Below are 120,497 nucleotides of genomic sequence, written 5' to 3'. Positions count from 1 at the left end.
CTGCCCAGGGCTCCGAGTGGGCTCGTCCCCCGCCGTGCGCTTGGCAGAGCACGGCAGCTCCTCTAGCACCCTGGCGTGGAGGGCGCGTTGCCTGCTCAGAGCCAGCTGCTTTGGCTGTCGCAGCCTCTCGGTGAGCTTGTGACAACAACCTCTTTTCGGGTGAACGTTGTTTCCCTGTGAAATGTATGTTTTCAGTGCGTACTGCTGGAAAACATTTTTTTTTTTATGACAAATAACTGAAGACGTCACTGAAAGTAAACAAGTAACACTGGCTTTCCCCAAGGAAACCCTGTAGTACACCTTGTTTTTGTGGACCCCCCGGTTGTGTATTTCCAACTTCATTGTGATAATGCTTCTCTCAATTTTTTTACCGAGGTGGTGGTTAACGTCACGCTTTTCTTCATTGCCTTTCCTTGTGCTGATGTAGGTGGGTTCACAGCTTGCACCACCATTTATTGCTGCATGCGTGTTCCTTGGTTTGGCAGGAAGGGAGAGGACATGTTTCACAAGCACTGGGGACCCAGCCAACGGCAGCCTCATCCTGCCCTGCCTCTGTTTGGCGCAGCGTGGTTCTCCTTGCTGAAACTGCCACCACGTTCCTGCTGAACAGCTGATGTGCCTCAACAGACAGCCTTTGCGTGATGGAAGATGGCTGGAATAATTTTCACCCTTTTTTGGTGTAAGGTGTTGAAAATGGCATCCACTGAAAGAACTTACTGCAGTTTGAGGAGCAAAGATGGCAAACGAATTCCTGCCGTTCCTAAAAGCAGTAGCTGAAAATCAGCCATGTGAACCTGGCATCAGGAAACACCCCAGCTAATCGTGCCCCTTTTTTTGGGAGGGTCAGAGTACCTGGTTGATTTTGTGCATTTATCTTCTGACTTTCTGATGCATTGAGCAAAACACAGGCAAAACTGACCACTGGGCATGTGTCTTCTGTGGCAGCTGCTGCTGATCTGTGCTCAGCAGGCTGGTCCTCACACAGGGGGCTATGCTCAGTGGTCTCTGCCTAGCCTGGAGAGGAATTCAATGGTACAGAGAATTTCTTTGCACAGTTTCAGGTCTTAGTTTAGTGCAACTACTCCTTAAAACTAATTTAAAAAATATCCTTTAATAAGGATCCAGAAGTGTATTTCTGAACATACTTCACATTGGGGCAGCCAAGCAGTGCTTGCTTGGTGGGCTGGATGACTTTTCAGTGAAATATAATCATTAGTTCTAGATGGCTCCTTCCCCACTGCCTGCCAGACTTTTGAGATGCAGCCCTTGTGGTTGTGAGAACAATTTTTGGATGGGTACCTGTTTCTTATTTGCTATGTTCTGGCTTACACGTCTTTTTTTCTTCCTTCTTATCCTTGTGTCTTTCCATCTAGGGGCATCAGAGTCCCCAGATTATTACTACAGCAGGCTCCCATTACAGATAGTTACCCTTTTCATAGGCTAAACTGTACCCTAAAAGTATTTTTAATTCCCATTATGTTTTTTGGGTTCTTCATTAAGCCCTGCTTTATTTATCTATCTATTTATTTATTTATTTTGGAAGCTGTTTGCTGCTAAGTGTATGCAGTGCTGTTACCTTTCATTTATTTCTTTATTTTTTTCTTTCTTGGGTAACGTGTTCCCTAAAATGCCTGTTTTCCAGCTACGGTTCCCATTCCACCCTCTTGCTTTCATGCCTGCAGTATCTGGTCTGACAACATGCACCAGTCATTCAGGTTCCTGTGTTCTGTTGCTCAGGCTCCTGGAGTGTGTGTCCTGCCATTCCAGTTGCTTTTCCTGGGCCTTGGTTATCCCTGGGCCCGGTTTAGCATAGTCTTTGCATGAAGTGTCACCTTGCAGATGACATCAGTGTTGTTATCTACAGGAATGTACTAGGGCACTCTTAGGCACAACGACCTCTCAAGGCTCCTCCCAGCACTTTGTTGTATTTTCTTCTGATATGCCTTCCATTCCCACCTGCTGTCCATCTGCCTAACCTCCTGCCCCTTTGCCTATCTCACTGTAACTGTTCCTCCGTCCTTTTTGTACCAGTTTGTGTCCTTTCTTTTTTTCAGGACATTTCTGAAACTACTCACACCTTCCTACGAGCCAAGGAGCTGGTCTTAACACCACCTCCTGACCACAGTAAGAGACTCATGTCCCCTCTTACTTATTCCCCGCCTGTTCCTGAAACTTCCTCCTCTCCCCCATCGACTCCCTTTGCACATCTGTCTGCAGGTTTTTCCTGTGAGTTCTGCATCTCCCACCCTGCTTTAGCCCTCTGCAGGAGGGTCTCAAATTCACACCAATACCATCTGTAACTCTGTTACTCTTCCCTGCACAGACCCTGGGTTTGTGTGAGGGCTCCCACTCGCATCACTCTTCCCCAGCAGCGCTTACATTTGAATATCAACTTTTTACTGCTAGAATGGGAGAATCAGCAGAGCTGCATCATTGTACTGGAATGCATAAATTATTGCCACAATTTTTTTAATCTCTCTGAGGTAATTGCTAACCAAATTCTGTTTCCCCCACTTTCATCAATCACAATCTGTCTCTCTACCCATACGCAACTTGTTTCCTTGAAATCTTGCAACTGGGTGTGACATTCAAACACTGCTGCTTTTCCTGACAGCAAAGAAGTGCCACTGACTTGTAAGCCCAGCCATGTGCTGAAACCGATGATACTGCATTCAGAGCCATCTCAATTTAATCCTGCAAAGCTGATTCTTCTCACATCCAGAGGGGTAGCTGTTAGTGGCAGCGAGAGAGTCACTGCAGATAAAAAGGCAGAACTGGAATTCAGGGCTGAACCTACTCTCAGTAGCTGACCTGGTTGCAATACTGTTCCAGGCTGTCCCAGGAGAGAAGCCATCTGACTGGGGCTGCACTTCTCTGGCATAATGGTGTGTGTGATGGTGCCCATGTTGGGAACAACCTGCAGAGCTACTCTTGCATAGAAGTCTCCAAAGAGCCCATAAACATGACCAAAAAAAGCCATGGCAAGTGTCACCATCAGCTGTAATGCATTGCACTCCTTTGGCAAAATACAGATACATTCAAGTTTTGTTTTTCTACATGCAAAATTTATATGTCATTCTAGGATTATAGATCTGTTTATCTACCATGGTGAGACAGGGTCCCAGTTTGGGGTGAGAAAGAGAGTGGGCAAACCTGCCAGCATGGCCAAGGAGGCCACTTGATTCTCAAAATCCAAAATGTTTCTGTGAAGGGTTTATTTTAACTACATCTGTTAAAACAGTAGGAAGAGGCAATACTATGTTTTCAGTGGATTTGGAAGCAATTCCAGTTGAGTCTCCCTGCACTGCCACAAAATACCTCTTCAGGTGTACCAACAAAGCTGGACGTGGAACTGCACATCGTGGCCCAGCTCCACAACATGCAGTGGGGAACAGGAACTTCCTGAACTAGTTTCACTACTGAAAATGGGTATTTATTGAACCACACCCTTGTTTAAACTGATGAAACCTTTACATGTCAAGTCCAACCTAGAGGACTCCCATTCCTGATGAAACTCTGGAAGTGCTGAGAGACCAGCAAGCTTCCTTATTGCTACAAAAAAAAAAGGACTTGAAAATTCCTGGTGTGCACACACAACAGCTTAGTTCATTAGGAAGCTGTTCCAGAAACAAGACACAGATAATGAGGTGTTAAGTACCACCATTAAGCAAAGCGCAGGGAGCCGGCAGTTTGGAGGTGCTGCACATCCTCCTCTAGACTTTCTCCAGAGGCACTCGGCAGTTTTGCTACCACAGACGCAGAGCTCGTACCCAGAACTCGTGTAACCACGCAGTGCTTGCCTGAGATCAGTTCCACATCGTTCCCCGGCCACGGGCTCTGGCTTCGTGGCGCCCGAGGGAACTTTGTTGTTGTTGCAGAAAGCACCGGACGCGAGGAAAGAACATCGCGAGCTGCGGGAAGGTCACAAGGGATCGCTCTACACCTCCTTGTGAGAAGCGGCCGGTTTTTATGCCTGAGAAAGGGCAGTTTTAGCTACGGAAAGGCTGGAATTTCTCCAGCAGGAGCGAGTTCAGCCGGGGTTGAGCTGGAGCCGCAGCAGGAACCGGGCAGGAGCAGGGCTGGGCGCAGGCCCGGAGCTGAGCCCCGCGGAGCAGGGGCGCTGCCGGAGGGACCCGCAGCTGCCCCGCAGGCTCGGCCGGCCCGCCCCGCGCCCGCCGCCCGGGGACAAGCCCGCCCGGCCTCCCGCCCTCCTTCCTGCCTCCCTTCCTTCCCCGGCTGCGCTTCGCCGCGAGTGGCCCCGCAGCCCCGCCAGGCCGGGAAACGGCGGGGGCGGCAGCGCTGGGGCCTCAGCCTCCCTGCCCGCCTCCGCCGCCCCGCGCACCTCCCGCCCCGCGCTGCCCCGCCCGCACCTCCCGCCCCGCCCCGCGCTGCCCCGCCCGCACCTCCCGCCCCGCCCCGCCCCGCGCTGCCCCGCCCCGCCCGCACCTCCCGCCCCGCGCGGCCCCGCCCCGCAGCCCCGCCCCGCCCCGCCCTTCCCCGCGCGGCCCCGCCCAGCGCAGCCCCGCAGCCCCGCCCGCACCTCCCGCCCCGCGCAGCCCCGCCCCGCCCCGCCCCGGAAGCGCTCTCCTTGCCGCCCGGAAGCCCTTCCCCCGCGGCCAGGCCAAGATGGCGGTGGACACCGCAACCGAGCTGCTGTTCTTAGACACGTTCAAGCACCAAAGCGCGGAGGTAACGCGGAGCGAGGCAGGGGGGCAGGGCTGCCGCCTCCTTGGCGCTCCCCGCTCCTGCGTGCCGCCGCGCAGCCTTGCCCGTGCCGGGCGCGGCGCGGCGGAGCGGAGCGGGGCTGGGGTAGGCCCCGGCGGTGTCCGGAGCGGAGGGGGCAGGGCCCGGCCCGGTGCCCGCCGAGGGGCCGTCTCCGCTGCCGCCCCGCCTGCCCTGCAGCCTCGCTCGGTGCCGGGGCGCTGCGGGCAGGGCTGAGGGAGGCTGCGGCGGTGGGGCGGGAGCCGGGATTGTAGGTAGCCGGGGGGAAGCCCCTAAGGGAGGAAGTCAAGCGGAGGGTCGTACTTGTCTGCTGGAGAGATAGCGGGTGCTTTTCTGTAGGTAACGAGAAGGGTGGGTAATTGCGTGCGCGTCATGTGTTCCCTTAGATTTACGCAGCCGTGAACAAAAGGAGTATTTCAGGATCCTTTTAGCAGTAGGAGATCATACAAACATTCCACTTCCAGGCTCTTGGCATCTTGAGCATCCTCGAAGCCGCTACTGTTGCTGCAGGTTTGCCCAGGGCTCCGTGTTGTTCGGGGTGGAAAAAGGGGACCACGAGGGGGAAGGCATCAAATGTACTGTAACCTGAGGAAGGCGCTGTGTTCTTGGAGGGGCTTTACGGGAAGAAAATGAAGTATTTTGAGCTGATCCTGCAATTAAAACCAAGCCGGATACTATTCCAAAATGCTTTCTAGCTGCCAGGATCAGGGTGACTGACATGTATTTTTCATTCTATCATTTAAGACAGTATGGGGCAAAAAACACTCACCGTTGCTGTTTGTGTGGGTAGGAGACAGTAGCCACTTCTCTTTCCCCCCAGGACAGTATATTCTTTTATTTGCACGTTATCAATTGTGTATAATGTTTTCTGCCACTTTCATTCTTGCCGCTGATGTTTTCCAAACCTGAAACATACTGAATTTTCATTAAAGAAAAGAAATCTATTTTAAAATTTGCAGGAAAGCCTTCTTTATACCATATATAGTTGTATCTATGCTAGTATATCTATATACTAATTCTTCAGCTAAATAGTGAGCCTTACCTTTGAACTTGCACTTCTTGGAAAGCCTTGCTGGGATTCCTAAAAAAAAAAATAATACATATTTCTTTGGTTTAGCAGTGCAGTTTAACATGTGTTGAACAGTTCTGATGTAGGTTTGTTGTTTGTTTTTGGTTTTTTTTTGGGGGAAAGTGAATTCCCTTGCAATCCTGATGATCCATGAGGCCGTCGGGGCATAATCCTGTATCATCTAAGCAGGAATTTTTTTTTTTTGGGGCAGTGCTGCTGGGAACACAGCGTCCTGAGCAGTGGCCTTTCCTCCAGGACTCAAGTCTCCCTTGTGACACACATACCTTTTCTAAAGGCAGAGCAGCTGTCACTCCTCCCAGGCTACAGTCACCCCATTCCTGTTAATAAAGCTGTGCTCCCTGGCATCACAGGGTTGCTTTTGTTTGTAGTGTGACCACCCTTAGGATGAAATGCTGTATTTGTGTGCTAAAGGATGTGTGCATAGATTTCTTATTAAATGGCGGTAATATATGCCCAAAAGTACATGCTTAAACATTGTTTTTAAAATTTTACTGGTGACTTTATTAGTTTTCTAAAAATCTTAGTACGGTGTTGCATTATGCTGGTAATTTTGAGGTTTCTTTTGCTTCCTGAATTGGATGAAAATTACATGACTTTTGATTGCAGATCAATTTGGTTTTTAATTTTCATTTTTCAGTTACATTGTTAGATACTTATGTAAGTTTGGGTCTTGCTGTTGTTGGGTTGTGTTTTTTTTGGTAGTCTGCTAATCCAGTTTGCTGATTGGAAACATATTCAGTGAGAGACATAATTCTGAGTGTCTGTTCAAGAAAGTCTTTTAATGCTTACGGTTGGACATATAGTTGATCTATGTCTACTTTTTAAAAGTGTGTATATGATAGAGATGATATATAGATGTAGTAAGACCTAATGTAGTGAATCTAGTGAGAGGAGACTCAGTATTAATTTGGTGGCTACAACATGGGAAGTCACTGTGACTTTATGATTACATCCTAGTTTGTTCAGACATCTTTTAGGAGTGCTGAAGCATAACCTTCCCTTATACTTGGTATTTCTATGGTAAACAGAAATGTTATTTGCAAGTGGTTTGCAGATGTTTTTGCAAAACTGGAGAAATGAGCCTCAGACAAAATTTTTTTTACAGGTCTAGTAAATCAGATTTATAGTATCATTATAATTTCTAACATTACATTTGAAATGGAACATTTGTTAAGGCTTAAAATGAAAACGCACATTTTATTTTTTTGTTTAACTATGAAATTGAGATGTTTTATTAGAAGGGAGACATATTAAAGAAAGACTGAGTATAATTTAAGTTCCAGTTTTTACCTTTACCAACACATCATCTGTTAGAAAAAAAACCAACCTGTTACTCTTTAAAAGATTCTCACAAATAAAGGGATCCAATTATGTTAATCAACCAGTAACATTTTAATACTGTTTTTATAGAAGTGTATGAAAAGTGCCAAAAAATTATTAAAAACCCCAAAACAACAGACTTTTCTATCTAACAGTGTTTAACATTTAACATATTTGGATTTTGTAATTATTAGGATTGCAACCTTGGTTTGATTATTAAAAGAACGAGTACATGATGTTGTTTCCATTTTACATTTCTTACACTTCCTTTATTCTTTGTTTTTTAGCAAAGCACCAATATAGATGTCGTTCGTTTTCCATGCGTTGTTTACATAAATGAAGTCCGTGTCATTCCTCCAGGAGTGAGAGCTCACACAAGTTTGCCTGACAATAGGGCCTATGGGTAGGTGAGATACCTGGTGCCTGATTCAGGAACACCTTCCTGTGTTGTTGTTTTTCTCAAACTTGTATATCTCAATAGACCCTCCTATATAAAAAGGTAAAATGCACTTTTGTGTCTGCTGAACTTGTAATTGTTTTTGGGAATTATTTAAGCAGTCTAACTTGTTAGTTTTGCTTACTCTGATAAGGAGCTCAACAGATTTAACTTTGCCTGTGTTCTGTTTTCAGAGAGACATCCCCACATACATTTCAACTGGACTTGTTTTTCAACAATGTCAGCAAGCCAAGTGCCCCTGTTTTTGATAGGCTGGGCAGGTAAATACTTTCATCAGTAGTGCATGAGTTCGTTATCTAACTTTTCTTCCTGAGATTTCAATAGTACAGAAAATGCACAATAGAGAATCTGTATCTGACATGATTTAAATGTTTTTGCTAGTTTGGATTATTGTCCTTTTCTTCCAGTCTGTGTGGGATACCAGAGATTCATGCTTAAGAGAAGAAAAGTTTCTATTATTTTTAAACTTATGGAGTCCATAAATATTAATGAAAAGTATTCTGTAGAAATAAGTAATTTTGCACTCTTGTTTTTAAGATAATGTATTTATTTGGTGTTTTATTATTGGCTTATGTGTTTAGTACTTCTGTGTTTCATTTCTGTAAACGTGCAGTATATTAACAGACAATAACTTTGGTTTTTATTTAACAGCCTTGAATATGATGAAAACACTTCCATTATTTTCAGACCCAATGCAAAGGTAATGCAATGTGATTTAAACCTCCTTTTCTACATCTCTGCCATTTAGGTATCAATAGGGTTACGTGTGGTGCCTTAGCATTATGTAAACCATTCATTGCTTAAGATCTTCAAAAACCTTCAAATACTGATTCCTTTACAGTCTGCATCTATAATGCTATGACTTGTAGATGATTTGATTGCTTGACAGTTCCTATAGAGGTTACCAGCAGGATTATCCACTACTTATGAGCAAAGATGAATCAGAACACTGGCTACAGGCCACAGCTAAGGAGATAATTTTCAGTTCTGTTTGGGTGTATTTCATTCAGATCAGTATTTGTGTGGCCCAGGGGACAGTTTTTTTTCATCAGCAGTCTATACTAGATTAGACAAGATAAGGCAAGGAACTGAGTGCTTTGAGAGAAAGATTATTTATTAGTTGTAATGATGGATCTATTTAAAGTAGGGTGAAGAGATACTTTAATTTTTGATCCTCCTTTCTTACTTTTATGTAGATACGGGTAGAGTGATAGTAAAAGAACTTTTCTGAAGTAGTATTATGTTGGTTTCAAGTGCTTTTTCTATTTTTTTTTTAATAGGTCAACACAGATGGATTGGTTCTACGAGGGTGGTACAACTGTCTGACTTTGGCAATATATGGCTCAGTTGACAGGGTAATAAGTCATGAAAGAGAGTCACCTCCTCCCCCCCCCACCTCCACCACCACCTCCCCAGCAACAGCCTGGTTTGAAGAGAAACCCAAAACATGGTAAGCCTCATGAGAAGACAGATTTAAAAAAATATATAAATCAACATTATAGTATCCCATCTGCAAAAAACCCAGCTTTCATGATTTACACTTCAGTGACTTTATTTTTCTAGCTTTATGTCTTTGTTCTTTAATTTTTTCTTTTAGACTCATATCAAATCGTTTTAAGTAGATTATTTTCTAATGCTTTATTGAGAGTGGGTTACCTGTTCTATTGCTAATTAATTAGGATGTTCAACATGCAGTTTAATTGTGTGAACCCATGGAAATTTAGATGATTGAAATCTCAACAGAAGTGATTAAAATAGGACTAAAATCATAGCAAGAAAATGTCAGGGTCATAATAACTTTTCTTTTGTGACTTGTATGTAAAGTAAATTAGAGAGGAGTGTTTGCCTTGTCTTCATGTTAGAATGACCATGAATAGAATCCATTATCAAGTTTCTGCTTCATTTTTGGTTTTAGATTTGAAATTGGAACTGTCTTGTTGAAAGTGCAGTTATTTGGCTGCAGAATTTGAATACTCTGTGTAGTGAAAAACAGTTGTAAACTGTTGTAAACCAGTTGATTGAAATATAAACTTTTTTTTTATTTTGTTAAAGTAACTCAGATATTGGTAGTTACAGTATTGCTAGTGTCAAAGCCAAAAATGGAAATGTTATGCTAATTTTAACCCAGTGTTATATTAAAAACCCAATAATGTTCATAAACTTCCTTTTTGTTCTAGTTCTTGTTTACATCAAAAGTGACTTCAGAAAGTACCTCATATACTGCAGATGCAGAATTAATTTTAAATGAAAGTTGAGAAATGAAGGTGTTCTCTAGTGAAAAATAGCACTGAGGAACTAAAATTTCCTGCTTCTATTCCTACAATTCCATTAAATGCAAGTTTTTATTTTCACAATGAATATAGTTGATGGAGAGAAAGAAGACCAGTTCAATGGCAGTCCTCCAAGACCACAACCTAGAGGACCAAGGACACCTCCAGGCCCTCCTCCTCCTGATGATGATGAGGATGAACCTATGCCAGTGTCAGGTAGAATGAAAAAAGGTTGTTTTATCTGCTGCTTGTGCTGCTTAGTGAAGGCAGAACTCTGTGTTCCTGCCTAGAGTGAGGCTTCCTGTCTGCTGTTACTCCTGCTGGACAGATTAATTTTTAGGAAAGGGATTTGAAAGAAAATATGTTTGCTATGTTAAATTGTACCAATTTAAAAGTTCGTAGAATTGAGAATATCAACTGCTGATCAATACACTGCTTGAACATGCTGCTCATATTTTACATAAATGTTCTCTTAACACTGTCATTTATTGTCCTTCATCCCTCTGCAGCATCTCTTGAGTTTTCTGGTTTCCATATAGCTTAAAAGTGCCCAGAACTCTGTAGTTCTTTATAGTCTTACTGAACTGAATGATTGCGCTTGTGTTCAATCAGATAGCCTGAAGAACTTCTTCAAGATGCTTCTTTTATTTCTCCAATATGTGCAATGCAAAATTCTAAAACGTGTTATTGAGCATTGGATTTCAGATAAGTACCCTTATTTCATAAACTTTATATATATTTTTAGTGGTTGGGGAAAAAGAAGATGATGTGGACCATAGGGAGGATTACTTTGAGCCCATTTCTCCTGATCGAACGTCTATTCATCAAGAAAGCCAGTATTCTGATGATGGAGAAGTGGAGGAAGATCAACCAGAAGAAGGAGAAGATGAAGATGATGTGGACGTTGAGGAGGAGGATGATGATGAAGATGACGATGATGATGGGCAAACAGTAGAAGAGAGTATTGCTGATGAGGAAGAGGAAGATGAGGAAGAAGATGAAGATGAAGAAGAGGGTGAAGAGGAGGAAGAAGGTGAAGGTGAGTGTACTGGTAAAAAGTAAAGGAAAAAATAACAGATTTACAATATTTTGTTGGCAGTACCATTATGATGGCTAGGTGTGAAAAGAACTGGATCTTCTTCCTGTTGTCATTGCACCATTTCCTGCCTTATGGTTCTGACATCTGTTGAGAATTTTGCTGTGGAATATTCATTCCTTTATAGTCCTATAATCATCCAGAGTTCTATATAGCCATCCAGAGGGACCTGGAGAAATTGGAGAAGTGGGCCTGGGTGAACCTCATGAGGTTCAACAAGGCCAAGTGCAGCGTCCTGCACCTAGGCCAGGGCAACCAGAGATATGAGTACAGGCTGGGGCAAGACATGCTGGAGAGCAGCCCTGTGGAAAAAGACCTGGGGGTACCAGTTGATGAAAAGCTGGACATGAATCACCAATGTGTAATTGCAGCCCAGAAGGCCAACTGCATCCTGGGCTGCATCAACAGAAGTGTGGCCAGCAGGTGGAGAGAGGTGATTCTGCCCCTCTACTCTGCCCTGGTGAGACCTCATCTGGAGTACTGTGTCCAGCTCTGGTGCCCCCAGCACAAGAAGGATGTGGACCTATCAGAGCATGTCCAGAGGAGGCCAATGAAAGTGATCAGAGGGCTGGAGCACCTCTTTTATAAAAAGAGAGGGCCTAGAGAGGTGGTGGAGGCACCATCCTTGGAGATGGAGCTCTGAGCAATTTGGCCTAGCTGGAGATGTCCCTGCTGTGGAGGATTTGACTAGATGACCTTTAGGGGTCCCTTCCAACCCAAGACATTCTATGATAGTAAATCTTCTTGTTACTTTCTAGAAGTAGAGAAAAATTGATACAGCTTTTCTAGGAGAGAATGAACATTCAATCTTGTTATCTGTTTTGTTTAAAAATGTAATAAAGTGGTGAAAGAAATTATTTCTTAATTAAAAATCAAATAAAGTTGTTTATAACATTGTCAATATTCATATTTTTGTATTACCTAAAGTTTCCACTCATACCCATTGAAAATTTCAGGCTAGAAGTTTTATGACAGATGCAATCATAGGAAGAAAATTGGACAATGTTCTTGTGGTAATGTGTATCCTGGTTACATTTTTTGCTTTATACATTCTTCTAAATGTTTCCATTGTTGCATAAAAAAAAAATCTGTCATCTGGGGCTTTCACTTATATCTGGAGAGAGAAAGCTTTCTGTGTGTTAGTGTATGATTGCTCTCTAAACAGTAGTATTTGTGTTAAATAAATAATTACTTCTTAATTTTTAATAGATTCTCAGCAGTTATGAACTGGTTTATCCATAATTGATTTTATTTCATAACTGAATCTTTTTAGGAGATGATGGATATGAGCAGATTTCAAGTGACGAAGATGGAATTGCTGACCTGGAACGTGAAACTTTTAAGTATCCGAGCTTCGATATTGAATATACTCCTGAGGATCTAGCATCTGTGCCTCCTGTGACTTATGAACCTTTTGAAAGGGAGCTTGGACCTCTTTTATACTTCAGCTGCCCTTACAAGACTGTATTTGAAAATGAAGTTGGTAAAATAAAGGACCAAGACCCAGAAAAAGAAAATACAGGGGCAGTGGAAGCCTCAGTTAAATTAACTGAATTGCTGGAATTATATCAAGAGGAAAGAGGTGCAAAGTGGGTAACTGCATTAGAAGAAATTCCAAGTTTAATTGTAAAAGGTTTGAGCTACTTGCTGGTGAAAGACACAAAGCAAGACTATATTACCCAGCTAGTAGACTGGACCCTGCAAGCTTTAAACCTTCAGGTAGCTCTCAAACAGCCCATTGCTTTGAATGTCCGACAGCTCAAAGCTGGGACAAAACTGGTATCCTCGTTAGCAGAATGTGGGACTCAAGGAATAACAGCACTCTTGCAGGCAGGAGTTATTAATGTGTTATTTGAACTGTTGTTTGCAGATCACGTTTCATCCTCCCTCAAACTTAATGCTTTTAAAGCTTTGGATAGTGTTATTAGTATGACCGAGGGAATGGAAATGTTTCTAAGGGGTGGTGTAGAGGTACATGAAAAAAGCGGTTACCAGAAACTCCTGGAACTCATATTATTAGACCAGACTGTGAGAGTAGTTACTGCTGGTTCTGCAATTCTCCAGAAATGTCACTTCTATGAGATTCTGTCAGATATTAAAAAGGTGGTTGATCAGTTAGCAGAGAGCACTCCTCCTCTTCCTAATCACACGGAGCCAGAACAAGACCAGGATTTGGAAAGGACCAACCAAGAATATGAGAATGATGTGGAGACTCCTATGGACATGGATAATCTTTTGGAATCTTCTAATATAAGTGAAGGAGAGATGGAAAAACTTGTTAGTCTTCTTGAAGAAATCTTCCATTTGATGGAAACTGCTCCTCATACAACGATTCAGCCACCTGTGAAGTCTTTCCCAACCATGGCGCGCATTACAGGCCCTCCAGAAAGGGATGATCCTTACCCTGTCCTTTTTAGGTATGGTAGTTTCAAGTTCATTTTCTAGAGTGTATTTCCTCCAGCTTGATATAGATGTTTTTAGGGGAGAGCTTGACAGCACTTTTCTATATGTTTGAATTGGTACTTTATTGGAGAATTCTGGATCATGCTTATAAAGTTTGGGAGAGTTTGATAGTTAGTGTGCCGGTTATTTTGTTGGCTTCCAATCAACCTAGCTTGCCTATAACAAGAAGTCAACCTCTTGTTCTTACTGGTACTGTGCTAGCACTTCAGTTGCATTCATAGATCCTGACCAGTTGTGTGAGGTGCTGTACAGGTGCATATTTGAGTACTGTTATTGATCTAGAGAGTTTTCCCTTTCTTTTGGAACAGGTCTATGTGTATGGATCAAACAAGTATGGAATACATCTGTCTCTGTGCTGAGGTGGCAAGATGGTAGCCAGCCTTGTTTAGAAGTTGTGCAGTAGTGTCAGTGTAGCTTAGTGTTTCACAGCACAGACAGAGGCCTGTCTGCCTTCAGGCACATAGAGGATCCCATGAGTTATTTCTCTGTTAGCAAGTTTCTTGCTTCGAGAAAGTATTCTTCTAAATGCTGACAGATTTCCTTGGTAGAAGTGGTGTAGGTCACAGCTGAATACAATTATCTATATGCAAACAGTCTTCAAATCATCTCTTACATATGCTATAATGATTGATTTCTTAGAATATTTAATGCAGCATTAATGATGATTCAAATACAACAAATTTAATAAAAGATAAGGTGTTATTTTGCTTGTATGTAAGGTGAGGTTTTCTTTTTGTTTTGGATTTTTTTTTGAGATCAGTACTTTATAGTTAGGGATTTATTTTCTGTAAATAATATAGCAGTTATATTTACTAACTCATAATTAGTTATTATTTCTCATAGTCCACAGAACAGTAAGTTCTGAAGCTAGGAGGCATGCAATTGTGCAGTGTTGAGAGGTGATTGTACTGCTAGTGATTCCTTTCCGGTATGTTTTTTTCAGGTACCTTCATAGTCACCATTTCCTGGAATGCATTACTTTGCTGCTGTCTATTCCCGTGACAGGTGCACATCCAGGTGTGCTTCAAGCTATACGAGATATCCTGCGTTTCCTGGCACAGTCACAGAAGGGTCTTCTTTTCTTTATTTCTGAATACGAAGCAACAAACTTGTTGATTAGAGCACTTTGCCAGTTTTCTGATCCAGATCAAGAGGACGGTCTCCAGTCAGATGGTGCCAATGAGGATACATTTGCCCTGTGGCTCCTGCATTCCACACAGACCTTGCAGTGCATTTCAGAGTTATTTTGCCACTTTCAGCGATGTACAGCCACTGAGGAGACTGACCACTCAGATCTGCTGGGAACACTTCACAACCTTTACTTGATTACCTTTAATCCTGTGGGAAGATCTGCTGTGGCTCATGTATTCAATCTGGAGAAGAATCTCCAAAGTCTTATTACTTTAATGGAGTACTATTCCAAAGAAGCTTTAGGGTAATTTAAGCATTTATTTACATTCTTTATATGGTTACATTTTAAAAGTATCTTTTATAAATAGTTCAGTTAAGATAAAATATTTTTTCTTTTAGATAATTTGTTTTGGTTTTAAACAAATAGGTAACTTTTAATTAAAATAATGTAATAGAAAATCCATCCTGTCATGTGTGATCAAGTACTTAATGCCCAGAATCTGTGTAGATCATTCACAAAGGTGCTGTGATATAGGTCAGACTTTTGGGTGTGTATGTGAAAAAAAAAAAGTGACTAAGCAGCTTTCATTCAAGTGTAATATGGGACTGAAATAAGCCGAAGTCTTGACTTGGAGGATGACACTGTGCACTTTTCTGGTATGGGACTCTCTCAATTCTGGAAGTTCTTACACTGTTAAAAACAGTCATTATTTTATCTGGACAGGCAGTTTTACTACTTTAGGTAGCAGTGCTTTTAAAGCAAAATTTGTAAAACCAGACTAAGTTATGGATAAAATTGTTTGCTACTTAACTCCATCCAGTGCTTTCAGCTCTCATCTTTTGTGAATGCTGAAATAAATGTGAAGTAAATGTACGAGAAAGCTTTCAAGCTTTCAGAAAGCATAGGATAATGTTTTTTTTGTTTTTGTGGTTGCTTTTTTAGTGTTGATAATTATATGGGCAAGCCTTAGTGAAGGTGAAAGATCTGTAGGTAGATTTTCAGGGGTCAGAGAATGAAAATCTTAAAAAATATCCCGTTGCATTAGCTGAAACATAAAGAAAATCCTTCTTGGTGTTTCAGAGACTCCAAGTCTAAGAAGTCAGTTGCTTATAATTACGCCTGCATCCTTGTTCTGCTGGTGGTTCAGTCTTCCAGTGATGTCCAAATGCTGGAACAGCACTCAGCGCCTTTGCTGAAGCTTTGTAAAGCAGATGAAAATAACACCAAATTGCAAGGTACAGTATGTGCCCTTATGAACTGAATTGTTTGAATGTATAGAAGAAACCTTTTATATATGGGTAATTGGTGCTTCACGATTGTCTGGTTTGGATGATCTATATAATGAAATCCTTTTTCCAGCTGCATCTGATTAGTTAAGTCACTGAGATAATGTGCAATTTAATTTTTTTTTTGTTAATGAGAAAATTCTTTATAGTTAAATTATGTTTAATAATATTAACTATCATGATTTTTGGATAATTGCAGGAAGTTTGAAATTATTTCTGTGTTGAAAATAGAGCACATTTTAGTAAAAACGGACTAAACTAGTGTTGGGGAGCTGACTTCTGTTGTTTTCTTTAGTGATGTAGCCTTATAGGGTCTGTATATACTAATAAATAATCTGGGGCTGTTTTCTGGCACCTAGGCCAACTGGTATGGAATAGTACATGTGTTACCTTGCTACTATATGATTTGAACTCCAAACTGTGTCTCAGGGTGTTCCCCAGCTTGCGTTGACTCAGAGATGGTTATTTGGAATGGGGCTGATGGGGAAAAAGCCTGCCAAGGACTATTGTGACAACTGCATGTTAAAGCTCTGATGTGCAGAGTTGTGCTCTGCACTGCTTGACTGACTTGTGTAGGCATACCAATAATTTGTTCCAAAACTTAAATGCACTGAAATAAATAAAAATTCCTCAGTATGTTAGTTTAGTTCCCTCTTCTTTTCTCCTCACCCCATTATCAGACAGTTTTGTATGAAGTGGGGCTGGTTTATTACACCAAATAATGAACTCAATCAATAGTTGTCAGTTCATATCCAGTTGGCCTTTGAACCTTCATATTCTTTTAAATATTTTCAGGAACAGTGGGTTTTAAAACTTTATTCTCCTGCCTCCCAACATTGGGACTTCCAGGTTATTCTGGACTAAGAGAGAAACTGTTCATCTGTAAGGACTTGCAGAGAGAATATATGATACTATCACAGAGAGTGGCTCCATTTGGGCATTTAATAGGAGTTCTGTATTCAGTTTGTAGTAACCTGTTATGTACATTTAGGGGAATGTGCTTTGGTCATTCCTCTTGATGGCTTTTTTTAAGAGACCCTTGGAGTCTTTTATAAAATGTACTTAAATACAAACAGTAAGATGAAAATTATTTGAGTGTTCAGGTTGATGTGAGCAAAATCTTGTCCATATATGTGAAGTGGTGTGGCTGTTCCAAAGTCTTATTCTTGTTGATGCTTTTCAGTTGGCTACAGCTGCAATGTATGCCTCACAATATCACCCTTGGGTTTAATACCTGTTGTGTAAATTAAGTACAATTTTATGTTCATAAACACGCTTAAAAGTTACTTGATTAACTCTTAAGTATTTTTTTTTCCCTAGAGCTCAGCAAGTGGCTTGAACCTTTGAAAAATCTTAGATTTGAAATAAATTGCATTCCAAATCTCATTGAATATATCAAACAGGTGAGTAAAATACAGATAAATGCTATCTTTTTATTGTACTCTGTGAGCTTAGACCTTTTTCATACAGTTATAAAGTCATAGAATGTCTTGGGTTGGAAGAGACCTCTAAAGGTCCTCTAGGCCAACCCCCCTACAATAAGCAGGGACATCTCACACTAGACTAGATTGCCCAGAGCCCCATCAAGCCTGACCTTGAATGTCTCCAGGGATGGAACCACCACCACCTCTCTAGGGAACCCGTTCCAGTGATCCACCACCCTCATATTAAATAACTTTTTCCTAATGTCCAACCTAAATCTACCCTTCTCTAGCTTGAAACCATTACCTACCCCTTGTCCTGTTGTTACATGCCCTAGGGAACAGTAGTTTTGTAGTTTGATAAATTATCTTGGATATGTCCTAACATGGTATTTAGAAATATGTACTATTATCCAAAATTGATATTTTTCCTAAAAATTATGGTCTAGGCCAGTTCTTGCTCTCCGGTACATATTCTGAAGCAGAATCTGAGGTAACTGTGATGCAGGCATCCAACTAGTTAAATCTTTTAGCTTACAGTAAAACCACAGTGCAAATGTTGACTCTTCTTTTTTTGCTTCTGCTTTATTTGTGACTGCTTTCTAAAAGGTAGAATAATCAAACTTAATTTTTGCAGAATACTTACACTAACTGAATACAGAATTTGAATACTAAGCTAGTGATAGAGTTGCTGTAAAGTCCTTCCTTGTAATAATTTTTTTTTTGTTTTCTTTTAAAGAATATTGACAGTTTGATGACCCCGGATGGAGTTGGTCTTCCTACTGCACTTCGTGTTCTGTGTCATATTGCATGTCCACCACCTCTGGTACATGGTATGGCTGCTGCATTTGTACTGCTTAACATAGAAATCTTTGTTCTCTGAGTCTTTGCACTTGAGACATGTTTAACTATGATTGCCCAGGAGAAATTAGAGATACAGAAATGTTATTTCTTTCCCACACAGGTCAACAGAAAGACCTGAAATGGAATCTCGCAGTTATTCAGCTCTTTTCTTCAGAGGGCATGGACACCTTCATCCGGGTGTTGCAGAAGCTGAACAGTGTGCTTATTCAGCCCTGGCGGCTCCACGTCAACATGGGCACCACCCTTCACAGAGTTACTACGATTTCCATGGCCCGCTGTACACTCACTCTGCTGAAAACCATGTTAACAGAACTGCTGAGGGGTGGATCTTTTGAATTCAAAGACATGCGTGTTCCGTCAGCACTTGTTTCTTTACACATGCTCCTGTGTTCCATTCCTCTCTCAGGCCGCTTAGATAGCGATGAACAAAGAATTCAGAACGACATTGTTGATATCTTGTTGACTTTTACACAAGGTGTTAATGAAAAACTTACCATTTCGGAAGAAACTTTGGCTAACAATACTTGGTCTTTAATGCTGAAGGAAGTTCTCTCTTCAATTTTGAGAATTCCTGAGGGCTTTTTCTCTGGACTTATACTGCTTTCAGAATTGTTGCCTCTTCCACTGCCCATGCAGACAACTCAGGTACAGTTTAGATTTGTTTAGTTTTTAAGGAATTGTAATTATGTATAACCCTTAGACCATTTTTGTAGTTGTGGAAAAAACAGGTGTGTGCAAGGATGAATTCAAGTTTCTGTAAAGCATTTCTGTTCACATAAATTGAAGATACACCTTCTTGAACAGAAACAAAATTGTTCTTATTTGGAGCATCTTTTTAAATTAGCAGTCACATGTTGTTCTTTTTGTCCCATGTGAAATTATCTAGACTCTGTTTCTGTTACTGAAGTGATTGGCTGTGAAGCCTTTGAATTTAACCCTGAATGCCCAACTGTCAGTACATTAAGGGTCTCCTTTTTTTTTTGGCATGGATCTTGAATTAGTGATCTTTAATAAGGAAGCATAAAAGGTGTGTGACAACCCATGCTCCTGAAGACATGCCTAATTGGCTGGAATGGTGTCCTGTCATTCAGTGATAATAATGAAAATAGCATGTTTTTGCACGTTTTGCATTTTTTTTGTGAGGACAGTATTAGGACTTAGTCTTTGTTTATACCTTGTGATAGAATTCAGGTTTTATGATAGAAGTGGAAAGGAAAAACCAGCTGGTTTTCTGTTCTGCAGGTAATTGAACCCCATGATATTTCAGTGGCACTAAACACCAGGAAGCTGTGGAGTATGCATCTTCATGTTCAAGCCAAACTGATACAAGAGATAGTTCGATCTTTTTCTGGTTCATCCTGCCAGCCTATTCAGCATATGTTGAGACGTATTTGTGTTCAGTTGTGTGACTTGGCTTCACCTACTGCTCTTCTGATCATGAGGACTGTACTGGATCTCATTGTAGAAGACCTACAAAGGTATCTCTGTTTTCTGTTGTGAAGTTTTCTTTAATGGACTATTAAACTCACCTTGGTTCTGTATAGTAGGTGTAGCAGGAGGAAAATACTTTCAGAAATACTATTTATACATTATAATAATACTTAATTCTCAGAAAAGTGCTATGTATTGTGTCCTGATAATGCTTAATGTTGCCAAGTAACCATATTATACTTTTGAGTTTTGATGTAGACAGCTTCACATTGTGTGTTTTTGGTAAGTATTTTAGGAAGGTTTTCTTCAGGCTGTCCCTACAAAGCCTTATCTACCCTATGAAGTGCTTCTAAGAGACATATCTGATATAAATAACAAGAATAGGCCAGGAAAGTTTGCAATACTGTAATAACAGGAAAGTGTGTAGATGTTTGTAAGCTGGAGGAAGTTCAATACTACCCTTTCCAAGGGTTTTAAACAAACGAGTGTTGTTTCTTTAAAAGCATAACTGTCCATGTGGAATTAGATTCTGTTTGTAAAAAAGCAGATTTATCAGTATACCACTAGATTCCCTATAGTATGTTAAATGTAGAGTAGATTAATTAATTTATTATGCAACCAGAAGTCATTTAGTGAAGTTGAGCAGTTTTCAAAAAGTTAATTAAACTCTAAGTTTAAGTACATAAACTAGGTGCTTTTTTAAAAAATGCAGATTTATATGACTCCTGTAAGTGTTGTTTTTATAGTTGTTTAGATCACTTCAAAGAAGCTTTTTCAAAGTGCATTGATATTCTTTCAGCAACCCAGAAGAGAAAGAGAAACAGTACACTGGACAGACCACTCGATTGCTTGCTCTATTGGATGCCCTGGCTTCACACAAAGCTTGTAAATTGGCTATTTTGCATCTTATCAGTGGAACTAGTAAAGGTGACGAAAAGTATGCAGAGGTTTTCCAGGAGCTCTTGGCTTTAATGCGGTCGGCTGGAGACAACGTCACTCATCAACAGAGCGCTGAATATGTAACTTCCCTTTTGCAGTCCCTCTGTGATCAGGTATTTTCTGTATTTAACACATAATGTGTGTGGATAATTGTAGGAGACAAATTAAATGAAGTTATGTCTTAAGTGCCTGTTCGTTTTTTTCCTTTTGGAAAAAAACCCAACATCGTTAAAACACAAAAAGAAACAGTGTATGTGGCTGGCTGCTTTGACAGACTTGCTCTTGAATGTAAATCCTTTCATTTTATAATCTGTTTTTCATTATGTGCACTGTTCTGGTAGTTCAGCAGAGACCAAAAACTGAATGACACAATATGAGTACAAAGGTGTGCGTGATAAGCTGCTACTGTACAACTGCACCATTTTAAAAAAAGCATGAGTTACTAGAGCAACATAAGAAATGTTATCTGAAAACTGATTCATAGACTAGCCCCAGTAGTTTCTTATTAGTTGCACACATAGATTTGCATGTCGTTATTTATCTTACTGGTTGCATGTATTTAATTGCTTTAGTGCTTACCTATGTCTGCAAAAGGCATTTGGGTGTTATCAGTAGAGATTATTCAGCCATTTGCATATAAACAAGCTCCTTGCCCATGCAAATACATTGTGAAAGTCAACTGTGTTATATTTTATGTAAAACGTGGAGGGGGCAGTAGGTCTTAAACTTGCTACAATGTGTCTGCAGCCTCTTGATTCTGATGAATGTTTTGGGATTAAGGAACAGTTTGACTACCTAGGCAAGAAACTGTGTGCAAGTATGAAATATTATCCAGTGTCTGTGTGGCTTTTAGTTGTGGCTCTGCTTTCACTTTTCACCCTTTAAAGCTTTTATGTTTTTAAAAATCAGTAAAGGGTTTGTAACCCTTAACAGAATAAATTTTAAAAAGATACACAGGATTAGTGTTTTACTGGCCAGTAGTAACTGAAATACTGGAATAAGATGATAAAAGGATAGTAAAAGAAGCTAGTGTTTCTGACTCTAATGTATGATTTGTACTTACTGCTGCTATACAGAATGTTTTTTTTACTATGTGTGTAATAATCACTTCTTATAGGATATCGCACTCATTTTACCAAGTTCATCAGAAGGCTCTGTTTCCGAGTCAGAGCAGCTTTCCAACTCCCTACCAAGTAAAGAGCTGATGCCCTTAATTTGTGACACTCTGATGGAAACATTGACTAATTCTGAGAGCAGTTACAGTTGTCTGCTGACATGTATCCGAACAATGATGTTCCTTACAGAGCATGACTATGGCTTCTATCACTTAAAGAGGTATGGTATTTTAAGACATCTCCAACAGCTTCAAGTTATTTTAAAACTTCTGCAATGTGAAATAATTTCCTATTCATCTAGTAGGAAATTTTGAGGATAGGGCATCCAAACTTTCTCTTTGGAGCTTCAGTGTTTTACTCAGTATTTTGGTCTTTCTTCACCTGAGGTTTTACTTCTAAATAATTTCTGCAGTATGCACACAGGAGCACTTCCTTTCAAGAAATAAAGCATTGAAAAAAGGTTTGTCCCCTCCATTTCCCCACTCCAAGGCTGGAGGATTAGTATGACATATAGTGCTAATGTCCTTCCCTTCTGAGTCACTCAGTAGTTAGAGCTCTCATCTGGGACGTTGAAGAGCTGTCTGTCATTCCTTCTATTTTGAGGGGATTCAATTTTGCACTTTCTCAGGGTGTTCTGACCTCCAGGCAGTTAGGGCTTTTGAAAGGAGGAGATATATATGTCTATATATATATATAGACATATATATCTATATGTATGTACGTACGTATGTATTTAACTACTTTTGTTGACTCCACTCCATTTTGAACAGAGTAGCTACGTAAATTGGACAGTATTGTGTTGTTTTGACACTTAGTTCCTTGTCCCATATCTGGACATGTTTCTGTCTGCTGAAGGTGAGGTGCAGAGAGGCAAGGAAGTTGTGAAGTTCCCAAAGAGAAAAAGGTTCTACCTGGAACTTTGTCAATAAAAGGTCATTCAAAATGCTCTTCTAAGCAGTGCTGCAGAGCTGTGCTGCTCAGAGTGCAGGAAGCTCTACAAACCACCAATGAAAAATAAGCAGGTTAAAGGTGCTGATGATTCTGTGATCCCATATGTCTAGCTGTTGGCTTCAGTGCATGGCCTTGCTCTTTTTGTGTCAGTAATTACCTTTCTGGTTTGTTTCTGCAGTTAGGCATCACGGGGTGTAGTGAAATTGTAACAGCAGGCATGATCTGTTTGCCTTTGTGCAAGCAACATTTCTGTTGTCTATTTCTTTTCTCCCAAAAGATGAAAAAGTAATTTCTTGCAGGTTATAGAGGTGTTGCTACAGTATCTATAGCTGTGCAGTCTGAAAGGTATCTACGGACAGCACTGATAAGAACGACAGTCTAGTCTTCATAATCTAAACTCAACTTGATAATTATAAAATCTACCAAATTTATTTTGTATATATGTAGTTTTCTTATAACAGGTTACAGTGAAATGGTTGCAATTTATGCACTAATATAGTATTTTCTCTCTTTTAATTATAAAAACAGCTCTCTAAGAAAACACAGCAACGCTCTGTACACTGTTTTAAAACGAGTAATAACTAGTTTTAGCAAAGACACAGGTGAACTGGCCTCTTCTTTTTTGGATTTTATGCGACAGATTCTAAACTCTGATACCCTGGTAAGTGAGTCTGTATTGGATACTTAGACAAACTCAGCTGCATTTCTGTGAATACTGCAGTGTGAGACACATTCAGGAACAGTTACTTCAGAAAGCAGTTGACTATGCAGATTGCTGTGTAAGGCTTTTCCGTCGTAATGTTAGTGCCATCTTTAGTTTTTAATGACATCTGCAATAGCTGGGCAGAATGTATATTTAGTAAATCAGAGGGTTTTTTAGTAGGAAGAATGACATTGATTCATAATTATTTCCTGAGTGAATAGCATAGTGTCCAGGTTTTAAATTCATGGCATCCTGTTAAGAGAGTTGCTGTATTGATATGTAGTATAGAAAGGAATCTAAAATATTTGTTAGTTCTGTAATACAAATTTCAGCTTATATAGGGAAGGACTGCATTCATCTTGATGCAGCTTTTACTTAATATATTTTTAAATCAAGATTACTCTTGTTTTGCTAGATTTGCTCTAATGTACATTTGAAATTTGAGGATTTTGCAATCCAGAAGTATAATGACTATTTATGTATACTTATTTCCCACTTTCCAAATATTTCAGGGATGTTGTGGAGATGATGGAAGCCTTATGGAAGCAGATGGATCTCATCCTGGCAGAACGCTGGGTTTATCTACTGCAGAGTTAAAACATCTACTGCAGAACAAAGAAGAAACCCCAGAAAACTTGCTGCTTGATCTGGAGAAACATGTTATGGTAAAATAATTTCAGTAATCAAGTCGATGTTGTAGTTTTAAAACAATATAGGCTGTCCCCCACTTGGTGAGAGGGGTGTGCAGTTCTGTGGCATACCTGGTGGAATTGGTAATAGCTGTTGCCGTTTTGATACTGATCTCCAAAATCACCTGTTCTGATGCAGGATGGATTCTGACTTCATTGTCTGTGCTCTGGTAATGTTCAGAAGTTGTGCACAAATGGGGGCTGTGCTGAAAAGGGCTCAGTGGTTATGGTGGATGTTGTTGAAGGTGGGCTGACATGCATAGTCATTGCAAACAAGGCAGCCTGTGTTTTGAGCAATCCTGGAAGCAGTGTGGTCAGTGAACCAACTGACCTTACTGTCTCCCACCACAGGATGCTGGTGAGCTCTCATGTGGAGTGCTGCATTTACCTTTGGCCAGCTTTGCCCATGCACCAGTTCTAGAGAGATCTAGGGAAACTGAAGAGGGTTCTTCCATGTGGTCAGGGATGTCCAGCACATGTGCTGTAGAGAGAGGAGGAGGAAGCCAGGCTTGTTTAGTCTGGTGAAGAGGGCTAAGGAGCTATCTCAGAGCTACTTGGCAGCTGTTTGGGGAATAGTGACAAAGGTGGTGGAATCAAACTCCTTTTGGTAATTCCAGATGATAAAATAAGGGGCAATGGCCCCATGTGAGGACGTCAGAGGTTCAGGTTGACGTTTGGAAAAAAACCCGCAACACTTGAGAGAGAAGTGCAGCTACTGGAACAGGTTTCTCAAAGTGATTGTGGGCTCTCTGTCACTGGAGCAGTTTTTAGATGTGGCTAGATAAAGTTATGCCTGATCTGGTCTGGCTTTGATAGTTCTGCTTCAAGCAGGGGGGGATTGAACTAGAGTACATGCAGAATTCCATGCATCTAACATTCCTGTGATTCTAATGGCAGACTTACCTCTAAATCTACTTATTGAGTTAAAATGTAAACCTACACAATTGTTGGCAGCTGTGCAGTAGTTGGCTAATTCAGAAGGGTCCATAAGACAGCTTCTCCACAACCTGTTGGTCACAAATGCCTTTCCAGTGCTGAACTCTCTCCTATCCCTTTTCTGGCTGCCTACATCTATGGTAAAAGATAAAAAGCCACAACTGTGCTGAAGGAGAAATAGCCAACACTTAGGATGTTAGAATGCTCTAGCAGGGAGCTTGTTAATTAAAACCTGGGGTCATGACTTCTTTGGGACTATGTTAGGGAGGTTATTGCATCAACTGGAAATGAAGACTAGACTCTGCATGTGGTGACATGGTTTGTTTTATAGCATACTGAGGAGCTCTGCAGTTGTTTGTGTACTCGAATGTCTTAGTTTCACTATTTGTGGATGGATAGACTCTTTGTGTAATATTCTCCTCTTTTTTTAATTGACAAAAGTGTATTTCATTCTGAGGAGGGGAAAAAGTTCTGAGTTGTGCTGTGTTGACTTAGGATCGTTCTAAGGAGGATGATGGCCTTGAATCCTTACTGGATAACATTGTTGGAGTGAGGCAGATGTTGGAATCAGCAGGTGATCCTTGTCCACTGAGTGACCAAGATGTAGAGCCTATTCTTTCTGCACCAGACTCTCTTCAGAATTTGTTTAACAACAGGTAAAATGGTTAAGTATGTGAGCATGCTGCCTGTGATTGACTTAAGAAAATGCAGTAACTTATGCATGAAAATATTACAAACAGGATCTAAACAGCACTGTTTTCACTGCTACCTACTAGTCCCAGTGTATGTAATTTCATGCAACTATCAAGGGTGAGGCAACAACATTCACCCCAGGTTCTGTAATGCTGCCTATGCTTGCAGTTGGTTATAGTTCATAACCAAAAAAACATAACCCCATCTGGGGTTTGTTTTCTTGCAGGACCACATACGTGTTGGCAGATGTGATGGATGATCAGCTGAAGTCCATGTGGTTCTCACCCTTTCAAGCTGAAGAAATAGACACTGATCTGGATATGGTAAAAGGCTTCATTAATATAACTGAAGTGGATTTAAAAATGAGGGTTAACCTGAGCTAGTAGCATCAGAAATTCATGTGGCTGAACTGTTTGTTTTCCTGAGCTCACCCTTGTAAATTGACCCATAGATAGGGGTTGGCATTTGTTAAAGGTCGTTATCAAATGCCTTCAAGTTCACTTGGAAGCAGCCTCAAAATTGGCACCTTCTGCAGTGCTCTAATGCAGAAGTCATCATCTCTAGAGGAGCAGTTGTTGTGTCAGCCCTAACTTTCTTTTGCCTTGCTGCTGGGGCTTTTCAGCAGTTTGTGTTAAATGTAGACAAAGAACATGATTTATTTTCTTTTCCATCCCAAGAGCCTGATTGCTACACTTTTTTTTTTTTTTTAAATCTTTGCTCTGGTGTGCCAAAAGTGGAAAAAATGGCAGTAGTAAATGAGACTACTTGAACAAAAACTTTTCACAGTATCTGAATCTTGTTTTTTACAATCCAAACTTTAAATGTAATTTTGAAAAATATACATTAGTATTCTTTTTTTTTTTTGTAACTAAGCTAATGGCAGTGTTTTAATTTCTTATGTGACAAATAATCAGTTTCTGTTGATTTGGTTGCTTTCATCCTTTTTTAGTTTTACTCTTTTTTAAAATTACATGCAAAATACTTTGTTTTGATTTCTTAAGCAAATCCAAAACCATTGATGCCTGTGTAGAAGCACCATTAATAAAAGGATAGGACAGTAGCTTAAGCCAAAGAGAGCCTCACTGCAAGACATTCAGTGACAAGACAGGTGTTCATGCTTGAAAGCTGTACCCTGGACTTGGCTGAGATACAAAACCATCAAGACATCTTCTGCTTTTCTGTTCTGTAACTGTTGCTTTTTATTTTGGGCCATACTACTGCATTAAAAGGTGGAGGATGAAGCTTTTTTGCTTTGATAGAAGGACCCTAGTTGAATCTCATCCATCCTTGTGCACCATCTTTTCTTCTTCAGAGGTGCTAGTGATGATTGTTGAGATAAAACTAAACTCTATCGTTGCAGGTAAAAGTTGACCTAATTGAACTGTCAGAGAAGGGCTGCAGTGACTTTGATTTGCAAGCTGAATTGGAGAGGTCATTTTTGTCAGAACCATCATCTCCTGGCCGCACAAAAACCACAAAAGGGTTCAAACTTGGCAAGCACAAGCATGAGACCTTCATTACTTCAAGGTAAGATGACTTTAATGAGTGAACAGTTAGTGTGCTCAGCACTGGTGTGTGTCTTCTCAAACTGTCAGATACCTTTCAAATTGCATCTCCGATATGGAGAATGCCTGACCTTAATTATGAATACAGTTTTACTTTAACTAAATAAATTATGGTTTGTCATGACAGTGGAAAATCTGAGTACATAGAGCCTGCAAAGAGAGCTCATGTTGTGCCACCACCAAGAGGAAGAGGCAGGGGAGGATTTGGACAAGGAATTCGACCGCATGATATCTTCCGTCAGAGGAAACAGAATACGAGCAGGCCACCCTCCATGCACGTGGATGATTTTGTTGCTGCAGAGAGCAAAGAAGTGGTTGCTCCAGATGGGATACCAGCAGCCAAAAGGCCACCAAAAGTGTCACAGAAGATTTCTTCACGCGGTGGATTCTCAGGGAATCGTGGAGGACGGGGAGCTTTTCACAGTCAGAACAGGTTCTTTACACCACCTGCTTCAAAAGGTATGTTATCTCCTGTGTTAGAATTGGGGTAAATGAATGTCAAAAATCCTTCAGTAATACTAACCTGATTTACTAGCAATTAATTATCCCTGGTGTAAGATGTACTGAAGCAGTGTTTTTGAGATTGGTTTGACACAGAAAAGGTTCTCTCGAGTGCTGTGGAATTGAACCAAGGCTGTGAGTTCCTGTGTTGCCTCTCCCTCCCACTCCGTTACAAAAGGAGCTCGCTGTTCTCTTTAGCAACTGGAGTGTTTCAGACATGCAGTCAGAAAAATAAACAGCCCTCTCTACCTTAGTGACGTGGTAGTTACTGAAATCAAGCATCACAATACATCTGTGGTTTTAAATGAGTTTTTTTGAATAAAAGGATGGAAGATCTTGACAGGAATAAGATTCAATTTTCAGTGAATCTGGAGGTTCTGGCTAGAGAGTGCTAAGTTTCTTAGATACGCAAGTTTGCATTCCTTTCCGTTTGATCCTGTGATTAGGGCAAGTCCTTGCACAGGAGAAACAAAAAATACTTCCATTGATTAAAGTTATAAATACTAGGATTTATTTTACAACAAAAACTTAAGGTATAGGGATATTTTCTAAATCCACTAGATAACATAATTTTATAAAAAACCTTTGAGTTCATGTCTGAAAAACAGGTATTTTCCCTGATTCTGTGTATAATACAGTAACTTATAGACTTTGAGTTAGAATACTGCAGAGTTGATGCAGACTAGCTTTATTTATTTGAGTAATGTATAACGTTTACCACCTTGAGTATTGTAAAGATTGAAATGAAAAAAAAAAAGGAAGAGTGATGTTTGCTCAACAGTCTGGGTTTTTCTCTCCTATCTAGGAAATTACAGTCGTCGTGAAGGCACTCGAGGCTCAAGCTGGAGTGCACAGAGCACACCCAGGGGAACCTACAATGACAGTAGAGGTGGTCAAAGCAATTTTAACAGGGGTCCACTGCCACCATTGAGACCATTAAGTTCAGCAGGTACATGGTATTCATATGGGCATCGAACTATAGAGAATTCCTTGAATTTCATTTTCGCTTTACAAATGAAACCATGCAAGGATGCTGCAAACACCTTGAAATTCAGCAAATGTTTTAAGCATATATGAACAGTTGTCACAGACTGAGACTGTGTCAAATACGTGCTTTCGTACGAACTGCCCTGTAACCCATAAAACTTGCTGAATTGAACACTTGCTCGCAGAACCTTAACTTTGCATTCCGATTTTTGCAATTCAGTTGTCTTCGTACCTACACGGTAATGATAGAGCCAATCAAAGCAAAAAATGCTTGCCTAAGAGAAAAGTGAAAACTAAAAGGAGAAAACCAGACCCGGTTTGTGTCTCATCTTGTTTTTGTTTCTTACACTTTCACAGCAGCTACTACGCCTAGGGCTTTTTTTTTTTTTTTTTTTTCCAACTGAGTATACTTTTCTTTGCTTTAAGGCTACCGACCGAGTCCTCGCGATCGTGCTTCCAGAGGCCGGGGAGGAATTGGACCATCTTGGACAAGTGCTAATAGTAGTAGCAGTGGTGGCTCAAGAGGAAAGTTTGTTAGTGGAGGCAGTGGAAGAGGTCGTCATGTACGTTCCTTCACACGATAAAAATGAGACCTAATGGAACAGCCCAACCATGTGGACTTCTCAGAAGATGACAAAGAAAGTGGCAGCACTAAAGGACCAATTCAGAGTTACTGGTATCTGGAGGACACCAAGAGAATATTTTTGTCTGAAGAAAAGTTTTTTGTTTGATACAAGACTTGAAATTTCAATAAAATTCAAGACTTTTTGTGTACAATTGTAAATTTTTTTTTTCTTTTTCAAAGAATGTTTCAATTTTTTTGTGGACTTCAGCAGACAATACTCAGTAAAGAACCTCTTTGAGTTAAGACTTGAAGGACTTCTAAAATATTCATTGTGCCAAAAGAAAGGTACAGGTGTTTTGTGTGTGACTTATTACTGCAAGATAATTAAATATATATATATATCTGTAAGGCAATTTTAGGTTTTCCCCCCCCACACCCCCTCAGGTTTAGAGCCACTAGCCTTTTAGTTTTTTCTTTTTAGCCAGTCTGAGTTATTAATGAGTGAGGTCCATCTAACAGCAGTTGAAGTAGCAGGTGATAGAAGATTAACTGAAATGGATTAATCTGTGAAAGAATACAAATGTAAATGTAACTTATGTTTTTGTTGTACATCTTTGCTAATGTGATTAGACACTTAAATAAGATCCCACACTTGTTAAAATGTTTAGAAAATGTATCATTGACTTCAGGGAGAATAAGGTAACATTCCAGCATTTACTTTACAACTCCAGCTCATGCATTAGGAGCACAAGAGTTATTTCATTGGAAAACAGGAGTGTGCTCTCAAGTTCAAGGGCAAGATACTTCTAGTCTGAGAGAGCCTGGAGTGAATGAGTGGTCTGCCTCTCTGCAGACTCACACAGCTGAGGAGAAGGCAGAGAGACAAGACGTAGAAATGGAACAACCACAAAGTGAGGCTGTAATGCTAAACCTTCCCTTTGAATAGATGGTTTGGATTTTTGTTTCTGTAGTTAGACTGAGATATAGTGCAAAAAGAAAAAACTTGGAGAAGTAGGAATTAATAAAGAAATGCTAGCACTAGATTCACCTCTGAATTTATTTTCATATTGAATTCAGTGAGGGAAGTATGCTTTTTGCATGTTTGCATTCCTTTGGGCTCCGTGGGGTGTTGCAGAATTCACTGGTTCTCAATAGCCTTTTACTACTTTTTTGGATGCGGTGAGGAGTGGTATCTTTTTGTAAAGGCTATATACAACTTTTACAAATTATCTCCACTGTCATACTCAGCTGAGCTTGATTTTCACTGATGCTTTGGTCTCTTGACTGTACAAAAGTGCTATAAAAGGGGTCCTTGCCTGGTTAAACAAGGCCCAGTTGTAATGTTCTTGTTTTATGTGATCCTGACTTACTTTGGACAGTTTGTCTGCCTAAAATCATAAACTTTAACATGCTATTTTAAGTGTTTCTAAAGTATGGTTATACTTTAAATTTATTTTTTTTGGCTTTATACTGTCCAATTAAATTAAGTAGGTTTTTATTTGAACCACAGAGGGCCCCTAGTATGTGTACTTTCTCAGTGTGGAGACTCTGGGACAGTGTCCCACTGTTTGAGAGGTCCAATGAGACAACCTATGAAATGTAAACTGTTAATTGACTGGATGCAGTTAAAGGGAATAGTACTGGTTCACAAAGGCATGTGGTTTAACATTGTTTAAAATTACATGGTCAAAAATTTGGATTGGAAGCCAAACAACTTTCTGAATGGCAACATAACAGGAAGATGTAATTCTGCTGATAATGCAATTGTAATGACTAAAACGGATGGAGCTCTGATAAGCATTACAGGTATTAATGCTATTTTTTTAAGGAGAGCTGCATAAGTATTTTTAAAGCTGACTCGCTCCTTTAGACCATGTGTTTGAGGTTGTTTTATTTTTTTAGAAAGTTTACTGTGTTGGAAACTAGCAGGGATATGAATTAATTTGTTGTCTGTCAGGGAATTTGAAATGAAAAGTGTCAAGCATGGAGTAAATATGTAAATATTCAGTACTGGTTCTTGAAAGTTTAAAATATATGGCATGTCACTAGTCATTTTCAAACTACATGGAAATAAAGGGTTGGTTGACTTGTTTGATGTATGGAAGCTCTGTAAATTTAGTTAAACTTGAAGTCTACTTCTGTCATGTTTTATTGTTTTTAAAAAATGAATTTAGTTCTGTGACTCTTCAATGTAAAGTGGTTTCTTTCTTAGATAAACTCAACTTGAAATAATGCTGTTTAAAACTTGGCAGTTACTTGATTTGGTCTTTTAAACTGGATTGCTGCCATGTGTCAGTGACACTAAGCATTCAATTTTGCTTTTTATACTTGGCCCAAGAAGAGACTTTTGTTTCCTGACTGGAGCACCAGAACATGGGAAGTGTCCAATGCCAACATCAAAATACTGCTTAGTGAATCATATGCTTCCCTGATGAGCAGAACACTTGGGAGGAGAAGGCAGAGCAGATACAGAGCCCTGCAGTTCTTTCTGAAGCCCTGCAGCTGAGCACACAGCCCACCAATAAGACAAGGAGACATTCTTAACAAAGGCTGCATCTCTGGCTGAAATCTGTAACAGTTGCCTTGGTTCAGTGAATGTCCTTAATGGGCAGAGAAATGCAGTTTGTGTACAGGATGAGATTGAGACACGTTGTGTTTGGTTTACTTCCACAATTTTATCAGCTATGCAGCCTTAATTACTCTGTGTATGCTGGCTGAGGGCCAGATGCAGGTGGGTAGTTATAAGCAGATAACCTGTTCAGCTGCAAGCTGCTGCACTGCTCTCTACAGTTGTGACCTGTGAGATCTCAGCCTTTTTGCTCTCCACAGAGTGACTCCTCCCAGCAGGTAAGAGAATGTGCTCAAGACACTTAATGCAGAGGACTCCATGCAGTGAACTCATGCTTTGGAGTGTCCTGTGTCTGGATTGTTCATGTTTAAGCAAATACAGCCCTAGATTACAACTTCCAAAGTACAAAACTGAAAAACTCATTTTGTTGTTCTTAGATGGTTATATCCAACGTGGGCTCTGTTAGTGTATGCAAAAAACCTGCATTAGGGGCGAGAATCCTTTAGCTGATGGATACACATTTTTCCCCCCCAGTTTACTATCCTGCTGCCTGTGCAGGACTGGACTGTCATCTTCTTTTAGGAGTTTTTACCTTAAGCTAGCTCTTCTTCCTCAAAACAGCTGTTCTCCCCATTCACAAACTCTTACCTGTGAGGCAGGAGAAAAAATCCTTGAGAAGGGATACTGTTTGATCAGAGGCCTGCCTTGTTTATTGCTATATATTCCCTCTGTTTGGCAAAGGGTTGTGTGACAAGAACAGAGCCTTGCTCTGGTGCAGTGACCCTGCTGTGCAGTTTATTCATGACTAGTGCAGGCAGCACAGCTGCACGATAGTGTTTCAACTGGTAAAGAGGATACTCGTCAACAAAAATAAGTGAACAAAACTGCATCAACTATGGTACAGACTCTTTATTAGTTCAACTTTTATACAAAGTGTACTTCAAAGTGATACAAATAGCATTACTGTTTCTTGTACAGAGTAGGTATTAAGGTCTGTTAAGCACTGGTTTATCCTTTTGTATATAAAGGTAGAAAATGTAAATAGATTGGCAGTGAACCACAATGCTGGAAGACAGTTCAATGTTTATTTGCTAATAGAAAGTTGCATAGAATTGTAGGTCTTTATAAAGGCATCTATCTATGTGGTAAAATCTCCCTGACCTACCATGCTTGGACTGACGAGCAGTATGGGAGAAAGGCAAGGCTTGTACTGCTCCTTTGAGATACCAGCCAGCACTCAGAAGTGAAGTGCTGTAGGAAAGCACCGTGCCAGAAACATCCAAGAGGACAGCACATGGAAAATTTGATTTGCAAGACTACCTCTTTCTGTGTCTCTTTGGAATGGTTTCCCACCTGGGATCTATTAATATATTAAGCTTCTTAAAAGCACCTAAGAGTATTTGAGATAAAAACACTTTGGGCCGGTAAAAATATGTCACTATATTGGATATTTTGCTTGACTATAATTCCATTCCATTATGTGCTGACAAGAAACTTTTGTATGCATGTGCTTTTAATTTATTTCATACAACTCTTAATCTAGTACTAGAATCCTACTAATTAAAAATTGCCACCATATTTAGGAAATCAAGCAAAATTCTTGCCACTTCTGCACCTGACTCAGATGCATGGTTCTCAATTCCATGCCCCATGCCTTCTGCTGAAACTCATCTAACCTCTGCTGGAAGCTCTTCCCAAGATTACTGTTCCTGTTCCCAACAGAGTAATCTGAGCAGCAATGGTCCATCCTGGCCAAGACCACTGAACATTTTTAGCTTTGGGAGGAGTGCAGGAGAACAGGGAATGCAGTTTTAATGCTGAAGGAAACAGAGGAAACTATATTGTGTCTTGAATTTGACCTCTCAAGTACAAAAGTCAGTTTAAGGGAAGTAGTTTTTCCTGCTCCTGGGACTTCAGAATAAATATGTAGATGTTGGTTTTCTTTAAAAGGCAAACTTACTACTTGCTTTAAAATTTTAATTTATTTTAATTAATCCTTAGTGTTTTTCACTCAATTTAGTGCAGAATAAGGATTTGCTCAACTCTGTAATACCCTGTAGTCTCCTATACTTAACAGCCTGCAGCTCTCTAGTGAGTTTTGTTTGTGAATCTCCCAGGTTTGGTACTGTTGTATTTCATACCCACTTACTTGTGGCTAAAGATTAAATCTCATTTGATTCTAATGCTACATTAATTGCAGCAGTTTACACTGGTAGGCTTAGCTGGTGTACAGGCTGGTGCAGCTTGCAGCTGGCTCATTGCTCTCAGGCTGAGGGAAGACAGTCAGACCTCATTTACTCTAGCTCTCCACTCTCCCTTCTCCACAGTCTTTGTGTTCCCTTTTCTAGCTGCAGAGTGCTAGTAGAAGTGACCAAAATACAGCCACTTGCATGGTTACTGGTCTACTTAGGTGGACCAGTTCAACTCACCCTCAGGACAATTCCACCTGTGAGGAATAGGAACTGCTCAATGTGTGATTTAGTATGAGAATGCTTATACAAGTAGTTCAGTGCTGGAACCCTCCTGTAATGTACTTTTAGCAGTATCTCTCTTATAATCCTAAAGTATCATCCTGCTAGGGAAGTAGCATTTCCAAGTGATCATTTTCTCTTACACCAAGTCTACTACAATATTTGGACCCAAAATTTTTATAAAATGTATTAACAGACTATTTGAAAGAAAAAAAAAAAATCCTTGCTTCTGCCAGCTGTTATTAAGAACTCTGTAATGAGACTGGAAAAGTTAAGACTAGATACAATATTAACACAGTGGGCTACTTAATTTCACCCTGGTTAATTTTAAGACAGCTAAAATGATGACCATGCTTAAGCACATGCTACCCTGTGAGTGGCTCATTAGCAGAGGAAAATCTGAAGTGCAGAACAGGTATTAAGACTGAGGAATGGGATTAAGCTTAAAGTAATGGGAGGGATCTGATGCTATTAGCTAGTATGTGCCCATTTAAAATATCCCTGAAAGTGCCTCTCTGCTGCTCAAGGAAACCCAAGCTGAAAACTCATTCCAGCAGCAGGTGAGCCCAAAGTGTTACCATATTCCAACACTGTAAGTTCAGGCTTCCTGGAACTGGCAACTAGAAGCTACATAGGTTGCCCAGCAGAAAGTCCTTCTTAATACCTAGGACACCTTTTCTCATTCAGTTTTGCGTCTGTCACTTAAGGGACAGACAGCAGGCCAAATGCCAAGTAAATATTAAAAACCTCCTATTTCCTATACTAGAAGGAATTTAGTCATAAATAGGTGGCTGAAATTCCTAAACCAAGCAAATACAGAGATCCCATTATGGATGAAGCACAGAGCAGTTAACTTGCTTTTTCTGTGGTCAGAACAGACAAGACTGGGCAATCATTACTGCCATCCAGCTTGGAAAAGAAAATCCAGCTCACCTGAGTTCTATAGGATTTTGAAGGAATTTTCTTCTTTTACATTAAGCAAAGTAGATAAAGTCACATCACAGAACTACACACAGTTACAGTATACAGAAAAGCATGTCCTGAAGATGCATTGATTCCAATAGCACAAAATCTAGTGTTGCTAAGAAGCTTAAAAATGTGAATGCTGAAATTGTCACACAGATCACAGACACTAACACCTTGCTTATTTAGAACACAAGATAATAACAGCATTCTTAATTTCTACCTATAGCTTTAATATACACACTGATGCATGTGAACTGACCACTGAATGTTTAGTGTGAATGAAGGTCTTCCTGAATTATAGCTACTGTTTTACTGTTTCAGATTGTTAAATATGGCTGCTTAAGATATGTGTTAGGAGCTGGTGACACTGCTACAGTGATCTAAATACTGTCAATTATTGTAATTTAATCTAGAATATAAGAACTGGAAACAAGTAAATATTTGGACGTAACTCTTCCTATGAATGTTTTATTTCAGAAAAAAAAACTCCTGCCAACTTTTACAGAAGAGTTATTTCTGTCCACTTTAAATGCACAAGACCTGAACATGTGCAGAACTGCTTCAGTGATACTAAAGAAACAGCAAGTTAGAAGGATTTATTAATGCCTGAAATTAAGACAGCTCTGAACGCAAGTCTTCGTAATGTGGTGTATGTGCTGGAGCATGTTGCTGCCTCTCTCTTTGGTTATGCGGTTAGCCATAAAAGCATTGCTCTGAGTGACAGCAAGGCATGCACAGTAACTTATTTGCTTTCTAAACTATAAAATTAGCTTATTCAGATTGTTGCACCTGTACACATTTTCCTGAAAGTTCAAAGCTCACTTAGCACATTCAGTAAAGAGGAGGCCAGGTTCTCCCCTAGCTACTCCACAAAAGAGCTGCAGGATATGGCTTAATTATAGCACTGAAAACAACATGAACGGACTGTGTGAGAAGTTCAGGAAAAAGTCTTAGAACTGTACAGATTTCTCATGCAGTTAAAAAATCCTAGCTCTTACATAGCTGCAAATTTAAATACTAATAAAGACGTCTGAAGTCCAAGCGACTGTGCAAATATTTGTCTATTGTGGACATAAATGTTCAAGTATCCTTAACCTGCCAAAAGAAACTTAAGGATACTTCAAAGTATTTGTAAATGCCTTAAAGATATTAACTACCAAATGGGCTGGTCTTAAGCTTAAAGGACCCTGTAGAAATAGTTTATGCTTTCACATATAAAAGCTTCAAATTTTTAAACAAAATGCAGATCCCCTCCACCGACTCCAAGTTAGTCATGTATCTATTTAAAAGGTTTTAGATTACTCTCTTACCTTGGGCTGTGGTGTTAGTCTCTTCATTGTGTATCAGCCTGGGAAACCAGAGAAGGTCTAACATAAAAGTCAACCTCACCTGAAGCTGTTACCTAGCAGTAGAATTACAATTTAAAGTGCTCACTTTCCACATTTGAAAGAGACCTTCTACAGCCTATAAGCAAACAAAATCTATTAATTTACTGATTTACTAATTGTCTTACTGATTTCCCAAAATTAAGTACATCCCAAATGTCATTACTCATGATAACACTTGCTTTCTGTTTAAAGTATAAGTATAAACTAGACTTAAAGGGAGTATAATGGACGAGGAAGGAAACAACCTTGAAAGATCTTTGAGTTTAAAAGGTTCTACCTTTCAGGATTGAAAGGCTTCTGTAAATGATGTACTTAAGAGAGGTTATAAAAACATTAGCTAAAAAGGTATCTGACAATTACTGGTTTTAACGCCCAGTGTTCCCTACAAGAAAATTGCCCCAAAAGGAAACAACATAAAATAGTAAACCAGGTTTTAAAAGAAAGCAAGTAAATCAGAAAAGATAGACAGTTTACCAGTAATTCATAGATGGTAAAAAAAGTCTGCCAGACGGTCACAGAAATTGGAAGAAAATGCTTTTTGAGCTTACTTCTGTTTAGATAACTGTAACTTCCCTAGGTTTTCGTTTTGCACTCTCCAGTTGTGCTAGAGAGCGTAGATTTGTTGACTTCCTGCTTCCATCTGTAGTAGTTAATCGACAGTCCTTCTGCAGCCCCCTCAGCAGCTCCATTAGTTCCCGTTTTTCCAGCTCTGCCTGCTCCAGCTCCTGACGGTGCTGTCTCTCTGCAGCCATCAGAGAGCGCACATCTGACATCACTCGTGATACCTGACTCTGAAAAGCAAATCCAAATTTACTGCAAGAAACTAACACTTTTCCAATGATGGTGGCATGAAGCTGAATTGCATGTAGGGCGATGGATTACAAAGAATAAGCAACACTGAAATGATTTCTGTGGCAGAATAAACGTAAACAATTTGAAACACAATGCAGCATTCACCTACTGAGATGGTCTTGTTTACAAGAGCCCAATACAATTTTCCTAATAATTAAAAAGTTTCTTATAAAGTATAATAAGAAACAGTGGACTTATCCAGTTGCTGCTTAAACTTTGCACTTCAAGACCCCAACCAAAATTAAGTTTTGGTTATGTTCAGATACATCCTTCAAATATTTAATATAAACTTCCAACTCTAACTATTCGATGATTCTAAACTCCAGGAAAAATAAGAATGTACACTATAAAGTACATCCATTGCTTTGGGCTTTAAAAATCCTTATTCTTGTGATAAAATAACTGGATGAATGAAAACATAAGACGGCTTTGCTCGTTACTTGATTAAGTTTGCAGTGCTGCTTTCCAGTCTTTGAACCACAGCTGCACTGCAGTGTAAACCCCACTGTTTGCACTAGGGCTCTGTGTCAGCAATGGATTAAACCACCCAGGACTGCACTAAGAACAAGGAGCTAGGTATTTAATTACATCCCATTTGTAATGTATACCCTACGTTTAGACACCAAAAATGAGTTCAGACTGATTTGCTGACGTGTTATGTACACACAGAGGAATGCAGAGCTGGTGTAGGGGCACCCAGGTTAGCTCCAAATTCATTTGAAGTAGAAAAAAAACCCACATGAATACAGCACTTACGTCTGCTTCTCAACAGAGCTGATAAGCCTAGGGAGAGCATTGTGCTAACACCTGTTTTGCTTCTCCTATTTAATGGAATTCTCATCTGCATGAAACCGTATTTACAAAACAAGAGACGACTACTGGAAAAAGCAAAAAGCTAGACTGTTAGGAAAGGGAAAAAAAACCAACAAAGGATTGCATTTACCTTTAGTTCTTCAATTTCATTTTGCAGAATACTCTCTTTTTGGACCATATGCCTTCTCTGTGAATCTAACCTTGACTCCATCTCATGTTTTGCCTCCTCCACTCTGCAGATCATTTCTGTCCTAAAAAGTTTATTTCTCCTTGTTAGGTCTTGTCAGCATGGAAAAAAATGATTATAAAATTCCAAAAATCCTTCTTGCAGCCAAACAGCCTGATCCAATTTCCATGATACTCTCCTGAACTCCTCTCTAGAGGCATAGCAGTACTATTGATTAATTTAAATTAGCATTAAAAAGTGCATTGTGCCCAAGGGGGTACTAAAGTGACAACAGATGGCCTAAAGAGGGGACAACTGCATCCCATTTCTGAACTAATTCTATGAGCTCAAGACCATGTATTTATGACTTTAAATAATTTACTCCCTTTTACTTACAGTATGTACTTGCTTAGTGTTACTAAACACAGGTAGTCAAGATAAAATACTAGAGTATTGCTAAACACATAATCTTGTCATTTTTATGGTGGACACTAAATGACAGTATGCAGTAAATTATGATAACCTAATCCCTCACACAGACTCACAGCCAAAACCTACCCACTACTACATTAGTCTTTTGAGTTCAGAAACCAGGTAGCAGAATCCCTCAGGTCTCAATGCATTTTAAACAGATTTGAGCCTGACTTCACAGCAACATTCAACAGCACTTTGAAGACAGCAATTTGAAAGACAGAAATGGTAAAGAGAATGAAAAAACAACCAACCAACCAGCCCAACTGGAACATCATACGAAGGGAAAGCTACAGTTGTGTATATAGGAGTAAAAAGGAGATGCTGGTAAGAATAGCCATGTTCCCCAACTTTATTAGTCTACCAGGATTTTAATAAAAATTGGAAATTAGGTCCTCAGAGGTTTAATCTACCAGTCCATAACTAACAACATATTTTTACTGTCAGGGTTTGTAGAAAAATATAAACTAAGCATAATTATTAGATAATGTGACTTTGGCTTGATGTCAGGCCTACGGAAAAATTACATTGCCAACTTCATTCCAGCTCGTTGCGTGTTTTGCAATTTTTTCATAGTTCAACTGCAAGCAACAGTATTTTAGAATATATAACTTTGACAAAAAAGTAACAGCAAAGAACCTTCCAACAGTAAGAATTTAGAGCCTGGCTGACACATAATAATGATGCTCTGGCTCACTGGTATGAAGTAATTAGCAGAGCATTTAACTCGTGTGAGAATCCAGCGCTAGTATTTGAAGTGTTTTTTTTGCAGTGATTTTAGGCCTAGACTAAGACGAACATCAAAGAAACAGAAGATTTGTACCGAAGTAGCTCCAGCTCAGTTCTCAGCTCTGCTATACAGTTATGCTGTGTGTCCTCTGCACTGAGAATGATGTAACCACAGCCGTTGGGGCATTCCCGGCTCCGATACGCACAGACCGCCAGGTGACCGTCTAAGTTGCGTCGTTCAATCTGAACTGTACAACCTGAACAGGGAGGAGTCAGGTAAGACAGACTTTTATAACTAACAAAAGCATTTTAATTAATTCCAAACAAAAAACCTCAAGCAAACAAGCTGCAATGTCTTGAGCTAAGCAACTGTTACTCTGTTAAAGCAATGAAAAAAGTCACTTCTTTAGAACATGAAACGCAATAGTTACAACACACGCACAATAGTAATTAAATACTCTCTGGAGTCTTATTACTGTATTTATCCATTAACTAAAAATACACACTAAAAAGTAGGTATTTTCTATGAAGTCTTCTGCCACTGCTCTGGAATTAATGCAACTTCAGTAATGACAATACTGATGCCAAGATAAAACTCTAGCAGCTTGCCTGCACCTCTGTGACAGATGGAATGACTGGAATTGAAGAATGCACATGTGTAAAAAATCCTTCATGTAACTAATTTAGAAAAAAGGTCTGAGGACACAACTGTGGGTGAGATGGAATGTAATCTTGTTTTGCTGAACATCAGTTGGTCTTACATGTAAGATACTAGATGACATAAACATTTGTTTATAAACATTTAAATCTGATGCAAAATAGAAACATTTCCACAGAAATTCTAGGATAAAAACTTCACAGATCAGTAGTGTAAAATGCGTAAAACAGAAAATGAACATGATATAAATTATTGCTACATTTAACACACCAAACTTTGAAGTTTGTAGTCTTTGTTATTAATCTTTGAGTCACTGTTTGATGTAAATCTAGCTACTTCCATTTAATCTGAAGATAAAATGGATGTAGGAAAACTGAAACAATGGAGCAATGAAACTTGCTAACAGACCATATCAGAAAACTACGAAGGACAGTCCTCTAAAAGGGTTTTACCAAGAACTATAATGATTTGTAACTGGAGGAACTCAAAATACACTCTGATGTGCTCCTGAGAAGGAGTTCAAGAGATGAAAGAGCCCTCACACCCCAAACACCAGACATCAGATATACAGTCTGATAACTGCATAAATACCAGTATTTCTGTAGAAAGTAACACAGGTGAATCTCAAGCATATAATTTCTCCAGAGTAAGTAACTCCTGCATAACTTCCAGTGGAGCAATTCCAGCACCTTTATCTTCTTAGAATTAATTACAATGGCAGACTTGACTATGCCCTTAGCAACGTTAATTAGAAATTAACTTTGTCTAGGCACATATGAGATTTTGAATAAAATACACTGAAAAATTTTATCAGGATATTTCTTTTTAGCAGTATGTTTCTGCCTCAGGAGGTGTAAATTTGTTTTAAATAAAGACCTTTACAGGAACACACCAAGACTAACAAGAACTTTGCTTAAAACAATTCTCATTTTCAAGGTAAGTTTTTGTTAAAACCACAAGACAGTGTGAGCAGCTGCATGTGCACCAGGGAACCAACTATTTTATAAATAGTGTAGGTGCTATTACATTGATTCCAATATCAAAATGAACAGTCAGAATTGAAAGACAAACTCGTAACTTGAAAGAAAGGAAAACAAACACAGTACCTTATTTTCCTAAATTTGAAGTCTATCATTCTCATTCATTTTGGTTAGTTCTTGCATAAGAAATTGTTACTAATGATCATGAATGCCATAAAGAGGTAACAAATTTTGTTCAAGAAGACTGCTGTGAAGAGCAGCTCATGCTAAAGCTTCAATTTTATCTTTGGAAATAGCAGCCATTACTGCCCTTCTTTTGACAGAAAGATGCCAAACGTGTTTTCTGAATATGAAGGATTCAGCTTCTTCGAATGTTACTCACCATCATTGGAGCAAGGTATCTGGCTGTACTCACACTCCCTTTCATGCCTGTCTATAGACTCCAGAGAACAAATCATTACACACCCATACTCTCTGTTTTTGCAATGTAGCTGAAGACGGTTTAAATCATTTCTCATATACCTACATTAAAAAAAAAGACATTTTTTCTTGAATATGAGAACTTTATTGAAAAAATTGTGAAAAATGTGCAAATTAAATCTTTAATTTTTATACATTTTTAACTGTGACCCTTCACCAGCTCAGCAGATTTTACCAATAACAAACACTAGGGCTACTCATTAATCATTTAGATTTTGTGTTTTGAAATATGCCAAACCAATGTACTGTGAGTACAGACAAAATGACCCATAAATTAATCTCCAGGTTTCTGGCTACACTGTACTTCAGCTTTTCACATAGTAAAATCTCATCAGTGACAAAAACACTGGGAGTATTAACAGAGTTAATTTAACATCTGTGGGTGATGGTTTTACACAAAACATAACTGTTAAACTGAGCAAGATTAGACAACACAAGGGTTAAACAGCAAGCAGCATCTACTGACTAAACTGTGCCTGGCAAGGAATTCTGGAAGACACTAGTGAAAACAGCCTGCTTTACATAACAAAGTGGCTCCAGGCCATCCTGCTTCAGTGGGGCAGTTGGACTAAATGATATCTAGAGGTCCCTACCAACTACGACAATTCTGTGATTCTGTGGCTCAATACAGATATTCGTATGGCCAAAGACCTTTTTAAAAAAGGATTTAAAGTGAGAAGTTTGGTTCAGACCTACACAAATTTTTCATTAAGAGTCCCACTACAGTATTTAGGTAACTGAATAGAAAAACAGAAGAGATACAATGTTTAGTGACTACTGTTGTCATGGCTTGCTTCTCCTGTTTTCTCTTTAAAAAGTATGGGCAAGTTTTGGTGCTGAACAAGAGATTTCAGCATAATATCCAGACAGGTATCTAGAATCAGCATTCAAGATATAAAAAGGTGAACAACAAATGGTGTTCTTCCATTTTGAATCTTAATACCTTGAAAGTTAGTTATAATAAAAATAAAATGATAATGCTTTCATACAAGTGATCAATTTCTGCAGTAGGCATATTGGATAATCTGAGTGACAGTAAATGACAGGAGATGAAGCTGTGCAAAGAAAGTTCAGAAATCAATGTAGCTTCACATACAGCAAGATTACTGTATACCTGTAGAGAGGTCGCAGAGAAGTTACATCAACCATTTGTCTGTCTTCAGGGCAGTTACTGTGATGAAGAAGCCATCCATGTATACAAGCAGTACAGAAAGCATGTTCACAAGGAGCCTGTAATGGATCTTCTAACACATCACGGCAGATGGAGCATAACAGCCCTTCGTTAACGTAGCCAACGAAACGCTCGATATCATAACCCATGCTCTCCCACACACTTTCAGCCTATTAAAACAACACAGAGAAATAAAGCAATCTTTGTCCTGAATCTGTATGGCTAGATCCACAAAAGAAGCCTGGAAGCAATTTAGAAATAGGAAGAACTTAACACGAACCTCACAGGTGAGAATGCAAACACACACTTTGAAGACTTTGAGATTTAAGTGAGAATTTGAGGATTGTACTGCTGGATGTCAGAATCCCAATTTTATATCAAGATTCTCTGAATTCTGACACCAAACACTTTAGCAGACAGTTGAGCCACTCTTGTTCTGAACTCTGTTACTGAACATAGTTCCAGCAGTCACTGTGAAACATATAGTTTCTACTTACTTGAATTCTACCTGAAGCAGAAGCACCACAGAAGTTCAAATGCAAATATTTGCTTTCCATTTTAATGTATTTCATGTAATACCTAACAAACTTAGAAAACAGTGCCCTTATATAGGTACAAAACAGTACCTTATATAGTGGTACTTTCAGCCAGCAGATTTTATATTCATGAACTAACTAAACATCACTTACAGTGTTGCTTACATACTGAAAAAAACCTCCAAAACCAGCCTAGGATTTTCTACTCTTTGTACACTTCCACTCCAGAGGTAACTGCATGAAATTTCCCCATGCCTCCAGAAATACTTAATAGAAAAAAAAAGTCCAAACTGCAGCTAACCCTGAACTAATGAGGAGCTACTGTCTTCTCCCATGTGGTCTATTTTATAAAACAGTAGCCTTTAAATGGATTTGGAAGCTTTGTGAAGAAGGACTATCAGGCAATTTGCCTTCATCAAAATCCCATAATGAAAATCCTAGCAGAATTTGACTTCACAGAATACAGTTAAAAGAAAGTTTTAGGCTTCGCACTCCTTCCTAATGTACAAACTTTTGTTACTCCACTGAGACTCATGAAAGAGGTTTTCATCAGTTAGAAGGTTTTCTAAATAAAACAGACATGGAAGATACCCAACCTTTTTAGGTTTTACTGCATATATACATAGTTTGTCCAATTACTTCAGAAACAGTTTTCTGATCAGTAAGACATGTAATACTTACTTCCTTCAGTCTCTCCTCACTGCTTTATTAGGCCTGTTGAGAAAAAATAGACAGAAAAAAGCTCAGTAGTGTTTTCTAAAGTATCAAGTCTCACCAGTCCACTAAAACAAGGCTTCCCAAAGCAAACCACTGTAAAACTGACAATTCAATACAAGGGACCTGCCTAGACTGCGGGGTAAGGGAGGAAATCATCAGTATCTCTTTCAATTACTACCGATGCAGATACTTACCACAAAACTGAACACCCTGCTGGCCATGCTACCATTTAATTTTGAAGCCTTACAGTTTTGTTTGTAAGACTGAAGACAGGGAACTCAATATTAGTGAAAAGTATTAACTAATATGTGTTAAAATTATATTCCTTAAAGGGATTAAAGTTTCTTACCTAACCTGGTTTTATCTGGCCATGATAAGCAGTTCATCTGAGAAAACTCCAAAACGTTCATGGTCAAGTTCATCATATTGACAAACAACATTGCTCTGATGTGCAGCATAACTGAAGCCACGCACTTATAACAAAAAACTATAAAGGATGTAATCACTTAAATCCCTTAAGCTGGTATCTAGCAATTGCAATATGACACTCAAAGAGAATCTCAGTCTGAATTATAATGGTGTAAGAACAAGAGTCTCTAACGACCCATGTCAAATTTTGCCCTAAAGGGAGAAAAGAACTTTGCAATTCCTTTTCATTAATACAACATAAATATAGAATTCAGAAGATATTATATATCTGAGTATCAAAGCATTTATTCACTGATTATAAAAGGTGCTTCTATTAAAAGTGGATTTGCTAAGATTAAAATTAATAAATCCTTTAATGAAAGCATACATAACACAAGCAAGCATGTGTATTACCCAAATACAAAAACACATCTTTTGCTATATGGCTTCCATATTGTGTTTTGATTCTAAGGGTGTGTTTCTCCCACAGCCAACACCATGGCTTGCAGAAATGCCTGAGCCAGCCACAGACTAACTGGCTAGCCAGGTGAACGAGTGACAGTGCTGCCACAGCAGCAGGGAGTGCAATCCACATGGACTCCTGACAAAGTCCCTGGCAGCTTTCACAGACTGCATTTTAGCTCTGTGCTCCTGTGGCTACATTGTCGTCAACAACACAGGGAAACAAAATTTACAGGTATCTGGGATATGCTATTCCTTTGGCCACAGGATGAACATTGTATGTCTTAAAAGAGTCTGCCCAAGCGAACACCATATTATGAAGAAGATTATTCTTTTTATGCTGTTGTTTCCCTGTACGTTTTTACAGGTCTCCTGCAAAGACAGAAAAATTAGGACTTTGCTAGTTTAGTGTGAACAAAATAAGCATTATGTCTGCATAAAGCTGTCATTGCAAAGATCACAATGAAAAGTTTGGAAAGTGGAGAACAATGCTAATTCTCAGTAGCAGGATGAAAAGTAAAGTACTAATTCCCAAGCATTGAAACATACAGTATGTTTATGCTGGAGAACTGTGAAACAGCTTATATACATGCCTAAAATTTAGATTTGGTTTGATGGATCCCAGAGGATACAACTTTTAGAGAACTTTCATGGAGGCACTGGAACTACCTGTCCAGGAAGATGGTTGAATCACCATCCCTGGAGGTATTCAAGAAAGGTGTAGACGTGGCACTTCAGGGCATGCTCTAGTGGATGAGGTTGTGAGTGGTTATTTTTTGTTGGTGTTTTGTGGGGTTTTTTTGTGCTGATGGTTGGACTCTGTGATCTTAGAGGTCCTTTCCAATCATGATGATTCTGCAAGGTTCTATTTTTGCTGTCCTATGGTTTCTGCTCTACTGAATTTGTGGATGCTGTAAGCTGCCCTTTGCACACACATTGCTGATCTCTGAGCACTAAGTCTGCAAGACCCTCTTTGGCACATTTTAGCAAGTTTGAAGTCTATCAGAATGCAGGAAAGAGTATGTTTATCAAGTGGGAAACAAAAACTATCTGTGCTTGACAGAAGAGTAAAGCCCCAACCAAAACTAGAGTTCAAATAGAGAGCAGACGGGAACTTTGAGGCAAAAAATGCAATCAAGGACGTTTCTGATGAGAACTTCAGTATGTTTTCAAGAGTGATGCTGGAGCAGCACCATCCTATACAGTGGCAGAATCCTTGTTTCTCTGAGTCTGAGACCTACGACAAGAGCTGTCACTGAAGACCCAGACCTCCTCAAGTAGAAATTTCCTGATCTGAATAACCAGAGCTGTTTTACCTTCTGTCAACTTCAAGAGATGCATTTTAGTCAACAGATAAGCAGAGGGAGAGCATCAGATGAATGCCATGCACTCTAGCAGTACAGATCACTTTACTCAGCACTTCTATCACAAAATGGCATAATTTCAACTTCCATTCTTACCCAGAAACTTCTCTCTCCTCCACTTGGCTTCAAAACCTTTTCTTCTATTCCTATCACAATTCACAAATTCTCACACTCCTTTTCTGTTTGCACCTAAAACCTACATTATTTATCACTGCCTTCCCACACTCCACTAACATTTCAAAACCTTGTCTTTGGTTTCTGCGGTCTGGAATTTTGCTCAGCACCTGGCTGTTACCAGTGATACCATCTGTGAGGATGGGTGGAATTTGTGGTTGTCAAATCTGGAAGGCAGAAAAATCATAAACTACTACTTGCTGTTTTGCTTCCTTAGTTTCCCATATATTTTATTTCTCCCCATAGTTTTTGACAAGCAAAAATCTCCTCCAGACTTCACAGAAATTTTTTAGTAGTTGTCATCCCATTTTGTTTGTTAGGCAGGTGCACACCTAAAACCAGCCTTGAGCTATGTACTGCACTGCCTTCAGAGATTTTGTGTGGAAATAATAGGAGGAGAACATAGATGGAATGTAGTTCCCCATAATATAATCACATAGCTTGCTAAATGTCTGGAACTAATAAAAGCTATTCCATGGTAACAGTCATGACACTGGGATCAGATTAGTACCGTGCATCTTTTAGTCTACAATAGTTTCTGATTTTTAAGAACTGTTTATTTTCCTTATCACAAAACAAAGCACCATGGCTTGAAGGGCTGGAAGGAATCACAACAGAACTACAGATAAGTGTCACAAAGACAGCACTTCCAGAAGTGCCATGTGGATAGAAGAACAAATAACCTATGCAGGGCTCACGGATGAGGTGACATTAAAACATATTACATCGACTTCTGTTTACACAAAGATACACTGTGCTTTAAATCCTGCTATATTGAAGCAATGTTTTAGGGTGTCTTATGCCACTCTGCCTGTTACTCTAAGTCACTTCAAGCCATCATTAACACTCAAAAAGGCAGACTATCCCCTTCAACTGTGACAGCACAAGCTGTTCCTACAGCCACTTGAGGCATCGGACTGGGTAACTGAGCTGTTTTAAGACTAGACTGAGGTGAAAAAAAAAAAAGTTATCTACCAGGAAGACTCACCTTTAGTAGATAGAAGATTTACCTATGGCCTTACTGAGAATTAGAATCACTCTGAGAGTCGAGGAAGGTGTAAGTCCATTTGAGGTTTTATACGGTAAACCTTATCCAGCGAACAGCATTTTAACAAGTGAACAGATAATATCAAAGGGGAGGGAATATTGAAAGATTACTTGCTGTCTCTGCCATGGGTTTTGTCATCACTTCACAGGTACCTAACCCAGAGACCTCCTCTACCTTTGGACTCACCTGTGCATCACTGCCTACCAGGAGATTCAATCTACATCTGGATCTGGAAGGATGAGCCACTGAAGAAATGGCTTACTGACCACGTGCACTGCAGGGAAGGTGGACAGGATGGCTCCTGGACCCATTACACCAGAGTGAAGGACGCTCCTCCCAAGGGACAGTGAACATGGATGCCCACAGAAGGACTTAAAACTGTCTAGAAATCAACTTTAATTAATTAATTGTGCCCAGGAACTGCAGAATACTGATTTGGAGCTCAACTGCTCCCAGGGACTATAAGTACTGTTTTGTGTGAAAACTTTATTGCCCTTAGTAGTTTTACTTTGCTTCTGTGAAGAATCAAAATTAATCAGAGGTCATGCTCATCTGGAAGAGTATGACTTTGTTGAATTTAACAATACTAACCTAATACTAATAACTAACTTGGGAACATATGCCATAGACACATCTCACATGCCTTGGGAAAAGAACATGCACATCAGCTTGGCCCAGGAGACAGGTAGAGCAAGTAACAAATCCAGCTGCTGGATTTGTACTCACTTCCCTGAACATTCAGAGAAAGGGGTACCTATGTTTGATGTTCCTATTCCTTCCAGTATCTCCTGAACCAATCTCTGGATAAACACAACCTGCTAAAACATTACTGGGAAAATATGTCTAAGAAGAAAAATACAAGTGAGACTTAAAATCTACACAAGCTTTTAAACATTAAGTCTTGACAGGGGGAATTAATGTTGGTTATTCATTGAAATAAGTAAAATTTGGGGGGAAAAATCACATAAAAGCGAACATAAGGGACATGCAGAATAAAAACAAGGCCTAGATAACAGTGAAACAGTTAAGAATTAGACAAAAGCAGATTCCAGTTAGAGAAAAACACTCCCCAAGTAGTCAACAGCCCAGCCTTGAGACAGGCCTGCAGGACACCTGCCAGACAGATGGAAGGGAAAGGAGCACTCCCCACAGCTTATCTTGGTTACAGCCTTGAGCACTAGGGGGAGGGGAAAAACACTGAGTAATTGAAATCACCGTGTTAATATAATAATGAGCCATTAGGATACTAAAATTCACACCCACAGGCTAGAGGGACCCCTACTAACAAGCAGCCCCCCACTCTCTGAGCAGGTGTAGTGACACTGTTGAGCACTGCCCCTTTCAGTGGAAGCGAGGGATTAGCTGACCAAGCATGTGCGCCAGGGACAGAACCACCTTAGAGATAATGGTCCTTCTCACATTTTTGGGTGTGAACGTAGCACTGGGAGCTGCTGAGCCTGCTTTGTGGAATATCACCCTGCTCCCTTTTCTGCACAGAACTGGACATTAAAGCAAACATCTTGACTGTGTGTGGATTGGCTTCTTGCACACTGGGTCATGGACCCCACTTTTGGGGCAACACCTTTACTTTCTGCCCTGAATCACTTAAAATGTTTAATTTATCCCTTTACTGAACTGGCACAGGTTAGTTGTCATGGTTAGACAACTAACCATACAGACAACTACTCAGTGATTTGCTATGCTACACTTTCTTGTAGATGGTTTAGCAAAAACTCCAGTGGCTGTGGGATTGAGGCAAGACAGGGCATGAGAAACCATAGGCAGGGCAGAAAGGAACGATAAGACAGTGTCTGTGGCTGAGACTGCTGCAGAGCTACTCCCTCAGCTCAGCTCCTGGGACTGGTACATTATGGAGTCTCACCAACATTCATGTAAGAAGGCTGCATTAGGAGTGAATGAATACCAGCAAAATACCAGCATTCACTGATGTAAAACACTGACTTAGTTAACAGAAGCTTCTATAGTAATTAGTAAGAGATATACAACTAATTTAAGGCCTATGTCTCTAACAAACTACCTAAGAAACTAGAATTACTCTGACAATGACCATTTTTACGTGCTTCCACTTGATGTCCCGCTGCAAAACTTGCTGAAAATAGAGCGACCCAAGACACGGATCTCAAGAGCCCCTGGTGGGCTCAGAAGGGCTGGACCCGGCTGCGCAGAGGCAACACCAAGGACAGAAGAGCTCTCCTCAGCGACTCTGAAGGGAGGGGACTTGACATAAGTGGGAGGAAGGCCCCCGGGTCGTGCCTGGGTTGGCTCTTCAGAAGTGACCAAGGATCTCGCTCGCAGGGAACAAAACCGGCCTGGAAGCACCTGGAGCCGCAACCGAACACCAAGGCGCTGCACCCGGGCGGGCCCAAACAACCGACGCGCGCTCCCCTACGATCGCCTCCCCAGCGGCCCGTCCCAAGGGCTGGCGCTGCAGCCTCCCGCCCCGCCAGCGTCCTGACAAACGCTGAGGGCCCCGCGCAACGCCGCTCGCCCCCGGGCCTCCTCTGCTCGGGCCTCCGCACCCCCCGGCCCCGGCCCCACCCGCGGCCCCGCACCCCCCGGCCCGCACCCCCCGGCCCCCTCACCTCCCGCTGTCGCGACACCGCGGCGGCTTTTGCGGCAGTCTCGCTTGACGGCCGAGCTGCGCGGCGGGCTGAGGCGGGGGGAGCGCGGCCCCTCCGCCATGCTGCGCGTGTCGCGGCGCTCTGCGCATGCGCCATGCTCCAACGGCACCGCCCCGCTGCGCTGCGCGCGCGCGCACGTGGCTGTTCCCCGGGCGAGCACGCGCACTTGGGTCACCCTGCCGGGGGGGGGGGGGGGGGGGGGGGGGGGGGGAGGCCCCGTGCAGGGCGCGTGCGCGGCCCGCGGGCTGACGGGAGCGCGTGGCGGGACAATTGAGTGACGGGGCGGCGGGGCCGGCGGCGCCGGTAGGGCCTGCGGGGCCGGGGCTGCGGGGCCGGGGCTGCGGGGCCGGGGTCGGGACTGCGGGGTCGGGGCTGCGGGGCTGGGGTAGGGCCTGAGGGGCTGGGGTAGGGCCTGAGGGGCTGAGGTCGGGGCTGAGGTAGGGGCTGGGGGGCTGAGGCTGAGGGGCTGAGGTGCTGCTGAAGAGGCAGAGGTAGGGCCTGGGGGGCTGGGGTGCGGCCTGAGGGGCTGAGGTGCTGCTGAAGGGGCAGACGTAGGGCCCGGGGCCGGGATGCGGCGGGTGATCGGGCGGAAAGGCAGCTGGTCCCTCCTGGCCCAGCACTTCCCGCAGGGAGGCCCGCCCCTCCGCCGCACACCGCTCCGCGGCTGTTGCCGCGCGGCTGAGGCGGGACGGGCCCGGTAATACTGATTTGAATAGCATTGCTTTTTGAACCAACTCCAAGTTCTTACAGTTACTACTAATTTGAAGTGATTTTTCACTAATACTGGTATTCAAGGCGATGCAGTTGTTGCCTGCAGGTTAATTTTAATCGAGTTGTGAGTTAATTTTAATCCTGCGTCACATCCATGTAGTTGCCTACAAAACCCACATGATCTAAGCTAGGAATCTCTTCTAATGTTCAAGAGAGCAAGCCTGTTAAGTTTGTACCAAGATGATTAATATAACTGCCTTTAACAGGACTCCGTGCATACCGTGTGGAGCTGAATACATAAAATTTTGAAATATTCTTTATATATACTTAATTTTAATGTAGTTGCTAAGCTGCCTTTAAGGAGAACAATGCTACTGAATTCAGTGTTTGCAAACCCAGATATGTTCATGTGGTATTTTAGGCTTTGGTTTCATGGTGTGCTGAATTTGGTCAAGTTACCTTGCTAAAAAAGGCACTAGCAGAGCTGCTGTCACCTCCAGCTGTTGCCCTGCAACCATACCTAATGGTATTGCAATTAGAGGGAGGTTCAACATATTGGTGTCTGTCTCAGAGGAAGGAGCGTACTTGCTTGTCAGTTGTTTTAATTGTAATGTAGAACTATTCGCCCTTGCTACACCTACTGTGATCCCATATAAAAGATCTAGCATCGACCATTTGTTGCACATCCATAACGGCCTTTTTTATGTACAGTACTGTAAAGATACAAAATATAAACTTTTATATGTTAATTATCTTCTATAAAAACTTATATTTTGAAGACAGAGAGAGAGATGTATTGCTGGAAGCAGTTTTACATTTAAAAACCACGACCCCCTAATTTCATAGTTGCAAGTAGGCAATATTGGTAATACACTTACGTGCTCTTAAATTTGGAGGGAGTGAAGTTTACTGAGTTATCAAGGCTTATATCTTTAAATTTAAAACCTTTAAATCCCTCTATTCTGCCCTAGGGAGACCACATCTGGAATACTGTGTCCAGTTCTGGGCTCCCCAGTTCAAGGGGGACAGGGATATACTAGAGGGAGTCCAACAGAGGCTGCAAGGATGTTTAAGGGACTGGAACATCTGTCTGATGAGAAAAGGCTGAGAGACCTGGGGCTGTTTTAATCTGAAGAAGAGAAGTCTGAGGGGATCTTATTAATGTTTACAAATATCTGAAGGGGGGGTGTCAAGAAGAATGGGTCAGTCTCTTTTCAGTGGTGCCCTGTGATAGGATGAGGGGCATCAGACAAAAACTGGAACACAGGCAGTTCCACCTCAACATGAGGAAAAACTTCCTTACTGTAAGGGTTATGGAGCATTGGAACAGGCTGCACAGAGAGGTTGTGGAGTCTCCTTCTCTGGAGACTTTCAAGATCTGTCTGGATGTGTTTCTGTGTGACCTGCCCTATGTGATCCTGCTCCGGAAGGGGAGTTGGACTAGATGATCTCCAGAGGTCCTTTCTAGTTCCCACCATTTTACGAATCTGTGAAATGTCTTACTAATTTGCAGATCTCTTAATGAGTCTGTATTTGTGGATTAAGGCCAAATGACAGTGCAAAGTCCAAATGAATTTGGAAACCAAAACATTTTAATCGCAGATACATGCAATTTATGCATTGCACAAGTCCCTTGTTCCACAGGAGATGGGACAAGCTCCAGAAGTGAAGTGGGTAGGTTTGTGTAGCTGTTCAGCCATGCTATGCATAGTCCTCATGTATGAGTCGTGGGGGGTCCTGGGTTACCTTCCCAAGTGTCCCCATGCATTCTAGGACTTGATAGACAACTTGTTCAGATTTGTATTGCACCCTGAAGCTGGCTGTGGTCAGTGCTGGCACTCAGTCTGCTCCTCTGGAAGGTTCTTGACACCTTAGCAGCCTTCACTGTGTATTTATTAGTTGTTTACACTATAGGTACTCCGGTTAAAATAACCAAACTACTCCCTTGTTGCACAGGTTAACTAAAGTTCATATGCTAACACTGTTGTCAAGTAGGCCTAACTTGTGTGAACTGCTGTTGACACAGCCAGAGACCTCTTTCCTTGTATTTTTAGTAACAGCCACAATATAAGTGACAACAGTTCAGGGCATTTTGCCACTAAGGTTTCTGCCTAGTAACAGCATCATATATATGCTAATTTTCCTGATACAAAGGAGATGGCAGTACTCAAGTTAGCATCTGCATGTTTGCAAAGTATTTCGACAGCGCTCTGTTACTACTCTGCAAACCTTGGATAGAAAGATTGTCGTGCCCTAGTAAGCCACTGGAGTGCAGAGTAGTGTCAAAAAAAGTGCAGAAAAACACTGCCTGTTCCAACAGGTTGCAAACATGCTTTCAAGATGGTAGAGAGGTTTAAGTATGCAATCCATACTATGGTTTACTTTTACTTAATGGAGGTGATAAATTAAAATAAACAGCCCGTGTATCAATGCAGAATGAAACCAAAATATGTTCCATAAATTGCTGCACCTGCTTGTCTTCATTGTTCCAGCTGCTGGGTTATTCTACTGGAATTTTCTTGTTTTGTTTCAACTACTGTGAAGTATTAAGATTATAACTTGTTACTGTAGCTGTTATAACTATGTCTTGTCATATTAACATTGGTGTAGGTTTGGTTTTGTCCAGAGGTTGTTTAGAGGAATAATGGTCTTTTATTTTGAGGGAAAATCTGTAATACATTCCTTCTACTGTTGAAGCAGACATAATGTGCAGTGATAATCTCTACTGTAATTTAGAGATAATATTCTGTTGACTTCTAACCTTATTATAAACTGAATGACCAAAATTATTGACTATTAAATATATATAATTGACTATTTAATGCAAAATACCAATATACCTTCAGGCTTCATTGTTTTTCAAAAGGATGTGTTTTTAGAATAGTCAGTTCTGTTTCAAATTGTCTTTGTTTTTATAAACTGGTGTAGCTTTGTTAAGCAGCCCCACATTGCACATCTCCAGAGCACTTCTTGCTATTGAGAACTGCATTATTGGCTTTTCAAATGAAAAAGAAAACATTGAACTGCAGAATTTACTCTAGTCTAAGTACTTAGACAATGCATTGCAACAATACTTTTTCTTAAGTTGTATTATGTATTATGCTTGTGAATTAAGATTGTTATTTGAAATTGTTTATATTTTTTTAATCTTTTTTTTAATGGTGCTTCTATTGCTATCTATGGTTATATTTTTCTATGTAAAGCCTATTCTAACTACAGTTGTTTTTATCTGCATCTTCATCTCCACTCTTCAGAGCGGTACAACTAAATATGAGGCGATCAGCAGCTCCAAGTCAAGTGTTAGGAAATGTAGCCAAAAAGTCAAGGTTTATACCACCAGGAAGAAGTCTCAAGAATGAAACTAAGGAGATGGACCAAGAAATGAAATTAAAGGAGGTAAACTGAATAGTGCAATAAAAAGTATATTTGTTTGTACAGTATTGTACTAAAACATACCATCTGAGCTTCCCACGATCTCTGCTTGAATTATCAGTCTGTTCAGAATAGATTTTGATACCTTTGCTCTTATGAATTTGATCTTGCTTCTCAAGTGGATTTCTTCCACAGTCACGTGGATGCAGAAAAGTGTTTTTCAAATAAATAAAAGTAATCATTATTGAGCCTAAATATATTTGTATATGGATGTATATATTTATGTGGATAATTTAATAATAAGGATTATCATCTCTTGAGTTCCCTTCTTGTTTCTCTTCTCTCCATTTCTCTTCAAATGCACGAAGGAAATACTACTGTGAACTTGTTTGTCTTTTGCAGATAGATGAGAAAGAGGGAGGTGCTTTATTGCTTTCTAAAATGCATGGCCAGAATCAAAATGCAAATTTCACACACTCTCTGGAGTCAACTGGAAAAGTAAAGACTACAAAACCATGCTTCAGCGTAAATAAGTGTAGCAAGGTGGAAATGAAAACACTTAGTACACCCAAAGCTGGTAAGATGTTCTTTCTTATTTACTGCTGTGTATCATGAGAGAATGTTAAAGTTTATGAATGATAGACTACTTACTAAACTTTTATGAAATACTAATGTAAGAGTCATGCTATGGTGGCATTATTTGGTGTTCTACTGGGTAGAGAGTGAGAGAAACAAACATTAAGTGATTTGTTTTTTTTTAATAGAAAATGAAAAAAAAGTTGATGTTTTAGAAGCCAGTTGGTAGTGCTGCTCTTCTAGTGTGTGTCTTCTATTACAGTCAACTCACTTGAATCTAAAGATGAAAGTCAGGATACCCTGAATAGTGGAAAAGTGGTGTAATTTGGAGATGTTGTTGGTCTCATGCAGAGAAGGCTAACTGTTCTGAGTGGATTTGTGTTTTTCAGAATTCATGAGGGTTTCTTCTGTGCAAGATCTGAGCTGTTTTCTTTAGTTTCTTCAGTGGGCAGTCAAGGTTTAAGCACCGGCTTCTAACTCTAATGTCGCAGCACATGTGTGCACTTGTGCATTTGTTACCCTGGTCAAGAATATTACTCTGAAAAGCTATGTAGTAAATGTCACGACTGGGGTAGGGCAACCCAGGGAGATTCAGATTGGACCCCCTTGCTTTCTAAACTCCTTCTCAGAGAGGAGCTCGGCTGTAGCTCGATCCAGCCTTTGTCTCAGACCTGGCCCTTCCAGGGAGAGTGATTAAAATGTCACTGTCCGAGGAAATGCTCGACTGTCCGACACCCCTTGATCAGATTAAGGTGAAATGACACTCAAGGTCTGTATCTGAATTAGGTTCAATTAAAATTATACTTCAATTATTATCTTAGGCTGCATGATCATAAAGGCTGGTGTTTAGATCACGAGTACAATACACATATATTTAAGCTGCACAGCCTGAGAAAAAGATCATGGTAGGCTTTGTGTTACTTAATGATACTGGGAAGGAAGAGAGAGATTAGAAGAAAAGTAACAGAAAATCACCAGTCCTGGATGCAGCACTGGGCCTGCCAATGGGGGAGAGCTGGTGTCAGTGACGTTCCCCAAGCCCACCATTGTAGCCTCCTGTTTTATAGGCCTAGTTTCCTTGTTTTGAAAGGATGAGTCATAAGACTGAGCAGCTGGAGTGGACCTCCAGCCCCCTCTGCTCCTTGTTGGTTGTCCTTATCTCAGTCGATGTGCATGCAGGCCTTAGGCCCATATGCAGGCCATCAGCAGTTGTCTCCATCCTCTCAGGCAGGCCTTTAGGGATGCAAACTATACTTTGTACACTAATTCCAGCAAGTGTAAGTCCTGAGGGCTGGTCCCTTAGGGTAAGCACTGCAAAGCTCCTGATGTCTGAACTGTACAAATGCACTTGGATAGATCTGAACAACTCTGTGGGGCTGAGTGTCTTCATTTCCCACTCTGTGTGCCTTGACCACACGGATGTTCTGCATTGTGTGAATGCAGGTGTACGTACGACCTCAGGAGGCAGGGCATCTTGAAAGCATTGCACTTGAACTGGGTTACCAACTGCTGGAGGAAAATCACTTCTCTTGGTGCCAGCTCAGGCTGGCTTACACTTAATTCACTGTTGTTTCTGTATAATTAATTACATTGATAATTACCTTTTTCTTTTTTTTAGGGCTCATTGAATTGATAATATTTTGTGTCATTTTAAAAGAACATTTCATGACTATATCACCTTGATTCTGTAATGGTTGGATTTATAAATCAGAAGGCTTTAACAAAGTTAGTATAACTTTGTTATATTAATGAATCTGGAAGCCTGATGGGAGCAGTGCTGCTATAGCTCCATGTCCCAAGGTCCAGCCAATAATGAGGCTGAGCATAGGCATGCATATTTATAATACATATATACACATACACATGGCTGGTAACGTAGGTCAACACAGAGAATGGAGTATTCAGGCAAACACAGGCAGCACCAATGGACACATCCTGTTCCTCTGGCTAATCAGGGTGAAAGCCAGTAAGTGGAAAATAAATAAATATATGTATACCTATATATAGTTATACACAAACAAAGAGAATATAGATCCCTCCAGCAACAAATCTCATGCACTCAGACTATTCAGTAGCTGGGTCCTTGATTTTTTTTGGACACCTCAGCTGCAGGCTCCTTGTATGTCTTAAAGCCTTCTGGTCTTGTGTGTTTATCTGCTGCATGCTGTAACTTCCAGTTCTTCTGATGAAGCTCATACTTGCAGAAAATTTTCATTGTGCAGGGGACAAGTTGTTTGAGTGGTCCTGCTTCCCTATAGGTACATCTGCACAAATTTGTGTCTGCTGGTTCTGTGTAGCAGTGCACTTGAAAGGTAACTAGTGGATTTACTTCCGAAATAATTTGAGATATCAGCAGTCTTCCCGAAAAAAATGTTGCAAAGTGGAAAAGATACAAAAAGCTTTTTCCATATAATGAATTCTGGCTGCACCTTTTCTCTGTGATGACTTTAGTAAAATAACCAAAAATTGTGGTGTGATGCTGAGTGAGTTGTTTCTTTTCATGTTGTGCCTCTACCTTTTTGAGCAGCTAAACAAGCTTTTTGGTGTCAAAGCCTTTCTGTGCCTGTAGAATGGGGCTAACCCTACAAGTCTTTGTAAAGCTGAAATTAAAATAAGGATATCTATTTTTAATATTAGTTGTAGACATCAGGTTTACTAGTGATGCAAGCACTGTGCTATGAAAACAATCATGCATTGAGGCTCTGTTAAATCTTAAGTAATTTCTTAATAACTTAGATTTTCCAAGACAGCTTCTGCCCTTTATGTAATTTTTGTCCGCTATTTGGTACAGCTAATGTAGCAATTACGTAGATTGTGTAAACCATATATTACTTTGTAGTGTGAAATGAAATTGTTTGGTCAGAGCTGGTTTTGATATGAAATTCAGAAGTAACGGAAACCAGTTGTGAAAGCCAGAGTAAGTTTTGGCTTTTTATTATTATTTATACTATTAATATTGTAATGGAATTATATCTGACTGCCAGTCTCTGCAGCCAAAGAAGACTTCTTCTCTGTTAAAGGGGCATTATAATAACTTTAATATTGAAAAAGTCTGTGTGTGCGCATTATTTTGGTTTATTGTGTCCATATTATTTAATGGAGATGATAAATGGGGTTAGCTTTGTATCATGCTCAAAGCTGCTGTGTTTGGGTTTCCAGTGCAGCAGTAGAATGTATAAATAAATACCTCAGTTCCCATTCAAATTCTTTGGAAACACCTGTGGACCACTGGACAACTGTGCTGTTCATAGAGCTAATCTTTCTGAAACCCAGCCCTCAAAATGCTGTGCATTCTTTCAAAATAACTTATCTGACACATGGTCTTCATTTCCTGGAGCAGACAAGTAAGCATTTGATTAGATAGCATCAATCTAAAAAACAGAGTATATTTGGCTTAATATTTGCTTTTCTAGGCTTCTTTTCAAAATAAACATTTTCCTAAAATTTCACTAACAAAAGTAAAGTGTAAGGGACTCTGAAATTCTGTAAGATGAGATATTTCTAAAGATGTTTCAGTAAGATTGTATCAACTGTTGTTGAGTGAAACCAACCTTTGTGTTGTAATTTTAAGAGACTTTGAACTGTCAGATATTGAGCATGCTGTTCAACAAGCAGTTTAATAATAGTGATTATGAGTTGTGAATACTGGAAAAATATGTATTTCCATAAATACATACATTTGTAGGAAAATCAGCTTTACTACTGCTTTATGAGTCAGTGTTTGCCTGTTTTTAAGAGGCAAAAGCATGGCAGTCTCTTTGGTACCTTGGTTTTGTATTTAGAATACAGTACTTGTTGACACTGGCAACGGATATGTGGAAGGGAGGTATAACAGTAATGACAATTCAAATAATTTTTCTCACATGCCTCCAGAGAATTCTATCAGATAAGTCTGTATGCTCTTTAAAACTGAGTTACTTCAACATTCCTAAACTATTTAACAGTAATTGAAAACAAAATCATAAACATGTTTGGAAGGATTTTATTGCAGTTCTTAAAAGTGTTTGGTTTCTACTTGTTCCCATTACATTCTGAGGACCTACAAACAATAACAAAAAAATACAAGTAATTTTAATTTGAAGAAACCATGGGAAGGCAGATCTCTGAACTCTAGTGTTTCCTTAGTGTTGCTAGTGTAAGCAGGCTTGGCAGAACTGAAGTTTTTGCCTGCATTGCCTTCTTCAACTTAACATTTTTAATATTTGTAATTTTATTTATATAAAATGTACATAACAAATGTAATTAATGCTTATTATATGAGTTTACAGCTTGCTGATGTTTTGTAATATAGGAGAGTATTTTTTCTTTGGGCTTACTAGATCATGTGTGGAAATTAGTAGCTCTTTCACCTGCATACTTAGACTCAACATTTCATTGTTTGAACCTGATGTAGGTGAACAGAAAAGCTGGATATAGTTTTATTCTGTTACAGCTCACCTGTGTAGGAGTACTTTGTCTTTCATCCATCCCTAACATCTTTTAATGCATCCTCCAGGAGGAACCTTGTCAGAACTCAAATAGTATCTTTGAGCTAACAATGAAGACAGATTGTAACTGTATTTCATAACAGAGTTCATGTGTTAGTTTTTAATGTTTTTTCATGTCTATGATATTAACTGTATTATTTGCATATAGTTTTGAATGCATTTTCTCATATCTTATTTGGAATGTTAATGCTTACTCTGTACATTGGTCTATAAGGTTTAGACTCTGGTCACTTAAGTCAGTTTTGTTTTCATAATAGGAATGTTTTTTGGCTCCTTCAGCCTTTTAGAACATTGTTACAAGTTACTCCAGATATCTTCTGCCACTTGATATTAATAAAAACTCTCTTAACCAGTTAATTGTATATTACAAGAGAAAATCCACTTTTCATTCAGTTATGACAGTACCAATCAATTGCCTATCACTTTTAATCAGAGGATTAAAAAATATTATTTTTAGAATTTGTCATATTGTCCAATTTCAGTCTGACTGCCTATTTTTGGTTTCTGTATAACACAACTGAAAACATTCAGGCTTGAGGTCTCGTCATGAAATTTATGATTGCATTCATTTCTATTATTGTACTTCACAGATTGAATCGGAAAAGATACTCCAGTCGGGAGTATTTTTACCGTCTGTCTATTTTAGTGGTGGAGCTGCATGTATAGCTGCACTTCAGTGGGCCCCTCAAATGTTTTTCTGAACAGCTGGTAAAGCAGTTAAGTCTGGGTAAAAGATACTGAATAAACATCTGCAGCTCTTAATAATTACCACATTCACCTTACTGGAAGCCTGAGTGCAAATAATTTATTAGTGCATTGTTTGCTAGTTAGATTTTACAAGTTTGTAAATTTTGTTGTAATTTCTTATTCAAAATAGTTTCAAATTACTTTGCTAGCTCTTTGTGATTTAAACTGACCCCTGTCTCCCTTCAGTGCTATAGAAAGAGCAGTCTATAATCATTAATAGACAAATGAATAGAGAAGCTTTTTCTAAATTCAGGATAGTTTGTTTACTGCTTAAGTGTCATCCATACCTGTTTGATCAGCTAATCTCAGGAGTTGGGATTGGTTAAGAAAAATAGATTAATGTGAACGTATCAGAAGAGAAACTGTAAGTCTCATCTAACACTGGTTCCCAAGTTGTACCTTTACAAAACAACCAAGATAAGTATACATGCAAATTGTCACCTATTTGCCCAGTACCCCCACTGCACAGCAGTTGATCTGTTGCAGGTAGACTTCTCACTGAGATTTATGTGATTATTTAGTCTTAGATGGCTTGTGTTTTTCTGGTCTGCAGCTTTGGCACTCTCTGGCATCTCCTGAGGACCACACCATTTGCTCGGTGCTCTTCCCTGGGATGTGAGATATTCTACTCTGCTGCTGGCGTAAGACCTTCCCTAGTGTTTCCCCAGCTGATTAGGAACACTCAGTTTTCCCCTTGGCTTTGGTCATGCCTTGTTTATAGTTATGCATGGAGATAGTATGATAGCAAAGCAGGGAACAGCATTTATAGCGAAGTAACTTGACTACTGTAATCTTAAAGTGTTCTAAGCTCTCAGGACTTAAAGGAAAAAAAAGAAAAGCTGAGAGGTTCTGTAGTCTGACATTGCTTGTTCTCATGACTCTTCAGTGTTTTTTGGGGTTTGTTTGGGCTTTTTTGCCTTCTTCCTATAGATTCATCCCCTTCTGTGTCAGTACTGAGCAGTACACTGTCCTCAAGCGTATCATTTTCTGTGCACAGAAGCACCAAAATGCAGCAGCCATGAATTCCCTACTACTTTAAAGTCTATCAGTGGAGAAACCATTATTGCATTGTGGCAATAGATAATGTGCAGTCAGTTGCTATAGACTGAAAGCAAGCAAAAGAATGTAGTGTGCCCAGGTGATACAGTAGCCTGCTGAAGAAGTTCACATTCCTGACCAGTGTTACTCATCTTGAATTTGAGCTGCCTGCCCGCTCACTGGTAAGATACGCTGTGGTAGTAGAATCATCAACCAAGAGCAACATGGGAAGAAGGAACTTAGACCAGTTGCACCACCAAAGGCAACATATTGTATAACATTCAGTGACTGCAAAGCTGCTTTCCTGGACAGGGCAGCCATCTGCAATGCAGTATAATAGGGTCCTGTAAAACAAATCCAGACTTGCGTAATTCTAGTGTGATATTTCCCCAGTTAGTACCGTATAATTTATAATTTGCTGTGATCATATCTTGCTGTCATGTGAATAACTAGGCCTCATGTAGTGACAGATGATATAACCAGGATATTCACACATTTGAGAAAAGAGCAGAGAATTGATAGTGAAATAGACTTTTCATTTGCTATACTTAAGTGTGTTCTGATAAGTGTATTTGAACTAATAGAGATAACGAAAGACGGGAAGGAAACCAAAAATCAGAAGGGTATTACATGGTCAGAAAATTAAGAAAAACAGTTATATTAGATGTAAGGTATTAAACGTTTTCCAAAAAGTTGGAGGGATTAAAGAGAAAGTTTTGCAGTAGTCATTTACCCATTGAATAGAACTGTCATTTTTTTCTTTACAATGAACAAATACAAACTGTTATGGTCTTTACTTTTGAGTAGTGATATATTGAAGAGAGCTGTGCTGCATGTAAAGATCATATTTTATGGTTTTTTCTGTAACTTGCTAAGTTACTGAAAATTAAAATTTGCAAACAAGAAAAAAAAGACTTAGAGTTTCTGTCTCAGAGACAGAGACCTAAATTTAAAACTGCAGATATAAAGCAAACTCCCATTTCCAAGAGGCAGCAAGGGATGTGCTGGGAAATGAACTTACTATCCCAATATAGTTATAATTTAGCTTGTGGGAGTTGCATGCAAACACATGGCATATTGTCTCTAATATACAGAAAATGAAATTAGTTAATGCCATAACTTAAAAAATGAGGAACACAGGAATTACTCTGTATGGAGACTAATTTCAGAGATTCAGGTTTAGCAGTAATAATTCTTTCAGATTCCTCATTCATTCTGAGGGAATTTGTACACATGGTTTCTTCTTTTTGACTGTCAAAATTTATTATCAGGCTCTGTGTGTGTAAGAGTGAAGATTAAAAAAAAAAAGATAAATACATGGCTATACTAAATTTTTCATGTTTTTCCACTCTCCCACCCTTTGTAAAGTCCTAGTTTGGGGTTTGGGGATTGGTTGTGGGTTTTTTTTTCTCCCCCAGCTCTCCTGTCTCAAATAGATGTGAAAGTGCAATAAAAGGAAGAGGGGGAGAATGTAGCTATCAGGGTTTTCTGAGCTGTCATGAATGTTATTATAGACTTGGCCTGGATCCCTTCAAAGATAGTTGCCAAATCTTTCTGTGGCAGTGCTCACTATTTGGATCCCCTTTATTGCCATGCCAGCATAACTAGAACTCAGTCCCAGCTTTTGGCTTTGGGCCTTAAGTTTTTCTCTGAAACAGAAGCTTTGTCACAATATGACTTTCCAAAAATCAACAAGATAGTGATAAGATGGTTATCTCACTAGCTCAAAATATTGGCTGAGCAAAATAAGAAGAATGGAGAAAGCTGTTCCTATATCAAATGCAGGGAGTATTGCCTGGGGAATTATTTTGAGGTTAGTATTTAAAAGCATAATCTCCAAAATTTTCATCTCTCTATGAAAAGATGGGAGAATTGCAGAAACTTGGTCTTTCTTACCCTGTTTCATTTTCTAGAGGCTATCTTGCTAATGGATGTTTAAGAATTTAAGAAAAAGATCCTGAGAATGTTATACTTTCAGATCTTTCTGTATTTCTTAGCTTCTTCTGATAAGTCGTTAACAAGCTTGTTGGAAGAAAAGATATACAAGCATGTATTAAGAACTGGACACACTTCTGAACTTATAAAGAACAAGAACGGTGCTTTTAGCTTTTTTTTTTAAGTATATGACTTCTAATACAAACAGCTAACTTACGCTGCTGTGTAGTCACTTAGTATTAGAATTTAGAGTCCTGTACCTGCAAGCATAATTTAGTTTGAAGGATGGTTACAGATAGATCTGAATGTGTGGGCCCTGGAATATCAGACTGAGATGAAGCTAAATTCTTTAAAATTTGTCATGGGTGCATTTGAATTGTCTAGAAGCTAAAGTCTTTAAAATCCGGCATGGGGTGGATTTTAATTGTCTAATTTGTGTATTTCTCTTGTCAGTGGGCTAAATGTTGAGAGAATGCCTTACATGGCTGAAAGGTAATAATTACATCCTTAATTTATGTGTTTTCTGTGCTTGTCATGAGATACGTGCAGCCTTGTTCTTGCAGCAGTTGCAAGAACTGTTAAATGTTAGAAGTTAATACGTGCTAGAAGGTGATAGCAGAAACAGATGCAGAAAGTAAGAGGTAAAGCTTCCTCTTGTCCTCCCTGCCCCCAGTGCAGGACAGAAATTTAGGAATGTTTAGAACTAACTGTGCAGTCGAAAGGAAAGTGGTGGTCTGAGAGATTCAGGGTACAGCAAGGGTAAGAACAAGAAGGTGCAAGATCGATGGTTAAAGTGTTCATGAAGACAAGAAAAAAAAATCAAGGAACACTAATAATCTAAAAGTATTTTTAAAAGTCTGGAGAGAATGTATTTTAGCACTGTAACTTCCAGGTGAAGTTGTCTTGCAACTTTTGGCTCACAAAACTTTGTCATCCTCAACCCTCTCCATAATTAATAATGCCTGCAACCCTTAATTTTGGAGATTACCCAAGAGACTGTCCCTATGAGAGACCTTTGGAGTTGAAAACTTTCTCACCCACCCTTTGCTGCAGGAGACTCTTAAGACAGGCATATCAGATGACTTGGCACTGTCTTGCTGTCGTGTCAATAAAGAGGCCTATATGATGACCTAATGGAACTTTTGCAACCCTTACTACTACTGATAGACACTCTCAAGTCATCTTGTTCAGTTGCCAAATTCATTTGCAAGAGTGAGCAACTGCCTCAATACTTGACAAATGTTTCTGCTGCCAGTATACCTCGGTATATTCACTGATGTGTAACATTGCCCATCCTGGCTGCTGAATCTTCTTACAGTTTCTCGTAAGCAGAGGGGTATCAGGGTTTCACTTCAGCTTCAATTCAAATCTTGCAATCATTCTCTTGTTCTTAGGATTTTCGAGCTCCTAGGTGATTGTAAATGCTAAATGCAGGTTTCTGCAGAGCTAGTTTGCTTGCACATTATTAAATAAGAACAGATGTCCTTCAGGCTTACTCTGGGGCTACTGCTTTGTGGGCAGAGCACCTTCAGAGAGTTTGGCAATATTTTATCTGTTGATTTTATACTTTTTTGCACTGGAAGTTTCCAGCCGGAATCACTTAAGTTGGTGTAATTCCTTTAAAAATTCAAGTTTGCTGTCTGAACCAAATGACGTCTTTCAAGGCTTGTTCATCTGTAATTCTCTCAGATGTGTTTAGTCTTTGAATCACGTACCTTACAGTGATTTTAGTTTTCCTTCTTTTTGAAGTCTGTTATGGAGAGATTCTTCCTCAGTTCTGTGTGACAAAGGATCCTTCTCCCTCCGTTTAAGGTGCTTCCCTGATTTAAGACATTTTCCTTTACAGCGTGTTCTGTCTCATAATGTACCTAAATTTATACATGCCACTTGACGCAGTTAATGACCATGACACAAATCTGTCACTTGTAAAATTTGCACCCCTTGAGCTTTTTCAGTAATTCCATCATTTGGTTACTTTAATCCCTGAGCGTATGGTAGCTGTGGTGCATTCATCTCGGTAGCTCTCCAGGATGCACTATTTGTATTTTTTTTTTCATTAATTCTAGATTTTTCCACAGCAAAAACCTGAACTTACCTGTTACCCATAGTTTTGAGTCTTATTTCCCAACTGTTGAAGTTCTCCAACCTTAGCAAGAACCTGTTGCTTGGTTTTTGAATAATAATGCTAATTTTTGTTTCCCTGGAAAAACACTGATCAACTCTCTCAGCACCCATTTTCTTGAACTTCCAAATATGAAGATTTGATCCATTTGAAATTTTAAATTGGGAAGCATCTGGGTTTTCTTTAAAGGGAAGAATCAAATTTAAAAAATGCTGAATCCAAGATTTTTTTTTTTTCAGACTTCTGAGTAGATTAGTGGATTCCACATTGAAAATATGAAGGAAAAATGAGCTATACTTGCACATAGGATTAAAACAGGAGGTATAAAAGGCAGTGATGTGATGGGTGCATATATGTGGCTATTTTCTTCAGCAGTCACCAGAATTTCCTCCCTGCCACCTGTGGTTTGCTGTTCCCTCAGTTACGCAAACACAATTTTTTGTAGGGTGCATTGCAAACCACTTTCCTAAAATAATCCAGATAGCATCTGAAGAAGCTTTTTCAATGTATTTTGTGCAAGTTACTTGTCCCATGGCATGCTGGATCAGGGAACTGCTGGTGGTTAAAACTAACCTAGTTCAGAAAAGATGATTAATTTGCAGACAAATCAGTTCCCTGATCTGACTTGCTCAGAAGATTTGTGAGTGTTCATACCAGTACAGTGAAAGGGTAGGAACATGACAGGGTTGAGGGCAGGCAGAAGTTTCTGGTTTGGCAATATCCCACATTTATGTTGATTTAAACCAATTATTAAACTCTGTGCTTGCCAAAAAAAAAAAAAAATTGGTTAGTCTGTATCATCTCCGTGAACTGGCTGTGCACTGTGTTGCATAAGTGATAGTGTTGGAGGAGGCTGTAGGATGAAGGGTGGCCTGCATTTCTTTTTTTGTAATTGTCTTGGAACTACACCTATTGTTTTATCTTAAAGAAGTCTATACATAACATTAATTTCCAGGCATCTCACCTTCTGTGCTGAGATGACCTTAAGCTGATGAGCAGAGCTATTTTAAAAAAGGGGAAAAAAAGAAGGAAAAAAATCTTGGTTGGCAGCCAGCTTTTTCTTTACAAGGATTATTTTACACTCCTGCAGAACAATATGTAATTCAGACTGATTCCTTCAGGCACTTGCTCAAAAGAGATCTTTGTAGCAGTATTTTGCTATAATTGCATTAGTGTGGAAACTTGGTCTCTCTAGCAACAGTAAGCAGTGAGATGGTAAAGTAATAATACAAGTTTAAATACGTCTACATTAGGAGTTGCTGCATCTGCTGTCCCAGTATAGAGGAGACTGCTGTAGCTTCTTGTGGCCAGATCCAACACACAGTGAGGCTTAGGATGTATTCCCAAGAGGCACATGTATACAGTATATATACATATATAGCCAGCCATACAAAAAACACAGCACTCATGCAAACACCAGCAGTGTCAATGGCCTCATCGTTTCCCTTCACTGGCTGACTGGGATGAAATCCTATTTGTGGAAAATGCATTCATAGACAATATGGATCCCTCTGTCAAATGGCCTTGCACTCATGCTGCTCAGTAGCCTGGTCCCTGGATCCCCTAGTCTCCCAAATGCCTCACAAACCTGCACTGAGCCTCTCTGGCAGCTGGTCCAGATTTATGACCTTACCAGTGGTGAGTCCCTAGGTGTCCTGATCCCTCTAGTAGCCAAATCTCAGACCTGCTGGTCTTTCCAGTATCTGACCCAGACTCTGGCCAGTCAGGCTTGGTGTTTGCCAGCGATCACACGCTAACACGTGTACCCAAGCAGCCTAAGTACAGGCTCTGGCCTTTCTGCTTGCTGACACCCCAAGTGCTTGGGCCCCTGTGACCTGTGGCACAACTCAGCTGCTGGCATGTATGCTTCCATGCACAGTTACACACACAGAGGAGAGATTCCCCTCACCCAGAAAAATAGTTACAAGTGTAGTTTAACAAGAAGCTAGGAAAAATGGCAGTGATCAGGCATGGGGCGTGGCTGGACAACTGTACTGAGCAGCCACCTGTTTACATGCATCTGGCCCCTTTTATCCCTTTTTTTTCCTCTGTATTTTCCTATGCGTGTTCTGTCCCAAGCGACTTTCATCTCTTCCTTTTCTTGCCTTTGATTCTTCCTCTAAATATCCTGTACCATGCGTTCTGCAATCCCAAAATACTGTTCCTAGTATCTTGGGAGTCCCATACCCAGTGGGCAATAATGCCCTCCTTCAGTCTGCAGGCTGATCTAGAGAGAGCCTTGCCTGTGGACTTGTCTGCCTGGGTCTTACCCCCAGCCCACTGGGCTGCTCGTGTTTCTGACAGCCCTTGGAGCAGCCAGACCCAGGGCTCAGTTTCTTTCATTCGGGGTATTGGAGTTCCTCTGCCTGACACTGTTAATCTGTGCTTCTTTGTGTCTGTGGGGAGGAGCCTTCTAGTCACACAACCTAACAGTGACTTCTTTCTTTTTGTCACTGAAAAGTCAAGAGACTGGGCACTGCACAACTGCTTGAACATCAGAGGGTAAAATGTAGGCTCATCTGTAACTCAGTGCTGATACTGCTGGCAGCCTAAGCTGTCTGAGGCATATTTGGTGGTTTTGTTTGTTTGTTTTGACGGAGTGAAGAGTAACCAAGTGCATCAATTAAAAAAACAAAATGACCACCAGCTTTCTACTCTGAATGTTAGTAAAGAGCAAAGTGTGGGGAAATAGGGAAGGACTAGGTGTTTAAAAGTGATGATTTTCATACTGCGCTTCTAACTACATGAATATTTTGTTTCTCAAATTTGAGTGTAATGAGCTTCAGACTGTAAAATGCTTTATTTAATCTTGGTTTGAAAGCAATTCCAGCAAAGTGGACTGGTTGCAATCTTGTTAGGTGGTAGGGACAAGCCGAGTCTCAGAAATGATTCTGAATGTGTTCATTACTCTAAATGCTAATTCATTTTTAGCAGTTAAAAGTCTCCCTTTGTTTAGTTTGAAATTCTTGTTTTGAATGCGGCTTATGTCTGATTTGTGGTTTTTTGTTTTGTTTTTGTATTCCCTTGCAGCAAACAAGTTTATACCTAGATCTTTATAGCCTTAGGATATTTCAAACTATAATTAGATTTCTCTTCGCCCCCCTTTCAAGGCTCCCTTGTTTTCAAGGCTGAACATGTTAAGCTTGAGAGGCAGTTGCCACTATCTCAAATGGTGCTTGTTTCTACCCTCTGGACTCTTTTCAGTCGTGTACGTCATTTTTTAAACTTAAGTCTTTGTTTCTTGTATTTGCAAGCACCTTTCCTTCCGTCTGCAGGTTTTTCTCTTTCTGATTTGTTGATTTAGTTTAGACCACAGGAATTTAGAGCCCTGTGTGCATTTTTATGTGAAGACTCGGTTTAAGGTGATACGTTTTCGAGCAAGCAGAAACACACACACATCTCGTTAATCAAATCAGATTTTTATGCCGAAAGAAAGCCTGGAAGTACTATTATAAGTAGGTTGTTGTTGTATAAGTAGGTGGATGTTATGGAAATCCCAGTATGCACAGGCTATAACGCACTCGGTGAATCTGTCACGACTGCCTGCAGCCGTGACTGCGAGCAGCCGCAGCGCTCCATGATGCCATTTCCCGGTCCCGGCGGACCCAGGGACGATGGCACCGGCGCTGGAAGCCCGGCGCGTCCCGGCGGGGCACAGCCGCGTCCCGGCAGGGCACAGCCGCGGGCCCAGCTTCTCATCAAACGGCGACTCCGCGGCGGCGCTCGGGGCTCGCTGGCTTGGCCTGTTGTCGCTGCTCCTGCCGGCGCTGGAGGCTCGGCCGCCGAGCGCAGCGGCCTCTTTAAGAAGCCCCCGTGCCGGTGGCTGGCGCGGGCTGCCGTGCGCCGGCGGAGCCGAGCTTTGCTGCTCGCCCGCGGCTGAGCGCGGCCGGGAGGCCGGCGGGAGGCCGGGCCGCCCCGGCCGGCGGCAGGACCGGCACTATGCAAATGGCGCGGGGCGAGCGGCGGGCGGGGGCTCGGCTCGCCGCGGGAGCTCGCTACACACGCCGCCCCCCGAAACGCGCCCTGCCTTGCACAAAGCAATTGTTGCTTTTTGGGGGACATGGGTACATGTAAAATCATCTCCAGCGCGGTTTCAGCTTGCGATACGTGTGAGAGAGCTAGGGAGATGTGTCAGAGCTTGTTACTCAAGCTAAATTAGGTAATTTTTAGCTGGGTAATGTGCTAATCTTTAAACTTTTATGTTTTTAATTCCTGCGTATGTCTGGTCTCTGCATACAAAAGTGTATTTTGCTTGTTTCTTCTTGTCTTCTTCAGTCTGAAGCCTTATGTAGGTCAGGCTTGGCTTAAGCAGATTTCCTGAACCTGCGTCAGCTTAAGCTGAAGGAATTTTAATAAACCCTCCCTTGTAGGCGTGGGCCTAAATGAGACTAGCCTAGTTAAGCCTGATCTTTTTCTGTTTGTGAAAAAGAGCTGAGCAGAGCTAGGGACTGCATGGTGGCTTCAGAAACGGCTTCCTTAATTCAAAGATAACAATGGTTGGGAAGGCCAGATCTTCTAATTTTACCTTATCTGAAAAGCTCGATTTGCTCAAACTCGTGAAGCCGTACGTTAAAATTCTCGAGGAACATACCAATAAGCATTCTGTAATAGTGGAAAAAAACAAATGCTGGGATATCATAGCTGATAACTACAATGCCATCGGAGTAGATCGCCCTCCTCGTACTGCACAGGGCCTGCGCACGCTGTACAAGAGGCTCAAAGAATATGCCAAACAGGAGCTATTGCAGCAAAAGGAGACTCACTCAGATTGTAAAAGCAGCATTTCCGAGCCAACCAAGAAAGTTGTGGAGATGATTCCACAGATTTCCAATGTGTGTTTAAGAGACAGGAGCGGTGTTCAAAGGTGAGATGATTCTTTTTATCTTGTTACTGAATGAAAATGATGGCGCCTCCTATCTACTCTGTGACGCTTTGCTTGTGTTCAGGCTCCTAAAGGAAACGTTTATCAGAGAAAATCCCCAAACGGGGAACAATGACAAAATAGTATTGCTGTTGTTTTATGGGAAGCTTTATGGTGACTTAGCACTGCATTCATTTTTTTCAGCTCTTTCAAAGCCTATTTCAGAGTCTTTGTCATACTCTGGAAAGTGAGGGTTAAGAGAGAATCAAAGAGAAATAGTAGCTCCAACCTCTACCCCTCCCCTACCTTTTAATAGGCAGATTATTCAAGCATTGGCAAAGTGATGGCTATTCTCCTCCATTTAAGGTAATACTGCAGTCATTTTGCAACATATGGAACTATTACCAGTTAACACAGGATTTTTTATAAAGTTAGTTCACAAAGCTAAGAAACCTTGCTCATACAGCTTTTTTTTCTCTTTTACTCTGAACTTTTCATGTTATGTTTTAACTGATCCAAATCTTTTTAAAAAAATAATTTACTTCCCACACCACAGTGCCTTAGTGAGTGCAAATGCTGTTTTTTTTTTTTAATTACACTTTTCTTGCATTGATGGGGGTTCCCTGAAACTGGAGCCATACTAATTGCAGCCTAATCTTCAAGCAGTTCTGTATCATATGTTAGGTAGTTTAAGTACAGAGAGAAACTGAGAGGTATAGCACTAGAAGTTTTCTTTTTTTGCAGGGCTTGTTGTTTTCTTTTTTTTTGTTTTGGTTTTTTTTTACTGCTCAGTAAAGTGAGACACACTGTCTAGATTTGAGCCAGACATAATACAGGCAGGCAGCATGCAGGCTTTCACCCACAGCTGGCTAATGCCCCTCATATCTGACTTGCAACACTCTGCTAGTTCTGTATTGGTCCTTGAGGGATCAAAAAAATGCCTGGGTCAGGTTTTGGTTCCTCCAGATCCAAAAACTAAGCTAGGGAGGAGGGGAAAAAAAGTCAAATAACTCCCCAGCAACTTTGAGAAAGCTCTGATTTTTCTTATTTTCCCAAGCAGATTAATGGGAAGCGAACTTTCTGTGTTTTAATCAGATACACTGATAGTCAGTGCAGCAGCGTAACACTCTAAGAAAAGCTGGCATGCGCACACACTCTGAATTGGATTCATGGTGCCACTGGTTGAACTGAATGGTAACAATTGTCTAAATCCCAACATGCCAGATGCTCTAAAAATACGCTGTTGTGGGTCCTTTGCGTAAAGAAGTCTGAAGCAACTGGGCTGCGCTGCTGCTCTTGGTGAATGCCCCCGGAGGAACTGTTCCAAAGAATTCTCTGGAACAAAACGAGTCTTTTAATTGCACTAATAAAGGTTGCAGTGTCTTGACTACCAACTTTTATAAGGAGAAAAAAAATAGTGTAAGAACTTTGGTTTGTAGATCGGCTTATAAAAAGCACTGACGCTTTTTGTGAATGATTAAGAGCTAATGATCTCTACAGTTTGTCTGCTATAATTTAAACATTTTTTGCAGTCCTTTATAACTCTGGGAACATTGACTTGATTACTGCTTACCCAAAATGGTTGTTCCTAGGAACAGCCAATACACTGGGGGCTGAAGAAAAATAATATATTTTAAATCATTATTATTTTTTCTCCTGTCCAAAAACATCCTTGTTTAATAGTTCTAATTTTGACCCTGAGTTGCATTTTACCCTAATTTTCAAAACCCTGTGTTGGGTTTTAGCTCCCCAGGATATGGCTTAGGTTTTGTAGGAGGGAAATAAAACTTATAATGAATCCAAATTCTTGATCGCACCTTTAAGCAATTTCTAGCTCGCTGTGATTAAACAAAACCTGGTGAATCATGAGTGCCTGCAGGGTTATAAACACCACCCCCCAATTGTGGTAACTGTTGTTTGTCTTTCTTTCAGTCAAGTTGTCAAAAACAACATTAGTAACCACCATACAGGCGGCTCTTTTGTTTCTCAATTCTGCCTTTCTCTCTTCACTGCTTAATTGTTTTCCTCTTAAGAGACTGACTCTGAGGGAAAAAAAAAAAAAAAAGCGCCTTGTCAGAGTTACCTGAAGAGTTAGTAATTTTCTAGTATGCTTTTAAGAGAAGGCTTTTTCACTGTTTGGAGGTTCTAGTCTATGTTAGACTAAATGTTATGTGTCTTTCTTTTCTTTAACCTCTCTCACTTTCTTTTTCTGCTCTCTCTCTGTTTCCTTTTGTCAGAATGACCTGCTTCTCCTGGTAGTTGTTTCCCCTTTTCTCAGGCTAGAAGCTGGCCAGGAGCCAGCAAATAAGGAGGAGGGAAGCTGTGTGAGAAGCTGCGGTTGTGGAGAGGGGGAAACCCAGAATTACAGTCAGCACTGGGGAAAACAAGTGAAAATTTGTATGCAGGATAATACTTAATGCTCAATAAGAGGAGTAGGAGGAATATGAGAAAGAAGGATGCAGGAAAAGGTGAAGCTTTGTGACATGAGGAAGGGAGTACTGTGCTATAACTGATACTCTGTAGGCAGCTCAGGTAACAGCCAGTAGAATTAAGATTATCCTGGCATTTTCTTTGTGGAATAAACAAATGGTCTGTTTTCAATACCTGTTTCACATGGACTTTTTTGTAATCTTTTTGGTGGTTGATGGGATTGGTTTTTGGAAAATATATTGCCCTGACCCTGTTGAACATTTTTACAGTTGAGTAATGAGAAGCTTTCATGCTTTTATTCTAGCAATTGCACTTTCATGTATATGGATGGCAAGCTAGATTGGGAAATTGCAGCCATGACTGCTTATTTATTTTAAATCAAGAGTTTTGGACACCATGGCAGATGTGGAAGAGGTGATCGTGCCACCTTTTGATTAAGGAGGTAGTGCATTTATACAAGAAGTAGGATGTAGAAGTTAAATTTCTCCTTTGCTTCTGGGAATTTGAACCTACTGCTAACCAGGACACTGTTTTAATAATCAGATACCCTTTCTCAATTTATGGATTGTAGGGCTTACAACGAGTTCAAAATGTGTAAGCACCTCCTACCCCCCAGTTTAATAGGCAGCAAGTCAGGTCCTCCAGGGTTGGGGACCATCCATCAATGTTGCATTAATCATGGATCCACTTGCTGCCTTTAGCTGCTAGTAGCAGCTCAGTTCTTCAAGGGTTGGGGAATGTCTTGTATCTGCACCCACCAGTTACAGGCTCTGTTTTAGACAGTCATGGCCATGATGATGCCCTGTCTTTGGTATCATTATTGAGTTAATATATTCCTGTTCTCATGTTAAACTATACTGCCTTCCCACTCTTTCTGAAAGTATTCTTTGTAGATCTGTACTGTAAAATAGCTCAAGAAGCTGATCTGGCTTTAAAAAGTATTACTTGAATAAAGGAGTGACATGCAGTATAGGTTGCAAACACAACTGATGGTAGAGGAGTGGCAGGAACAGCTTGAGCCATTATTATAATCAAAACCAATGTAATGTCAAATCATGGTTTGAGGTGCTGCTGACTCAGGGGTTTACACAAAGACAGGTGAGTCAAGTGGGTGTTGTGCTTTCAAAAAGAAATGCAAAAAGAAAGGCTATTCTTAATGGGGTAATTTCTGTGTCTGCTCTTGAAGCTTCAGAAAAATATTGAGATCACTAATTCAAAGAGAAGAAGAAAGGATTAGTTTGATTCCCTCATCTACTGGCAGGGTCATAATTTGGGCTATGGTTCTTCTCCCAAGGCTCTTTGTATGATTTTATTCAGAGATTGTTTTACCTAAAAAAAACTCCAGAATGGCTGGATTCATGAATCAGAAAGAGGGAACGCATTAGAGCAGGAGGAGATGGATAAGTTTGGAAAATGAAAATGTTTTTGCCGCAGTCTGCTCAATCTGAATCTATGCCCTTTTAAAACCACATCATATATTATATAAACTATTTCCCCTGTCACTTGCATCACTTAGTTTGTTTTTATTCTCATTTGTCACTAATAGCGCTTCTTGCTTATCCTGTTCCAGAAGAGCCTACAAGGATAGCTCTCGTTTGGCTGAACTGCCTTGACAGCCATAGCATCTGAATAAGACAGGGCTGGTGGAAAGGAGGAGGGTTCATGTCATGGACTCCCAGGCAAAGATAGCAGAGAGTAGTATTTCAAATGAAACTTTGGTTGCTTACGGCTACACCTTGTAATAATAGTTTTTAATGGATTATTTAAATATGATTTTGTGTGTTCTAGTGCTAGTATCGATAAAGAAACAATTGCTGGTACCAGTTCACCACAGGCCATGTTGGATCACCATCCTGCGACAGTCATGATGGAGTTGCAATCGGAAGAGGATGTCAAACCTCCTCCTTCCTTGATTATAGACACACAGCAAAATGAGAATTTAGATCAAGAGGAAGAACACCAGCTGGTACATATTATGGAAAGGTCTCCTTCAACATCAGTGTCTTCAGTTGATATGAGAGTGATGATGTCTCCCTCTCCTGTACCCAGAAGAGATGAGTTTTTTAGGCTTGAAGTTGGAGAACGCTTTAGACCGATGTGTGGTTATGACCCACAGATGTTACAAATGCTGAAAGAAGAGCACCAAATAATACTAGAAAATCAAAGAAAAATTGGTCTTTATGTCCAAGAAAAAAGGGATGGTTTGAAAAGAAAGCAGCAACTAGAAGAAGAACTGTTGCGAACAAAAATCAAAGTAGAGAAGCTGAAGGCAATACGACTACGCCGTGATCTGCCAGAATACAGCAATATCTAAATATTTTATTACTTCTGTCATATTCTTTGAAATACATAATAATAAATATGTTTACCCTGGCAAAATTGTTCCTTATGTTAATACAGATGGATCAAATATCTGGGGGTGAAAGATAAAAGCATATTTTCTGTTTTGTTGATTATGTACCTTAGAAAATATCTTGTATGGGTTTGAATGCAGCAACTCTTCTGGTCTAAACTATAATAAAATCCTGTACATTTAAGTGTTTAGGTTGATAAAATTAAAAAAAAATTAAAATATTTCCACTTCTCTATTAGAATTTTGATGAGCTAATGGAAATTTAGCTCAGTTATTTTCAAAATTTTTGATCATATAATTATTTTTTCAAATAATCACCTATCCTTTAATATCTTAATGAAGTTACAGGTTTAATAAATACACATAAAAAGGAGGAATATGAGGCTACATTAAAATGTCTTATTTTCAAGTTGGTAAATCTGATTACAGTTGTGAGATTTTGCTGATATATCAGCTTGGAAAACAAAATTACTGGATTGTTATTTTTTTTAATGTTCAGTAGACAGTTGAATAAATGTACATACTTTAAAGTTAATACTTTTTTTTGTTTGTTTCCAGTGAAAGAGTGTTTCCATAGGGCATTATCAAAGTAGAGATAATGAATTCAACACTTGGTTTTTAGAACTGCATGCATGTGTAATTTGTGTGTACAGTGACCATGATCGTATATTCAGTTATAGTATTTATAGTTGTGATAAACTACAAAAATTTCCTCATTTGCATGCATAATTACTACAGTGCATGTGCAACCAAGACAGTTGCAGGTGCCTTTGATCAATATCAGTATGAATCTAAGCTACTGAAATGAAATAGTTTCTGTATGTAAGTAACGTGTGACTTGCAATCAACCGAAGATTCTTTGTTTTCTTGGTACCTTTTATAAATGCTGCTGTTCTGGTCTTTCAATTAGTTTCAAATAAAAAGCCCCAAATGAGAAAGAATTTGATTATCCTGTCTGTCCTAGTAGCAGCCATTTCCTCTACAGTTACGATGAACGTTCATAACTGGAAGAAAAATACCTGTAAAGTCTTAAGTTCCAGCTCATTAATTTCTTCGTAAGTTTTAGTCTCCTGCCAGTTGTGGATAGATCCACACCTGCTTCAAGCCTCTCGCCCCTTGTTCCCTGTAACGATACTTTCTTCTTCCTCTAACCTTTAGCACAAGGAAAGGAAATAAAGCTCAGCACGAAGAACAAGAGAGAACAAAGCAGGTGTAATTTCTCCTGCACTTCCCATCTCATGGGGCCCAAACAGAATGAACGAAAGCAACAGGAAGGGGAGTATTTCTTCCTGCAGCTGCTTGTAACTATGGCTCCTGTCACCACTGTTTTCCCAAATTTGCTTCTTTCTGTTCCGTCAGAACCTCAGCATGTGAGCATGGGGCACTTGTCTGCAGAAGCAGACTCTGAATGAGGTAAGCCTCGCACCTCTTTATCAGTATTCTGAATGAATCAGGTTACCTTTGCAGCCATGGGGATAAATGCTTATTAAAAACTGAAGGCTGAAAGCACGTAAGTTTAACTGAGGGGCTAGTGGAGTTTCAAGAGTTGTGCTTAAAATTTTATGATAGTGGTAAGAGAGAAATAATCTTGACTGTCGGTGTCCAGGATAACTTTTGACAGGTTAAAGGTGGGAAGAGTGTAGAGGAAGCAAGTCTTTTGTTTACAAACCAGGGAAAAATACAGACAGTGGAAAATAGATGTCAATATGGAGTTTCCTGATATGTTTTTTCTTCTAGTTGTTTTCTAGAAAAGAGAGCACTGTCAGTGTTTGTTCTGTTGGGAATTTTTGCATGCACTGAAAATGATGATGTCTGAATAAGTGGCCTCTGTTTCTGTACAATTGTACAGAAGTCCTTGGCTTTCTGCTGTATTTTTCAGTTCAGTTTTTGTGTAGCTGGAAACACTTCAATGACATACTCACTTCCCTGAGTTCACAAGAGTAAAAATATTTGCTTTAATAAATACATAAATAAGGATTTTATTTGTTCTACTTCTCAGAAATGGGAAACAGCACTAGATTCTCTGCACTCGTAATTTCAAAATGCTTGATCTTATCCTTTGAGTTGAAAATGAGAATTTTGGTTTTAGTGGTAAGGAATTAATTTCTATTTTTTGTTTCTGTCTTACATATTATGCAAATGAGCAAGTTTTTAATAGTTTAGAAAATAATTCCCATGTGGCTCATCATCTTGCAGTGGTTTTGAGTTATAGCTGCTCTTATGTTGGCCATCAGAATGCTCTAGAGACTTCAGCATATTTTCAGTTGAATTCTCCACTCTCCTGGAGCTACATGAAGAAGTGACTTCCAGCATTTCTCTTGGCATGGTATTTTTATTTTGAGGACTAGAACTAGAAGAATTTCCAGTCTTTGAAAGCTTGCAGTCCTTTTCTGAAATGACAGGCAAAACAGATTGAAAAATAAGACTCCCTTGTATTCTTGATACAGGAAGGGGAATGATGCAAATGAGTAAAGAAATAAAATATACCGACCTGGTCAGAACTGTCTCATGTAATCGGCGTTCTTCCATGTGTGGTTATTCTGACTTTGTCTCATTTCTTAGTGGCAGGCCTTTCATTCTTATCTGCTGGCATCACTTCTAGTTCAGACATCTCTCATGGGTCTTGTTTCCTGTGTTCTTGGTTGTGTTTCATTTTGGGGGAGCTTGGGGTAGGGAGGGAGACATCTCTTGTGTCCCCATGGAGCTTGTTTGTTTCTTTATTAGTGACATGACATTTAATATCCTTTCACTACAGAACTATTTTCTCCTTCAGTGACATTATATTGCTCTGTCAGTGCAGTATGGTGCTGACTATATATTACACCTCTCCATGCTGGTGGATCTGCATTTCTTTCTCACCTCACATCTGCTTTACAGTATCAGGTTATCTGTCTGAGTCAGACTTCTCAGTGCCTGTTCCTGTTTTTGTTCCATGTATTCCTAATGTGGGTACATAAACCACAGCTGTGGCTAGTCCTCCTGGACTTTGAAGTACTATGAATTTTTACTGTTCCAGCAAATGGTATTTTGTTACCATGTGTGAAAGGGACTGTAGGAAGCTTTTCCCTCCTTCTCCCCGGTTTGCATCCTCTTATTCCCTTCACTACATCTGGCAGTGCCATTCCCTGTCTGCATGCTTATAGTATATGTCGTACAAGCAGAGTAATTTTAGGCAAGGACAAATTTCTACCATATGTTCATGTCCTACTAAGATAATGGAAATAAACAAGTGCCAGGAATAATTTCTTTCCCTACATTTAACTGATATAGGTTTAGGATTAGAGTAAAAACCTGTAACTGTGATAACTTTGTGATAATTGTGATAACATCTTTTGTAACTTCATCTAGCTGAGTAACTGTCTAATGATCAGTCTATAATTTTGTCATCTACTCCCTAATTTTCTTGCTTTTTGTTTCCCCTTCCCACTTTGCCCCTGTAAACTTCTGACTCCTGTGGAATCATTTCAGTTGATGTGCTTGCCTTAATTAGAATTCTTATCAGGTAAAAATGGTAAGGGAGATGTACTCCAAGACCAGGAGAGATTATTTATAGCTAATCTTGCTTGCCATACTCCTGTTTTCTGATGTCTTCCACCTCACTAGCTTCAATTCCTTTTTTTCATGTATATTTCATTCTTTGGCTTGGGATTTTTCTCCCCATACAATGCAAATGCATAGACTAGAGTTTGCATATGATTTCCTTAAGGCAGACTTTGTGCCCACTGAATTTCCAATAGGCAAAGTCATTAAGTTACTTGTAAGAGTTGTTTCTAAGTGGGAGGAGCAAATAGGGAATTGTGGTACCCAGACTGGCTTGCTAAGCTGTCTTTAAAATGGCTTGTATCTTATTTTAAAGTGCTTTAGGATGGTTCTGTATGAATTTGCACTTTGGTAAAATAGTAAAAAGGTTGCTGATGAAGATGATAAACTTGTTTTCCTAGAATGTTGGTTACTTTTCTATCTTTCACATGAAAATAAAGACAAGCCTTTAAAAAGAATGCATTTAGTGTTTTTCAAGGTTTTAAAATACATTAGTTGCTTCTCAGTATATATTTCTAACAAGTCATGGTTTAATTCTGGTTTTAAATATCTGGGTCTTGAATAAATTGAAAAATCTCATTGTCTAAATATTAGATTTTAAAAAAAAAATTGTATTATTTACAGCAGTTAAAATAATAGTCCATTAGCTAAGTGTTTAACACATGACTAAATTTCAGTCTCTGTGTCACCTGTGTTTCTGGTTTTTATCTCTACTAAAAAGGAAAGCGTTTGCCCTGATGTCAGCGAAGTTGCCTATGTAGTGAAGGTTGCTCTTCTTAAATGGCATCCAACTAGTTTGGGCAAAGTTTCCTCCATAATAAAGATACAGTTTCCTGAGCTGCTGTTGAAGATTAGCTAACAAAATCAGTCTCTGTGAATTCTTGTAAAACCTAGTTGTTCAGTGCTAAAGTAGTTGAAAACCTTGCTTGTGACTTCTGGGGAGGGGGCGGGTGGATGAAGGTGAGAGAACGTAGGGGAAGCTCAGCAAGCACTGGCATTCCCCTCTGCCCCCGCCCTTCCGTGCTGTGGGATTTCATGCTAGCCATCACACAGAACCATTTGTTCATGTATTTAGACATCTCTGGGTGAACGTAACACCTTGTTGGACTGTGTTATTTGCACAAGAAGAATATAATTTTAATTGAAAACTTCATCAGCAGTTACTCCACAGGATTTATGACTTCCATTTGATGTTTAGCCAAACTGCGGAATTGAAAAAAAATACTTAATTTTTTGTGTTTCGTGTATGCAAATAGAATGAAAAATAGCCCCAGATAATTGTTTCCTGGATGTTTCCTGTTGGCTCTTGATTTTCACCTATAGTTAGCATAATCAGAATACTTGGCATAATTTAGCATAAATGTCAGCTATAAAATAATTCATCTGGATTATGGTGCCCGTCCATACTTATATGATATCAGGACCCAGTTTGGTTGAGGCTCAGTCATTTTAGTTACACTATTCCATGTGTCACCATTAGCTTACTTGTTGTGTCTTCCTATGATCCTTGCCTGTATCGCTAATGCTTCCTCAGAAATACCTGTTTATAAAACTGAGAGCTTTCTGCATGCTTGAAACCAGTAAATCATTTTATAAATTACCAATATTAATTATTATTTTTTTGCTTTAATTTAACAGTGAAACAATAGGACAAAATGTTCATCTACTTTGGGCATGGGGGGGAGGTTTGGATTGCTTGTGTTAGTTACTGTAATGTTTATTCTGTTGTATCAGATGAAATCCGTTGCAGTACTCTCAAGTTGTATTCATTATGAATTACTTAAGATGTAATGTGAAATAAAGTAATTTATTATAACTGCAGCAGTTTGCAGGTAAATCGTACTTAGCCCACTTGTCAATACTGTTAAGAAAACCATTCTGTGAAGTCTAGAAGTATTTGTGTGGCATGTACCAGAAATGCAGAAGTAAAATTGGGTATGTGTAACATACCCAATATGTGTAACATATCAATACATTCTCTGTTGTAAAAGAGGATTCACTTAGGGCTGCACTTGTAAGCTAAAACCCATTGTTTTTACTTGTAAACTCTGCAAGTTTCAGCCAGGTGATGTTTGCATTGTTTTGCATTGTCAGGAAGCTTTGGCAGTAGGTTGTACATAATGATGGACTTCCAGGTGATGTTGGTAGTGTAAACTGTCAGCTTGGCCAAACAATTTTTTGCTGGGTTACCTCCTCTCAAGCAGTAATGTGTATATTCTAGATACGTATTTTTGGAGTAGTGTTGAAGAATGGCTTGAGCAGCAAGGCCATGGGTCCTTGCTATCTCCTTGAGAGGTTAACACAAATAGCAGCTGTACAAGCAATCTCTTTTATAGCCTAACACAAGTATAAACAATCTCTCTGCTAGCTTAAACTAACTCAAGGACAAGGTAGAGAAGTAGAATAATAGAAAACAAGGAAGAACCCTGGAACTCAGTGTGTATGTTACTATCCAGTAAAATCACTGCAAGTAGTTACCATCCAGTGAAATCACTACAAGGAGTTACTATCCAATGAATTCACTACAAGTAGGTTTGGAAAAGGGTATAAAAGTAACACTGTGTATTCAATACATCGAAGCTTGCTTTATCAATCACATTGATTCTGGACTGCTTGCTTCCCTCGCCGCCGGCAGAGTAGCTGATTTTTTTCCTGTGAACAGATTGAGGGGAGAATACAGGAATACAGTGTTCTGCATTTTAATGATCTTCCCTTTGTCATGTGCTAGTTTCTCTATGCTTTTGAAAAGTGTTTCATTCCTGTAAAACCTCACTAAAGTTCATCTAATTCAGAAGTCATTGGCAAGCACAGAATTTGGTCATTTTCAGTACAAGTTTGTTTATACTCCGGATAGAGTCTCTAACTGAATTATCAGAATTACAGAATATTACGGGTTGGAAGGGACCTTGAGAGATCATTGAGTTCAGCCCTCCTGCCAGAGCAGGACCAGCTAGGGCAGCTCCCACAGAAACACATCCAGACAGGTCTTGGAGTCTCCTTCTCTGGAGACTTTGACAGCTGAAGAACCTGGTCACATTGCACTGTTGAGAGCAGAATGGTGATTTCTCAGTTGTGAGAACCTTGAATGAAAGCAAGAAAATGTGTCCCTAGTTTTGCCTCTAGCAGGTGAGGAAGCCACTTTGTTTAGATCCAGGGAGCGTGACATGTGAAAGCAAGGATCTCCTCTTCCCTTCTCCCTCATCTTCTCTGTTCCAGTTTTCCTTCCTAGTAAGAATTACAACTAGAGCTCTAGTTTTTTTGTGCTTGGGCCACAAATACTGTTTTTCTGCTTGGACTACTGAATGGATTACACTTACGTACATCAAAGTTATGTAATTTGGAAAGGATACTCTTCCTTTCCAAATATTTCATCAGTCACTCTGCAAGTAATCATTGCTGCGTAACACATGAAAATTCTCAAAAATATGACTCATCCTTTGTGTGCCTCTTTCCAGGGTAAATTCTAAACAGTCCTGTTTAAATAATTAGGATAGGAATATTGTTTCCTGCTTATTACAGTGGACATAAGTTTTATTGATTATTTTTATTTTAATGACTCTTGATTATAATGCGGGGAGATCAAAGATGGCCATTATCAAACACAGTATATAAAAATGTTTTCACTTCTAGTATGTAGTAAACCAGATGCTAATACAAAAGATACATAATAAATCCCTTTCTGCTTGCTTGCTTTTTGTTACAGATTTCAAGGTCCTCGTATTTTAGGAACAGAAATTTTGTATAGCACAGAAATACAGTTTTATTTTTAATAAAAAACAGTAGAAGTAATAGCAAATGCTCAAGAAAATGCCAAACTATGTATTTTCAAGGTACTACATATGGATTAAGGTGTGTACCTGCCATTAATATTTAAACATGAAAGAATGTGTACTTACATCTCTGGCAAGCTGCTTCAAAGATTGACTGTTTTTTGAGATGGCTACAATTAGCCTGTGGTCATGTAATAGTCTAATAAGTATGAGTAATTTGGATTTTTTTGTAATTTAAATATTTGGAATTTTTCCACTTGCATCCCATTTAGATTATCATGTATTGCAATAACATCCAGCATTTACAGAACCCAAGCAGAGTTGTTGCTTTTTGACATGACTTTTGCATTCATTTTCTAAATTAAAAAAACTTTTACTTGACAAATTAATCAGAACAACTTTTGGTGTGGATGGGAGTGTAGTCAACAGTCAACTTGGATGGCATTTGAGTGGTTCCAGTGTTTTACCCAGCTGATCTGGCTCACTGCACTGAATGATGCCTGCAGCCTTTCAGAATTCCAAATGATGCTGCTTTTTCCTTTGATAATAGGACTTGCAAATCTATTTCTGTGGACTTGACAGAAGCTTTCAGCTTAGTTCATTAAATTTTTACAGGGGAAGCTGGAGTCGGTTGGATTTTTAGACAGCTGAGCGGTTTAGGAAGAATCGTTGTCTACCATGGAGCTGTAGTTTTTAAAGTATATGCTCTCCATCCTCCCTCCCTGCAGTTAATATCCTTAAGAGGTAAATGTTTAATCAAATGGTGATGAGAGGCTTGTTCCTACTTTTTCAAATCGAGTACATCTACCATTTCTATTATTGTATATAGAAGGTTCCTATTTGAAAAGAAAATAAAGGTTACAATCTCAAGTACCCCAAACTTGCAAATACACACTGGCCCAAATCCAGCCTTCTCATGCCATTGGGTATAGTAATTAATTGCATTATTATGGGTTATGTTTCTGTAGGCTTCCAGGCCAATTTCAGTTCACAAAATGGACTGTGTCCACTTCGTGCGCCCCTTTCCAGTGCTTTCTTTCTACCTCATCGTTCAGTTACAGACTTGTGCCTTGTTTTCAGAACACTATTTAAGCTATTTTGAATTAATTAGCTTCTGTGTTGTGTTTTTTTTTTTTTCTCTAGTGCCCATGTATGTGAGTATGTGAGTGCTTCACAGATGTAATTACATTTCACAACATCCTAGTGAGAGACATTGGTATAATCTCCACTTTCTAGGAGATAATGCAGGATTTTAGGCACAGAGAGAATAAACCCAAAAAACCCCATTATTACTGAAGGTGCAGACTGAATCAGCTAGGGCTGCAGTATCTCACTGTTTTAATATACTGTACAATTAATCTTTCCAAACCACAAATTCCATTTACACCCGTGAGTGTTCACTGTTACTGCAAATGAGACGAATCACAAGTCAGGTGCTCAGACAAATGTTTACTGCTGAGGAGCTGGGGTTAAAAGACTTCCCTTATGACACAGAGGAGCTCTAGATGACATGAGTAAAATCCAGTTCTCTAAGGCACTATTCAGCTTACCTAACCACAAGACTGGACTTTCTGACCTTGCAGTCTTGGCCTTGTTCATCACACAGGTTTTGCAGTTTGCAGCCAAGCGGGTGAGGGATCACGTAGGCAGCAACAGCCTCTTATTCCTGCCGCTGCTGAGGAGTTCAGGCCTCTGCGCTGCATGAGCCAGAGATCCCACAGCAATGTAGTGCAGCGTGTTTTCTGTAAAGGCTTTCTCATTAATTCATATGCACAATGGAGCAGATTGTGTCACTGGAACAGTCTTATTTTGACATCTCCAAACTTTGCTCGACTTTATAACCTTAAAACTGTTCACTGAGTGGACACTGGGGCTTGGGGGGTGGGGTGGAGGTATGATGTAGTTTTGTACCGTGGGGTTGTAGATGTTAATCTTTTGGCTTTTAGAGCAAATTAACATTTCTAAACAGATTATTCCATATAATTTGATGTTTTCATCTATGCAAGACAGGCGAGGTTGAAACTCTTTATCTTTACCCTTTGGGATAATAAAGTGCATGACTGCATTAGGAGGTCACTGAATTCAGCATAGATTGTTAATATAGTGGCATGCAGTCTTTTGCCCAGTGAGTTTTGCACATGTTTGCTGGTAGCAAAGAAAGACTGAATTTTTTTTCAGGTTAAAGTGCAGGAAGTTCGAAGGGAACTTGAAGGAAAACAGCACAATAATCCAAGCTTTAGCTTCTGCGTTGCCTTTACCAACTCTTCCACTAAAACTTATTTGCCTGATTCTGGGTCCTCCACTGGTCCTAGACCTAGAATTTAGTCGCAGGGTACAATCAGTGAAATGAATCCAGTTCAAAATAATATACTTTGCACCTCAGTCTCCCCTTGCTCTCCTCCTCCAGTCCTACCCATGTGGAGAGCAGCTACTGAATCCCATTCTGTAAAAGGATGTGGAACAGTGTAAAAATTATAGTACTTTTCTGTTGTCTACCTTTAAGATTAGCTTGGTAGTCTTAACATTTGATTTTGGGAAAAAGTTGAACTAGAAGGATGGAGAAAGAGGAGTGGGCCCTCTTTACTAGCAGGTAGATAGTTGCTCTGAGTGCCATTCTGGGCTCACCTGCTTGACATCTTTTGTGTTGCAATGCTATGTTGTCCTTACCTGGCTTTTTCCACTCACTTTTCACTTTATTTTCCCTGTCACTGTGTCACTGTCTAATCAGCTTATCTTCTCATTTCTTCCTTCCAAGTCTTCATTTGATTTCTCTTGATGGCCTCCAGCTGTATGCTTTTAGTGAACTTTGAATTTTGAGGGACAGATAAGAGGCAGTCAGATTTTCTTGTCCCAGTTCCTGCTCAGAAAATCTCAAGCCTTTCTCTGTTGCATGACTCTTATACTGGTGTCCAGGCACAGTCTGACCCAGTTACTTTCCCCATCACTTTTCCTAAAATAATATTTTGTCTTCCTACTCCTTTTAGTGCCTGTTTGATTTCTAACCTTTCCCTGGTGTGCTCTGGTCCCAGCTCTGTCATACAGTCTTTTACCCAGTAGTCAGGTTTCTACAGATGGAACATGAGCCTTCCTTTCCAGTGGTAGTCTTTCTTTTCAGACTTCTTCCAAACTGCTCTTTCTTGTAGTCAATCCTTATCCCCTCTGCTGTCTTTCCCTGGTCGGTGTCAGGAGGGGAGATGATGTCTCTGAAGGAGAGAGACCAGGAGAAATTCCCTCTTGGCATGCTTGGAAGAGACCCAGCTTTGGTCTGAGCTGTGACTACAGAGAGAGCTATTCTCTGCCTCAGTTAGAGCATGTCCAGTGTGTAATCCTCAGGAAATTAAGCTGCAGGGAATGTGCAAACTGCATTTATTTCCAAGTGCTTTTAGCTTTCAGGAATGGAAAAAGTTTTACCCTTGCCAAAAGAAAAAAGTGCTGTCTTCTTCCCAGATTTTTTGATTCTTCATAGTATTGAGTTACTAGAGCTTCTACAATGAATACTAGTTTGTTGTGACTAAAACTTCATTAATCTGCTTGAAATATTCGTCTTACTGTGAGTTTGCTAATGATGTTACTATGTGCAAGATGAATTACATATACATTTTTTGTTTGAAAGAGGGACACAGAACACTGGGTTGTAATCAAGCAACCCTGAGATGTAATCCCACCTGTCATTGATTTCTGTGGTTTTAGGGCAAGTCAGCTGCCAGTTGCTCTCCTCATGGAAGTCTCATAAACGTGCTGTGAGAAGAGTTGTTACATAATTTTCCCTCTTTGAGGCACACTAGTGTATATTTACATGTTAGCTTAGTATTAAGTTTATCATTAGACTGAAATTACTTTGCAAATGAAGCATGGTGCTATCTCCGTCTCATATTTCTTTAAATATTCCTGGGATACCTTAGGAGTGTTTTTCCTTACAGATCTTTCATATGGAACAAGACATCTAACTACTATGTAAACATGTGTTCTCTAAATGGTACAAATTGATTTGATTAAGGAACTTTTTCATTACTTCCTCTGCTCAGAACACAGAGATGACGCTGGCTTTGTGGAGCAGATGGATGGCACACATGTAGAGGGGCTGCAAAGGCTGCAGCCCAGCACTGCCATTGAGTGATCAAGTTTCAACTGTGCTTCATTCAGAGCCCAAATCTCCTTTTACCTCAGTCCAGATTTTTTTTTTTTTTTTATCTCTGCCTCCACCTAATTATTCCTTAGTGCTACAGAGCACAACTTGAGTCAAAGTTGTCTTCTTTAAATTGTCCCTGCTACTGCAGGGGGGTTGGACTAGATGACCTTTAAAAGTCCCTTCCAAACCCATAAGCTCTATGATTCTACGGTCATTTTTGCATTGCTACTTCTATTTATTTAGAAGATTCAGAGCAGTCGAGGGGAAAACTCCCTGTTGTTCCATACATGTTTATATTGTGGAATTTCGGGTACAGAAGTGTTGGATAACTTGATCTGTCCCTTGGTTTCAAAACCAACCCCAACCTAACAGTAGCTGCCACAAAAAAAGGCAGCAGCCTCCCAGTCTCCTCATTCCAAACTGCACTTATCCCCTCCCTATATTGACTGTTGCTGATGGGATTCACTGAGCTGGCTTGCATGCAGCTGGCAGACGAGAAGCAGAGGGGGAGAGGGCAGGAGAGGTGAGCTGGTGGGCTTGAGCAGCAGCCTGCAGTTGGATGGGGTTAAGCCATGCATTAAACTGCACCTCAGGCTGAAGTGCCTAGTGCCCTGCCCACTGGAGCATGCATGTTACCTCCTTAGGTAACACGTACTTGTAGTGCTGCAAGCTGCAGTGTATAGTCTGCTGAAAATGTACCTTTGAGTTACCTTTTGTAGTCTTTTATATTGCAGCTGCCTTCTTAGTGCATTGGGAGTAACCTAATGCAATTAATCGATGCATTTCTCTAAATCCTGCCCATCAAAAACTGGTTAAACTAGTTTGCCATTGGAATGCTCTCCCATCTCCTGTCCTGGATCCTGTCCCGCTTTCTGTAAATCATCACCTTCCTGAGTCTGCTGAAACTTCCTCATATCAGCTAGGTTAGGTTTATATCTTGAAATTTAAGCCCTTGCTTTCTCAACCGAGAGAAAAAGCTTTTTTTTTTTTAATTTGTGGAAGCTTTTCAAAGCTTTGTTAGCCATGTCTTTAAAGTTCCCTGGCCCTTCATTCTAGGAGGAAAGACATGCCACTTGCTGGAGTTTATTCATGATTAGAAAACTGTACTCCCAGGCTGGGCTGTTTGCATTTGGGAGAGAAATGACAGGGCATGATCTTGTACTGTGGTGTACACATAGTTCCTGTTACTTATTATTTTCTGTCCAAACTGATTAACAGCAGAGCTCAGAATTTACAATTGCAGTTTATCTTCCAGGCTCTCAGCAATCCCAGTTCTATTTAAGATACTGTCTACAGTCAGTGAGCACTAAGGGTTTTACTGTTGAAACTTGCTCTCTGTACCCCCTGTATCAAACACTGAACTTAGTCCCTGTTTGTAACATACCAGTCTCATTTCAATTCCTGAAAAGTTCCTGTCACTGTATTTATCAAATTTGGATATTCTGGTATTGCACTGGAGTAAATCTTTGAAGGTAAATAGGTGTGATGCTGAATATAAATAAAAATGATAAGATAAAAATGTTGAATCCAAGTACCTAATCAGCATTGCTGGTGAACAGGTTTCGGTTTTCTATTCAACAAAATTCTGTGGAAGATAATTTTGAGATGATGTAATTATTTGTACATAAAAATATTTTTTTTTTTTTAAAAGTAAAATACCATAACATTTTGTCTGAAACCATGCTAGCAATTGTCAGCTCTGTTTCTAAATTATTTGCTTTCTTGTTGTTTTAAATGAAGTGGGCATGAGAAGAGTTTGAAGAATTGTTATTGACCCGAAAGTTAAACTACTGGTGATTTCAGATAGCACCATGCAGGTCCCCCTGAGTAAAAGAGCAATGACCATAAAACAGATCTTAGGGGTCACCAAACTCATGTGGGAGGTCAGTGGAGGAGACAAGGAGGTGGTCATTTGCTTATGGATGGTTGTCATTCAAGAGAGAAGAAAGTTCTGCAATGAAATCTCCAGTTCTTGCAGTAGCAGTTACTTAAAATCTTAATACGGGGAAAGAAGTTGCTGATCAAACTAAGATGATCAGTTTGAAAATCAGAGGAAACAATCTTGTATTTATCTTGTTGAATCATAGAAACTCAATATAGAATCAAATTAGCCTTTTGTATTTTTAGCAATCTCTGGGTTTTCTCTCTTGCCCCCCCTCTCCTCCTTCGCTTCTCTGAATCTTATCATTTATTATTACTGAAGATCCAATAGAGAGCCCTTTTACCTTTTTGCAAAACTGCAAGGATTTATTCTTGCTCTCTGGTTCATTTCCCAGGTTTCACCTACAAAGACTCCTTACATTTCAAAAAGACCTGCTCTGTTCTGTTTTTTCATACTTCTGCAGTGTGCCTGTTTTCAGTAGCTGCTCTGTTACCCCTTGAAGATGGGGGCATCTGTTGCATGAAACACTACAGGTGCTGGCTAATGCCCTAAAGAGAGATCCACCTATGGAGAATCCTATCTATGTTAGGCATTGTGTTAGCACAGAGTTCTATACAGACAATAACACTCTTAGAGAGCTTTGAGAAGAAAATTCTATTCAATATATATAGCAGTTTTCATTTAGACAATACCTTTTTAGTGAATGCTAGTCTGAAAAATTGCACTTGTTTTAGGCATGTAACTTAAGAGTTTTTTGCAGTTTTAAGAATATGTAGACTTAATGTAGGAGTGATAAAATTGCCTCTTTGTTGGACCATTATTGTGAACAAAAGCGGACTCTTGATGCTTCTCCTTTAAGTACCAGCACACTTTCAAATTTTGGAAAGGTTAGTCTGTGGCATAAGCACTTTTTTGTAATGGATTTGTATAGTGTTGAATCCCAGATGGAATCAAAGGAGCAAACTGATTTAAGCCTTTAACCAGCATGCAAGGGTATTTTAATGAAAATTAGTCTGATTCTCTCTTTGAAGCTGTGCATGTGCTGAAAAGGAATGCTACAGATATTCCTTTAGGTAATTCTGGGGCCTTATCTACCATTCCTTATATCAGATTGCTAACTCTTGAAAGCATGTGTTTGTTCTTAATCAATATTGTAATCAACCACTGTCTGTTCTATTATGATTTCTTAACCTTATTAACCTAAATATTTCTTATTAATATTTACATCCTTGACACTTATAATTAGCTAACTGCTGACAAACCTGGATCAACCGAGAGGAAAGCTGGGGAGGGGCTTTTTGTAAGGGCATGAAGTGACAGGACAAAGGGTAAGGGATTTAAACTGAAATAAGGTAGCTTTAGCTCAGACATTAGGAGGACATTATTCACTACAAGGGTGGTGAGAGACTGAACAAGTTGCCCAGAGAAGCTGTGGCTGCCCCCTCCTTGGAGGTGTCCAAGACCAGGTTGGATGGAGCTTTGAGCAACCTGGTCTAGTGGGAGGTGTCCCTGCCCATGGCAAGGGGTTGGAACTGGATGATCTTTAAGGTCACTTCCAACCCAAACCATTCTATGATTCTGTGAATCTAAGTCTAGTAACATTTGAGTTGCTGCAGACTCAAGAGATGGTCTGTTTCAAGATTTGCACAGTTATTTGTTTTTAAAGAGTATAGGGAACAGAGTGAAAATAATCTTTTGCATTGTTACAGTTATGGTTATTCTGCCAGTTCAGCTCCAGATCATGTTACTGCCCTCCTTTGCTCCCTTCCCTGGGTTCTCTGTTTCTGTCGTTGTAAAAGAACATTGCCCAACACCTTCTCATCAGGACTGTGTTTTCATTTTTTCCTGTGGTTGCTTCTTTTTTTTTTTTAAATTATTTTTTTTCCCCCCCCAGCCTTTCCTTTTATTCTTTGTCCACTTTCATTGCCTTGTATGTATGTCAAATTGGGAGCTCACTAATGTAGTAAGTAATGTGCTCTTCCTGGAAGTGCATACTTTCTGAAACAATTTAATGGTTCCTATTTCAGGATGAGTGCTGATGTACTATTCTGTCTCAGTCCAAACTTACCATGAGCAGCCCAGGACAGGAATTACACCATTTTATTTATACAAGATTAAATGCATAGATTGTCCTTGATTTGTTTGAAATACAAATGACTGTATGCTTCAGCAAGAGAACCTGAGATTCTTTGTTATTTTATTTCCCTTTCAGATGCACTGCATTTGCCAGCATCAGGGACAGCAAAGGAGGAAGCAGCTCAGGAAGAACCTGACTGCTCTGTGAAATATTTCAGTGTCGTGTGGTGTAAGGCATCAAAGAAAAAGCACAAGAAGTGGGAAGGCGATGCTGTTCTTATTACAAAAGGAAAGTCAGTAATATTGAAAGATATGGAAGGCAAAGACATTGGAAGAGGTACTGTAGATTTGCATACTTGTGTAAGTGAACAACTGGCTTAAAATTACTGTGCTGTGAATAACACAGACCAGCTCTTTGGATAATTTAGAGTACTTCATGCCAGTGCTAACCACAGGATGAAAACAGACTAGTTTTTGTTTTTTTTTTTAGAGGATGAGGGAGGAAACAGCAAGAAAGCTTTATATTTCTTACATATAAGGCAGATGCATGGGGGAGGCTGGGGCAGGCTGAAAAATGTATTCACAGAATAGTGAATGCATTATAGTGAATATATATAGTGAATAATATATAATACTGAATAGTCCAAGGAATGGATCTGAAAAGGAATGGCTGTACTAATTCAGCAGAAATGCCAAGTGAGGGATGAGTAATTGATTTTGGTTGCTCACATAATGCCTTGGACAAGATGTTAAAATTAGAGGAAAATATACAGGTAAGTTCCTTGTAGATATTCCAGTCAGTAGTATGGCAGGTGGGAATGTCAGAGGTTGGAGCTGTGCTTTTCAGCCAGTCAAACAGCTAAAAATACTATCTTTGTTGGAAAGACAAGCAAACAGCAACATTTTCCAGCCAAGCCAAAGTCAACTGTGTAGCAATTTTTAGACTTGAAGTTTAAGCAGCAGCTGCTGCTGTAAGACACAGTTTGGGTTGATATTGGTAGTTAAAAATAAGACTTGCAAACTATAGGCTGCAGTCAACTTGAAGCAGTATTTTTTTACTGAAAGCAAAGAAAGAATTAACTTTGCTAACTGAGCCAAAGATACTTTGTAAGGGAGGAGGATTGGTTAACGTTGCAACAAAGCAATTTGATCAATTTTAGGGCTGAGATGGCTTCTTTACTCTTTTGTTATGATCATGACATTGTGAGCCTTGTTAGGACTAGGCAGTTTTAGTTTGCAAATCAGTTTGTGACTTAGAAATTAATTTGAATTTATTTATAGCAAAGCAATATATGTACAGACTTGCTTGTTTTTTGAAAAAGGCAGAGAGAGAGTAATGCCTGGAATGCATCAGCCACCACCCTGTTGTTCTTGTGGGTTTTTTAAGTCCTGTCTTCTTGAATTAGCAGAAAATGTAATAGAAAATGAATATTCTGATTTTCCCTGGTAAAAGTATTAATTCCTTAATAATGTATTACAAAGACTTTAGTAAGTGCTCCCTGGTAATTTGCTGTATGTTGCAGAATCAGTTATTATTTCTGGCAGCAGCATAAACATTTGAGCTTTGTAGCTTTTGCCTTTCCTAAGTTTCCTAAGGGCCCATCCTGTCCCAGAATTAGACTCTTCAGGCTGTAATACAAAAGATCCTACACAGGGATACACCTGTATTCAGTATGCTCAGCTTGAAGCTACCTAGGGTCAGTAACAGAGAAGAGAAATGCAGAGCAACGGAGAAGTCATAAATGCCCTCTCCAGGCACCTCATTTAGGAAGCCACGTGCATTCTCTTGTTACCTGGCATTGTCAGCTCTTTCCTGAAAGCCAGTGTTCTTTCAGTAGGCAAAAAAGGATCACTTGTGTTTTTTGCATGTATTTAGAGGAGAGGAAGAAAAATATCTTCCATTCCCTTTTGGTCAGACCATTTTTCAGCACTTGCTTAGACTGTGAATCTCTTAAGGAAATTTATTCTCTTAAAGGAATTCAAATCCAGACCTTCACCTTCCAGCCCTTTAGGAAAGGCACATTCCTAGAAGTGGGAGACCTGAGCATTGTGAACAGCTCCCAGTCTTTTCATGTACTGTTTGTTGGATAAAACCTTGGGGTTTTTGCCTCTTTCACAGATGAGTGCTTTAACTGCTGGTCTGTGCAGTCATGCATTTTATTTTTTTGGCCCAACTAAGGACCCAAGCCTGTTTATTCAAAGTGGCACAAAATCAACAATTTGCCTAAAGAGTTTTTCTAAATTTGAGGTTGAGATGTGGCTTTAACCTCCCTGAGTTAAGAAATGAATGTGTATTTCTCCTGTTTCCTATGTGAGAGCTTCAATCACTAGAATGCTACTTAAAAGAAGGAACCACTACCATTCCTGCATCTTTATCTTATAAGAAAGTGGAAGCTACTACTGTATTTTGTAATGAGACTAATAGTATGTTGTAGCTGATCTGAGAATGCCCACCTGATAGACCCCCTAAAAGTGGCATAGAAAAAATCATCAGCTCCCTGATAAGTTTTTTTTGAATGAGCAAATTATTGAGCTGATTGATAAATCCTGGCAAAAATCAGGCTTATATATTTCAGAGCATATGGAGAAGTAAAGATTTCAGATGTGTATGAATCTTAGAATTATTTTTGAAGTAGAATATTCTGTCTAGATCCATGGAAAGAGGGGCTAATGTTGTTCATATTGGGGCATGAAAGGAAGGAAAAAGGACCTAGAATGGTCAGTAGTTCTGAGAAACTTTTAGGGCAAGCTGCTGTTTTTTATGATATGGAGCTGATTTTTGTGAATTCTCTTAACTGGATATTTGACATTCAGTAGAACTGATTGTGGATGATGATGATGGAATATTTGCTTAGATATTCTGGTACCTAATTCTGATTATTAGCACTGAAACACCAAATGTCAATGTTAAGGAGGGAAAGACTGTATGATTTCATTTGTATAACAAATCAAATGCTTAAAAATCAAATACCTGTTGACAGTTTTGTTTTTCCTTCCTGCAGATGAGTACTGATGTTAAGGAAGCAGCGGTTTTGTCCTAAGTGCTACATTTTAATTTTCCTTTAGGTACTGGATATAAATCTAAAGAGCTAGACAGTCTTGATGAAGGTCAAACACTGATGGTTGGAGGAAAAGAAGTTGAAGTGATGGGTGTAATTTCTGCGGAAGACTTCAGCAGTGGCAGGTGTTTTCAGTGTGGAATAGGGACTCATGACACAGTCCCAGCTGCTTTATCTCAAACCAATATGAAGCCATTTTCTACACAATTCAAAAGTGTCCATCAATCCAGTACTAGAGAGTATATGCTCAAAGATTCTCAAAGCTACAAGCCTCGCCACGATCCAAATGCTTTAAGTAAGATTCAGATTTTTAAGTTTCTTTAAGCATCCTCTGACTCTGAAAAAAGTTGAATGTGCAACCAAAATTTTCATCTTCTGCAATGTATTACTCAAGTATTTATTTCTGGCACACAGTATTAGTGTTTCTATCAACATCATGCCAGGATTTTAATGTGTGTGTTTCTAATGTGTGAAGTGCTCTACGCTGCTTGAAGTTTCTCATAGTCATTGCAGATGGCTGTGGAAACAAGTTAGAGTGGTTTCTGAGAATTTTACCAAGGAAGATGAGTTTATTGATCAGAGAAGCAGTCTGACACATGCTAGAAGTTCTAGATGAGTCCCAGCTTCCCACTGGGGTCAGTGAAACACTGACATAATGTGGCAGCACAGTGATTACAGTGGGGTATCAGTAATAGAGAAGTTAAGCCAGATTCAAATAATTGCTTCTGACACTGCCTGACCCTTCACAGCCAGCCAGTGTACACTGCCCGTACTCAGCCAGGTATATTTTGGAATAAAAGTTTTGTTTTATAATGCTTGAAGTGCCATGTGCTGAAGACCTACGAGAGTTCACAAATTGCATAGGAACAGGCTGGTTAAGCAGTTGTGTAAGAGGAATCCTGTAAACATTTCATAGCTGCAGGAAGTGGCATTGCTTATCTAAATGTTGCCTGTCAGTAACAAACCATTTAGGAGCTATATTCTGATGATGGCTTTGTTTTTCAGATAGAAGATAAAAATGAGTTTAAAGAAATGTTACTAAGCAGAGCAATGTGTGTTAAAAAAATGCAAGTTTGTTCTATCTTCTTATTATACCTCCATCCTACTTCTTACTTTGTATCCTGATACTATGGGACTTTTCAAAGCTTCTCCCTGGCTGCTATATAAATAGTGAAATCTTAATCAAGTGGTAACTTGTGACATCACTGGCCCTTTTGTAGAGCAGCGTTGTTAACACCAGCTTCTTGTCTGAACTCAGCTTGGTTATGATCAGCTTTCTGACATAAAATCTGGCAAAAAGCTGATATAGTCAACACTCAGCTTCTTTGCTGTTTCTGCACTAATGTGTCAAAAAGCTGCATTTTATTATAGTTGTCTCCTGTGACTTGACTTCTGGTGAATTTGTGTGCCTTCTATGAGATTTCCCTAGGCTATCTGGTATGGACAGCCCTCAACACATCAATAGATTGGACTCTCAGTAGTTAGAGTTGCTTAAGAGAATCACATAGTTTATTTTATGCCTTATTGCTTAACCTCTTTCAGAAGTAACAGAGATACTTTGCAAGACCAGGACCTTGATATTGGAGCTTTCTTAGGTTTTCATGTTGAGGTCTATGACTATAGTTGATTAGAATGCAGCTTCTTCAAAATGGACAACAGAGTATGGTGACAGAGCTGTAAAGCCGTGTCTTCCACGTATGAGTTCAAAGCTTTGAGTCCATTGCTTACCCAAGCCTTGTTTCTTCTCCATCTCTGAGGCTGTAAAATTTTGTAAGAAAAGCTATCATTTTGTCACCACTGGTACTTATATATATACACACACGCAATTTGATGTAATCCGTCAGAACTCAGTCCTTTGTCAGTAGGAAACAAAATCTCCCTAAATGATACAAGCCTTCAACCAACCTATTTCCATAAATAAATTACCAATATAGATCTACTCTACTGACAAACAAATACCAGCAGCTATAAATTGCTTTCTCATTCTCTCCTCTGACAATAAAACTTTCCAATGAAGATGTGTAGCATCAATATAAGCAACTCAGTATGGATATTGTCTAGCAAAATTATGAGGTTGGAGTTTGTAAGCAAATTATGTCAAGCAAAACTGTTATTCAGATGTAGCTGAATACTTCATGCTCTTTTAGCCTCCGTATGTCTCCAAACCTGTCAACTTCTTTTATTCATGCACTGTGGCAGTCTTTGTCAGCTCACTCTCAGTCCTTTCTTCTTTTTTTATTTTGACAAACCGTTGTCTTTTTATCTCTGTTTCTCAGGCAGAGAAGCCTTTCTGGGCAGTTACTAGAATATCCCCTTGAAATGTAGTGTCTAGACTTTATGTAGGTCATTGTTTATATTCTTTTTCTTAAACTTTCCTTTCAGAAGCCCTTTAGAACTTCTTATTTAACTCCGTGCATTCAAAGTCATCATGCAACATTTATTAAGTAGGCAGTTTCGCCTCATCATGCAAAAAAAATACTTGGATTTCTCAGTTTGTCACCTTTACCTTTGAGAAAAGTGCAAACTGTTTGGGAAACCTCTGTAAAATAATTTTTTATTTAAAAGGTTATCTAGATGCTTTGTTGGTAAATGCATTTTCTTTCTGACAATGCCTGATATATTAAACAGTATTTTTAGTAGTGCATATATTTTGAATTTCAAGATTCTCTAGTTATGCCAAGACCAAATGCAAGTCATCAGTGGACATTTAATAAAGCTGGTTTACCTGTGGTGGATGTAGTTGTGGATCCTTACATTGCAAATAATCTCCGACCACATCAGAAAGAAGGAATTATATTTCTATATGAATGTGTAATGGGAATGAGGTAAGACAATAATTATCCTTTTGGATTTCAATACCTGTAATATTTTCATGCCCATGTTTGCAATTAGGCAGTTTGAATGGAAATATTTGAGCAAGCATTCAATTAATTAATATTTGTAATTTTTCCCCAGTAAAGGTTGCACCAAAAGGCCTGTAAATTCTAATGCAAATACGAAGTCTTGTAAACATGGCTACAATCTAATCCATGCTAAAGAACACTGTTTTCTGGGATTTATAATTAATGTAATTCATCATTATTAATGTAATTAATAATTAAGGCAATTAGAGTAAAGAAACTGTTATACCAACCTGGAAAAAATAAATTCAAAATTGTTTTCCTGAGTCACAAGTACCTTTAGGCATATACAAGTTTTAAAAATATTAGGTAATAATTTTAATGCTAAAAGTGGATTTAAACTATTTGGTTTTGGAGGACTAATGCATTCATCTAGAAAACAAGGAATTTCTTTTAACAGTCTTCTGGTATAACTGAATTAAAACCTGCAATAGAGCATAATAAATATAAATGGGTTCTTTATACTTCAGAAAACCAACACAAGATTCCGTAAACCAGTTGCAAAGAATTACAGACGAAGTCTTTTAAAATGCTACCACTGCCTAATTATATCTTGCAGGGTTAGTGGCAGATATGGAGCTATTCTTGCTGATGAAATGGGCTTAGGCAAAACTTTGCAGTGCATCGCGCTTGTCTGGACTCTTCTGCGTCAAGGGGCCTATGGATGCAAACCCGTGCTGAAGCAAGCACTAATTGTCACCCCTGGGAGTCTGGTAAAAAACTGGAAGAAAGAGTTTCAGAAATGGTTGGGAAGTGAAAGGATCAAAGTCTTTACAGTTGATCAGGTAAGATTTATTTCATATAGGGGATTAGGTCATATTTTGTTCAGAATATAGGACTTGTGATTTTTTTATTAATATTTTTAATCCAGAGGCCAAAACAAGTAATTCTCTATTACTGTTGATTTGTAATACTTTTTTTCTCCTTCATTAAATTGTCCTTATGGACATTTAGCTGTTAGTAACCAGGTCATAACTCAAGCTCACCTGCCTCTGTAGCATCAGTCTGTCTCATCTTTCCTCAGGCTTCACCTTTGAAGATGTAAAAGGTGACATGCTCCTTTGTGTACCTCTTCAGTTTAGGGAAGAGCTTTCTGTTGTCTATCAAAGTGCACAGAGCATTTGCCTTGACTGATTTGTAATCTGTTTCTGTGGTATTTGCTTTTGTTCTCTACTAAAAACATTTCCCCCTTTGTTTTGGTTGTCTGTTTCAAGTTACTTCAGAAGTTTATTCCCCTTACTGTCAAGAATCAGGTTTCTGTAAGGATGATTTAAAGTCTCCTGAGTTAGCAAGCCTTAAGTGTCGGTGTTAGAGGATATGAATATCCCTTGTCTCTAGAAGAATGCAGAGGGGGTACAAATCTTAATAAAGAAATGGGATGATGCTGATTCCATTTCCCTGTATAGTGGAGCTCTTCCCACTGGTAATGACACTCTTGAGTTCCAGTACTGCCTCCCATATGCTGATGTTGTAGTTAATCTCTCAAGCTCTTTGGTATACCTTTAGGGTCTTGCCTTTATTTTTGAAACACAAAACTATCTCCATCCTTAGCTGCAAAGACTGAACGTTCTAGCATAGATTCTGTGCATCAGTGACTGTTATTGACCGCAGCAGGCAGGAAAGCACCTGGCCAAGTAAGAGGAGAGTTCGAGGAGTGAGGCTGTCACATCATTGGCTGAGGTCTTTCTCCGGAGGAGAGCCACATCTTGCTCTGATTGATTATCCAGTAAGGATTTCTTGCTATGCAAATTTTCCCATCAATATCTCAGTCAGAGGTTTGGGTCTGCTCAGGACCAGCATTTGTGAAGCTGTGAACAGGAGACTTGCTTATGCCTTCATTAGCCTTCAGATTCAAACTCTGTTTTTTATAATTTGTCATCCAGTATTTATTTTCCTAAGACTTTTGCCCATATGGAGTGGGTATTTATAGCAGAAAGAGAAGTTGTTTAACAAACTGTGGCTTCTGTATGAAAATTCAGCAATCTGCTGTACCCGTACTTTTTCCTTGTCCTCTACATTTGAATTGTGCCAGGGGGAAGAAATGGAGAACTTACAGTACCTGTGTTCATGCTTGCAAGAGAGATACATGTTTATTTTCCAAAGTGACTTTTTAATCTGATGATTCCACTGCAGTAGATTGAAGAAACAGTACTTTGTTGTAAAGACGATCTGATTCTCACATCGAGATTTACTTTTAATTTTTTTTGCATTATCTTTATATCTGCATGGAAGACTGAATATTTCAGAGGAAATGGAAGTTTTCAACCTGTTTTTAAACTCTTTTGTAGGGCATACAAATTTTTGCAACAATAGTTATTTCTTTGAACGCTACTCATTATTGTCAAACGCTTGAAATCACTGAACCTACTCGTCTCCCACTGAGGACAATTCACATGAAATAGGTGCTCTTCATTAGCTTTTCTTAGTAACATGTTTCAAGATGTGGAAGAGAAGCAAACTGACTTGTCAGGAACTGTAATGTAATATAGGTTAGGAAGAGATATATAGAGATATATAGAAGTTTCTAAAAGAAGTGAATGCAAGGCAAAATATAATATGGCAACATTTTAACTCGAAACCTGAATTTGCTGACAGTTGCTATGACCCAAAATGACAGTAGCTTTTATTTTATTTTAATTTAAATAACTTTAATATTCTTTCTCATCTCATGGAAACCATTTGGATTGAGGACACTCAGAAGCTTTTATGATTGTGTTCCCAACTAGCAAGGAATACATTGTCATGCAAAAAAAAGACACAATATGACTTGCCTGGTGTATAATGAGGTATTTAAAAATAATTTACTGTCGGTCTTCTCCAGAAAAACAGCAATTACCATACTGTTATTTCTCCAGCATAACTTAAAAAGAAGAACTTGTCTCAGAGGTTTTTTCTGTTCTTGCCTATAAGGAATACATTCAAAGAAACAGCACACTTATTAAAATGTGTTAGGCATGGTTTCCTCATTTTCACACTGTAAGACTGAGAACTGATCCTAACCCTTCAGTAACAGACTCTTCAAAAAAACAGGATGTTATCTGAGTTTAAAATGTGCTTAAAGTTTACTTCTGTTAAAAGGGAAAGGTCATGTAGAGGATATTGCTTTTAAAATGAAGGCATCCCCACAAATGTTGCATTTAGGTCTCGTTAATCCATGTTACTGGCATATGAGACGTGTTTGAGAGAATAACTACTTTATCTGTTTGCAGACTATCACTTCTACTGGGGTTGGTTTAGTTTGGTTTTTAAGTCAAAGTATCTGGAGAATTAATTAATTCAAGGTTCACAGTGCTTCATGATTCAGCATTTTTTAATTTTCCACTTCATCGGCTACACTGGATTTGGACCAGTGCAAAGAAAGGTCTGTTCAATGATTAAGTCTGGGACATTATGATGCTCTAATAGTAATTGAAAATTGCTCCATATGTGGCTCCAGGCAACTTGCTTAAACCTGTCAAGTCGCTTTGGGTAACTGAAAATGGAGGCTATAATATATATATACCTTGCAGCCAGTGAGAGGATAAATTAATTACTTGAAAGTAGCTTGTAAATGTATTTTAATTTTTAGTCCATCCTCCACTGCTGTTATATACAGCAGGAAATATATTATATTTAGCTTCAAGTGACTTATAATACACCAGGACTCTCCTGCTTTTTTTTTTAAAGGGGTTCAAACAGTCCAGAAGACTTTTATTTACCAGGGGATGGACATTGGAGTAAAATTCCCCAGTGCGCCCACCACTTTCCCTGTAGTTTCAGCTCACACCCAGAAAGCATAGGAAAACAAAATTATTTCTGAACCCTGAGCATCTCTTGATGCTTGGCCATCCCTTCTGTCTTCAGGACTGCAGTGTGGGGCCTCAATACTGGCGCAACATTGGTTGTCGCCTACAGGGCCCCTTCTGTGTCTCTCTTCCTGCGTTGGGAAGTTCTCTGTTCCTATTTTGAATCTGGCACTAAAAATAATGGCCAGAAAACTGGCAGGAAACTACAGTCCTGGAATCAACAGGACTGCTCAGTTCAAACACCTGAGGAAATGGGTGTGTGCCCTTGCCACCGGCTCCTCACTACTCCTTGCCTCCTCTGACATGTGCTGGGCCTTTTCGTGAGCAGCATGTGGAGACTGATCTACCACAAGGTACTTTGTGAGATTAATGTGCCAGGTTTGGCCCACAGATTTATCTGAATCACCTGCTAGAAGGCTCTGAAGGTTGTGATAATTAAGTAGTGCTGCTTTTACAGTGTAATTACACCATCTGGCTCCAGACTTAGTTGTCTGTGTTTGGTAACTGATCTTGTTTGGTAAAGAAGAATACCTTCTGAGCTTGATTTGTGTTCACAGTTAGAGAGGTCCTCCACTTTGTCAGCTGCTTAGTTAGTGAACATCCTTAGGAAACAGGAAGGAGCATGCAGGGAATTAGCCTCTGGAGCTAAGTGGGAAGATGAGGGATGTGCCCACAGTAAGTTTTTCCGTGTTTATGCATAGTTGCAAGACAGGTAAGCAATCCTAGTATATTCACAGGTCTGCACAGAAATGTAACTATTTCTAGGATGTGTTTTTAGAAGATCCCTGTCACATTACAGTGACTTCTTATATAGTGTGTCTGTTTCCTTCAATAGACATGATGACTTTTGAAAAGAAAAGGATTTGAAGTGTATATAAGGGTGGAGGGGCTCATCACGTTCATTGGCCATTTTTTGACCATTAGTACAGGGTTTAGAAATCTGTTGCATTTATTTACCGATAGACAGGCATATTTTCAGGGGCTAATTTTGGACTCTTATTTTCTTGCACCTGTTGGCCAACCCATGAATGTTAAGGGCTTGTAGCAAAGTTAATACTATATTCAGTTGGAAACTACAGGAATAATTTCAGTTTGGTGGAACGTGGTAACTTCCTACTGGACCACATTACCGTACCCTGCAGCTTGAGGTCCCAAAGTGAATGTACAGGCAGCTCGTTAGGCCTCTTTGTTATCTTGTCTTTAATTATTCTTTTGAAGCTTACATAAATGACAAGACTGGGAAGCTGTTACAGGGAGCCTGTTCCTTTCACCTTCATGGTAATGTGTCTCAGAGGATTTGAAGGCCTAAAAGAATAATAAATTTTCTTTTAATGAGGTGGTAAACTCTAAATTGCTGTATCAGATCCCATATTTCCTTTGCAAATGAGGAAAGAATCAATAAACCAAACTCATTGAGGAGACAGCAAATATCTGGTGTCATGATAGAAAAATTTCTATAGACACTGGATGTTTAAGGAATATGATGAGTGATTTAAAAATAAGTAGTTGTATAATGTATTTTCCTTTGTACCGGCAGGACCATAAAGTGGAAGAATTCATTTCTTCTCCACTTTATTCAGTTTTGATAATCAGTTATGAGATGCTGCTGCGATCTTTGGATCAAATTGAAGCTACAGAATTTAACCTCCTAATCTGTGATGAAGGACATCGTCTGAAAAATAGCTCTATTAAGACAACTACAGCTCTCACCAGTCTGTCTTGTGAGAGGAGAATTATCCTTACTGGTTAGTATCTATAGCTACTTTTAATATTTAACTCTGCTATTAGTACTAGATTGGGGTAGAGGAAAGAGCTATTCTAAGTATGGCGGGAGTACAGTATAAATTTTGGCAATTGGTATAAAAGACACAAATCTAAGGTCTTTTAAAACATATTCTTTCCAATTTTTTAAAAAATAAATGCAAGATTTGTCTAACTTTAGGGACAGGCGAGGAGGCTGGGAACTTCTGTCAGGGAATCAGAACTCTTTGTTTATATACACTCATGGTTTTCCTTTGTTGTTATTTAATAAAATTGATTTAGAATTTCACTTTTTAAAATTCCTTTCTCAAAAATACTAGATGATACTACCCTTTTTAGTTAGGGGGACAGCAGGGGTTTTTTTGTGATAAATTTCTAGTTTAATTTAGTACTCTGAGTGATTTACATTGAAACAAAACATCTGTTTTTAGGATGCATTCAACAATTGTACATCTATCATTTTGAATAAAAAGTTACCAAATACATAATTCTTTTTTCTCTTTCCAGGTACTCCAATCCAAAATGACTTGCAAGAATTTTATTCATTAATAGAGTTTGTGAATCCAGGAATACTTGGTTCCTTATCCACATATAGAAAGATTTATGAGGAACCAATTGTCAAGTCTAGGGAACCTTCAGCAACAAAGGTAGATTATAAAAAAAAAATTGCAGTTATAAGAGAAAATTCATAGACAGCACTGTGAAATTTGCTTTCTATGGAATAAAATGAAGGTCAGAACTAACAGTAGCAGAAGCTTTTTCACCTTCCTGTTTGAAATGGCATCAGTTGTTAATTCTTAGTTTCTCCACAGTACTGCAAATTCTACATGAATTTTTGTCATCAATCAAGAAATTCTGTAATACAGTTTGAGCCTTGAGTATCTTCTGGGACAGGATCTTCCTTTGTTTAAGACTTTAGAAACCAGACCTATAATTAAGCTAATGTAGTGGTACTAAATGGAGAAGAATTGATCATTAGAGTACCATGTCAGAACGTGGTAAATTTACATTTAAAATGTTCTTAATTGATTAATTAATGTTCTTAAAACTAATTAAAATAATACGGAAAATTATTGTGATGAAATGCAAGATTATAATTCATTTTGTACTTTGTTCTTTTAGGAGGAAAAGGAATTAGGAGAAAAAAGAGCAGCAGAACTAACACGCCTCACTGGACTCTTTATTCTTAGGAGAACACAGGAGGTTATAAACCAGTTCCTGCCCCCCAAAAAGGAGAGCATAATCTTCTGCCGACCAACAGTACTGCAGCTGGAGTTGTATCGAAAGCTGCTTAGTTCTCGAGCTATTAGGTCCTGTCTACAAGGCAGGCTAGAAAACAGTCCTCACCTAATTTGTATAGGAGCTTTGAAGAAACTTTGCAATCATCCATGTCTTCTGCTTAAAGCTATAAAGGTATCTATCTGCATGGGTGGGGAGGTGTCTGCACTTAGTAATTTCAGCAGGGAAAGGTCACTAAAACTACGATATGTTCAATGTGCATGTTACTTGAGGTAGTTTCCTTACTCCCTTCTCACATACAACTGGCTTTAGGAGGTCTGGTTTCAAAAACATAAATGTTAGGAAATCTGAATGTACTCAGGGAAGGTATCTCACCAGTTTCTGATTCGTCATATTTTCTTGTTCTTCATTTATTTTCCCACTTAATCTTGTCTCTGAATATCTGTAAAAATACATATAAATGTGACTTTTACAAAGAACACTGTTAGCTAGAGATTATTCTGTGTACTCTGTTAGCTAGTTTCTCTGAAGCCTCCCTGTCCACATGATAATTTCTCTCTCAATCTCAGTGATACTGGGAACTGCAGGCTCAAGACATCAGTGGTACTAGATGTCTCCACTTCCACTTCTTCTGGGATCCTATCACACTGTACACCTTGTTATTTCTATAGAAATGTTCTCATTTCTGTAGGTAAATAATGTGATAGTTAGATCTTGGCAATACTAACCACTGTGGCCACAGTCAAAATCCAGGAAAGGTGGATGGAAATGTAAATCTTTCTTAAAATATGTGCTTCGTGACTTGTGGAATGTCCACAACACAGACTTCCCTGTAACTTTCAGCACTGCCAAGTAAATGTCATTGCTTTTACGTCATAATAGAAGCATTAGATATTTTCCTTATGTGAAAATGTAACTCTTCAGAAACTATAGGGACAGAAAGGACTGTATGTGCCAGTAATTTATTACTGTTATGGTTTGGGGATTTGATTAGTTTGGCTTTTTTCTCCCTGTGAAACATTAATTTTCAAATTACAGCAAAATATTGCCTGTATTTTTCTGTTATTTGTTTTACTTGTTAGCTTTTAATAATTTCCAGTTACATAACTGAACCTTAATGACAGCATCTTCCTAAAAGAAGTCAATGATTGAGGAATTTGACAATAAGGTATCATGTCCTTTAGAAAGAGTAAGCAGAGTCTTATTTTTTCCTCCATCTTTAAGATATGTTTTCCTGTGGGTGTCCATCTGTGTGGTTAAGTAGAGAAGTAGAACACATTTTTCAGTTTTAAGTATTTCAACTTTCTGCTTAGCTGCAAACAACATCTTAGAGAGTGTAAACCAACATAAAAGCCATCAGTATTTTAAACTGTGCTTTCCATCTAATACTGGGAGGTTGTGCTCACATGATAGAGTACTTTGTGGCAGGTTTTGATATTTCCTTTTTAATTCATGATAAAAATATAGCAAAGTTAAAAAAAACCAGCAACCCAAAACATACTAGATGGGATATGGGACTTCAATGTTTTTGTTTTCAATAGGGAAAAAGCTGTCATCCTGTGTCTGATGAACATGATGAGTCCAGTCTCTATGAAGGACTAATAGATGTCTTTCCACAACATTATACGTCAGACACTTTCTCTGAAACTGATTCAGGAAAATTGCAGGTGCTGGTGAAGTTATTAGCAGCAATCCATGAGCTCAGCTCTTCTGAAAGGCAAGTGTGAAAGAAAGGTAAAAGAGAGATAATAGGAGCGACCCACTGGGTATTTTGCTTTTCAAATGCACGAAGATGTAGTTTGGTATTTTTGTTATTGTTGTTAGTTTTTTGTTGTGTGTTTGTTTTGGTGTGGGGTTTTTGTGTTTGTGGGGTTTCTTTGTGTGTGTGTTTGGGTTTTTTTGTGTTTTTTGTTTGCTTTTTTGGGTTTTTTAATGTGTGTTTTTTGGTGGTGTGTGTGTTTGTGTGGTCTTGTTTGGTTGGTTGGGGTTTTTTTGTTGTTGTTCATTTTTTTGTATTGATGGTTGGATTCAGTGGTCCATGATGATTCCGTGATTTTGTGATTCTGTGAGACGTAATATATTCAAAAGAAAGGTGTTGCGACTGTTTGCAGAGGTGTTGAGCATATTTATGCATTGTACTCTGGGCTCTTCTTTGTTAAATTACTACACTGTCCCAGCTGACATTTTCAAAGTTGCTCTTCGTATTCTTTTGAGATAAAGATACCTGTATTTTTCATTCTGAGTTCCAGCAAGTAAAATAGAGTTTGCTACAGCCCCTGTACTATGACATATTCCAAAGACTTTTCAGTGCTTTGTATCTCCTTGTACCCATATATTAAATGTTTAAATTGCACTAAAATATTTTTAATTACTAGATTTTAAGTTCTTTCCTCTTTCAATCACTTTTAACTGCTCAGTCCTTGCTGCCTTTTCTGTTTAGAGGAACCAGTCTCAACAGATGAACTTGCACAGCAACTGCTTGTTTCCTCTGTGCTAAAAGCACTGACATGTAGGAAAACCTCTGTTTGTCTTGAAGTAATAGGATGCACATGGTTAGTTTCTGTGTAGTTGCTGATTCATAGAAATCTCAAATCGCCTTGTGTCCCATTATAACTTTTTTATGTACTCAGGCCTTAAAGCTCAACTGTTCCAAAAATATTTAGCTTTTAACTTTTACTCAAATTGGTGCTTAAATAGGACATGCTGTAATTCAGTAGCTGGAAGAAACAGCAGGTCTCTTGGCACTGATGTAATGGAATTTGTTTCTCCATTATGCTCTCTTTTTACAAATCAGAAAGCTGAGCCTAGTTTTGGGAGTTTATATGCCTAACATCCACTGAAACCAGTGACAGATAAATGTCTAAATGTACTGGGTTTGTTTCTTGTCATTGAAAGGAAATGGGGGGATCAGGAAAAAGCACATTTGCCTGTCTCAGTGCTGTAGAAGCTGCTGAGTTAAAGCTGGTGTTGCTTTCAGTGCTGATCATTTCTTTTTCTTTTTTTTGTCTGCTCTCATGAGTCCTAAGTAGTTTTCACTATATACAGACACTATTCCAGTTCTCTTAGAAAGCTTGTATTCTATTTTTGAGTAAAAGCAAAGGTGCAAATTTGGGGTTGATTGACCAGAAAATCAAACCTGCAAAGTCTTTACCAATGAGTCTTGGATATAGTTCTATTGTAGAGTCAGCTGTAATAAGAAAAATACTTTAAAACCATTTAAAAATATTAATTTTCCAGATTTTCCATGAAATTATTTGTCTAGTTCTTCAGTGCTTTTTTTAATATAATTTTTCTTTTTTACAAAATTGACCCCCTTTGTACATTTAGTTTAGATTGTAACAGACCTCCAATGCCCTAAGTGTGCTTATTATTCTCTGTGCTTATTATAAATGCAAAAGAACTTTCTTTGTCCTCTCAGTAGAATCATCCTCAATATCTGGCAGGACAGAAATCTGAGATTTGCAGAACTCTGAAACTTAGTCAAAATTTCTGAGAAAAACCACAGACACATGGGTCATTAGTGTAAGAGATCAGGAGGCTGATTTTGCTTAATTTTTTTGTTTTAAATCCAGATTATGTTTTTTGTGATGTTTTGCACCATTCTTCATCCCAGTTCTTTTCAATCATAAAGTGTAGGAAGGAGTTACTGCTTTCAAATTCTACTTTCAGGATTTTGTTTAGTAGAAATTTCGGAGCTTGTCTATAGAAGTTCACAGTAGCTTTTTCAGTAAGTAGAGCCATATGTATTATTTATTAGCTGCTACAACACTTTCTGCAAATGCTGCCTTAACAACAGCTATTTTGTATAAATAGAGATTGATTTTTAAAAAAAATCTATCTGTGTGGTTAGTTCTGGATGCCTGCAATCTGTGCACTAAGCCAAACTCTGTTGTGAAAAAAATAAAACATTCATTACTTAATGTTTTAATGCTTGACAGTAGGTATAATGCATCCAGATCTAGTATGTGCTTCAAATTAATAAGAAATATTTTATTCCTTAGGAAATATGAGTAACCTCAGGTTGATGTGTATTTTTTGCTTGACCTGTGATTTTATTTTTTAAAAGTTCTTTGGTAATTTGTTATTGGACTTTAACTTTACCAAGGTCTAAGATTATGAGATAACTTTGCTTTGCTGTTTGACAGGGTCGTACTGGTATCCAATTACACTCAAACATTAAACATACTACAAGAAACATGCAAACATTATGGATACTCTTATACTAGACTTGATGGAAATACTCCTGTCTCCCAGAGGCAACAGATTGTCGATAGTTTTAACAGTAAATTCAGTCCAGCTTTTATCTTTTTGCTGAGTTCAAAGGCTGGTGGAGTAGGACTGAATCTGGTCGGCGCATCCCATTTGATCCTGTATGATATCGACTGGAATCCAGCTATGGATATTCAGGTCTGGTACAGCAGTGTAGTTGGGGCTTGGGATGGGCATCAAATTCCTGGCTTTACATGACTTACTGCTACCCAATTTATCACATTGCATCTGGACAAGTATATTACAAGCCACCTTGCAGTAAAAAATGTAAATTCTGGTTTCCTTGGAGGAGTGAGTCCTGTATCCCCTTTGTCTCCTGACCTCTTCTTTAACAGGAAAGTTGCTGTGATTCTGAAAAGAAAGTTGTTATTATTAGACTGCATAACAAGTGTTGCTGTTGCTTTGCAATACCTGGGAAAAAGGGAGAGGTTCTGATCAAAATTAAGAGAATGAGAAAATCATGTGGCAATGATGCTAAAAGAAAGAAAACAAAGACAGTGCTGTGCTGTTTTTGGAATGGCACTGTTAGCCTGAAGGGGTTAGTTAGTCGGTTTAAGAGTGTTGAGTTAAAATAGTCCTTAGTAAAAATAATTATATAAAAAAATCTTTTTATGAACGTAGTAAGAATCTTAATTACAGAGCAATGCTGTGTGTTTAATACCTGAAATATGCTCTGATTCTTGGCCTTGCCCCTGTTCCAAGTGCGAATTAGTACCCTCATGTGGTCACTTGTCTTGTTGCTTGAAACACAGCCTGCTCAATCAGTCAAAATTGCTACAGGTTGCCAAAGACTGCAAGCCATACTGTGGGTACTTCTACCCTCTGTGTAGGAGGAATCTGCACATTTTTGACAAAAAACACATAACAGGACTTAGTTACATCTTGTTTAAGAATGAAAAGGTTGCGTAAAACACTAGTTTTACAATTTTTAAAGAAATTAAAATGTCATATTTAAAGCTGTATTGTGGCAAAAAACACCCACTTTTGGAGATGGTGGCAAATTATGAGTATTCCTGAAATATTAAACAGCTGGTAACGCTTGGGAAACAAAAATGAAAAGGGGGTTTCTGGCAGGAAAGAGGTGAAACCCCTACCTTCCTATATACTACACAGAAAGGAAGGGGAGCATAAATGGCAGCAAGTCAATTATGTTTTCAAAATTATTTACAGTTAATACCAGAAGACTTTCATAAAAACAGTCAAAGACAGTTATTGAGGAATGCTTTCTTTGGACACCATCTTTTTGAATGAGCTAGCAGAACTGTTCATTTGATCAGAGGAGGGTGCAAAATTCAGTTGAAATACTATTGTATAGTAGGCTGCTAATGCTCTTCATCTTTTTGCTTTCTTCAGGCAATGGCCAGAGTGTGGAGAGATGGTCAGAAACATACTGTGTATATCTACAGACTGCTAACCACAGGTCAGAGATGGTGCTCAAACATACCCTAGAGTGAGAAAGCTATTGAAATTCAGTCCATTAAAAAAGGGAGGGGATATTTTTGGAAATATTTAATTATCTAAATATATATATTATTTTTTTTTTCTGAATTCAGTTGAAATTGAGACAGCATACTGATTTGCCTTATCTTTGCATTAGTTTTGCTTGAATAGCTGAAAAAAGTGGTTTAGCATTTCCTATGAATATTGCTATAAAGAAATGGATTTTACTTTTCTTCCTCAAGTAGTGATCAAAAATTATCAGTGTATCTATTTTACTATTTTTTTACTAATACAGGCTCAATAGAAGAAAAGATTTATCAAAGACAGATCAGCAAACAAGACCTTTCTGGGGCAGTTGTAGACCTTTCCAAGACATCTGAACACATCCATTTCTCTATTGAGGAGCTTAGAAATCTCTTTACACTTCATGAAGATTCCAGCTGTGTTACCCATGACTTGCTTGATTGTGACTGTATGGGAAGGAAAGACCATCAAAGTGAGTTTCTTTTTCATTATCTCTTCCCATGGCTGAGGAAGTACATCCATTCTGAATGTATGGTCTGAAATATGGAGAAAACTCAGATGCTCACTAAAATAGGATTGAAGTGATGAGGTTAATCAAGGGATCTTCCAGGTATTGGCTGATTTTTCTCATCCATTGGAGCACTCCACAAGATGAAGAGGAGGAAAGACTCCTTGCAGGAACAACCAGTTTGTGTATCATGCCTCTTAATTCCTTGAATTAGCTATGGCCAGCTCTGCTAGTGATTCTTCTCATCCAAATGACATTATATGATGTTTTCTTTCTAAATATTCAAGGACAGTAATGAGGAGCTGGTAAGGATTTTTTCAAAAGCTGTTTGTGTGAGGACAGGTATGCCAGCCAGTAGCCAATGAAGATCTCTGAATATAATCCTGCATTTCACAGTTATTAGCTATAGCTGATGCAGGATGATTAAAAAAGGTTTTTGAGAAATGCTGGAAGATCCCCTGGCAGTTGTAAATCCAAGTTGCAAATATTCTCATCTACCCTTTCTGCAGGAAGCTCTCTTTTTTGTTCTTTTGGTATATCAAAATTGTTTTAATACCTTGCTGTATACAGGTATATAGGCTTAAGTTTGGAGCAGGATTACAAAAAATAATAAAAATTATTATAAATTAAGTTTACATCCCATCCATTTTAATTTTCATAGCTCATCTGGTTTCTTAAAGGAAGAAGTGTCTGTTGCCCCAGTCTGTTTCTTTCCTTTGAGCACAAAGTACCTGTATGCAGTAATGAGTTACCAATGCTGATATCTTCTAAATAAAGGTACCACAATAAAAAGAGCCAAAGACATGGCTACAGGAGGGTGTGTTTCCAACAGACGTGAGCAAGAAATTAAGTAATACAGACATAGTGAGACTATTTTGCTTGATGGTTTCCATGTCCCCAGCTAGTAGCTCAAGTTATGTTTCTTCCTGATCTTATTCTACCCAAATGGAGAGGACTTGGTTAGTGAAAGTGCAGTGCTTCTGGAGCCGTAACAGTTTTACTTTCTTCTATATTTTTGCTCCACATATTGATTGCATTGTCTTTGGATCTTTCTTTAATGATTGAAAAATTAGACCTTCTGTTTTTGCACGAGTAAGTGATGTTCTAAAATATACCAGCCTCCACTTAGGTACTATTACAGGATCAGTGTGGGAAAGGCACCTGTAGTGTTAAATGTAAGCCAGATTTTCTCACTGGTGTGCAATGAGACAGACAGAGCTCCTGGACTACAGAAATCCAGAGAAATTTTATAAAATTACTGTGCTGAATGTTGGTGGATATAATTTTATTTAGCATTTTGCAGTTGTCTTAACATTCTTGACTGCTTGTCATACACTTTGAACATATATTGATTCCACCGATTCAGCCACAGCACTGCTCTTCGCAGTGAATGTAACCAGGATTTCTTCAAGGCTAATGATTTCTTGATCCCAGTGAACAGAACCTTTTTGGCAGTAAATCAAGGAAGAACCCAGAGGTAATTCTTAAACTTAAGTGGTAGAAATGACAGAGTGAGGGAAAGGTTTCATTTCCTAAAGAGCAGAGAACAAAGTGGCTTATCAGTTCCCTAGTCAAATTGTTGTCAGTCATCATCTTCAGCAAGTAAAACCTTACATTTATGAGTCTTTATGGGCTCTCCAAAGGTTAAAAAACTCAGAAATACTCTGACTCATCCTGCTGCTTATGTCACTGGTGTTTCCTAAGAAGCATGGAACACTGCTATGAAAATGTTTTTGACAACAGGTTTTAAACCAGTAACAGCAGTGATGCTTTTTTTTTTTTTCCCATCCAAATTGATTTCTTCATTTATCACATGTATCAGACAAATCACAAAGCCAGCAATGTGTGACATAACCTGCAATGACCTGGTCCTGTTTGAGGTTTTAGAATCATTTGTCCAAAGTGAATTCCTCTCTTTATGCTTCACAGGGTATAGTCTTTTCTTTACTGTGATATACAGTGTACAGTACTGTGTACATTGGCCATCTTGCCATAATCTGGATGTGCAGAGATCACTGGCTCTAGTCTGCCGAGTCAATGCAGTAGCTATTCAAACTATTCTCAGCTGGTTGCAATGACTCCTCTGGGAGGAAATAGAAGCTAGCATGAATTTTGCTGCCACATACTTCTAGTTTCAGATTTACTTATAGAATGGGAGCAGCCCAAATATCACAGAATTAGGAAGACAAAAAAAGGGAAATTGTCAGAAAAAATATTTTCTTTCCCATCCATTAGTGAAAAGATTTGTCTTTATGCTAGCATATGGGGATTTTGATAAACTCAATCAATGAGCAAGGAGCAGCCTTTCCCCTCTTACTGTGAATACATATTTGGCTTTCATTGACACAGAAGGATATTTATGATGTTCTATTTTTTTTCCCTCTCATTTGCTATCACCAACTGGCTTATTGATTTAGACTGAAATTTTCTGTTTTATTTTTCTCTGATTAGTCTACTGCATCATTTTTTTCAGATTCTTCCTCAGAAAAGCCTTCTGTGCCTAGAAATTGCCAGCTTGGACAAAACCCCGGGAAGCCTGACTCAAAGAAACCACTCTCCATGTCACAGCTGATGCAATGGAAACATTTCTCTGGGCAACATCAGACTCTAGCTGATCCTTTCCTTGAAAGGATAAAAGAGAACGTTTCTTTCATTTTCCAGAATGTAACCAACCCAACTTCCCCCACCTAATAAAACTGAAGTGTTTTTCCCTACCACTTGCATCCTCCTCTTCATAGGTAAACAGTTAACTTTTGTTCTTTTTGCCAAGTTCTGTTTTGTGTATTTCTGACAAGGTTTCTGGGTAAATGTTATTCCTGCTGCTTATACAAAGTTACAGCTACTACTAAGTTAATTATACTTACTATACTTATAATACAGATCTTTAAACCTAACTTTGCTTTCCAGTCTTCTGTTCCTTTGTTATCATAATTAATAAGCTTTTTTAATGCACATTCCTATGTATGTCTACCTTGGTTTATATTTTTCATTTGATCATAATAATGTATTGCTTGTAAAGCTGGCAACTCTTCAGCCAAATTTTATGATTAAGCAATGCTATATAAATGTGTATGCTACTAACAAAACACTGGTTTGATTTTTATCTTGACAATGAAAAGTTATGTATCTGTAAAACTGTGGCTTCATAACAAGGTCAGTGATAGTTCCCTTGAATTTACAATTAATTGAACATCAGAGCAGTAGCCACTGAGGTCCAAAATTCTGAGACCACAGCTTGATACTGTGTCAAAATAATCTGAAATTCACCTACTGCTTTTTATTGAGGAAATAACCAAACTATTTCTCAGGCATAGAGTCTACATTTGCCTACATTTAGCTAACTCCTTTTAAGGAGACTTTTCAGCAAACACTGGAGTACTGAGCATATTTTCATTATATATATTTTTATGACTATATATTCCTTCTTTGAAGGTGCAGAAGTTTGAAATCAGTTTACAGCTTTTAAGTGAAGTACTTTGAAAAGCCCATAAGAGCAGAAGATTGGATATTTTTCAGAAATGCTGCAAACTTAAAGAATTTGAAAGACCTTGAGCAAGAATAGGGCTCCATTGTGGTAATCCTGCATTGTGCCACATGATATACAACCTCTGGATATTTGGCAAATTTTGTGACAGCAGTGGCTAAAAACATTCAGAAAACAGTTAAAATGTTTTGTTTTGTTTTGTTTTTTTTCTCCATCTTACAACAGTTAATGCTCTCTTTCTCTAGACTGTCACTGCTTTCACAGTCCATCCTAACCCATCATCAAATATTTTCCTTGTGTTTTGATGCAGTTTGGGAGTGGAAAGCCATGTGCACTGACCCCTCTTCACCATTCACATTTATTTCAGAGGGCTTTTTGAGTTTGACTCTTAAGTGCTGAATGCCACCAGAAGATAATTAAAACCAAAGAGAGAGAATTATTGAGAAAATCATCAATTACGAACATCTTTTAGCATGCAAATTGTGTTCTTAGAAACAATGAGAGTTCTACTGATAGGTAGAGTTTAATTCTTTAACATTTTAGGCCGGCTGTTAAAGAGTCTGTTCTTTTGCCCTGTATATGATGGAGCATAGTGGTCACTCTTACACAAGAGCTGTGCTGCTCTGGTGCCCATTCAGTGTTAGACAAAGGCTGGCTGACATCATACAGCTCCCACAACTTACCCTAATTAGCCAGGGCAAGGTTTGGTTGCAGGTTTGTAACTCAAGAAGGAGATTCTAGCCAATCTGTATAATAATGATTATTGTAATTAATAATGATCTGAGACTGATCATGCATAGGTCTGTGCTGCCCATAAGTTTCTGTAAGTTGTGCTCCTGTCCCTGTCTGTAGGAAGCACTCTGGCATTCTCTGCTCTCTACTGATGGCTGATCTCATATATGGTTTCTTAGATCTACGTGAACAGGTAGATGCCTGTTTAGGTCCATCTCGGGTTTGTTTGTAGGACCCTGGTTATCTCCACTGAACACACACAAGCTCACTCTGGTTTGCAGCAAACCAACTGGCAGGGCCACTGAGGAAACCTGGGCACCTAAGAGAAGGAAGTTTGCTCCAGGATCCACACCATCATATGTTTCATCTTCTCTAAGACAGTCCCTCAGGGGTATCTCAGCAGGCCTTCTCACCTCACCTGTTAAGTCCTGTCCTCAGACAATCCTACTTGTTATGTCACGCACCACTCTACACAATACAACCCAAACCATTCTACAGTTCTTTGATTCTGTACAGCTCTAGCTGCTTGCTGGCAGAACACAAGGCTGGCAGAGAAGCCCTTTTATTTTTTGGCAGGTTTAGGGTAGCTTTATTTTGGCAGTTTTAAAATAAATAAAATAAAAGCTGGTGCTGGACCACCAAGGAGCTCTCAGGAGGCCAGAGATGAGCCCCCAGCATTGTTCTGGGCAGGATTTCTGGTAGATGGACTGTCACACTAAGCAATATTGCTTTAAGGTTAAGAAGCCCAAAGCAGCCTATACAAATACAGGCAATGACAGTTACAGCTTCAGTATGATTTCCTGTCCATGCCCTGCTACACAAAGCTGCCCCAGATCTCTGGCAGTGGCAGCTGCATAGTAATACTCAGTGGAAGGCTCCTCCAGCATTCTCCTGGCCAGCCAAATGTATGCCCCTCATTAACCCTTCACAACTTCTGGGCATGATGGAAGTATGTGTGTGCTTCGTGGTTGTTTGGTAAGACAATACTACCCAAATACTACCAGGTTGAATATGGCATTGCACATGATGCAAATTGAAAAGCTGATTCTGAAATCTGATGTATCCTGGAAAATTATAGGGTTTTTTACTGGAAAAATTGGTCATGGAAAATACAGGACGTGTGAGTACAGACCCTAATTTATTATGCCATCTGTGATTTTCCCACAGTAGTCTACAAAAGCTTGCAAAATGAGACCAACCCATCCTGCTCACATGATCACAGTGTAGTAATAAGTGTTTTCATACAGAGTGCAGCAGATGGACATGTGAATTTATTTACCTACAGGTGAAATATGTCTACTAGAAAAAGGCCTTGTGGAGAGTTTACCCTAATCTGATTGTTGACTGATAAGGTATATTGAAGATTTCAAGTCTCCACAAGGTGATGTTGCCCCTTCTCTTAACAGCTGTGGAACTCTAGAGTCTGGTGCTGAAAGGCAAGTATGAGGTCCTAGCAGATGGTCTTAGATGCAGCTTCTGGATTCACTGCCAGTGAAAGCTGTAAAGCTCTACATAGTTTGTGTTTCATGGTCCCACCAGCCAGTACTAATCCAAGACTCGCTCTGCAGAAAGGGTGAGTCAAGGGCTGTTGAAGTCATGGCTTCTAGTTCAGTATTCTCCATGTTCTAGTGCAACACTTGAAATACAAGGTGTTGAGTAATGTACTTGGCTGCCTTTTCCAGTTTTTGAAGGTTGCAAGCAGTCATCCACCAAGTGGTAGTTCTTATGGACCCACGGCAAAGAATAGGGCACCTCTGCCTAGCAATAGGTCTCAAATGGTGGCTCCTTCAGTGCAGCATGAAGAGCAGCAGAAACCACAGGTGTAAGCACAATGGCAAGCAGTGTATTTTTTCAATAAATGCTAAGCAAAGATTGCCAGTATTTGACATTTATTAGTGCTACAGAATCAACAAGTGGTGAGGGCAGTATGAGCTAAATGGCCCAGTGCCTTTATAAGTGTGAGATGCTGAGGTTTATCAAGTCAGGGTGTGCTCCATTTGAGCTGAGATGTGTTTATAGGGCACTCCCTTGAACAACACTAGTTTGAACCAGTGGGCCCAGAGAGGGGTGCTCACCCTGTCAGAAGAGGTCAGGAAGGCATGTGCTCTTAGAGAATAGTCTGCTAATCTTAGAGCAGCTACTGCAGGTCTCTAAATCACACTGGGCAGGGAGGGTTGTCAACCGGCCCTCAGATTCAGCAATCAATATTGTGTTCCTTGCCAGCTCTTAGCTGGGAGGAGGGAATTTTGGAGAAATTCTGTTACTTCTGGTATAGGGCATACTGCCAAAGAGACAAGTGTACTGCATGTTCTCAGCTGAGACCAGCCCTGATTTTAAAAAGGAGCAGAGACAGTGGTTTTTTTATTTCTGTATATTGCGGCAAGAGCTTTTTTTAACTTGTTTCATATTACTGTTCTTGTTGATTCAGCTTTTATCCATCCTGACTTACTTTTTGTGGGATTGAGATGATCTCTATATATCATTCAATTGCAGAATAGCAATCTATATTATAACTCTATTCACTTATTGTTAAGGAACCGTATACCAAGCTCTGGGTGTCATACAAGTTTGTATGACAACTGCAGTAGATGTATCTTGCATTCTGACCAGAGGGTGATATCCAGTCCAGTTGAGAGTCCACCTTTTTCACAGATCATCAAGTTCCTTGACTCGTCCTGTGGTGCAAAAAGGATGCCAAAAGGTGACTGAATGTTTTTTTTTAGTGCAATAAACTCACAGGAATTTCTTAAAATGCCAAATATGGGGCAAGTTTTGACAACTGCTTGGGGTTACCACCATGAATTTGGAAAGAGAGACTGCAGGCAAGTAGCACAGAGAAGGAAAGTAGTTCTTTCATGTGCTTTCCATTGAATTTAAAGTTGATGTAAATCATGGTTGTTTATGTGTGGCTTAAATAAATTATGTGTTTGTGGCTAGAAGATCTGGGAAGGCTATAAAAAAACCAATGAGGAAAACCACTTTTGGCTTTATAGAGTAGCTGAAAAATAAGCTGAATTTAAATCTGGTTTTAACAAGGCCTTGTGTGCTATTACTTAGTATAAAAGTAAGACCGGTCTTGTAGACACAGGTGCTTACAGGGCTTGTTAACGTATGATGTTCCACTCTTGAAGGGCAATATGTGCTTGCACAAGCAGCACAAGTCAGGACCCAGATAACACTGAACACTGCAATCAACTTCTGGGTATTCTACAAGAAACTTCCCTGGTTTGCTGGTACCTCTCATCCGGTTTTACATCAGCATGTGGAAATCTAAGCTGATTTGAAGGAAGGAAATATGTCTGTCTAAAAGCATCTGCAGCTGTTGCTGCTTCCAGCCTCTTCTCTCTCAGCCTTGATGTCAGGCTGAACTGTCCCAGTGCTCCTTTCTTTGCTTAGTTTGATTCACACCCACTTGACAACATGTGCTCTTCATTCTCCTCTAGCTCATTTCCTTCCAAACAGGCAAAATGTCAACCTCTGTGACAAAAGCCTGTCAAAAGCTGACAAAAAGCTAGCTTTTTGGGTGCTTTCTGTCCATTAGCCAAAGATCTTTTCATTATGACTGCCTTGGCCCAGGCTTTAGTTTTCTAGAGTGTGAGTTATGTCACGTAACAGTGAGCTCCCTCCTGACCCTTGACTTTTCAAGCTTCATTCTGAGGGTTGGAGTTTGCTCAACAATAAAAGTGCAGCCTGAAATTTCGTCCCTCCAGTTGGAAGGTGTTGCCTTTGATGGAGTTTTTGTCCTGTCCTGTGGCTGGTTTGGACACACTGGTCTCCACAGCCTCATTGAGTCAACAGAGTTTTGAGCAGGAGTCAAGGCTTATCCAGAACCTTGCAGACCTGGGGTCTGGGTTAGAAGCCCAAATAATTGAGTTAAGTAGATGAACCTCTGTGGGTTGCTCATGCTACATATTTGATATATGTACTACAAATGTAAAGGGGTTAGCAGCACTTCCTAACACAGAAGCTGGCCAGCACTACACCACTTTTCTCATTTCTTTGTTACTTTAAAACTTTTCTTGTTTGGACTAAATTCTGGCCCCATTAATGTTCTGCTGCCAGGCTGATTTATGTTTGAGTTGGGTCAAAAGCTTCAGAAAAAATGGCTGATCCGTTCCTATGACTGTGAGTAGGAGAAAACTGTTTTGTCCTTATTCCAGAACTGTAAACCCTTCTGCTGAAATGCCTTCTTGCCTTCATATTATGGATTAGGACTTAAAATAGAGGTGGGAAGAGATGGAAGGAAAAGGTATGACTTCTGTATTAGCATGTTTTTCACTGTTTCCGTTAGAATCTGCACCAGTTTAGAAGTATTTGCAAGAAAAAGTCAGTAGGAATATGTATGGTAATGAGTTATTTATTTTGAGCAGCTAAAATTTCTCCTGAATTCTTCCACACCAGGCTTGTATGAGACTCGTAATGCTGGGTTTTACTAGTTGGACCAAGCTGCATTCCCTCAGAGCTTTTACCTGTGACCAGGCCCTGAATACACCACATGTCACAGAGTGACTAAATGCTATCTGAGCGGAACTGTTTCAAGGGATTCTTCCTGTAATTCTTGCTTCTAGTTTGCTCTCTGCAGGGCAGGACAAAAATGCAGCAGCTGACAGCAAGGAACTGCCTCATCCATCTGCTAAATCAGCCTACCAACATCCCATCTCCCTCAGCCAGGTCAGAGCAGTAACACTAGACCCAAGGTGGTGTAGGATAAGGAAACCAGGGAAAGCAGGACTGGCATGGCAAGAGACAAGGAACTGGAGGGGATCTAGGGGAGCAAGGATATGGTAGGAGGAAAGGCTGAGTTTGAGCAGGCAAAGGCTAGTATGGGGCCTAGAGTGAGGTGCAGAAGCCAAAGGACAGATCCTGCTAAGTGAGCAGGATGGGTGGAGATGAGATGATGAAGAAATCAAAGTTTGAACCAGATAGTGCTATTAAAAAGAAAGAACTATCGAGTTTGGTGAAAGGAGGGAGGATGCTTTCCTCCAGATTCTGTAATGGACCCCATGATTCCCAAGACTCACCATTCTGCTCTTGGCAAATGTCCTTGAAGTCACTGGTAAAGCAATTGTTTCCTCTCAGCTGATATCTCTAAGAGATGACAATTATGAACTGCAGAAGAAAAATTCTAACTGGAGATAAGGAAAAAAAAACAAACCACAACAAAACAACAAAAAACTGACAGCAAAAGGGGTTAACACTGAAGGAGAAAGGCTGTGGAATCTCACTCCTTAGTGGTACAGATGATCAACTACAGATCTGCAAGGTCTGTAACTAACAGTCACTGACTCTCTTCAAAAGCTCCTTGGGATCTAAAATCTGTCTAATGGATGTAGAACAATAGAATCTTATCAGAAACAGTGAGATTTTAAAATCTGATCGCATTAAAGAATTCAGGAATCCTGCTTTGTGGAGGGAAACTTACTACCACCAGTATTAAATCAGCAGCCTGGAAAGAGTTGTGAGGTCTTTTACCTACAGTTTTGGCAGCTCCCAGAAGCCAGCAGCATGCAAATGGACAGTGGAAGGTTGCCTAAAACTGAGAGCCACATGAAACTATAGCACCAGCTTTCCTCAAGTTGGTCTTAGCAATGACTCTACTCTTTGTCTAGGTATTTAGTCTCTCTGTATGTTGTTTTTCATAGCTGTGCAATAAAGAAAAGCGTAACTCAAAGCAATAGTAATCTGTATCTCCATTCCCAAAGATGCTGCAAGCTTAAAAAGTCTGAAAGAAAATGCTGAGTCTTTCAAGTTCTGAAATCTCAAGCTTGATGTGAAAGCCAAACACAGCCCAGAAATTATTGAGGGGGAAGAACCTGCTGGAGATGAAAATATTGCTGACCCTGACGCTCTTATGAACAAAACTTTTTGGAAAATAATTTCTACTAGCTCCCTACTTCAGCATGTGAACCACCTCTGGAAAGAAACTTCAAAGAAAAAATCCTTATCACTAGCAGTAGCCTTAAGTGTACATTGTTGAGAGGACACACATTTTCCCTCAGGACAAGTCTTATGTAGTTCTGCACTTATATGTGCCAATAAAAGTAGTCTGCACACAATTAATTTCTTTTGTTCTCCCTAGGAGAATTAAAGAAGTATTGCAGAGGTGAAAAGATCACAGGTATAGCAGGAAAGCAATGAGAACAAAGATTTTGCCCACCTTCAAATCCCTTTTTGTTTCACTGGCCAGGCAGTAAAAGCCAACCCCTCTGGCTACTAAGGACCAGCACGAGTGAAGCTTGTCCAGCTGAGCTCATCCCTGCTCTCACAGTGGAGATGCCCTGGAAGCAAGGAGAGTCACCACTGGCCTTCAGAGCAACACCCTACCTGACAGCAGGGGAGGTTTTTTCCCTCTGCTGCTGTTCCATCTCAACTATGTCCAGACCTATGCCCCTCAGCTGGTACAAGTTCATGTAGGTGGTGTGTGGTGGTATAAATGTAAGGAAAACACTTGTTAAAAAGCAATTAAGATTTCTTGATGCAGCACTGCTTTCCAGCCTCGACCACTGCTGTGGGTCTAGCTGCAAAGCTACTGGTGGGAAAGAGGAGTGTAAGGGTGTGAGTGTCTACATCCAGATGGGAATTAACCTGGGGGTTTGGAAGTGGGGAATTAAAGTGACTTTCAGGCCACCTCCTTCTTGAGCTCTGGTTTCCAATTTCCCTCTTGCTGTTCCAGACCATGAAGGTAACACGTTCCTGGGGCAGGTGTGGCTTGTTTTGAGCTTCGTGTTCCTGCAGGCCTGATGCAGCTGCCTGGCAGGTTGCCCAGGTGTGTTGGGCTTTGGGTAGCAGAGAGCTGAAGCATCACGCAGCAGAGAGGGACCGTGCGCTGCTCCCTGGCTGCAGCCCTGCGCTGCAGTCTCACTCCTGGACATGAAACCTGCACATATGGTGGGACCCTGGCCCTGACAGTCCTGCATCTGTGCCACGTGTCTCAGAGCTTTCTCTGCTCCTGCTCCTATGTAGTGTATTTTAGATTAAAAGCCTTGGCTCAGCCACGGCAAGTGAC

The 120,497-nt window shown here is 39.5% G+C and overlaps 4 protein-coding genes across 6 annotated transcripts; 3 read left to right on the top strand and 1 right to left on the bottom strand.

Moving 5' to 3' along the window:
* Positions 1 to 4,620: 4,620 nt before the first annotated feature.
* VIRMA (vir like m6A methyltransferase associated) lies at positions 4,621 to 31,428 on the top strand. The gene is given in 25 exon segments (XM_051611121.1): positions 4,621 to 4,689; positions 7,420 to 7,535; positions 7,763 to 7,849; positions 8,241 to 8,289; positions 8,870 to 8,974; positions 8,976 to 9,039; positions 9,953 to 10,075; positions 10,605 to 10,898; positions 12,229 to 13,372; positions 14,362 to 14,853; positions 15,631 to 15,785; positions 17,157 to 17,239; positions 17,997 to 18,090; positions 18,222 to 18,766; positions 19,364 to 19,599; positions 20,352 to 20,604; positions 21,609 to 21,826; positions 23,086 to 23,218; positions 23,773 to 23,925; positions 25,381 to 25,541; positions 25,805 to 25,901; positions 26,939 to 27,105; positions 27,271 to 27,602; positions 28,450 to 28,593; positions 29,058 to 31,428. Coding segments are annotated over 25 exon segments (5,466 nt in total). The 5' UTR covers positions 4,621 to 4,626; the 3' UTR covers positions 29,216 to 31,428.
* Positions 31,429 to 32,659: 1,231 nt separating this feature from the next.
* On the bottom strand, positions 32,660 to 50,334 carry LOC127381221 (RING finger protein 151-like). 2 transcript variants are annotated; one of them, XM_051611204.1, is made up of 7 exons: positions 50,223 to 50,334; positions 44,128 to 44,160; positions 42,854 to 43,080; positions 41,642 to 41,781; positions 39,716 to 39,878; positions 38,386 to 38,506; positions 32,660 to 37,381 (listed from the first exon to the last, which is right to left on the bottom strand). In XM_051611204.1, exons 3-7 carry the CDS (start codon positions 43,057 to 43,059, stop codon positions 37,145 to 37,147), a joined length of 867 nt encoding a protein of 288 aa, XP_051467164.1. In that variant the 5' UTR covers positions 43,060 to 43,080; positions 44,128 to 44,160; positions 50,223 to 50,334; the 3' UTR covers positions 32,660 to 37,144. The 2 variants fall into 2 exon arrangements, with proteins under 2 accessions (XP_051467164.1, XP_051467165.1); XM_051611205.1 differs by lacking the exon at positions 50,223 to 50,334 and adding an exon at positions 49,688 to 49,705.
* Positions 50,335 to 50,984: 650 nt separating this feature from the next.
* Positions 50,985 to 112,303, top strand: RAD54B (RAD54 homolog B). Of its 2 annotated transcripts, XM_051610918.1 has the most exons (15): positions 50,985 to 51,096; positions 54,227 to 54,368; positions 54,747 to 54,921; positions 90,427 to 90,627; positions 93,357 to 93,644; positions 96,012 to 96,174; positions 96,809 to 97,034; positions 101,572 to 101,779; positions 102,303 to 102,442; positions 102,918 to 103,208; positions 104,576 to 104,751; positions 107,180 to 107,441; positions 108,657 to 108,723; positions 109,039 to 109,239; positions 111,749 to 112,303. In XM_051610918.1, the coding sequence occupies exons 2-15, from the start codon at positions 54,243 to 54,245 to the stop codon at positions 111,964 to 111,966; spliced, it is 2,742 nt and encodes a 913-aa protein (XP_051466878.1). In that variant the 5' UTR covers positions 50,985 to 51,096; positions 54,227 to 54,242; the 3' UTR covers positions 111,967 to 112,303. The 2 variants fall into 2 exon arrangements, with proteins under 2 accessions (XP_051466878.1, XP_051466879.1); XM_051610919.1 differs by lacking the exons at positions 50,985 to 51,096; positions 54,227 to 54,368; positions 54,747 to 54,921 and adding an exon at positions 60,787 to 60,795.
* Positions 69,162 to 75,077, top strand: FSBP (fibrinogen silencer binding protein). Its single transcript, XM_051610920.1, has 2 exons — positions 69,162 to 70,113; positions 74,329 to 75,077. The coding sequence occupies exons 1-2, from the start codon at positions 69,743 to 69,745 to the stop codon at positions 74,852 to 74,854; spliced, it is 897 nt and encodes a 298-aa protein (XP_051466880.1). The 5' UTR covers positions 69,162 to 69,742; the 3' UTR covers positions 74,855 to 75,077.
* Positions 112,304 to 120,497: the final 8,194 nt, after the last annotated feature.

Source organism: Apus apus, chromosome 2, assembly GCF_020740795.1.
Source record: "Apus apus isolate bApuApu2 chromosome 2, bApuApu2.pri.cur, whole genome shotgun sequence".
Lineage (NCBI taxonomy): Eukaryota > Metazoa > Chordata > Aves > Apodiformes > Apodidae > Apus > Apus apus.
This window is presented reverse-complemented; position numbering and strand designations above follow the sequence as displayed.

What these genes read in the sequence shown, in the direction of transcription:
- LOC127381221 (XM_051611204.1), bottom strand. Translation starts at nt 43,059, where the DNA reads ATGGGTTATGATATCGAGCGTTTCGTTGGCTACGTTAACGAAGGGCTG. An exon ending in ACTGAGCTGGAGCTACTTCG is followed by an intron (nt 38,507 to 39,715) that starts GTACAAATCTTC and finishes TAAACTTTTTAG; the next exon opens with GACAGAAATGATCTGCAGAG. An exon ending in ATGAAATTGAAGAACTAAAG is followed by an intron (nt 37,382 to 38,385) that starts GTAAATGCAATC and finishes TTTGCTTTTCAG; the next exon opens with AGTCAGGTATCACGAGTGAT.
- RAD54B (XM_051610918.1), top strand. Translation starts at nt 54,243, where the DNA reads ATGAGGCGATCAGCAGCTCCAAGTCAAGTGTTAGGAAATGTAGCCAAA. An exon ending in CCACGATCCAAATGCTTTAA is followed by an intron (nt 93,645 to 96,011) that starts GTAAGATTCAGA and finishes TTGAATTTCAAG; the next exon opens with ATTCTCTAGTTATGCCAAGA. An exon ending in GAATGTGTAATGGGAATGAG is followed by an intron (nt 96,175 to 96,808) that starts GTAAGACAATAA and finishes TATATCTTGCAG; the next exon opens with GGTTAGTGGCAGATATGGAG.
- FSBP (XM_051610920.1), top strand. Translation starts at nt 69,743, where the DNA reads ATGGTTGGGAAGGCCAGATCTTCTAATTTTACCTTATCTGAAAAGCTC. An exon ending in GACAGGAGCGGTGTTCAAAG is followed by an intron (nt 70,114 to 74,328) that starts GTGAGATGATTC and finishes TGTGTGTTCTAG; the next exon opens with TGCTAGTATCGATAAAGAAA.